At 33.1% G+C, this 144,179-nt stretch overlaps 10 protein-coding genes, 1 long non-coding RNA gene and 2 pseudogenes across 27 annotated transcripts in view; 6 read left to right on the forward strand and 7 right to left on the reverse strand.

Moving 5' to 3' along the window:
• The window catches only part of LOC129313133 (uncharacterized), a 16,319-nt gene extending 9,487 nt beyond the window's left edge, over positions 1-6,832 (reverse strand). Inside the window, 10 exon segments of the mRNA XM_054956048.1 lie at positions 1,144-1,263; positions 1,965-2,048; positions 2,203-2,289; positions 2,412-2,501; positions 2,739-2,828; positions 2,919-2,983; positions 3,519-3,597; positions 4,053-4,127; positions 4,765-4,932; positions 6,222-6,832. Coding sequence (XP_054812023.1) covers positions 1,144-1,263; positions 1,965-2,048; positions 2,203-2,289; positions 2,412-2,501; positions 2,739-2,828; positions 2,919-2,983; positions 3,519-3,597; positions 4,053-4,127; positions 4,765-4,932; positions 6,222-6,446 — 1,083 coding nt within the window. The 5' untranslated portion in view covers positions 6,447-6,832.
• Positions 6,833-24,142: 17,310 nt separating this feature from the next.
• On the forward strand, positions 24,143-35,030 carry LOC129313117 (vacuolar protein sorting-associated protein 41 homolog). Of its 6 annotated transcripts, none has more exons than XM_054956018.1 (20): positions 24,143-24,648; positions 25,151-25,271; positions 25,365-25,423; positions 25,520-25,699; positions 28,327-28,584; positions 29,145-29,277; positions 29,369-29,459; positions 30,035-30,137; positions 30,798-30,901; positions 30,977-31,070; positions 31,177-31,332; positions 31,415-31,477; positions 31,621-31,686; positions 32,845-33,045; positions 33,314-33,391; positions 33,473-33,592; positions 33,718-33,798; positions 33,911-33,996; positions 34,247-34,328; positions 34,449-35,030. In XM_054956018.1, exons 1-20 carry the CDS (start codon positions 24,406-24,408, stop codon positions 34,869-34,871), a joined length of 2,742 nt encoding a protein of 913 aa, XP_054811993.1. In that variant the 5' UTR covers positions 24,143-24,405; the 3' UTR covers positions 34,872-35,030. The 6 variants fall into 6 exon arrangements, 5 of the variants coding, with proteins under 5 accessions (XP_054811993.1, XP_054811994.1, XP_054811991.1 ...); XM_054956019.1 differs by having other exon boundaries at positions 25,154-25,271; XR_008593866.1 differs by having other exon boundaries at positions 25,151-25,423; positions 33,718-33,809; positions 34,449-34,507.
• A 945-nt stretch (positions 35,031-35,975) lies between these two features.
• Positions 35,976-38,400, forward strand: LOC129313213 (uncharacterized; annotated as a pseudogene).
• An 802-nt stretch (positions 38,401-39,202) lies between these two features.
• On the forward strand, positions 39,203-41,894 carry LOC129313449 (uncharacterized). 3 transcript variants are annotated; one of them, XM_054956567.1, is made up of 2 exons: positions 39,203-39,765; positions 41,460-41,894. In XM_054956567.1, the coding sequence occupies exon 1, from the start codon at positions 39,283-39,285 to the stop codon at positions 39,739-39,741; it is 459 nt and encodes a 152-aa protein (XP_054812542.1). In that variant the 5' UTR covers positions 39,203-39,282; the 3' UTR covers positions 39,742-39,765; positions 41,460-41,894. The 3 variants fall into 3 exon arrangements, with proteins under 3 accessions (XP_054812542.1, XP_054812544.1, XP_054812543.1); XM_054956569.1 differs by having other exon boundaries at positions 41,484-41,894; XM_054956568.1 differs by lacking the exon at positions 41,460-41,894 and adding an exon at positions 41,364-41,381.
• A 1,830-nt stretch (positions 41,895-43,724) lies between these two features.
• Positions 43,725-52,243, reverse strand: LOC129313448 (RNA pseudouridine synthase 2, chloroplastic-like). Of its 10 annotated transcripts, none has more exons than XM_054956557.1 (6): positions 51,819-52,243; positions 51,067-51,176; positions 50,706-50,966; positions 44,591-44,669; positions 43,982-44,185; positions 43,725-43,891 (listed from the first exon to the last, which is right to left on the reverse strand). In XM_054956557.1, the coding sequence occupies exons 2-5, from the start codon at positions 51,093-51,095 to the stop codon at positions 44,024-44,026; spliced, it is 531 nt and encodes a 176-aa protein (XP_054812532.1). In that variant the 5' UTR covers positions 51,096-51,176; positions 51,819-52,243; the 3' UTR covers positions 43,725-43,891; positions 43,982-44,023. The 10 variants fall into 10 exon arrangements, with proteins under 10 accessions (XP_054812532.1, XP_054812535.1, XP_054812533.1 ...); XM_054956560.1 differs by having other exon boundaries at positions 50,706-50,982; XM_054956558.1 differs by having other exon boundaries at positions 51,815-52,243.
• An 11,986-nt stretch (positions 52,244-64,229) lies between these two features.
• LOC129313214 (aspartic proteinase 36-like) lies at positions 64,230-67,042 on the reverse strand. The gene is made up of 10 exons (XM_054956177.1): positions 66,801-67,042; positions 66,487-66,616; positions 66,120-66,352; positions 65,774-66,001; positions 65,509-65,671; positions 65,321-65,400; positions 65,122-65,218; positions 64,910-64,982; positions 64,604-64,675; positions 64,230-64,372 (listed from the first exon to the last, which is right to left on the reverse strand). The coding sequence occupies exons 1-10, from the start codon at positions 67,040-67,042 to the stop codon at positions 64,230-64,232; spliced, it is 1,461 nt and encodes a 486-aa protein (XP_054812152.1).
• Positions 67,043-74,233: 7,191 nt separating this feature from the next.
• LOC129313261 (uncharacterized) lies at positions 74,234-79,084 on the forward strand (annotated as a pseudogene).
• A 199-nt stretch (positions 79,085-79,283) lies between these two features.
• Positions 79,284-87,948, reverse strand: LOC129313266 (magnesium transporter MRS2-11, chloroplastic-like). Its single transcript, XM_054956222.1, has 13 exons — positions 87,409-87,948; positions 87,230-87,302; positions 86,882-86,952; positions 85,738-85,860; positions 84,622-84,690; positions 83,442-83,522; positions 83,180-83,345; positions 83,044-83,089; positions 81,874-81,954; positions 80,968-81,050; positions 80,242-80,285; positions 79,998-80,132; positions 79,284-79,507 (listed from the first exon to the last, which is right to left on the reverse strand). Exons 1-12 carry the CDS (start codon positions 87,805-87,807, stop codon positions 80,037-80,039), a joined length of 1,332 nt encoding a protein of 443 aa, XP_054812197.1. The 5' UTR covers positions 87,808-87,948; the 3' UTR covers positions 79,284-79,507; positions 79,998-80,036.
• Positions 87,949-88,885: 937 nt separating this feature from the next.
• LOC129313265 (uncharacterized) lies at positions 88,886-90,723 on the reverse strand. The gene is made up of 4 exons (XM_054956221.1): positions 90,378-90,723; positions 90,167-90,281; positions 89,934-89,995; positions 88,886-89,239 (listed from the first exon to the last, which is right to left on the reverse strand). The coding sequence occupies exons 1-4, from the start codon at positions 90,495-90,497 to the stop codon at positions 89,126-89,128; spliced, it is 411 nt and encodes a 136-aa protein (XP_054812196.1). The 5' UTR covers positions 90,498-90,723; the 3' UTR covers positions 88,886-89,125.
• Positions 90,724-90,989: 266 nt separating this feature from the next.
• LOC129313264 (GDSL esterase/lipase At5g22810-like) lies at positions 90,990-93,220 on the reverse strand. The gene is made up of 5 exons (XM_054956220.1): positions 92,910-93,220; positions 92,317-92,447; positions 91,964-92,197; positions 91,578-91,833; positions 90,990-91,463 (listed from the first exon to the last, which is right to left on the reverse strand). The coding sequence occupies exons 1-5, from the start codon at positions 93,145-93,147 to the stop codon at positions 91,270-91,272; spliced, it is 1,053 nt and encodes a 350-aa protein (XP_054812195.1). The 5' UTR covers positions 93,148-93,220; the 3' UTR covers positions 90,990-91,269.
• A 22,621-nt stretch (positions 93,221-115,841) lies between these two features.
• LOC129313262 (UDP-D-apiose/UDP-D-xylose synthase 2) lies at positions 115,842-119,047 on the forward strand. Its single transcript, XM_054956219.1, has 9 exons — positions 115,842-116,326; positions 116,407-116,499; positions 116,644-116,751; positions 117,486-117,600; positions 117,674-117,807; positions 117,909-118,010; positions 118,121-118,213; positions 118,309-118,444; positions 118,534-119,047. The coding sequence occupies exons 1-9, from the start codon at positions 116,054-116,056 to the stop codon at positions 118,644-118,646; spliced, it is 1,167 nt and encodes a 388-aa protein (XP_054812194.1). The 5' UTR covers positions 115,842-116,053; the 3' UTR covers positions 118,647-119,047.
• Positions 119,048-124,802: 5,755 nt separating this feature from the next.
• Positions 124,803-131,974, forward strand: LOC129313267 (uncharacterized). Its single transcript, XR_008593884.1, has 3 exons — positions 124,803-124,925; positions 126,641-126,708; positions 131,683-131,974. It is a non-coding gene; the product is annotated as an uncharacterized LOC129313267 (long non-coding RNA).
• Positions 131,975-134,005: 2,031 nt separating this feature from the next.
• LOC129313159 (DDT domain-containing protein PTM-like) lies at positions 134,006-141,988 on the reverse strand. Its single transcript, XM_054956104.1, has 10 exons — positions 141,834-141,988; positions 140,718-141,653; positions 139,566-140,255; positions 138,178-139,342; positions 137,528-137,816; positions 137,323-137,447; positions 136,747-137,207; positions 136,598-136,626; positions 135,866-136,345; positions 134,006-135,784 (listed from the first exon to the last, which is right to left on the reverse strand). The coding sequence occupies exons 2-10, from the start codon at positions 141,536-141,538 to the stop codon at positions 134,889-134,891; spliced, it is 4,956 nt and encodes a 1,651-aa protein (XP_054812079.1). The 5' UTR covers positions 141,539-141,653; positions 141,834-141,988; the 3' UTR covers positions 134,006-134,888.
• Positions 141,989-144,179: the final 2,191 nt, after the last annotated feature.

Below are 144,179 nucleotides of genomic sequence, written 5' to 3' on the forward strand. Positions count from 1 at the left end.
ATAGGGCACAACTTGAACTTTTACACGCATATGGACACACATGCAACATTTAAAAAAAAAAGGAACACATTTTGAAAAAAAAAAAAAAAACAGGTTGAGAAGAGTGTGAACTCCACTAATTTAAGTCTGAATCAGGGAGAAGGGGGGAGAATGAAGTACGGCTTTTTCCCCCATTTTTGTGATTGCTCTACACAAGACTACACACTTCTCATCTCTAGGGGCTAGACATAGGTCCAACATTATATAAAATATAGTGTATAAGTGGGATAAAGGCTTGTTGTTGTTGTTGTTGTTTGTATAGTGTATAATATTTCCACACTATTGATAAGCCATAAACGTGAATCACCTCGGACTTTATACAATGCATGAAAAAATATCTGTATTTATAATTCTCTATTTGTATGCATGTCAATTATTGATTTTCAATTTTACTTATAAGCCAGATTCAAATACAGCCCATAGGCTTTTGAATAAATGGGATACATATGTCTAGTTATTTGCATATTAACAACAAATACACATTATAATCTCAACATGGTCAGAACTAAATTCTCAAATTAGAATACAAATTTCAATTATTTCTAGCGTGCAAGTTTTTTTCTAAATTAGCCAACCCCACGTAGTGGGATGAGGCTTATTGTTGTTGCCATTGTTTTGTTGTACAAGTTTTTTCCACCTGATCATATATATCGATCCTACCTAGTGGGATAAAGGTCGTTGTTGTTGAACATACAAACTGATAATGTACACATTCAAGAAAATTTCAATTTTTAACAACAAATCTAGTTGCAGGCATTGCCAATTTATATAAGTGGTAAAGAATTGTGCTCATGAAATTCAATTTCATATTTGCTCACCTTTTAATGGGGTTGAAATTGTCATTTCGTTCCATCAAATTATCTTTTATCACTCTTATACCAAACGATACATATACATAGGTATAAATGTGTGTGTATCCTTTCTACTTCATTTTCTTTCCCATACAAATGGAGTCCATAGAACCACATCAGACATATTCACATATCAATCAAGGAAAAGGCATTGTTAAATACTTAAATTCACATTCTCAATGCTCTTTGACTTACAGAGATAAATCTAGGTAATAACAGAGAGAAGATGGGCAAGGAACATGTATTGATATACCTCATACACAACAGCCTTCAACACAGAGTGGGTTTCCGAGATAACTTCTTGCATGAAAAAACTTTGTATCTTTTCAGCCAGACCAGTAACATCCCCGATTAATGCATAGGCATCAATAACCTGTATTTGGCTAATTTTTTGTCAAATTTGCACTGTATGATGCTAGAACATGTGCATGTATCACAGTATATCTTGGAACGTATCATGCTCCAAGAAAACGTGTGCCTTTTTGCATTCCTTGACTTAGCATACGTAAGCATTTTGGCATCATTTTATTGTTTTGTTTTGTTTTTTTTTTAGCCAAAACACAGGTGTTGGGGTTTGTATGACTTAGGATTCTTTGAAAAGACTCTTTCCTACTACACCTTGTTACATGGCATATAAGAAAAACAAATAGCAAATATGAGTATACCTGTATTGCATTCAAAAGTAACGATGAATGATGTCAAACTAGCAGTGGTAACTACTCACATCCAATAAGAACACTTTAAAACTTTGGATTTGGATCAAATGCCGCAAATGCATTTGCATGAACATGCCCATGATATAAAGCAAACACAAATTTCTTGAGGACAGAAAGACAAACTGAGTGTTGTTGATATATCCAAAGAGTTGGTTACTGATAGAATACAATAGCATAATGTGATCCATGTTGCCAAACGCTCAAACCTACTTAGAGGGATAAGGCTTGTTGTTGTAGACTTGTAGTAGAAAGACAAACTGAGAAAGTGTGCATGCTAAGACTAGACACTGACAACTCTAAACTTGCTCTGTACAAAAAAGAATGACCCATTTGCCTGCCAAAACTAAATGAAACTCACAGTTAGATAGCTATCTTCCTTGAATTCCTGACAAACTCCCAACAAAAGAGCATCCAGCTTTTGTAGAGTTTTTCCCAGCCAAACCTACATCAATAATGAAACAGTTAAATACACACAGGAAATTACTGTTAGATATATCTCTAGTTACATAGCAAGAAACAGAGAAGTGCTCAGCTAAGCACACACATAAGATATTATGTGAATGGTTTCTCTTTCAAGACATTAATTTAATAATCACCTCCACACCACGAGTCATCTCCTGTATTGCTGAAAGCTCTGACAAACTGTCTAAAAGTTGCAGAAACTCAGATAGCACTTGAAATGCCTACAAATCAATGCCAAAAGGATACAAATGAAAATCTTAGTTACATCAAAAACAAAGGAGGGGGATGGAAAATTGACTGATACGCGGTGGGTAATTGGCTCAAAATTGATAAAGTAACCCACCTTGCAATAATTCCCCTCCTGAACAAGTAATTCAAGTGTTGATTGCATCTCCAATGCACGTTGAAGCTCAGTCAAAATTGGAAGCATGTCCTATGAATTTAAAACCATGCATCAATCAAGTTACAAACACAAACTATATGAAGCCTTGATTCTAAGCATGCATCAAGTACTCCATGAACCTAGATAAAACTTCGTATCCAAAAGATTAAACTACATTTATCTCCCACAACTTATGCATAACGAGATTGAAAAACAGAAGATCCAAAGCATAAAGTTTGAAGACTAATCATTATTGTTGATTTAGGTACATAAAGAAAGGAAAAATACCAGAAGAGCTTGTTTCTTTTTGGAATACGAATTTACAATGAGATCCCTTGAAACTTCATTCATAGATGAGGTCAAATGTCTTCTTCCATTCTAAAAGAAAAAACATTAAGAAGAATAATAAGAACCAGATAGAGCAAAAAAATTTACAGTCACATTTGCTGACACCTTTTCAATGCTTACCATGCAGATGACGTTGGCAATCCTCAAGTCTTTTTCCAGTTCCCTAACCAAATTCATCCCCTTCACTGACCAAAAGTAAATATCAGCAACTTATTCTAAAAACTACACATCTTTTTCCACGCATTGTAATATTGTATAAAGTCTGAGATGAGTTGCACTATTCATGTCTTGAATAGTGTGAATGAATACTGAAAATTGTTATAGATTTTATATTTCATATTGATGAATATTGAACATGCATATGCTAAGGAAATACAAGACAGAAACAGAAACTGCAAATCAGCTTGCACTTATCTCCAACATCACTGCCCATTAAGCGCAAGGTGTAGCAATGCAAAAACAAAAGATCAGAGCAAGCCAATAGTGGAACTAAGACCAACCACTGATTCTTGATTATGTCAACAGAAAATGACATTATTTTTAAAATATTTTACAATTTAAGAATTAGATTCAAACATATGGAACCAATTAATGAGTTATTTAAGAAGAAGAAAAAACCTTAATCAGATGAATGCAAAATGAAATAAGAAACATTCATGATTCTATACACTGAAACTTGAACAGTCGATGAATTCTCTAAATTTACATTTCCTTTCTTACCCATTACTTCATGATGCTTCATTACGTGGCGAGATAAACACTCTGCTACTCTATCCAACTGTGCCAATCTAAGAGCGGCCTGAGAAAAGAAGTGAAATAGTCATGTAGTTTCAAGAATTTCAACCAAATCTCATGCTAACTTATGACCCATGCAACAAAGTAAAAACCCAAGCACCTTATCAAGTGACAGGACATTAAGAACTAAATAAATCAGATAAAAAACTTCAATCCATTCAGATATCACCATTTAGCTTGCCTAGCAACAAAGTAAAGGTCAATTTATTAACTTAAGTAGGTGCAATTAATAGGGCCAATATACATACATCTGTCAGTCAATCAGGACAAATGATGGGAAGGAAACTGGAATTGAGTGCCATTCTACAAAACTTGAGTAGGTGAGTGTTCTATGCCCCCACTATTTTTCATGATCAGAAGAATGACTAAACAGAGAAAGAAAATGTTTCTTCCTGAATGATAAGATATATTTAAAAACATGCTCCACTAATAGAAGGATTAAAAAAACAGAAATTCTACCTGTTTCTCAAAGTGTGCAAGCTCACTTTCTTCAGCAGGAGCATGCTCTAAAACATACTTGACTGGATCAAAATCCTGCAAAAGATATCTTCTTAGGAATATAACTCCTCAGATATCCTTACCTTAATAGGCAGAAGCATAAAGATAAAAGAAAAGAAAAGAACAATAAGGAGTACGAAATCGATTTCTGCTCCAATTAAGCTAAGAACATTTTTCAAAACAGGTGTGCTCTCTGATGGATACACAGATTCCAAACAACTCAAGTTCTAATGATGGGCTAATCAAAGTCAAACAAAGTCTAAACCTTCAAGGAATGTGCATCACACAGCATTAATATTTTTCAAATGGAACTTTCTAGAATGAAAAGGTATAATATTAGTCAAATTCTATCAGGCTATTTTTTTTCCTGGCTATTAGTCACATAACATTCCTTTTTTATGAACAAAGAATAGCAATCTATAATTTAGTCACACTTGAGACAGTAATAGTCCTGCACCTTAAATTATCAGCATAAGCAGTCTTTTTTATTGACATCTGAAGAATGATTTCAATTCTAAGATTCAGAAAGGTCTCCAAGAGTACTTTTCACTTCCAATAAGTATAAGGAACACAGCCTCCATAAAACAAATGATCTATCTACCATTCAACACAAGGTGAGGTACAAGGAAATGCTAGTCTGTAATTAGATCAAAAGTGATCAAGCAAGCAACACCTCCTCATAGAATTCATCCTCAAGCTCCTCTACTTCTTCACCATGATTTCTGCTTCCATATATAGAACTCAGTTCTTCGGAACTTGATGAGAGGCTATACCGCTGGTGAGGAGGCAATCCCGCAAGAGCACGAGCAACAGCGGCAGCAGCAGCAGCTCTAGCTGGAACCTGAACAACAAGATTTATAAAAGCATGATATATCAATCAAGCACACATACTTAATATGCAGCTAGACAGAATATATATCTCAAACAAGTTCCTACCAGGAGTTCCTCAGAATATTAAAGTGTAAATGTGCTTCATTTAGTTGTATTTGTATATAACAGCAATAATTGCACATTATTAATACCATTCAAAGTCCCGTTGGATGTCCAATGCTCCCTTTAGGTTGACTTTTTTTTTTTTTTTGGAACAATGGTACAAAACAAGGCTAGCACTAACAACGTGTTTCACTCTTGCCTCCTTATAGTTGTGCGACATGTTGCTCTAATTTGGAAACAGCCATTAATTATAGCTGCAGGGGAAGGGATACTGCAAGAGAACTCATTAAAGGGTTACTTATGGATTGTGATTTCCTTTTGTTTTCTATAATTGTTGTGTGATCAGAATATACATAAAGACTTTCTTCAAATTTTGGTGAAATTTAGTACGCATATTGAGCTTCTTGTCAACCAACATCAATATTAATGTAATATATACATATATATAACAAGTCGCACTATTCAGGAACCATGAATTGTGTAACTTATTACTCAAACTTTATGCTTTGTATGAGAACAACATGTCTAGTTGATGAAATTCAGAGATCAGGCGGAGGAAAAATGTTATGGCAGCTGCCGATACTTCAGTGGTATGTTCAGTGAGATAAATAGTCCCGAGAATCATCAAACTTCAAAACTACATCAATCTACATGACAAACAGTGTTGTAATGCATTATCCTTAGTGATCTCCAGAACAGGCTGTTATTTCTTAAACTTTAACCATGGAAGCAAACGCTCAAATGTTTTCCTTTCCATGGTGAGAACATTATGCATACCCTCTAACTAACCCAGTCCCACAAATTTTCAATTATTTATCAAAACATTTGCTATATATAATGCTCTTGTTTTTAGCTGTGAAGATGACATCTCTCTGGACATTCCTATTCAACAGATTTCCTGTTCCACCGGAATCATAGAACAGCAGGGTAGCCTAAGTAATGGTATAATATTTCTTCATTTCTTCAGAAAAGGAAACATTAGGGATAGGTATTAAGTAAAAGCCTGACTAAGCGAACTGACTAATAGATAATAACAACATTATACTCTGACAACTGACAACTGTCAAATTAGCACATTTTTCCCAGTGTCAGTTTAACGGTAGAGCATTAACTAGGACTACAAGTGAGCATTTTAATAATAAATTAAAATCACTGGAATGAGTACGGTGACTAAACATTATATACAGAATCATTTACCTCGGGCCGATCAGAAACAGAGGGGAGCAGTCCAAGCGATCTCGCAGACCTAACAGAGCTCAGGATCTTTTCTCCGACCTTGGACAAATCCATTCCCCCTCCCTGGAAGAGCAAGAAAGGAACTAAGAAGAAAACCCTAGAGGTCTCAAACCCCTCACTCAAATCACCATTGAATACGAACGGATTTCCCTGAAAGCTTCCAAAGGGGAACAAATTGGGCTGCATTTCAACTCAAGCCCCCGAGATCAAGTAGGACAATCCCATCTCAAGGGATCAGGATAGGTGAATTAATTGGTGACTGAGCCCTATTGGCTGTATCAATATCAGATTCGCCAAATTTTAATGGTAAATCTGCGTTTTGTAGGTTCAAGAACAGGAATGGAGATGGCTAAGAGATGAAAGTTTTGTATTTCACGCAGTTATTGCCTTTTGGAGACTTTTGGGTCTTCAGTCGTCACTCATGGAGCCGCTACTGCATGATTGTGATTGTTGTTTTGACGTCGAACAGGCTTGGAAACTAGAATTTTGTCATGGAAGGCTAGCAAACAGAGGATCAGAGTATAGATATGTAACTTTTTTTTATAGTTAGCTAAGAAAAATAACCAAATTGCCGCGGTGCTTCTAAATCCATGCTTTGGATAGTAGCTTGCAATCGGAAGAAGCTCCTTCTTCTGTCCTTTTTTTTTTTTTTTTTTGAGTGCGAATTCTATGCTAAACTTAATTTAAAACTCGGAATTTCTAAAATTCTGAAATTTTACTTTAAATGTGGGAGATGATAATGAATTTAAAAATCTGACTTTAAGTATCTGACTTGAAATAATCTCATTATTGAATCTAAGCACATAAATAACTCATAAAAATTTTAATGACTAATATATGGAAAATTAATAACGGATGTAGATAAATTTTGCAAACACTATTATAAATATGAGGAAAAATGATAATAAAATTTTTTTAAAATATGTAAATAACAACTTGAACCCTTAAAATATCATAATTTTCTTAAAATTTTTAGAAATTTTTTTATCATTAATAAATTTATATAAATTACCACCAAATTGTCTTTATTAAAAATAAATGATTCATAAATTTTGTTTAAATATTCATAAATTTTCTTCTTACATTCGCAACAATGCAACAACAAATAAAAAATTTAACATGTGAAATTATAATTTGATGTTGCATTGTTGTGAATGTAAGAAGAAAAATTATAAATATTTAAACAAAACTTGTGAATCATTTAATTTCAATAAGGACAGTTTGGTGATTTGCTGTTACATTATTGCGAATATAAAAAAAAGTTGTAAATATTTAAACAAAACTTGTGAATCATTTAATTTCAATAAAGATAATTTAATAATTTACATAAATTCATTAATGACAGAAAAGTACCTAAAGATTTTGAAAAAATTATGGCATTTTGAGAGATCAAATTGTCATTTATATATTTTAAAGAAAATTTATTATAATTTTTCCTAAATATAAACAAATGAAACTAGACACATAAATAACTCATGTAGAAAAAATAAACAGTTAATGTATGAAAAAAATAATTAGTGTAAGTTGTATGAAAGTTGCAAATTTATAGTGATATCATGGTGTTAATGAGAGTTACAAATTCCATCTATGTCAATAGTTTATTTTTCATACAACAATTGTTATTTTATCTATATGATTTGTTCATGTGCCTAATGTTATTAAAGATAATGAGGTTATTTTAGTTAGCTTTTTAATATCATTTAAATCTCTTATATGTGCAATGAAATTTTAAAATTTTATGAACTTTGATTGGAATTAAATTGAATTAGGGAGTCTCCTTGAAAATTTCCCTTCTTTTAGGGTACTAATACTAATAAGGAGAGATCTTAATTACGCTCTCATGTGAGATTTTTCAAAGTGACACCACATATTGCAAAAATGACTACTACAGACCCATTGAGGCCATTCATTATATTAAGGAATTCAAATAATTGAAATTCATATAAAAGACTTAAGCCCTGTTTGGTACATGGGATTGAAAGCTAGGGATTAGAATTGGGATTGAGAAAACCCAACATTTTATGTTTGGTATGAATCATTGAGCAATCTAAACCCAATCCCAATCCCACCTTACATGGGATTATTCAATACCACCCACCCCCTAGGTTTGCAAAATCATTCCTGGGACTAAAAATGTCTAGACTAAATTGCCCTCACCCATCTCTCTCTCTCTCTCGCGTGTGCGTCTCTTCCATTCGTGCAACCTGATCTATTCACTCTGTCCAACTGCTATGAAATCCTCTTCTCAAGCTCTGATCTGTACGCTGCCTCAATGCTCTAATCTATTTAAGGAGGTGAAGCAGGAAATTGTAGGGGAGGAAGAGACGCAGGTGAAGCAGAAAAAATCAAAGTCAGAGGGACGCTGAACATCAACAAAGAAAGAGATAGAGGAAGAGGAAATATCGGAGTCGGAGACCTCATCAACTTCTTCCAAATCTACCGCAATCGAACCTGAAACTGAAGGTGCACTGCCATGGTGATCTATCATGTCTGACTTTTTCCAGACCTCACCTCAACATCGACGAAGAAGGAGATAGAGGAAAAGGAAACATTGGAGTCGGAGACGTCGTTAACTTCTTCCAGATCTACCGCGATCGAACCTAAAACTAAAGGTGTACTACCATGGTGATCTATGGCATCCGACTTTTTCCAGACCTCGCCTCAATGAGCTAGGTTAATTTTTTTTAAAAGTATAAGGGTATTATAGTCTATTCATAATTTATACTTAATTGTAAAATAAAATAAAAGTAAGTATTTCCTACATGTATTACTCTATACCAAACATAATTTTTAAGTCTCACTCCCACTACCAATACCAACACCAGCCCCAATCTCAATCCTTTTAAATTGAAACCTATGTACCAAACAGGGCCTTAGGTCCTTAGGATTGACTGTAATGCCTTCATCAGATAGCACTGTAATTTTCAAGAGGTCATTTAATTTTTAAAAACAGGTCATATGGAATTCACAATTGATATGGCGCAATTTTAATATTTAATAGTCATTATTAAAATAAAAATTAGCTTTTCTAAGACTTAAATTAGAAAATAAGAAATAACCCTATGTCTAAGTGGATACGTGATTTTTATGATTAGGTTACTCTAAATTTACATTTACAACTTATTGTGCAATTTTAATTTCAACAGTCAATAGTTGGGATTAATGTAAAATTTAGGAGAAAACATATGTTTTGCCACAGCCATGCTCCACGAGACAATACCAATTCCATATCACATATCCTCTATTCTTTTCGGCCATTCATCCCAGGAGTGGTCATATTGGAACTTTTGCCCACTTATCATGGGTACTTCTCTTCAGGGTTATGGCATGGAAGTTTTTTTTTTTAATATAAGGCTATAGAGAAAATTGTATAAAAAAGACAACTCTAGTTGTATCAGCATATAAAATATTTTTGTAATTAAGTGGTGGAATATCAAAAATCAGAACGCCTATATTATCAATTGAGATTTGATGAGTCAGTCAATCAACACAATTATTTTCCTTTTTAAAAAAATGCTTGGAAGTAATCATCTAGTCTCTTATAGCAAGCTTTGTGATTTTATTGATAGTTTTGTTGAGTTGACGATTAACAGAGAATTCATTATAAATGAGTGTGATCACTTCAATAAAGTTAGAATAAATGTTGACTTTGTCTAACTTTCCATTCCAACAAATGTCAAGACTTTCCAGAATACCCATGATGAGTTAAACAGGTGATAACATTGCATGGGAGCTTTGGATCAACAATAATAAGATGATATTTGCCAATGAAATAAACTAACGCACCCTAAATTATTATTAAATAAATTGGTGATTTAAAATTATTTAGTTAAAAGTGGGGAGAGAGAACATTTTAATGTAAATTTCCCTCCCCTTATTTCAATGGCAAAATGAAGGGGAGGGAATCTTCCTCTTAATTGGCAATATTACAGTAAAGAGAAAGGGCTTCCTCTCAAAATTAGGAGGATTGGGAGGGATTATTCCCTCTCCCCTCTCCTCCCCTACCTTTTTCCTTTTTCCTTTTCTTCATTAAAATTCTTCACATCCCTTCCAACCAAATATAGTGAGACATAATCTTTGGACCATGAGGCTTGATATGTTTGTTTTCTAAACTTATGTTCTACTTGTAAATATTCTATCAATATAATTCCCATTTTATTATAAAAAGCGAGTTATCTAATTTAAGCAAATTACCTGAAATTCAAAATTAATATTATGTAATTTTTTTAGTTCGTAGCTGAGATTAAAATGAAAGTTAGAAATTAAGAAACAACCTTGTCTTTAAGTGGACTACTTGATTTCCACAAATGTATGGGTTACTTGTGATTCACAGTTTGTAACCTTCGGGTTAAATAAGTAAGGCTACACTTATTAATCCTCCCTAATTCCAAATATAAATGTAATTATCAAATTTATCAGATTATACAAATAAGAATCGCAAGTTTTCAATATTTAAATATTCCCATACACTTTCAACTTTTATAAATCAGAGTTTAAAATTTATACAGAAGTATAGGAATTAAAAGTGAATCAAAACATTTGCATATCAACTTTAAAACAACGAACTGTGCAAAAAACAGCACATGTTCCACGGCACATTGCACGAAATATTTACAAAGAGTTTTCTCCTAATTTTAGCTAATGACATAAGCTTTACAATCAAATTGTATTTCTAGCAAAAGTTGGACACCATTTTCAATTCCTACTCCATTTTCATAAAGATTCACAACTAAGGTGTCCAAACTCCAACACAGGTGCCAAAAGCCTACACTAATTTTTAGACCACACTCAATGGATTATTTTGGACTCATGCAATACATCACAATCATATACATATTACATAAATTTACTACTCAACCCTTTATTCACCAAAACAAAGGGAAGATAACTTACATAAAATAATTAACATCCATCTAAAACAACCTAAATGCACTTTACCTTTCGTGTACTAGTATTTCGACTCTATTTAAACTTTACAACTACATATCAACAGCTCAGGGCACAAAGTACAAAAGATAATCTAAAATATAATGTAAGTAGTCAAAAGAATGATATGAACTCCTAGTTGATAAATTAACAACTTAAATACACATAAAAGTAAAACTCAAGGCCTACTATTAGGATTTACACAATGACCCTAGGCCTTCGATCATTTTTCCCAATTCTAATCTGATAAGCTAGACCCTAAAATATTGAAGAATGAGGAGTGAGTACAACCACTCAGTAATTAAGGTTACCCTAGTTTATATAATTACATATCAATTAATTATAGATGTAAATGGCAATAAATAATCATTTTATGCACATATAGCAAATATCGCCTCGATCACAAAACTAATAACTAGGTGACCGAGCTTACAATACATATCATCATATATATTTCATTTATACACATATTGGGTTTACAAAAATAACAATCATGCTCCCCTAAAATATGCCAAGCCATAAGAATAACGACCATGTAGCCGGAACAAAATGCATGATCAATGCCAGCCTTATACCCTCTCAATATCTCCGACATGAAATCGATGGCTATTAAGTAGCTATGTCTCTTCGCATTATCTCTTTTGCTCTTTTGAGTTTCGATTTGATTTCATTAACCGATAAGTACAGATTTTACACGTGTGCTGTGGCGAATGGCATAGAGAACCCCTAACTGGTTTTGGGCCTTTCTCTATACCACGACTCATTTAACTCTAGTTTAGCCATCTTTTGAGGTTGTCTAAAGATCTAAAACCTATATTAGTATCTCAAAAATAGCATTAATTAGAAATTCACTTAATTTAACTAAAATACCCTTATAAGCATTAGAATTCTTAAAGTTGAAATTCAGGATGTTACATCAGGGCTCAAAATACCTTTCGGACACCATAACAATTACATAGTGCAAGTGTAAAGCAAAAATGCATCATAATTGGCAATATTTACTCTATTACACAAAATAAATGAATTTAAGAGGCCTTGCAGTAGGAATGCACAGATTCTTAAGTCTTTGGAGCCTTTTTCCTTTCTATATTAAAGCTAGAACTTGTAAAATGTTAAAATAAAGAGGTGAGTCTAGCCACTCAGTAACCAAGATAAGCCTATCCTATGTAGTTATATTAGTTGAGTAAACACATAAAATGGAGTTGATTTTCTCAAAATATATATAATATCACATATAGCACAATTCGTTATTTCTTAATTTAACTCATTCTTTTGATTCTTATCTCATTCTTGTCTCAATCACACATTACATTGCCACAAGACTCACAAACGTGTGACAATAACCCAATTTATTATCACGACTTACTACAAACTTAAACAACCATATGATATGTCATATAAACACACTTGCATGATCAAATCATTGTTATATCCTTCTTATTTTCTCTGACTAAAACTATGGACTATAACATCAAATAAGACTCTATTTATGTAACTGGACTTCTCAAGCTTACCAATTGTGATGTGTGACCCAACCAAAAATTGCAAAACTCACTCTTGGACCACGACTTCCTCCACTCTTAAATCTCCGAGGTATCGTATACCCTAAGCTAGCCTCTTCGATAAATTGGTGGAGATAACTAGATTTTAGTCTCTTGACAAACTATGAGACAGTTCCTTGATAAATTACGAGACAGGGCTATACCCTCGTGCACTGGAAGACAACTGAAAATACCATGTGAATTTTTAACTACTCCTCTCCTCGGGTGTACTCTCTCTAACTAATCATGCTATGTATGATGCTCACTCATTTTTACAATTTCATTTCTTCATTATTAATACATTGAGCTCATGATAATACACTACCCTAGTAAGCACTAGTCTCAACACAATTATCTTTATCCTAATATACTTAATCACAATTCACATCTATCAAACTAATCACTAATTACTCATTCCAATACAACATTGTAAATTGAAATTAATTTCAAATTCACCTTCACATCTCTAGTTCAAATCAAACAAATATACCATCTTATGTTTTGTAACATGTGTATGCATTCACAAATCACAAGTGTACAAGCTAATACACATATTTCACATTACAATGCAATTAATGAATAACTAATATAGGGTTCTCCTGATTACCTCAAACCTTTGAAAGGTCAAAGGTTTACTGCTCAATAATTAACTTTCAAGCTTGATTCACAGGCCAAATATAGTGCATGACTGGTTAATTTACAATTAATCAAATCTAGACTTATTAATATTGTCAAAAACACATTTTCTCTCTCACATTTTCACTTCAAAATACCCAATATTCTTAATTCTCATATTTGGGCTTACTCATTAGGTTTATTAACTATTATTAGTTCCTAATATTATTAATGAGTCATTAAACCTTTGTTAATAGCATTACAACTCCTCCAACAACCTTTATCAATGCCGTTTTTGAATATTTATGGCATTTATCACCCAAAAACTTTTATAATCATTAATATTAGGTTTAAATACTCTAAACAATTCCCATTAGCTTCATTTGAGTTAATAGGTTTGGACTCATAACCAATATGGATAGAAAATCATCTCCTATTATCAAACCCTAACCAAAAACTTCAAGAAAATGGAAGAGAAAAGGCAGATTATAGCTTGGGAAATTTACTTGAAGTGGTTACTAACTCCAACATACTACAAAACTATCAATGTGTGACACTACTGTCGAATAGCACCAAAATTAATAAAAACTAGATTTTACAGTAAAGCACAACCTAGGTCGTCTCTCTAAGAGTCAATAGAGTAACTATTTAAATTATGATTATGAAAAGCTAAAAAAATGAGGGTTTTATAATGAAATTAAAAAAATCTAAATTAAAATTAGATAAATAAAGAAAATTCAATTGAGAAAATTATCAAGAACAAGTAGTGCAATCAATCACAATCCAATCACCTAAATTTAATCTTCCTCGCCCACAATTTAAATTAATTTTATTTACCTTTATTATTCTGATTTTATTATATATTTCTCAAATTATCATTCAAGAATTAAACAAGAGATTAAGTTATAGATTAATTGAGATCTCCTTTAACCCACAACCTAACAACTGTTCTATGTTAGCCATACCAGAAACAAAACATGGATAATCACCCAAGCTAGGCCAAATTACTCTTATAATGCTATATCAATCGATTATAGCAAGTAAAACCTCAGATAAAATTTATAACTCAAAAATTATGCAATAAAGCTACTCTAATCAGTAATAGTAATTAAAGCATAACATTTAGAGGTAGGAAGAAGAAGAGCAAATTGAAATAAAGCTAGAATAAAATCTTCTCTAAATATTAAGGACTCTGATTAAAATTTAAGATCATGGTTTATAATTGATCACACTAAAAAAAATTAGCTATCCATAGAATTAAAAATCAAACAATATGAGATAAAAATCAGAGAGGCCATCGCCTGTATTGAAGGAAAAAAATTGAACTGCGATCGCTGTCCTTTCTTCTCTTCTCCGTTAAAAAAATCGTGATTTTTCTCTTCCCGTGCGTCCTCCTGTGTGTGCTATTCCCTTTTTAGCTTGAATGGTTCCTTCTCTCTGTGCGTGCGGCTTGCTTTATATATATGTATTGTGCTGTGTTCGTACGCCTCTTCCAACTTGAAACTTAATAATTTAATAAAAAAAATAAAACTACCTTAAATAACCCTAAATGAAAACTACACTAAAATATCCAAGATAAATATAAACAAAATTTTGAAAATTTAATTCTTGATTTGATCTCCAAGCATGCCCATATTCTTCTTATCCAAAATATTCTCTATCAATATCTTTCAAATTGAATCTAGAAAATCTGCACAAATAAAATAAAATTAAATAGCACCTGTGCAAAAATATTAAAGATATTATTTATATTTTAAAATCAAAGATTTAGTTAGTTAAAATCCCAAAACTGAATATTGGCTAAGAAAATCAAATAATATCTAATTAAACTCAATTAGCCTCAAATAAATATTTAAAAGTCTAAATTAAAAGGATAAAAATATGTAAAATTATCATTTATCAATGTGGCAAGCCCTAGCAGAGGATTGTAGCTTGCTCTCCATTTCTCCCCTTTTCTCCTCCTGATTTTTTGTCTGTTTAAGAGGTTATTTATAAAAAAATTTGGCCTCACGTTGTGATGCATGGCACAGAGAAGCCCTTCCTTTATCATTGCCACCTATGCGCCACATGGACATGTTGCATATCGCAGCATGTGCATAGAGACCATTCCTTCATATTTTCTCTTTCTTTCGATGCTCGAGTAGTTCAACTTCACTGCAGACCCATAATTAAGGTTGAGATCAAAATCAAATACACTTATTATACCTCTCCAACCACACACCACATCAATTCATTCAATTATCATAACTAAACTTGATTAATTCTCTAATAACCCAATTATTGAAATTTAGGATGTTACAGTGCACCATGACGAACATTTCTCATGCAACGGCATATGGCATAAAGGACATTTCTTCAATTTTTTCTCACCTTTAGTGCTCAAACAGCTCAATTTCACTTCGGACTCATATTTAGAGCTGAAATCACAATCAAATAACTTCTTAAACCTCCTTGGCCACACACCAGATTAATAAATTAATTATCTTAATTATTTAATTAAGCTTTATTGATCATGTTTAAATTTTTAGGATGTTGCACAGTTGATGTTATGCTATTTATACATTTACTTGCGATGATGACTTTCTTAACCCATTTGTTTTGTAATTGCATATAAAGATAAAGTCCATCCACAATACTTCCAAGACATGCAATTGTAATTCATTGTCTAGTGGGGTATGAAACTGCCATGTTTTTCTAATGTAATTGGTGGCGTGCTTTTGATATTGATGTGCCTTATTTAAAAAATTGAAGGAAAAAATAACTTTTATTTGTGAACTTTTTTTAATCAACAAATAAGATAAAGCCCTTACAAACTAATTAGTATAAATAAAATCAAGGTGCACCACTTGTCACTGGTGACAAATCTAACACATGACACATAAGGGTTACAGTGAAAAATTCATGAAGGCAGGGGTGCCAAAATTAGCTTTCTCATTTTTTCCAAGTAAAAATCAAGGATATTCACTTAAAAGTTTGTGGGTTGGCCCCTCCCGATCCGTCCTTGCTCCTCACATCTTGATCCAGTCATTGCAAAGGACTTCCAAGAGAGAGAATTCAAGCATCTTACATTTATGACTTCAATTAATGTCAAATTTCGCAAGCTAGGTTGTGCACGCATTGATTTCTTGAAAAACATGTTTTATGGTCACTTGCCATTCATCAACTACATGTTTATTTGATTATCAATTCAATGTTTGAACTTTAAATCAATTTGTCCCTATAACTGTTTAACTTGAAACAATTTAGTTAATATAATTTTTTAATTGGGTATTATTTTTTTCCCAAACAATCAACTCAATCATGATAAAAAAATATCTATTATGATAAACAAAAGTTAACTAATCTTTTTATTTAAATAATTCTGTAACTTGAAACATTGCCATGATAAAACATGGTTTTATAAAATATTTTACTTTTTTAAAATGACTATCATGGTTCAAAATATTAAGTTAGATAAATAAGTACTATTATGATAAGTAAAATTTAAATTCATTGAATTATCATTTTTAAAGTTTGGAATTTCAAGCATTTAAAAAACAAAATAAGTGTGAAAGGCCTAAAAGATTCCTTTAAAATTAAGAATATGACAAACACAATGGAAATAATCATATATTTTAAAATTTTATAACCACTTATCAACCTTTTCAAACAACACAAAGCAATGTTTTATATTATCAATACACATCTACAATCATAGTTGAGTTATAGCCATCTAATATAATTTATATCAATAAATACAATATAAAAAGCTTATAGTAATTGGCTTAGGTTTGCACAATATAAGATCTCAAATAAATTTTAACCTTCCACATGCCATTAAGCCAAAATCACATTTTCCCAACCTTATATTTCTAACAAATGCAAACCATAAATCAATAATAAAAATAAACAATTTAATTAATTTTCAAAACAAGCCAATCATATGGCTCTATAATCATATCATTTTAAACTATCCAAAATAAAATTGGCATTAAAATTATAGTCATCCAATGTGTACTAAAAGCAAAAATAGCTTGAAGGGCATAATTACATCGTTACATTCATATAATTATCAACAAACAAAAAGCTCTCGTATTGGCAATATAACACACTAAAAATTATAAATAAAAAATATCCAAAAGAGACTATAGATCTACACTACTAAGTCTCAAGGCTCCTCCACATGCTACTCATGGCTTCTCTCTTAAAAATTGTTAACCATATAATGAGATTTAAAAGTTTTAGTAACTAATGCTAATTTATGATAATGTATGCAAACAGTTAAATGTATGCTTGCTAAGTAGGAAAACAATAATTATATAATTTCAACAAAAATATAAGAATATTATAATGTATGACAAACAACCATCCTTATCTTTCTCTACTAACCTCAAGTCATAGCCCTCATTCAATGTTATATTACTCGACCAGAGGTAGACTAGCCTGAGCCTTTATAAACTATCTATTGGGTCTCTAATAGGGGTGTACCACATGGCACAAAAATACAACAACAATAAATTTATTAACACCTTGCACAAGAATCAAACAATTACATATCAATATTGTATAATTATACAACATTACAACTGTAACATCCTGATTTTTATATAATAAAGAAATTGTGGAATTTAGGTTTTGAGGAAAAAATGATAATAATAGGAATTTATATTATTTGAGGTTATTTAGAAATGATATTATGGTTAGGTATTTAATTATAAATTTAAAAATTTAAATTTAAAATCACATAAGCAATATTTAGTTAAGATATAATACATAAATAATTTTTTTATGTGTGTTAAAAAAAAAGAAGGTAGAAGGAACAAAAAAAGAGGGTGGAAGGTTATTGTTTCTAAGTCCCACATTGGTTAGATGAGGGAAGAGAAGAGGTGCCTTCATGTATAAAAAGGAGGGGGTGTGTGCATTAGGAAGCATGAGAGGCTAAGATGCAATTTAGAGGAAATTGCAACTTTTGGCCCAAAGGTTTGAATAATTAAATTCAAACCTATAGTTTTTTTTAATATAATTTGAGACTCACAATCTCATTTTTATATTATTTTTCTCTCTTCCTCTCACGTTGCTCGGCGTTTTCTCGCAAGGGGGGATTATTTTCTTTTTCTTCAGGTATATTCTAACTTTCCTGTTTAGATTAGCATTTAAAAATTTATTTAATTACAAAATTAATTTTATAGTTATTTTCTAAATAATATTAGCTTTCTAGTGATATGATTATTTTGTAGGATAGAGTAAATATTTTGATTAGGATTTTTCCATAGGATAGTTAATCTGATGATATGATGGATTAAAAATATAGGTTAAAACTCTTAGGGATATAATAAATATTATAGAATTTTTTTTGAGGTTGAAACTCATGTTTAAGAATTTTTGAGTTAAAATCTAGATCTATATGGTTGAATTTATGTGCAATCTGAGATGTAGGGATAAACTTATGATTATTAAATATTTATTTAAGTATGAATAGGTATTTTGAGGTTATAGAAAGGTGATTTGAGGTTTCAGGATAATTTTAAAATTTTTAATTTATTTTTGGACGAATTTTTAGAATATAGAAGGATGAAATTGTGATACTAGAAGTGATTTGAGGATAAAAAAAATAGTTTATTAGGGTATGAGAATTTTAGAAAAGAATTTGGGAAGTTAAATGAGGCATAAATCTTAAATTAGTGTTAATATGGATTATAGATCTAAGACTTTCTAACTATTTAAATTAGAGTTATTTATTTTAATGTAAAATTAATATATAGTATTGTGAAATAATTATGTAGATTATATTGACAAAGATAGTGGTGAAAAAGGAGTTGTGAAGGGGAACTTGTTATTCAAGACACAAGGTAACCATTATTAATGTGTTGTGATGAGTGTGTTTGTGAATGGTTATGTGTTGTTTTGTTGTTTGGAAAAATTATGAATTATTGAAAATAAATACTGTATATACTTGTTTGAAATTATTGCCAAGTGGGTTAAAAATTTATTTTTTATTTATCATGATGAGATATTATTGTTCGGATATATTCCTGTTTGGATATTTGAATGATGCATGACTTGTCAGGGTATTTTAATGTATGGTGTTAATGGGAATTTCTGTTCGGTTAATTATTACCACGTGGTAAGCCCTCATTGGACCCAATGAGTGGCGTGTCGCTTGGTCCAACTCACCTTTGGCTGGGTGATTTGGCGTCCGAGCATGGTGAAAGGAGGAGATAAGGTGCAGTCATGCAATTAAATACTTGTTCGGTTTGTTTGAAAATATTGTTTGGTTAAATGTTTTGTGTGCCCACTTAGCAATCGCATGATTAGTTACATCCGCATGCATCATTACATATTAATTTTTGGTTACTGGGACTTTTAAGTCTCATTCCCCGTGGTTAATATTTTTACAGGAGCGAATCCGGCCGAGAAAGCACCAGAGGTGTAATTATGGTGTATGAGACACCATCTTTTACGTTGCCTCTTATTTTGGATTATACAATGTATCTTGTGCCAACTTAGGACATATCTTGTCTATGGAGCATGTAAACTCTAATCCTTTTTATTAAATGCATTTATATGTCCAAGAGGATTATGTCTGTCCCTTTTGATTCATGACCTAATTTAAATAACATGCTATGAGGATCATGTCTGTCCCTCATGGTTCTAATTGCCTTTTGAGATATTTTAAGACCTGTGGTATATTGTCTTGGATGTATCATGGTAGAAATTTTTCTACCATGATAAGGGTATGATAAAGGTTCAATGAAAAAAAAATGATTTCTTGAATTAATAATTTGCGAAAAATCGGTTTGTAAATTTGAGGGTGTTACAACAACCTTCACAATTTTCTTATTTTCAACAATATTATAACATGACATCCCATTTGGCAAAAACACTTCCAAATACACATTCACAATTTCACAATTTTTTCATATATATAACAAAATAATTTTTCAACAACAATTCACAATTTTCTTAATAATCATACAATTAACATTAATCAATATTAATCACAAATTAAAGTATGGTTATCTCATGGCTTTATTAATAAATGTTTCCTTACAACTTTTTTTCTATCACAATCTTCACCAACAGTACAATCTACACATAACATATTATTTATAAATATTAGTTTTAATTACTGAAACTAATAAAACAACTTTAATCATGGAATTAGAGAGTATAGCATAATTTTTAATTCCATTATTAATACAAGTCTAGAGTTAGTACCTTCAAATAAAATTTCTAACTCCTCTTTTAATAATCAGTAAATACTAATAAGCTAAAATCAACACTCAAATGATTTCTTTATTATCAAAATTTTCATTTTAATGTCATAAATTCGCATATAAAAATATTAAAAATTACAAACTTAGTCTCAAACTTAGAATCATCATTCTATATTCATAATAATATATTTCTCATCCCAAATAGTCATCCAAAAATTAACAAATCAACTTATACTTTTATATTTAACAAAAATCTACTCATAAAAATTTAGGGTTTAACTCATAAGTCTCAAATTCAAATTCAATCAATAAACTAATTCTCTAGAATATTTATTATACTATTAACAATCTTAACAATTACATTTGTTCGTTATAAATCCATCCATTTTTCAAATCTTAGATTTTTCACCATTATTAAATCAGAAACTAAAAATGATAGATGATCAAGAAAATCTTTTAAAATACTTACATAGTTTTAAGAAGTTTGAAACGTCATTCAAAATATTTTATTATAGAGTTTTAAATCAAATCGCTTTCACCATATCACTCACACTCTGTGTTTTTTTTTTTGTTCTTCTCTGTCACGCATGAGGAGCAATTGAAAAAAGGCAAGAGAAAATGAAAAGAGAATTGGATATGTGGTGTTTTAAAAAGAGGTGCGGGCCTCACATCCTCCCTCCCTGTTCTTACTTTCCTTTCCCTTCTTCTTCTTCTTCTTCTTCTTCTTCTTAATTTTTTAGCCTCCGTACACCTACACACACAACTAACAGATAGAAATCCATTGCCCACTTTATTTTTTCATTTCTTCTCCCTTTTTTTCAATAACAATAATAATAATAATAATGATTATTTTTTAATAATCTTAATATAGAATTTTATCATAAATTAATCTAATAATTATCTCCTAAATAATTTACTTACCTCTAAATATTTTTCAAAATTTTTATTAACCTAAGTTGACTATTAAAATTTAAATTAAAATTTTATAAGTACAATTTAATACACATAATTCAATAAACTATAAAAACTTAATTTTACTAAATCAAAATTTAAGAACTAAATCAATAACGGAAAAAAAATGTAAGGACTAGAATTTATATTATCTCTACTTTTAATATACCATCTAACTCTTAAAAGAGTTATTTGAAACAGTAGATATGTTCATGTGCGTGAGTGGAAAACTCCCAAAAACCCATAACTAAGCATGAAATCTTTTCCATCAAAATACACACATATATCAGCCGTCGAAAGAATGCGTTGACAACTACATGCACTTGTTGCACGCCTAAACAGTCACATTTGTAAAGTTGCAATGTTGTGGTTGTATTTGAGTAGATATTCAACTCTGTCAAATGTCACCATGAGGATCATCTACATTATTGTGTTTGTGAAATATTCTTCCATTGGAAATGATACTATTCAAAACATGATTAAGCATTAAATATAAGTACTTCTCATAGTTTTGATAAAAATATGAATTCATTATGTTGTAAGATGTTAACTCTTTCTATTAGACCCAACTATGTTAGTAACTCTACTCACTAAACTTGTTAGACAACACAACTTTCTATTTTAACATTAACTCTCTCCGATCTTTATTGTATGATACTTTTAACCGTCTCACACATTTTAAGGAAGGTTAGTTTTTATTTTTTTGATATCATAAAAAATGAGATATACTTTCATCTTACTCCTAATTTTAAGTAATTATACAACTATATTAAATATCTTTACACTGATCAAGAAAGAATAAATTTGAAAAAAAGTGGTATAATTATTACAATGTATTACACGTTTTGAATTAAAAATTACTTTTAAAAAGTGTCATATAAATACGATCAAAAGAGGTATTTCATTGGGCACATGCTTGTATATATTCCACCCCGAACACCACACACACAAAGATGCATACAATCGCACACGCGTAACGCCGTTGAGATGTCTAGATATCTATCTGCACAATATTAATGGATATGTATGCTCTAATAGACTAACACTCATTACTAGCTCCCAGAGCACATCAAATCCAAAATCACTTATATTAGTACATGTTTGTTTTCTTTTGCTGGCTTGATCTAAAGCAGACTGTTTGCATAGAAGTAACAATTTGTTACTGTTTATATAACGTGATTTTGAAATGCATATACTATCAATTAAACATGTATCCAAACACTCTGATTACTCTATATCCACCCAAGCTCCCCCTCCCCCCTCTTTAGATAAAAGCTCACTTATTGTTAAACATATGGGAACCCAGATGATCTGGAGGGGATTTGGGTCATTTGGTGATTACTTGCTAAGAGTAAATCTTCGTTGCTCAACCTTCATGAAAGATGTCCAATGATCAAAAGAGGAAAAAAGAATGAAGGATGTCCTCCTTCCATTATACAAAACAGTGACTATTTCCACAAGTTAAAAGCGTAAGTAAACTCACAAAATATTGGAATGATAATTTTTTCTCAATCCCCCTAGGATTAGATTATAGGAACCTAGTTTTTACTACCATGTTATTTAGGTTTCATCGGATTGGTTAATAGGGTTCATTAGTTTACTTATTTCGTTGATTGGGCGGCTCTTCCTCATAAAGACATTGGTAGTTTAAGGAAAAGTATGTATCTCTATCATAACAAAGGTGCCTTCTTGAAGCTCTGCTAGAAAGTAAAGGATTGCAAAATTTAAAAATTGCAGGATGCTCTTGAAAGACTGGGATCAAGTGAAACTGTTTTTCAAGTTTTTTGATCATAACTTATTTGAACACATAAAAATATGCCTAGTTGATATACAATCAAATAGGTTAGAACTAAATAACATAACCCAAATTCAAAAGACTTGCAAAGTTATCAAGAATTTCCCAGTTCCCACTGTTTTATAGCATTGCAGGGCATCTATTTTGACTAGCCAAGCATTTTCGAACAGGAAGGAATAAAAACAAGCCTGACAGGAATGTTGAATCTTAATGAAATGAGGTTCATCCATCATCTTCGGTCAATTTCACAGTCCATGTTCTGTCATGTTTGATGTATGCCTCCAAGAAAATCAGAGGCCCCAAAACCCTATTTCCTGTGCCCCTTGTAGTAAAGAGAGCAAGAGGAATGCGAAGCTATCCTATCACGTGAAGGGCACGAGGGAGTTGGGACGTTGAGGTAGCTAGTATTTTAGGACAGAAGATTGCCACGTAAAACGTGACTGCTGACTAGCGACAGGAGACCAGAAGTTCAAAGTCACGTGCTCTTGTGGTCAACCGTGAAAGGATTCTTTCGATCAGATTCAGCAACAGAAATTTGGCTCGTCTTATCTCATTTATATCATAGTTTATTTGACTATCAGTTAACATAACATACTTTGAAGGTAAAGAGATACTCTCAAACATTTCATAAAAGATTTTCAACAATACAGATTATGCATTTTTTTTTCAGAGAGGACGTTTTATTCGATTTTCTAGAACAATAAAGAGAACGAAACATTTTTTTTTAACTCGAATTTTATATACGAGAAAAAATTACAGGAGGATGCGGTCAGCTGGTCATGCGGGGCTCTCGTGTTTTCGGCCCATATGAGGAGATCGTATAAATCGTGGAGGGGGTGCTTAAAAAAATGATGAGTATAGTCCCACGGCTTATTCCGTAAACCGCCTCGCTCTCTCTCTTTTCCCACTTTATCACTAACACTTGCGCAGGGACGGATCTCTCTTCCGTGTCTTAGTGATATATTACAGTCTACACTTCGGAGTACACACCTCATAAATCATTTCTAGGCTCTTACAGTTCTCAGTTTTCACAGCCAAAAACTCAGAAGGAACACCAAAAAAAAAAAAAAAATCTTCGTTCTCGGAGACCGACGACGAATCCGCCGGTAATAACTATAAGAATGGCTTCTTTTCCGTCAGAGAACGGTGTTGAAGGAGACGATGAGAGAGAGGAGGACGACGAGGAAGAAGAAGAGGATGAGGAAGAGGAAGAGGAGCCGAGGCTTAAGTACCAAAGAGTGGGAGGCAGCATACCTTCGCTGCTAGCCAGTGATGCGGCGTCTTGTGTCGCTGTTGCTGAGCGGATGATCGCCATTGGCACTCATGGTGGCACCATCCATATCCTTGATTTTCTTGGGAATCAGGTGAGCTACCAATAACTCGATTTATTAATAATTAATGTAAATTCTAGCTCTCGTGGTTCAAATGCTACCTTGCTATTTCTTATTCTGTTCGGTGCTCCCGTTTTTTTTTTTTTTTCCCTTGAAAAAAATTTATGATGTATCATGTATCTGAACTGAAGTGAGAGGCATAATTGAGCCGGTGCTTGGAATCACGAGAGTTAGGATATGACCGTAGTCTATTCGCTTGAGAATGTTGGCCTTCCCTGAACTTGGAATATGATTAAGCACTTTTTTGGGGTGCCACGTTGTTCAAGTGTATGTTATGTCTCCAATTATGGGTATCATCTGGACTACGGTGGCTTGGTCCTTCGAGTTGACACTGTAGGGACTGAACTACCTTATGCAATAGATGGTTGCTATTTTGCTCGGTCGCAATGGTTAATAACAGGTCTTGGGAATTTGTCCACCCCTCGGGGGTGTTTTTGTTTTTTTTTTGGGCCTTATAACTGGGTTTCCCCTGTAGCAGGTGAAGGAATTTGTTGCTCATGCTGCTGTTGTTAATGACCTTAGCTTTGACCTAGACGGTGACTATATTGGAAGCTGTTCTGATGATGGATCCGTGGTAATAAACAGCCTATTCACTGGTGAGAAAATGAAACTTGAGTATCGTCGTCCAATGAAGGCTATTGCTCTGGACCCAAATTATGCGAGAAAAACATCAATGAGATTTGTTGCAGGTGGTTTAGCTGGCCATTTATATCTTAATTCGAAGACATGGTTAGGCTATCGTGATCAGGTTTTTAGTCTTCTTTCGACCCTTAGAACATAACTTCTTAATACTTTTTTTTGATATATAACTTATAAACATGTATCCCTTTTTTGGGGAGAAAAGGTTTTGCACTCTGGTGAGGGTCCAATACATGCTGTGAAGTGGAGAACAAGTCTTGTTGCTTGGGCAAATGATGCTGGAGTGAAGGTTTATGATACAGCCAATGATCAGCGTGTAACATTTATAGAAAAACCCCGAGGGAGCCCACATCCTGAGCTTCTGCTTCCTCACTTGGTTTGGCAGGTTAGTCAAATATTTGAGAGTACATGTTACTCTGGCAATTAGCATCCACTACTGTTATTAAATTGAAAGGTGGTCTGAGTTCTCTGAACAGATATGATACCATTTTGTTCATCATTAATATACCATTTCTTGGTGAAACTTGATACATGGGAATTAGGAATAATAGGGGCACTTAGGGGAATTAGGGATATATGGGTAGTTTGGGAATTTAGTTATATTTTCTATAAATAGGGTTTCAAGGATGTAATGGGGTGTTGTGAATTAAGTTGTTATCTCTCTCTCTCTCTCCATATATATATATATATATATATATTTTTCCTTCTACCTCTATTAAAGGTATTAGAGCCTCCTCCCTGGCCATGGAGGAGTTGCTGGAGATTCGATCCTCCATTTGCATTGGTGAACTGGAGCACTACCTTGAGCTTCAGCAAGCCATGCTTAAATCTACCAACACTTGTCTGGCCCAACACTCTTAGGTTATCGGGGAACTCAAGCAAGCAGCTTCCAGTCTTGCAAAGTCTATGCAAGCTATTAATGCTACGTTTTCATCAATGGTTGCCAGCAAGTCAATCTTCATGGTAGTAATAGAGTTGTCACAGCTAACACATGAAACCACAGTGCAGGAGTACCTTGAAGCACTTTTGCTGCACATAAAATTACCAGAATCCACCACCATCAATGCCTTCATCAATGGGCTCCACCCAAAGATATAACGAATTGTTTGCTTCATCAATCCAAGAACCCTTGCTAAGGCTATGTATTTTGCTGATTTGGGTTGAAGAAGAAACATGATGGTCAAAAAGATGAACACATTGAGGAGGACTTTAAGATTCAGCAACGAGAATTAGATGTGAAAGATGAAGACAAGAAAGAGAAAGTTGCCGAAGAGTCTGATATCTGTTTGAAACTTATCCTTCTTGTTGACGTAGAGATGAAGGAACATGCTGAAACAATGGATATTGATGCCTTGAAAATGGATGATGTTTTCGGGGACATCATGACAGACTAGAAGAACCAAGATGGTGAAGAGATGGAGAAAGATAGAGTGGCAAAGAAGACAAAGGGTTCTCTGACTTCTTGTGCGATAACATCAACACATAAACTCTCACTCCCATTTCATGGACAAGCAACGCCCGCAAGGATCCCTCACTGTACTTGCACAGCCTCCACATCAATTGCTGGACCTATTCACATGTTTGGTTTGCTTAAGAAATTATGCCCACAATGCTAAAGGCGGAATATCAATTGATGAAGGCAAAGATCAATTCATTGCGGACAATGCTAGTTTTGCATTTGGGTCAGGTAGGTGTATGTTTCTCATAATTTCCTCTATGGTTCGAGGTCTCTTTACATCCTGATGTGAACGAAATACATCCCCAAATCACTTCGAACTTAGGTGAAGAGGGATTAATAGTCCTTGGAAGCAATGCACAATCATGCTCTAGTTTGCAATTTCACTATTCTTGATTGTTTGAAGGGAATTCTTCTACACGGCTGATGATTCTGCTTGTAGAGGGTTGTTGAAGCAACATTGATGTTTGGAGATATAGGTTTTGGGTCCCTACTGCGGATTTGCATACTAGTTTCACAGTTTCGGATGTCACTGGTTAGGAGCTCCATTCAACTCACGATGCTGGTCCTCTATTGAGTTTTCCTTCCCTACTGAATTGTTTCTACCATCTCCATCACTTTTGGGTTCTTTCTCACCACTCATTGGAGCCAGTCATATTGTTCCTTCATTGGAGGAGTTCTAACCATAATGCTGAAAAAATAATATTGATTGGAAGCCAAAGGTGACCCAAAGTAGAATTGGGCAGAAACATTGTTATTGGGTCGGGTAGGGCTGTTGAAGACAACGGGTCAAGTGGGGATGGTGAAGGAATAAGGGGTTTCAGGTTTTCATGAAAGTTTCTCGGTTTTTAATTCAGCAATTAGGACGTGCATTTGCCACTATGAGTTTTTACTTTAAAAGTCACTGCATTCAACTTTAATGGATGTCTTCCAACTCTAAGTGTGCCGTAAGTGTGATTCACGTGCCAAGCATCACAACGATGTTGAACATGGGCTTATTAAAAGTGCTGTTAGCCCTTATTTGGATGAGATTTGGGCTTCTCATGTTATGAGCCTTAAATCCTTTGGATGGAAGTGGGGCATGGAATTGGAGCTATTGCAATGGATATCATATGGGTCCTTGTGGGTTGCCATTATGGGCTTTGGGATTGAAGGATTACTGTAGAAAGTCTAGGCTTTTAATGCCCATTAATTTTGTTTGCAATTTTTTTACCAAGCCATAGTAACTTCTAGTCTAGTTTACTTTAAAAAAGAAAAGAAAAAAAGGAGTCTTATTTTAGATATATGTTTTACTTTTTACTTTTGCACTAATCTTTGCGGACAAGGATCTCTTGTTGGGGGAGTATTGATACATGGGAATTAGGAATAATGGGGGTAATTAGGGAAATTAGGGATAGTTTGGGAATTTAGTTATACTCTCTATAAATAGGGTCTCAATGATGTAATGGGGTATTGTGAATGAAGTTGTTCTCTCTCTCTCTCTCTCTCTCTCTCTCTCCTCCCTCCCTTCTACCTTTATCTAAACTTCTTTAGCCTGATGCCCTTCCATCATTCAGGATGATACCCTCTTGGTGATAGCTTGGGGAACATCTATCAAAATTGTATCAATAAGAACAAACCTCTATAAAGCAGTTAATAGGATGAACAGGCAAGTCCTAGTATCTAGTATGAACCAGGTGGATATTGTGGCATCTTTTCAAACCACCTATTTAATCTCAGGAATTGCCCCATTCGGTGATGCTTTGGTTGTTCTTGCTTATATTTCTGGAGAAGATGGAGAACAGCATTTTAGTAGCAGGGCTCCTTCTCAGCAGGTATCCCATGAGCATGATGAAAGATTTATTTAACCTCTCACATTGGCATTGCATCTATTAGACTTTTCACTTTCTACCTTTTTCTTTTTCTAAGCTACAATAATATACTTTGTTTTTTCCTTCTCTCACTTATTACTTGGACATATTTGAAATTCATTTTATTTTTCTTACCTTTTTTATGGTATAGATGATCAAAATTGAGTTTTCTAAATTGGAATTTTTGATGATTTCATATTTTAGATAATCCACAGTAAAAAACCAGCTTCCTGCTGTTGCTTACAAAGTAATCAAATTCAAATAAATTTTCCGATTACATTGTTCAGTGTGGTATGGTTCACTGGAGTAGTGTTTGTATTCTTTGATTGCATTCCTATCTATTGTTAATTTTGTTAAAACTCATTTTTCATGCTAACCGCATTATGTCCACTACATTTAAAAATGGAAGCAATACATGCTAATTATATCATAATATGCAAGAAAGATGAAGCAATTATTTTGTTGTCTTTTTTATAAATTTGAAAAGACTTGATTTTTAAGGTGGGTGAACATATCTTAAACAGGGCAATGCGCAAAGACCAGAAGTACACATAGTAACATGGAACAATGACGAACTTTCAACAGATGCTCTACCATTACATGGATTTGAACATTTCAAGGCAAATGATTATTCTCTTGCTCATGCTCCCTTCTCAGGTTAACATTTGGTTAGTGTTATTCAGGATCTATGTTTTATGTACAAAGTGGTCTTGCATATAAATGATAATAACTTCTTATTAATATGTAGGTAGCAGTTATGCTGGTGGTCAATGGGCTGCTGGTGATGAACCGCTTTACTATATTGTGTCCCCAAAAGATGTAGTCATTGCAAAGCCAAGGTCAATATCGGTTTCTTTGTTTAATAATTTTATCAGTGATTGAAGCATTTGTATATGAAACTATACACGTTTCCATGTATCTTGCATGGAACATGGAGTGGTGAATCCCCCCTCCCTGAAGAACAGGAATTTTACACATGGTTCAATTTTTTTTTGATTATCACTATTTGAATTTTACATTCTTGATTTTCTTTTCTTTTCTTTCTTTCTTTTTTTCCCCCTTGGTTGTGAGGGAGTCTGGCAGAAATAATAAAAGTGACAATGCCTTTTTTCTTCTTCTTCTTCTTCTTCTTCTTTTTTTTTTAAAAAAAGAGAGTTTAAACTTGATCATTTGCAGCATAATGGCTATTCTAGAAGGTATTCTTGACAGCAGATTGCTGGGCATGGAAGAATGTTTTGATTCTGTGTTTTAATTTGGCGAAACATTGTTGTTCTGTTAAAAAGTAATTGCGTTATCAATGTCATGTTTGACAAAGATTAAAATTATTTGAGTAACTGTCATTTGATTCTCATTTTTGTTCCTTGTTATAAAAATTAGAAAAAACATGGATAAATCAATGTGTTTTGATTTTTAGGGATACTGAAGATCATATTGCGTGGCTTCTTCAACATGGGTGGCATGAAAAAGCTTTGGCTGTGGTTGAATCTGGTCAAGGAAGGAGTGAACTTCTAGACGAGGTACTTACATTAATTCAATCTGTTCTCTTCATTTAACAATTAGATGTGTTGATAGGAAGAAACTTTGAATAATTGTTCTGATCATAATGATTGGCTGCACCTAGTGGGATAAAGGCTTGTTGTTGTTGTTGTATCATAATGATTGGCTGAAAAGCTGGGACACAGCTGCCCTTTGTAAAATCCAATGTGATAGCCAAAAAATCCTAATTGCCTAAAATTCCGGTACAGTACTTTAAATAGCTAAATATCTCCCACCCAAGCACAATATATTCCCAATCCACAGAGATATAATATATTCCATAATCTGACTATTTCCAGATTACATTATCCCTATATCGTACTCCATTATTATATTGTACTCCATCATATGGATTGCATGTTTAAGAAGATTTATTTCTAAAGACAGAGTAACTATCTTGTTTTTCAAGTCTGCAATTGTTTATAAATTTTTTTGCTATCAATAACACTGTACAATGTGACTCACTAGATGCAAGCTCAGAAGGGAAACTATTAAATCACTATGACTATACAATCTACAGAGAAGCTTAAAATTGACTGGATCAGTCTTACTGTGTAGTTAGTCCCACACTTTCTGGAAAAATTTGTGCATACTTGGGATTTATTATTATTTTTTCTTTTTTCCATTTTTGGTGCCTATAGGTTGGATCCAGGTACCTCGATCATTTAATTGTGGAAAGAAAATATTCTGAAGCAGCTTCTCTGTGTCCCAAGCTGCTGCGAGGATCAGCTTCAGCATGGGAAAGGTACTACATGCTGTTTTTTCATTAGTCTATTGAACAATTCTCATTTATTGACTGACAACTGACTGCTGTCAACAGATGGGTTTTCCACTTTGCACACCTTCGTCAACTTCCTGTATTGGTCCCTTATATGCCTACTGAAAACCCTAGACTGCGAGACACTGCTTATGAGGTTAGCTAGGATGAAGTAGACTTTGTCACAAATAATGTCTTTTTATAGTATCTGTAATGAACGAAGTTGGGATGAAATAGTTTTTATTCTGCTTTTGGTTCTACAGGTCGCTCTTGTTGCATTGGCTACAAATCCATCTTTTCACAGGGATCTCTTGTCCATTGTCAAATCCTGGCCATCTGTAATTTACAGTGCGTTGCCTGTTATTTCAGCCATTGAACCTCAGCTCAATACTTCATCCATGACTGATTCACTCAAGGAGGTTAGTCTGATATGTTGGAATAGTATTTTGAATTTGTGAACCATCTGTTCATGTTAACATGTTCCTTTTTGTTCTTGGGCAGGCATTGGCTGAGTTATATGTAATCAACGGGCAATATGGGGAAGCCTTTTCATTATATGCCGATGTAGGTGGTGTAATGCGCTTTTCTTGTGTTCAGATATCATTGAATATCATGACTGCTTTAATTCTGAGGTCTTTTGTCTTTATTGTGTTTGACTGTTAATTTGCTTCACTTTTCTTTGTTATTTTCTTGCTCGACAATTTCAGCTTTTGAAACCAGAAATATTTGACTTCATTGACAAACATAATCTACATGAAGCCGTCCGAGAAAAGGTATGGTTCTAATCAGTATGACTTTAGGTTCTGTTTGGCTATTAGAAAAGAATGGAATGGAATAGAATAGATTGGAAAAATCAAAACAAAAATGAACTAAATTACCCTTTCCCCATGATAAGTATGATAAAACTCATTAATATATACTACAAATGTAAGAATTATCATACCCTCCAAAAATTTCATGAATGGTGATTTCCAACCCCATGAACTAAATTACTCCTCCCCTTTATGAGTGTGCTCTCCTATCTCTTTTGGTCATCTTACTTTTACCTTTATTTTTCTATCCATTCCATTCCATTCCATTCTTTTCTAGTAAGCAAATGTGACCTTAATTTATTTGGGAATCTTGCGTTTCTACTTTCTGCATATTCTTTTCTGATGATCAAAATCACATCTTGTTTCTTTTGTTGGCATCCAATATTAAGCATTAGTTCATCTGAATAATCTTCTCTAGAAGCTTATTTGCGGTATATTGGGATCTGGTTATTCATGTTGTGGCATAAATTTATTGAATGCATATGGCAAAATGGATGAACAATAGAATCCCAATACACATCTAAAATTGGTTCCTCCGAGTATTAAACACAATAACAGTCTATCAAAGAGAAGAGTTGTTGACTTTTGTTCTTGCAGCGGCATATAAGTGCGTGTTTTCTCTCATAGATTGTGAACATTTGGAATTCAGAAGTTTCTTTTAATTCGTTTTTGTTTGCAGTAAGAGCAGTACTTATGAAGGAGATAATTGATCTAGGAGTCTGCGAACCAATCTCATGAGTGGTGGAGGCAAACAATGCATAATAAATATAGCTCGATACATAAAAAGGAAATAAAAAGGTTGACTATAGTGTTAAAATCTCATGCAATGAACAAGGGCTGATCTGAAAATAAATGAACTCATAATGAACCCCATACTTACGAGATTATTTTTTTAAATGCGCATGGGAAAATGGATGAACTAATAGATCCCCATCCTTCGAGAAGTAGCATGAACTGGTTGCAACTATATACATGATTGTTGTTCTTAAAAGAGAATAGTTGTTGATTTATCTATGTGAAGTAGCATATGAGTTCATATTCTGTTTGCAGTTTTCTTTCATTTTCATTTTTTTTTATATGATGCCTGGATTCTTCTTGGTCTATGCTGTACATGTTCAGGTTGTCCAACTGATGATGCTAGATTGCAAGCGTGCAGTTGCTCTATTTATTCAGAACAGGGACTTTATAAGTTCACCTGAAGTTGTGAAGCAACTTCTAGATGCTGATAATAAGTGTGACTGCAAATATTTTGTACATTTATACCTTCATTCATTATTCGAAGTAAACCAACATGCTGGGAAGGACTTCCATGATATGCAGGTAGGTGTTGTTTCTTTCACTTGACCTTTGTGGGCTTCCTTTTGTTTTGGATTCTTTGTTGTTGTCCAATTGTATCGTTGCTGGCTTTAAGACAGTATTAGTGCTTAGTGTTGTATTATTCTCCTGTTTACGTTTTACTGTAAATTGGTGTCTTATTATTGCAGAATCTATCTTCTGCTGCTTAACCTTAATTATGATTTGTAAGTGTTGCGTGTGTGTGTAAACACTATTTTTTGGTGCTAACATTGTCATTTTGTCTGCTGCATAGGTAGAACTTTATGCAGATTATGACCCGAAGATGCTGCTACCATTTCTTCGTAGTAGTCAACACTATACCCTTGAGAAGGTTTGACATCAACCTGTGAATATTGTCAACAGTTATATTTGTGTAAAATTTAAATCAAATTCTTGGTATTTTTGTATTCAGGCCTATGAAATTTGCATCAAAAGAGATCTATTGAGGGAGCAAGTCTTCATCCTAGGAAGGATGGGAAACTCGAAACAAGCCCTATCTATTATTATTGACAAGTTAGGGGATATAGAGGAGGTACTTTTATCTTCATCATGGAAGTGGTTTTTGGTTTCAACCATCTTCCAAATCTTGACTTAGAACATGAGGGATTTTGTAGTTTAAGGTCATGGTTATAAGGTAATTATTATGGTTTGGTGCAGGCTGTAGAGTTTGTCACCATGCAGCATGATGATGAACTTTGGGAAGAACTGATCAAGCAATGCCTGCACAAACCTGAAATGGTATTTCAAAAGTAAATTGATGTAGAGGATATGCTAAGTCACTTGTTATATATGTATATATATTATCTGCCTTTTATCAACCTGTTCTAAACTTGATTCTTTTATTTAATAGGTGGGCATCCTATTGGAACACACCGTTGGGAATCTTGATCCCCTCTATATAGTAAATAAGGTTCCCAATGGGATGGAAATACCTCGGTAACTAATATCTTATCGTAACTTAGTGTTTTCTAGCAGGCATATTCAATGAATCAGTAATGTTATTTTAATTATGATATCTGATTATATAGATGCATATCTTGCTAGTTCTGGTTGTGAATATGCATTTTATGGACCATTCCTAGAATTTCAACCAATTGCTCTTATCATTCTGGCTTCTAATTCCACCTATGCTTGGCAGTATTTCATTCTGCAGTAACCATAAGTTCTCTATCTGCTTTTCTTGCAGACTTAAGGATCGGTTAGTTAAAATTACCACTGATTACAGGACTGAAACATCACTCAGACATGGGTGCAATGATATCCTTAAGGTGATTTTCTTCACTGACCCTCCCCCTACTTGTTCCCTTCCATAGTACGAGGGAATATCATTCAGTTAAGTTAATTGGAAACAACAATACATCTTTGCTGATTTGCCGTCATTGAAATAGGTGGACTGTGTCAACCTTTTTGTTAAGTATTACAAAGAGGCGAGGCATGGAGTTTATCTGAGTGATGAGGTTGAGCCACGAGATAAAAAGAGTGAAAATCATTCTTCTCAGGTGGTTGAGAATTCTCCAATTCTGAGAAACGTTGAAGCGAAGTCGAAGAACAGGGGAGGAGGAAGATGTTGTATATGTTTTGACCCTTTTTCTATTCAGAATGTATCAGACTCGGTCGTTGTTTTCTTTTGCTGTCATGCTTATCACACAACTTGTCTAATGGATTCCACGGACACTAGCAGTGACAACAAAGAGATTGAAGTCACTTATGGAAAGGCAGAATATGATTATAATGGTTATGTGGATGAAGAAGAACCCGAGATGGATGGTCATCGTATGCGTTGTGTATTATGTACTACTGCTGCCAGTTGAGTTGCCCCGCTGGCATCAATTTGCTGGCTAGATAATTTATAGATTCTTCTAGTTAGAAAGTTGTAATTTTATTTTATTTTTTTCCTTTCAAAATTTGGTTTTCCTTGTGATCAGTCACAATTTTTTGTGCTGGGAAATGTTAGGTTGTTTTCTTCCTTCCTTCCGGTCTGTCTGTCTTTCTTTTTTGGGGTTAATCTGCCATGAAATAATAATAAAGAAAAATCATTCTGACTATTTTAATATAACTTGCATGAGATATGGCCATTGTCTCACTGGACAAATTATAGAAACTGTCTCCTAGAATTCTGTTACTTTGACCTTGACGGTCATTAATGAGTTATACATGACAATAAACTTACAACATAAAGGGAAAACTCACGCATGAAAATGATAAACACGCAGCAATCATAACAGAAGGAACGCAGAAATCATAGAAGGGAAAAGAACAATGGGGAAGAGCCCTTGCAGCCGTCGCAGTACGTAGAATTTGCCAAAGAGAATTTTCTTAAATATCCTTATTTTCTCTCGACTTGTTAAGGGAAGAGGATTTCTTCACTTTTTTTCCCTCATTTCTCTCATTTCTACCATTCATTAATTTTATCATTTAAAAAAATTGTTTAATAAAATAATTTGAATGGTGGAGATGGGGAAGTGGGGGGAAATGTAGGGAAAAAAATGGAGACCCCTCTCCCTCAGCAGCTGGTTCCTTGTGTCTCTTGTCAATACTAATTATTCTCTGATATCCGCTTTTTAACATCGAAAAAAACACGAGATCAAACAGTTATTCTGATTAAACCGATCCACAGATCTAGAGTTAACTGAATATTCTTGCAGTCAATTATTGGCGAGTATTACTATTAACAAGACAAGACAAATTGCTTTTTCTTACATCAAGGTGAAGCCCCACGTACCTATTCATTATAAGTTACACATCGAAAAATACAAACACAACCTTGTGAGCATCATATGCTATAAAAAGGACGTTCTGAAGTCCTTGCATGCCCGAAGCACAAAAGAAACCTCAAGCAGTGAAATCCATCTTGCTTCTTTTAATACATGATGAAATACTCTTCTTTGCCATTTCAATGGATCCCTTTCATTTTTCTGATACACACAACCTGTCTCTCTGAAACACAGTCCATCAAAATTCCTAGGTTGAGCGCAATTGGAGGAACAACCTTAAACAACCAAACAACATTAATGGCTGCATCTGATATTGGGGACTTCAAAACATTCTATTACAACCAAACACTGGATCACTTCAACTATAGGCTTGAAAGCTACACAAAGTTTCAACAAAGATATTTGATCATTTTCGAGTACCGGGGTGGTGCCAATTCTAGTGCTCCAATATTTGCTTACTTTGGTGCTGAAGAACCCATAGATCTTAACCTCGGGGTCGTTGGACTTCCAACTGATAACACTGCAACCTTCAACGTTCTAGTGGTAGTCATAGAGGTAAGATTGGTGCGTGATTTCAACTATACTGTCATGTTTCATCATCCTAATCGTTATTTCTCTTACCAGCATCGATACTATGGGGAATCGGTTCCATTTGGATCGAGGGAGGAAGCGATGAAGAACACAAGCGCTATTGGATATTTCAACTCAACTCAAGCCATAGCTGATTACACCGCAATTCTCATACATGTTAAGAAAACTTTACACGCCCAAAAGTCCCCATTGATTGTATTCGGAGGATCATATGGCGGAAGTTAGTTTCTCTCAAATAGTCTTCATTAATTAAAATATGTTTCAATTATATATATTCTGAAATATATATATATATATATAGGTTAAAATGTGTGCGTGTTCTGCAGTTCTTGCTTCATGGTTTAGGCTAAAATATCCCCACCTAGCTCTTGGAGCGCTAGCATCATCAGCTCCAATCCTCAATTTTGATAATATCATCACCCCACAAAACGGTTTCCACTGTGCTGTCACAAAGGATTGTTGCGTGGATAAACCATAGTTTGACTTTGATCTTCTTTTGTCCTCATAAAACATGTCAGCGTGATATTAATACTCGAGTATTAAATTGATTATGATGAGCTGATGAAGTCATATTTAGAGAATCAGATAGCCTGTCTTATTTTTCTTTTCAAATTGAAAATGCATCATGAGGGATAACCTGATGAAAATGAGTTATACATGCAGGAAGCTAGTGAGACGTGCTATGAAACTATTCTGAACTCCTGGTCTGAAATAGACAGATTAGCTTCCGAGCCAAATGGTCTTTCCATCCTTAGCCAGAGATTCAACACTTGCCAGTAAAAATATACTAACTTCTGTCACACCCTTTTATTTCTTTCAGGCTTCAGCCAAATGATCTTTTCTTGATGTAGTACCTGGAGCACATGTATTCTTACGCAGCTCAATATAATCATCCACCATTATATCCAGTTAGTTTAATCTGTGGCGTGGTATTGAAGATGCATCATCATCAAGTGATATACTCAGTAAGACATATGCAGGCGTAGTTGCTTACAAAGGTAATGATGGCTCATGCAAATTTAACGGCCCTACCAATGTAAGCGAGACAGCTGACGGTCGGGCATGGCAGGTATAACTTGGTCATAACATAGTATAACTTCGAGTGTATGCTTGTTAATTATAATAGGCGTACATGTGTTCTTTAATTTGTTTGATGTTAAAATGAAAGGATATTTGGTTTGTAACTAGAGAGTCGTTGTGAGATGGTGATGCCAATTGGGCGTGGAAATGATACAATGTTCCAACCCGAACCTTTCGACTTAAGGGGCTTTATGAAATGGTGCAAGCAAGAATATGGTGTCTGGCCTCGTCTTCATTGGGTCACTACTTACTATGGTGGCCATGTAAGCATTCTTATTTTGTTTCTCATATATATGCATGACTGATTAAGACTTTTCGTGTCATCCTTCAAATTCTTGGAGAAACGTACCTAGCTTGTGTGTGTGTGTGTGAACAAGAAAACACATTGCTTTTGCATGCAATAACTAATTTCAGTTTAAAATGTACTTGAAACTGATGATCGATCTGGTGGTCATTAATTAAGAAAGCTAAGGGTAATCACTGTCGCGACAGGATAAGAAACCGATCCTTCAAAGGTTTGCGAGCAACATTATTTTCTCAAATGGGTTAAGAGATCCTTTTAGCAGTGGCGGGTAAGTAAGAACCATCAAAATGATATCTAATCATGTTCATAAATGAAACATAATTATTTTATTAAAACCGACGTATGCAAATCATCTTTCAATGTACTTGAGGGTCCTCCAAAACATATCAGACAGTGTCGTCCCCATCACCACGGCCAATGGTATTTTACATCTATAAATACATACGAATATAAAAGAGAACGAGAAAAAGAAAAGAAACGAAACCGAGTTAAGTTTGCGTAATAATTTCCAGGGTCAATTGCTTGAAAATGGGGCGTGCAAACCAAAGCGATCCCGAGTGGCCGATCCAACAACGAAGGCAAGAGTTTGACAGAATCAGAAGTTGGATAGCACAGTACTATGCTGATCTTCACCTCATCAAACGCACCTAAATTTGATCATGCCACTGAAAAGCACAGCATTTTGTTTCATTTACGTGCGTCACAATAATATATATTGAGGTGTATGGGAACGTTTCATTGATTACAATCATACAGTAAGACAAATATAAATAAAATGATACAATAATTTGTGAAACTCTGCAAAATCATGTTTATATTGTCTCTTGACTTGATAATCATCACTGATGGGTCCAGCTTCTGCTCCCCGCAGCAATGAGCACCTAGTCTCTCATCGCTGCTGTGGTTATTATACATTGTGTGTGATGATTGCCCTTTGAATAAAATAAATTTATGCACGTTCAATTGTTACTAACCATTTTGTTTGTTAAAAATTTGGGTCATTATTACTTGTAACATTTTTAAAAAATTGTTGTTCTAACAAGTATGTAAATTTGCTATTACATATGGCTGCGGGCTGCCATACTACACTTGTCATCTAAAAAATTTAGATGAATTAAATTGAAAGACTATTCAATAATTGTAACGGTATACCCCACACCTCAAAAAGCTGTGTTAATAAATTGCTCACCTCAAGAATGACATAATGAGAATAGAAGCCACTTTTTGCATTCTTACCTATTAAAATTTAAACCAATGTCTGTTTTTTTTTTTCCCACCACGATTATTTGTCAAAAAAACTGCTTATGGTCTGATTTTCGTTACGATTCGGCTGTTAAAATGTCCAAATTATTGGCTGGCCCATAACCTAAGCCCAAATGACCGACAAAGACGCAACGTTATGGCACGTTGGCGCCAGACAGCGACCCCGCCTGTTAATGATATACCCAAATAAGAAGAAGTTGCTCGCGCCCTTAAATCCTAACGAGTCAGTCTGCCTGACGGAAGAGAGAATTCGTCATAGGGAACTGGGAAATGAGCGGAAAGCTAGAAATATGGCGACGTATGTCAATCGCTGTCAAATTCTGTACTCCTTGTGCCTGCTTACATGGCAAGCGCCTCCTGCACCAAGCCCCAGACACCATTGAGGAGCTTCTCGATAGGCATCTAGTCAAGAAGGATAAGCCCCTTGACGATGGAGAAGAAGAATTGATTAATCGGAGGCGACTGACCAGCACTCGCCGTGAAGCACTCAGCCTTTACCACGATATTCTTCGCGCCACCCGATTCTTTATGTGGCCTGACTCCAATGGCATCCTCTGGCGTGATATTCTCCGACACAACGCCCGAAAAGAGTTTGAAGAGGCCCGCTTCGAGACCGACCCTGAAGTCGTCACCCGATTACTTATCGGTGGCCGTGAGGCTGTCCACTCTGCTCTTGAAAAGCTCGCCAATCAGATTCAGAAGGACCGTGGCGGTGGATATCAACGCTGACCTATCATCTTCTTCCCTTCCCTAGTATGTCACTCTGACTGAACAAAGATGTTATGCTGTATAAATCTTCTAAAGCCAATGAATTTGTTTATTTCTTGTTTGCGTGCTTTAGAAATCTGGATTTTTTATGTCTTCACTGAAATATGTTTTTGTACTGAAAACGTAATTACCGACGAAGTTGTAAATATTATTCAAATTTGAGACACAACATAATAGGAAACAAAGGAAAATGGGGCACTGATCTGAAATGCTATCTCACTATGCAATCTCTTGTCCTTTGCCTGTCATGTCATCTGGTTTTGTATATCTTACTTCTATCTATTTTCCCAACATATCTGGTTTCTGGTTTGTTTAGAGGGCATTCTTTGGTCAAAGAATATTAGGCGATGTTTATGCAGTTAGGGTCTCCTGCATCACTCAGTGTCCAAGTTGGTAAGGATGTAGTAATGACTAGTTCCTTAAGAATACTACAAGTCTAAACCTTGAATTTATCAGTTCAATCCTTAAATTAGACTACGATTTCCTGAAATCTAATGCTCGCTGAGTGCAAGTTTGGGGTTTAAATTATGTCGTCATTATATTTTTTCTTTTATTGGTCATATCCTCAAATTCTTCATAGCCTGTGGTTTTCCACATTTGACTCTTGGCTTAATCGGCTCTGGTCGTGCCCCATGCTTTTCCCCGCACAAGATGCCCTTGTTTGATGGTTATTCTTGCCCCCACAGTGCCTCTTTGACTAGTCAATTCTTTTGGGGTCACAAAAATTATTGTCAGGTCATTTCCCAATCTTTGTCTATTTTTACTCAACCCTTCATCTTATTCTTATCGATGCTCGAAGGAGAACAGAAGACGACTAATACGTAATTTGAACACGGTCCACGTTAACTGTGGTAATTCAGATCCTGGGGTAGAAGCTATTTTGGTACATGTCTGAAACTTGGGATTTGGGTGACAATGTGTTTATTTTTATTCTTTGCCAATTAAGCATAATTTTTTGTTGCATGATGTTATCTTTTTTTTTTTTGTATCCTTGGGTTTTACTATATTCTTAATGATTGGCCTTTAAGGAGATTGTAATGCTATCTACTTTCACCTGTAACACTTGAGACGTTCAATATCTCTTTCAAGGTTAGTTTCTACTTTGTCTGTGTCCGTGCGCTTGTTCTTCTGATTTAAGCATCTAAGGTGATCACACATTTACATGATGGATGTTATTGGTAAAAATTCCCTTGGTGTCAAATCTCTTCTCTATCCTGACTGGCTTTTCAGTTTTTCCCCAACTCATTGGATTCTTGCCACTTGGGTCTTCTATGATTTTACTTCTAGACAGGAATAGCTAAGAAGCATGTTCAGGTGTTATAAGGATAGAATATTTTCCATGATTTTAGTTACCAGAAAAAACCTTGAATTCTGCTTTATTGAGCTATATCATATTATATTCGGATTCTGTTGGTGGTGGATTCTGCTTTAATGTTCTTGTTAACATGGTTACTGCTTGCTTGACATTGGTCAATGTTGGCGAAGATATTTCACTTCCTTTATCTCTGAGTTGCCTTGTTGATGTAATATGAAGAACCATTTTAGGCATCAGGAACCAGTTTTGAGTTCTCTCTATTTAATAGGAAGATGTTGATTACATAATGAGTTGAGAATATGTTGATTGCATATAAAATCCACGTGATCATCGGACTTCTCCCTTTTTCCTGACATCTGCCTAGTTTCTCAAAATTCAATTCCTTAAGGAGTCATGGCAATTCTGACTGTTCAAACGAGAACCTATACATGAAGCAGGAGTGTTGACCGGGAAACAAAACAAAAAAAGGGGGAAAAAAAACGCGAGTAAAAGAAAGATAATAGGATATGTAAATTTGGGGCCATATTTGTAAACCGAATCCAGATTCTGAAGATTTGTCAGCCTCGGGTTTCTGCTTTGCTGGTAAAACCGTCTGTTTATAAGCTATTTAATGTGTTGAATAGCACTATGTACTTGTTATTTGGCTATTCATTAACAAACGGATGGCATGTGTCAAAAGGCAAAACCTCACCAAGTTAAAAACGCTCTATTGGAACCTTACCTATTGCGTGTATATGTCTCATACGTCAAATTTGTAAGCCATCACCATATTTAATAAAATTTAATGAAATTCTACTTTCTTTTAGCTTAAATTACGTTCCAGAAATCTGAATTTCACATAATTTCTTGTCCAAGGAATAACTTTTCAACGAAGAAATTAAAATAATTTCATACAATATTTTTTCCTCTTAAAGTACTTCGTAAAAAAAACCGATGTAAAGGCCCAAAAAACTCCAGCAAAAGGTGTGTGTCGGCGAAACCCACTTCCACTGAATTCCTAATGTGTTTGATCTAGGAATTTTTTTTGGCCGAAGTTTGATCGTTAAATTAAATAAATTTAAATTTAATTTAGTTTAATTTAACTTTAAATTAAACGTTTCTTCAAATGTTAGAAAATGTTTTTGAAATGTAAAATATTACAAAGTGCTATGAAACGTGAAACGTGAAATGTGATTTACCCAAATCACATTTAATTTCAACCTTAGGGTGTGTTTGGGTAAATCATATTTCACATTTATGAAGCACTTTTTAATGTTTGAGATGTAAAAAATTATTTGGATACTAAATGATTGAAAAAATGTGTTTTTGAAAAGTATTACCTACAGTGAGTCGGATGTAAATTTGCAAAAATAATTTAAGATATAATTTGAAAAGTGAGATATTATTTAATCATGTTATACCTTTAATATGTTATTCTTTTTATTTAAAACATATTGTTAATTTATTAAAAATATAATTGTCATTTAAATAAGGGAAAATATATTTATAGATCTTTATAATTTTACTTAATTTTAAATTAAGTTCCTACAGTTTATTTTATTTTATTTGAGTTCTTATAGTTTGATCAATTAAACTTTTTAATTCTTAAAAGTTACAATCCTTACATTTTTCCATTGAAAAAAATAAAATCAAGAACTTTTATAATTAAATGATTATATGACTTAATATTAATTACATAACTTTTATAAATCAAAATTTATATAATTAAGTTGTCTTCTAAATATTTTTTATACATGTAAAATTTTTATAAAAAATATATAATAAAAATATAAATAGGGGATTAAATCATTTTTTTAATTTTGGCTAAAAATATTAAATTAAATTTTTTGCAAACTTCAAGAGTATTTTTATTTTGTAAAATTTAATAATTCATTATTACTTTTAACCTTCAAAAAGTCAACATATATGATAGATGAAACTATAAAAAAATTAATTTAAAATTGAATGAAACTGCAAGAACTTACAAGTATATTTTACCTTTAAATAAGAATTATTATTAGAAATTAAATTTTTAACATTATAAATTGAATAATTAATCTTGTTAATTTTTTAGCTTTGATGTATATTCAACTTTTTATATAATTTTTATCCAATATATCAAATTTTATATTTTATATTGTTATTAATTAATATGCCAATTTTTATGTTATTTAGAATTTTTATTAACCAACAAAGGTTTGTCCAATTAGTCAAATATTTTTTGAATAAACAAATTTATCATATATATCATTTAATCATGTTAATCTTCAATATTAATATATGTTAAACTATTTATTATATAATTTTTTTTTCAATGTATCAAACTTTATATTTTTTATTTTTATTATTTAACATATTAAATTTTACAATATTTAAAATTTTTATCATATTTTTTAAACATTTTAAATATATTACATTTATATAACAAAAATTATAAATCATCATAAATCAATATCTTTTTCAATAATTATACATTTAAAAAAATATTTTATTATATCCAAACAACTTTCAATTTACTAAACTGACTTTTAAAAAAATATATTCAAAAATAAATTTCGTTATAGTAATTGACTTTTATTAAACTGACTATTGCTAAATGAACTTTCAGCAAATGAACTTTTAACAAATTAAAAATCAAACACACACAATATTAAAGTAGTGAAACTTAATTACTGAAATTGCTCGTCATGAAATTCAAGGTTGCAAGAAAGATAGCCTCTCATAGCCAATTGTTCGAAGCTGGCTCAAAATCTCATCAAAGTTTGCAGGAGGTTGGCATGAAAAGTGTAGCTGCTCTCCTAATGGGGATGCAGCAACCTGCAAAATAACATTCTTCTGTCATTTTTCGTTGCAAAATGAATGAGGAATTGATGACCATTAGTTTGCAAGATGGCTTTATCCTCTCGCCCAAGAGTAAAAGCATGGAGGCAAGGTCTATCTAGACAGGGGTTATAACTTTGTACAATTTTGCCAAGACACCATTTGTACAATTTTGCCACTCAAGTTCGTTGGAGTTCTGGGCTGAAGTAGAGATGGGGCCGTGCTCCCCCTCCCTCCATACACCTCGTCACCTAGCAGGGGAATGCCCAGATACTTGGAGTGTGCATGTATCTAAAATAACCATGAGAGCATGGGTTACAACTATAAGGCTTCCCCTCTCTTTCGGCTGGGGTGGGGAGCTGTAACTCAGCCGAACAACATTCACAATAGACTTCAAACTCAACAGCGTTCTTTATTATTTTAGATAAGAACATATGTAGATGGACAGAAGACACATCAATTTCATCAATCATACCACTTCAACAAAATTGAATTCATAAGTCAGATGATCTTCCGCTGTCAAGCAAAGGCCTTTAAGAAAGTAGCGGGGTCAAGATTTTCCTACAAAAGCTTCAATCCGACAGTACTTTTGTTATTTTGTTCTATAAGCCCCTCAAAATTATCCAAAAATCTTACTGACAAGATGATACCACAAACCAATAACATCTAGTTTTCAAGCTCTATACCATGAAATACCTGATGAGTACGCCCAGTTTCTAGCTTCCATTCAAGCAATGCACAACCACCTTTAGCAAGTATCTCAGTTATTGTGTGCCTGATACAATGTAAGCAACCAAATTTCAATGAAAAGCATGAATGCACAATTTAAGCTTTTTGCCTGTTCCATTCAATTTTAATCACTTAATTACAAAAATGCAATTTTATCTGTAACACCCTCAAATTTACAAATCGATTTTTCGCAAATTATTAATTCAACAACTCATTTTTTTTTCATTGAACCCTTATATACCCTTATCATGGTAGAAAAATTTCTACCATGATACATCCAAGACAATATACCACAAGTCTTAAAATATCTCAAAAAGCAATTAGAACTATGAGGGACAGACATGATCCTCATAGCATGTTATTCAAATCAGGTCATAAATTAAAAGGGGCAGACATAATCCTCTTGAACATATAAATGCATTTAATAAAAAGGATTAGAGTTTACATGCTCTACAAAGAAGATATATCCTAAGTTGGCACAAGATACATTGTATAATCCAAAATAAGAGGCAACGTAAAAGATGGTGTCTCATACACCATAATTACACCTCTGGTGCTTTCTCGGCCGGACTCGCTCCTGTAAAAATATTAACCACGGGAAATGAGACTTAAAAGTCTCAGTAACCAAAAATTAATATGTAATGATTCATGCGAATGTAACTAATCATGCGATTGCTAAGTGGGCACACAAAACATTTAACCGAACAATATTTTCAAACAAACCGAACAAGTATTTAATTTGCATGACTGCACCTTATATCCTCCTTTCGCCATGCTCGGACGCCAAATCACCCAGCCAAAGGTGAGTTGGACCAAGCGACACGCCACTCATTGGGTCCAATGAGGGCTTACCACGTGGTAATAATTAACCGAACAGAAATTCCCATTAACACCATACATTAAAATACCCTGACAAGTCATGCATCATTCAAATATCCAAACAGGAATATATCGGAACAATAATATCTCATCATGATAAACAAAAATAAATTTTTAAACCCACTTGGCAATAATTTCAAACAATTATATACAGTATTTATTTTCAATAATTCATAATTTTTTCCAAACAACAAAACAACACATAACCATTCACAAACACACCCATCACAACACATTAATAATGGTTACCTTATGTCTTGAATAACAAGTTCCCCTTCACAACTCCTCTTTCACCACTATCTTTGTCAACACAATCTACATAGTTATTTCATAATACTATGTATTAATTTTACATTAAAATACATAACTCTAATTTAAAGAGTTAGAAAGTCTTAGATCTATAATCTATATTAACACTAATTTAAGATTTATGCCTCATTTAACTTCCCAAATTCTTTTCTAAAATTCTCGTACCCTAATAAACTATTTTTAAGCCGTAAATTACTTCTAGTATCACAATTTCATCCTTCTATATTCTAAAAATTTGCCCAAAAATAAATTAAAAATTTTAGAATTATCCTGAAGCCTCAAATCACCTTTCTATAACCTCAAAAATACCTATTCATACTTAAATAAATATTTAATAATCAGGGGTTCATCCCTACATCTCAGATTCCACATAAATTTGACCATATAGATCTAGATTTTAACTCAAAAATTCTTAAATATGAGTTTCAACCTCAAAAAAATATTCTATAATATTTATTATATCTCTAAGAGTTTTAACCTATATTTTTAATACATCATATCATCAGATTAACTATCCTATAGAAAAATTCTAATCAGAATATTTACTCTATCCTACAAAATAATCATATCACTAGAAATTTAATATTATTTAGAAAATAACTATAAAATTAATTTTGTAATTAAATAAATTTTTAAATGCTAATCTAAACAGGAAAGTTAGAACATACCTGAAGAAAAAGAAAATAATCCCCCCTTGCGAGAAAACGCCGAGCAACGTGAGAGGAAGAGAGAAAAATAATATAAAAATGAGATTGTGAGTCTCAAAATTATATTAAAAAAAACTATAGGTTTGAATTTAATTATTCAAACCTTTGGGCCAAAAGTTGCAATTTCCTTTAAATTGTATCTTAGCCTCTCATGCTTCCTAATGCACACACCCCCTCCTTTTTATACATGAAGGCACCTCTTCTCTTCCCTCATCTAACCAATGTGGGACTTAGAAACAACAACCTTCCACCCCCCATTTTTTTTTGTTCCTTCTACCTTCTGTTTTTTTTAACACACACATAAAAAAAATTATTTATGTATTATATCTTAACTAAATATTGCTTATGTGGTTTTAAATTTAAATTTTTAAATTCATAATTAAATACCTAATCATAATATTATTTCTAAATAACCTCAAATAATATAAATTCCTATTATTATTATTATTTTTTCCTCAAAACCTAAATTCCACAATTTCTTTATTATATAAAAATCAGGATGTTACATTATCAAGGTAAGTGTTAATTTGCTGAGTTAACCTATTTCCACTAGAGACAATTGGGATATTACCCTCGATAAAGAAATCAAACCTCGTATTATCTTCACACACATCATAAGATTTGTGTCCACGTGTTAGTTGCTACTTAAAACATGTGGACTTCATTTCCCCATAGTCAAATTTAACTAGAAGCAAAAGCATATTTCTTGGTGAATACCCAGTAGCAGCATATCAGGCTTTTTTATTGTTAACCAATCTAGCCACGGGAGTCATTCAAATCCGATTATTAGGGTCACGACTAACTAGAACCTCAACACATCCAGCATTTGGAAAGGGAACCCTAACAGTGAGACTGACATACACATTCTTGATAGTGCGGAGCTTGAATTGCTTTGATAAATGGATATGGGAATGTTCATCTTGCCATCAAAGCATATTAAAAACGGGTACAGAACTATGCAATCCACAACAACAACAACAACAACAACAAGCCTTTATCCCACTAGGTGGGGTCGGCTACATGGATTGCAAGACGCCATTGTGCTCTATCATTTATCAAGCTTTTAGAAATATTATTAATTAAGAGATCACATTCAACAACTTCCAAGAGTGTTCTCTTAGGCCTTCCTTTACCTCTCTTAATCGGACTCAAAGTTATATGTTCCACTCTTCTTACTGGTGCCTCCCTTGGTCTTCTTTGTACATGCCCAAACCATCTCAACCGATTTTCTACCATTTTTTCCTCAATAGGTGCCACCCTTACTTTTTCGCGTATGTGCTCATTTCGAATTTTATCTTTATGTGTATGTCCGCACATCCATCGTAACATTCTCATCTCTGCTACTCCAACTTTATGCTCTTGCTGTCCCGTTAGAGCCCAGCATTCACTACTATATAACATTGCCGGTCTGATAGCAGTACGATAAAACTTTCCTTTAAGTTTATTAGGCACCTTACGGTCACAAATAACTCCTTTAGCTTTTCTCCAATTAAACCACCCAGCTTGAATTCTATGTAAAATATCTCCACTGATTTCGCCATCATTTTGAATAATGGCTCCCAAATATCTAAACTTTTCCACTTGAGGTATAATTTGATCTCCCAATTTCACTTCCAAATTATTTTTGAAGAGTCCTTTACCAAATTTACAATATAAATATTCCGTCTTACTTCTACTCAGACGAAAACCTTTCGACTCCAATGTCCTCCTCCATAACTCAAGTTTGCAATTAACCTCTTCTCTTGTCTCTGCTATAAGAACTATATCATCCGCGAAGAGCATACATTTCGGGATTTCCTCTTGAATATGTTTCGTCAAAACATTTAAAATCAAGTTGAACAAATAAGAACTCAGAGATAATCCCTGATGTAGTCCAATCTTTATAGAAAAATCCTTTGTTTGACCACTAGGCGTTCTTATACTAGTTTTTACCCCCTCATACATATCTTGTATGGCTTTAATATAAGCAATCCGTACTCCCTTTTTTTCCAACGCTTTCCAAAGCACTTCTCTTGGTATACGGTCATAAGCTTTTTCCAAATCGATAAAAACCATGTGTAGATCTTTATCTTTACAACGATACTTTTCCATTAATCCCCTTAGTAGATAAATCGCCTCTGTAGTTGATCTACCTGGCATAAAACCAAATTGATTCTCAGAAATACTTGTCTCCAATCTCAACCTATGCTCAATTACTTTCTCCCACAATTTCATTGTGTGGCTCATGAGTTTAATCCCTCTATAGTTAGTACAATTCTGAATATCTCCTTTATTTTTATAAATAGGAATTAATGTACTTCTCCTCCACTCATCAGGCATTTTCTTGGACCGTAAAATCACATTAAATAACTTAGTTAACCATCTCACCCCTTCTTCACCTAAACATTTCCACGCTTCGATAGATATACAATCAGGTCCGTTAGCTCTACCATTTGCCATTTTCTTAAGAGCTTCCTTTACCTCCTTATCACATATTTTTCGATAGAATGACAAATTTTGTTCTCCTTCACCAGTTACTAAATCCTCCAAGTTACTAGATGAATCCTCTCCATCATTGAAAAGTTTAGAAAAATAAGTCTCCCATCTATTTTTAATTTCATCATCTGTAACTAAAATTCTTCCCTCTTCATCCTTAGTACACCTTACCTGTTCTAGATCTCTTGATTTTCTTTCCCTACTCTTGGCAATCTTATAAATATTTTGCTCTCCTTCCTTCGTCTCAAGGTTCTTATAAAATTCTTCAAAAGCTTTGGAACGAGCTTCACCCACAGCTCTCTTAGTTTCCTTCTTAGCCATACGGTACCTCTCCCAATTTTCCTCATTGTTACACAAATGTATGGCTTTAAAACAATTCTTCTTATACTTGATTTTGTCCTGTACACTATTATTCCACCACCAAGACTCCTTATCTCTCGGACCAGAACCTTTCGATTCTCCCAAAACTACTTTTGCAACCTCCCGTATCTTTTTAGCCATATCCTCCCATATGATGTTAGCACTTCCCTGAGAATCCCAAATTCCTTTATCCAAAAGATTTCGCTTGAAAATATCTTGCTTCTCACCTTTTAATTGCCACCACCTAATCCTTGGTGTTACTACTTGTCGACGTTTTTGGATTTTACTCATAATACACACATCAAGGACTAGGACCCTATGTTGTGTCGTTACAGCATCACCTTACAATTTTTACAAAGTTTTCTATCTGTGTTCCTAACCAAAAGAAAATCAATCTGCGACCTTGAGGCTCTACTTTTGTAAGTGATGAGATGCTTATCTCTTTTCTTGAAACAAGTGTTGGCAATCTTAAAATCATACGCCAATGAGAAATCAAGAAGAGTTTATCCTTCATTGTTTAGCTCTCCAAAACCAAAACCACCATGCACCTTCGCATACTGACCAGCTTCCCTCCCGACATGCCCATTAAAGTCTCCTCCAATAAAAATCTTTTCACTCTGTGGTATGTGTCGAATCAACCCCTCCAGATCCTCCCAAAATAATTCCTTAAGACTGGCTTCTGTCCCGACTTGTGGCGCATAAGCGCTAACAATATTAACAGTCTCATGTCCAATTATCATTTTTAAAGAAATAATTCTGTCTCCAATTCTGCTAACTTCTACAACGTTCTTCTTCCACTCCTTATCTATAATGATGCCTACTCTATTGCGTGCACTTACTTTTCCTGTATACCAAAGTTGGAAACCTTGAATATCCTTAGCTTCTTCTCCACGCCATTTTGTTTCTTGCAAGCAAAGGATATTGATTTTCCTTTGAATCATAACCCCTACAACCTCTACAGATTTACAATTTAATGTCCCAACATTCCAAGTACCAAATCTAATTTTGCTCTTATGGACTAACTTCTTTAGCCGCGTGCGTCCAGAATGACGCGGTAGCCCTTGCTCATTTAACACTACATCCGGGTGCCGATGCAGCGGCTCTAACTCACTTATCACTGTACTCAAGCCATGCAGCGAGTTACTTACGGGCAACGACCTAGCATTAACATTATAACGTCTATTGTCCATGTTCATGATAGATTCAACAAATTTTTACATTGGCTGTTGATGGCCTAACACAACCCTCCTCCTTTACCCGGGCTTGGGACCGGCTATAAACATAGGCGGAGGACTCTAATTTTTTGTCAAGGGCAGGAGCTTGACATCAATTTCTAGAAGATGGAACAATACCTTTGCCACAACAAGCAATCCACTAGTGCCATTGTCCGGCCTATGCACAATCCCGAGGCGGACTGATGCTCCATACATGCTGGAATGTGATTGTAACATTTTACAAGACCTTTCTCTGAAAAAGATTCCTTGTCAGAAATTTCAACATTGGGATTGTTGTAATGGTAAAGAATGCCATTGACAAGAGTGGCAGATGTGTTTCCAGCTGCTGGATGCACATCCCAAGTTGAAGAATGGATCATGTCAGTAATTTGACCTCTTCTGGCATAAAGAATACCTTGTAAATAATGCTTTACAGATGTTAAAAAGATATAGGTTTGGAATCAGCATGTGCGTAGGTTTATTAATTACTAGTACATACTCATCTTCATAAATAATATCCAACAACATATGTTCTGGCTCAGCTCTCAACTGTTATAACTTTGAAATCGAACAATTGATCTTATCATCACCCTTGACATTGAAAGAAGCCTGCTCAAACAATCATAGGACATAAGCTAGATCCCTTATCTAGAAAGCCCTTGTAGAAATTAAGAAAAATACCAGAGATTTTTTACAGGTACCAAGAAATAAAGTCCCCATGTTATTTTATGCAAAAAAAAAAAAAATTGTTAGGGATAAGATTCATTTTGTTTATCATGACAATTGACATCAAAGCACTCTTCTTCAATGATTCAATTCATGAAATGACTGATCAACAATGAGAGACTGAAACAGGGGCATGCTTAAACAATACTGATGATTTCATGTTTGAATGTAATGTGCCATGTAATGATGAATTCTTCCAAGTTTCTAAGTGCGACTATGAACACCAGCATCATCAGAAAAGTTTCGACAAGGAGATTAATTCCACTAAGAAACTGTTAGATTCAATGTATGAGGCAAATCCAAATATTAGATATACTCTCATGGATTTTGAAGACACAACACATCTCAGATTCATGAACTAGCTAATTGTGATCATTTTAGTCAATAAATTTCACAATTGAAGTCATTTAATCACACATAGACTTCCCTCATCGACCTGCTTTAGCAACATGTCAAAAGATGATTGGTTATTACTAAGCATAAACACACACAAAGAAATAATAAAATATTCAGGCTCCTACGCACAAACTTCAAACAGAGTTTCCATTAACATTGAGGTTCGCCTTATCAACAACACGACTGTTGGCATGAAGAACGCCTGTTCAAATACTTGACTGTACACAAGCCCCACTTATGCCACTGATGCAAGAAGAGATCCAAAGCCTGAGTTTTCCTCAACCGACGTCGACAGTCTCCTCTAACCGCAATCCGGCGTCACTCATCTTCTTCGCAAAGACCGGTTCTTGCTCTCCATGGGAATCTACGTCTCCGTCGAAGGCACAATAGCATCTAACTGTTCTTGCAACACTGCGAGGAAACTTTTGACTTCAACCCCCAATCAGAGGAGAGAGGCGGTGAGGTGCGAAATGATTTTGCTGTGAAAGCATCGCGATATGTACAGGAGTAAACTTGGATCATCCTTTTCCTTCATTGCCCCCATCCTCTGTTGAATAAAAACGACGACATAAGTACCTCGGATCTCAGTTAAAAAAAAAAAAAATACCTCGGATCAGCCAGCGCCTATTGACGACAGACATGTGAGCTCATTTATGAATATTCTTTAAATCCATTTCATTAAAAATTTAAAATCTTTCCTTCCTAGCTCCCCACCACCCGATAACAAGTTGAGTATGGCTTGTGTTCCTATGGAGGCCATGAAGCTTTCTTTTGTTTTTATTGAATATGGTCTCACTTAAACTCATTTTCGAAAAGATCTTCATATTTATAAAATCAAAAAGCATATTTTTAAATCCTTACAGTTTTATTTAATTTTAAATTAAGTCCTTATAATTTATTTTATTTTAATTAAGTCTTTATAGTTTAACTAATTAAATTTTTTTATCTTTGAAAATTAAAATCCTTACATTTTTTATTTTAAAAAAACAAAATTAAAAACTTTTATATTTGTGTTAAATGATTATATGACTTTAAAATTAATTACATAATTTTTATAACTCAAAATTTATATAATTAGGTTGTCTTTTAAATATTTTTTATACATGAAGAATTTTAATAAAAAATTATAATAAAAACATAAATAGTGGATTAAATCAAATTTTTTTCAATTTTGGCTAAAAGTATTAGATTATTTTTTTTTTGGCAAACTCTAAGAGTTTTTTGTGTGTAAAATTTAATAATCCATTATAAATTTTAACCTTCAAATATATAATAAATAAAATTGTATGAGTTTGATTAAAACAAAATAAACTGTAAGGATTTAATTTAAAATTGAATGAAACTGTAAGGATCAATAAGTGTACTTTTCTTTGTATATTTGAACAGTGAGTCAAACACATCCCTTTCACCTGCAATGGCTAATCTCATTATTAAGTACTGATGAATGAGACTAATAATCTAGTGCCAGACATCATTGATTTTTCTTGTGGTGATCAATAACATGATATAAATCTTATCCTTTAAAGTTTTTTTTTCTTTTTTTTTGGTTGAAGATCCTTCAAATTCGAAGGTTTGCTAGCAACATTATCTCCTGAAATGGGCTAGGAGATCCTCTTAGTAGTGAAGAAAAGAACGGACTTGAAATATATTTGTTTTGTAAAATATGAATTGAAATCCAGTCTCACTTTAACGAGAATGGATCCCTTCCGGTGGATATTATGCAGTAATTGGGAAGTGAAGAAATCATCACCGTACGATCTATCTAATGGTTGAGAGGAGAATATTGGTGTATAACTCAGTTCCTACATGCCAAAACACGCAAACATTAGGGATTTTCAAGTTTTTCCTTTGTTGGAATAGCTAGCCTTCAACCTGCCCTCTCTCTGCATTGACTCTATCAATCTGATCCATGTCTCTCCCTCTCTACTTGTGTTCTTTGCAGATTTAAGCTTTTCCTTCTCAGCTCTTCATCAATGCTTATCATTAATCCATTTGCGTTTTTAATTCAACCCAGCTCTCTTCTCCTACGCTTGCATCCTCTACCAGCAATAACTTTCAACTAAAAGTCCGTCCAAATTATTAAACATTGATGTTCACCACTACGAAGAAGCTACCGCCATGAAGAACTTGCTATAATGAGGAATAAGATTCATGTCTAAATCAAATTATCTTTAATTTGTTCCATCTTCCAATTTTGAATCTACCCCCCTCCTCCACGGCGGTCTCCACCATCTTTGCAAATGCCTTTTGCCATGGCCAAATAAAAATTATGTTTGTTGAAACAAAATTTTATATTTGGATTCTGAGTAGTCTAAATTCACTCAATTATTAAGTGTCTTAATTATAGTAATATAATTTTATTAATACTTGAATTATTAAAATATATTTTTTAAAAAAATTAAAATAATTCTCACGATCAAAACACTCTTTACATACATTATTTTTTCAAAAAATTCGAATTTTGTTTTTCTTTAACATTGTATGAAAATATTTCTAATAACTGTTTGATTAAATCATATAATTGTTATCTTGCAATATGAGATATTTATTGAGTGGTGAACTTAAGTCACTGATCACTAGATCCAAATACATGGAACTGCACTTTAAAGTTTAAGAATGGAATTGCAATTTAGGAAATTTGTAATTAGGTGGATAAATAAAGATTGGAATTGAATATGCTTGTATTCAAGGTTCAAGAATGGAATTGTATATATTTACAGAATTTGATGAGTTATGAAATTTAAAATCTCTAATGCTTGTATCTTTTGGCCGGTAACAAGTAAATTGTACACTACTACTCTCGTCCTAACCATTGTATAAATTGTACAGTGATCATTTCTTCACTTCCTAGCCATGGGATAATAGCTACCAGAGAGGATAAATTCCCAACTTCCACATTTAACAATTCCAGGGAATTTTGAGATTGTTTCCAATGCTTTCCCCCTTTTTTGAGTTTCTTGGGTTCTTCTCCATGATTACTGTATGTAAGGTCCCATTTGGGTCCCAGAATAATGAACTACATCACCTTTAATATATATTATAAATGTGAAAATTATCATACCTTATAAAAATTTTATGAATCATAATTCTTAATTTCATAAATTAAATTATTCATTTTTTTATGAATATGATTTACTATTTCTTTTGATAATTTCATTGTTCCTTTTATTTTTTCAATTCATTTCATTCTAGTAATCAAATGGGACATAAGATTTATAACTATCAAGCAAAATTATCGATAACCCAAGGAGCTGAGCTGAGCTTAATATATATATATATATATATATATATTGGCCTCGGTGAAAGCTTGATATACAATCTTTGATGTGCTAGTCATTTATACATGTACTAAAAATAAAACCAATTATATATAAATTATATTAAATTAAATTATATCATTATGAAAGCATATTTATAAAATAATATTTTAAACAAGATATTGTTCTAATATGATTTATTTTAATTAGATAGTAAGTTTATCTATTATCAATCCACGTTACAAGTTAAATTAAACAAATGGGGTCGTAGACATTAATCCGCAGATCCCGTAGGGTAGCACAAGCCGACGACTTTGGCTTCAAAATTCCTCTTTTCTTCACAAGTCTCTTTCACTCCCTAGCTTCACGAAAACTTTTCAGAGGCTTCCTCTCCCGCGTATGCCCAACGTCTTCCTCCCTTCAATCCTCTCAACTGCCAGTTCGTTAGGGTTTGGAGAGCATCACGATTTGGGCTGAGTTTTTTTTTTCCTTTTTGTTATCTAGAATATTTTTCATTATTATATATATATCCTAGTCATTCTTAGAAAATATTATTTAATATTATTATGTAATTATTAATTATTATTAGATTATCTTTTTCTATATGGTATATAGCTCAATAATATATAAGATATTTTTTATATTTTCTTGCTCATTTCATTCCTGACACTGTTCTTGGCTGCTCTCCTTTTTTCTCTTGCCTTTGAAATTCTTTCTTCAGCTTTCACATTTTCAGTGGGACTCACTATACCTTTTTCTCTTTAGCTTTTCTCTTGCCTTCACAATTTGTTCCTTTTTTGTTCCTCTCCTTAAAGTAGCATCTATTTTGTCTTCTTCCTCATTGAATTTTTAGAAATTCTCACTCTGATTAAGCCAACTCAATCTGTGTGGACTCTTTTATTTTAAGATTCTTGCTTTATAGTGAAATTCTCACTTAATCACCGTCTCCTCTTGGTCTTTTTATTTTTTTCCCTTATTCTTCAATGAAAAAATTTGATATTGCTCAACCTATTTTTGTTTTGTTGACTGGTCCTAACTATCACTTAAAAAGTATGCGTGGTTTTTTGAAAGGCATGAAACTTTAGTGATATATTACTGGAGATGTCTCATTTTCTATTAGATCCTCTTTAGAAAATGACCAAAAATTTACTGATCAGTTGGATGATTGAGATAATAAAAATAATCAAATCATAACAAGGTTTCAAAATACTTCTATTACTAGTATTCATCAGTAGTTCGAGCGCTTTGAAACTGTTAAGGAGGTATGGGATCATCTTACTAGCCGGTATACCTCTTCTAATTTGTCTAATCAATACCAACTGTAGAAGGACTTAGTTGTTTCCAAAATGGAGAAAGATCAACTACTGCTTGAGTTTCTTTCTAAGATGGAGGCTATTTGAGACCAACTAGCCTATTTTGAACCTACTTTTAAAAATGATGAGGATGCTAAAGTTTTCTTCAAGTGGTGAGATTAACTTCATCTTATACAATTCTTGATAGCTCTTATTGATGATTTTGAGCTTGTTCACGCCTCTCTGCTTTACCAGAGCCTACTTCTGACTCTTGAGGATGCTCTTCCTCATCTCCGTTCTGAGGAAACTCATTTGGGTCTTCTCTAACAATCCCCTAACATGGCTTTTGCTCCTCCTGGAAGGAATTCTAAGCTTTGTCATCACTGCCCTCAATCTACTCATACTTTTAATCAATGTTCATATATTGAATGTGAACTTGCCAGAAGAAGGGACATATTACTGCGAATTGTCCTTCTTTGACTTATCATTATTATAAAAAGCTTGGGTATCTCATTGATCAGTGCCGTATTTGACCTCCCAAACTTGATTAAGGGAGGTCATTCAAGTCTAGTTCCTCATCATTCAAGCTTGCTCTATCTGTTACTGATGAGCCGCCTATTGCTACTGCTTCTACTTTAGGATCATCTGCTGTTGAACTTGAGTCTTTACTTTGCAAGATTATCTTTAATTCTTCCAGTCCACTTGTTACCTTAGCCATACCTTCAGGTACACCTTCTTGGTATTTTAATTCTGCTTGTTGTAATCATGTGACCAGCCAGAAACACTTCTTCCCCTCCATGCCACGTAATACTACTGCTCACCCTATATATACTATTGATAACTCCCAAATGCCTATTAGTCATATTGGTATTGTTTCCTTGCCCTCTCTGTCCATTCATGATGCTTATTTGGTCCCTAATATTAGTTTTAATTTCCTATCTATTAGACAATTAGTTGATATGGGCTATGATGTTTTATTTAACAAACATAATTGTGTTGTTCCTAATTCTCAGACAGGACAGGTTATTGAGACTGGGCGTAAGGTTGGTCGAATGTTTGAGTTTAATTCCCTTTATCTTCCTGAAGTCACTTCTTCTAGATTGTGTGCTCCCTCTACTTTTGCTTCCTTTGAATTATGGCATCATCATTTGGCTTATCTGTCTTTAACTGCTTTACATCCTTTACTTTTACTGGTCTTTTAGGACAAGTTGATGTTGAGACTTTACATTGTATCTTTTGTCAAACCACTAAACAGCCTGCTTTATCATTTAATAAAAATGACTCTATTGCTAATGAGTCTTTTAATTTAGTTCATTCTAATATTTAAGGCCCAGCACCCACTCCCTCTATGGGAGGCTCACGATATTTTATGATTTTTGTTGATAATTTCTCCCGTTATATTTGGATTTACATGATGAAAAGTCAATTTGAGTTGCCTAATATCTATATTAGATTTGCTACTATAGTTCACACTCAAATCTCTAAAGTTATAAAAGTTCTTTGCTGTGATAATGCCTTGGAATTTTGTGATTCTAAATTGCTCAAATTTCTTTCTACTCAGGGTATAATCTCCCAATACTCATGTCCTTACACCTCTCAGCAAAATGGCCGAGTTGAATGAAAACACTGTCATATTCTTCTTGACTTAGTTCAGGCTTTTTTTATTTTATCTTCCTGACCTGAATGCTGCTGAGGGGAAGCTGCCTTAACCGCTATATATTGCATAAATAGAGTTCCTACCCCATTTTTGGTAATATTTCTTCTTTCAAGTGCTTTCATGGTATTCCTCCTGATTATAGTCTTTTGAAAGTGTTTGCTGTGTCTATTTTGTTCTTCTCCCTCCAAATGAAACTACTAAATTGCAAGCCCATACCCATGTTTTTTGTTTTTTTGGTTATGACCCTAAGCATAAGGGTTATCATTACTGGGATCCCATATCCCTTTGCATTTGAATCTCTCGTGTTGTTTTTGGGAACATATGATATTTTCATCTTTAACTGATTTCTCCTCCATTTCTCCTCCTTCACCTTTTAATTTCACAGATCCTTCGTTTGATCTTTTTCTAAGTGACTTTAAAATAGATTTCCTTGTAGAGCTCACTACCAACGCTATGCCCGCTCTTGATATGCCTATTGTCATGCCTCAAGATGTTTATATATAAGTCACGTCTCTTGAGCCCATATTGTTCAACAATACTTAGCCCCACCATATAAGAAACCCGCCCTCTTACCTTAGTGATTACCATTATTTTTTCACTGTTCTCTAGTTATAGGAACCTAAATCCTTTAAGGAAGCCTCTTGTGATCCCTTATGGCAGTAAGCTATGAATGAAGAATTGCAGGCTTTGGAGAAAATTCACACTTGGGATTTTTTTGATCTTCCTTCTGGAAAAACTCTTATTGGCTATCGATAGGTGTGTAAAAACAAGACTCATTTTGATGGCTCTTTAAAGCAATGTAAGGCCTGCTTGGTGGCCTAAGGGTTTACACAGGAATATGGAGTTTATTATTAGGAGACTTTTGCACCTGTTTCATGCATGACTTCTGTTCCTAGTCTTCTAGCCATTACTGCTTTTAAGCACTGGTCTCTTCATCAAATGGATGTTAAAAATGCTTTTTTAAATAGAGATATAGAGGAAGAAGTGTATGTGAAACCTCCACTCGAGTATCAATATCTAAAAGACAAGGTTTATTGTCTTCGTCGAGCTTTATATGAGCTCAAGCAGGTTCCTTGTGCATGGTTTGTTAAGTTTAGTAACACTATAAGTCAACTAGGCTTCACTTGTAGTCCTCACGACTCAACTCTTTTTGTTCGATCTACTGCTAATGGTATTGCTTTGTTGTTGTTATTGTATGTTGATGACATGATTATCACAGGCAGTGATGATATAGGAGTCCAGGAGCTCAAGATATACTTAGGGCAGTAATTTGAAATAAAGAATCTTGATAACCTAAACTATTTTCTTGAACTTGAGGTCCATCATAAGAGAGATGGTATCTCTCTCTCTCTCAGATGAAGTATGCTATTGATTTGATATCTCGAGCTCATCTTTTTGATAAGGAGGTTGAAAATACTCCTATCGAGCCAAACGATCACTATACTTTTACTAATGGCACCTTGTTAGATAATCCCACTCGTTACCTCCAGTTGGTTGGGGGTCTCATCTATCTTACTATGACTCACCTTGACATTGCTTATGTAGTCCACATTATCAGCCAGTTTATGTCAGAGCCTCGAACTACTCATATGTAGCAATTCTTTGGATCCTTCGGTACATCAAAGGCACTCTATATCATGGGTTTCACTTCTCTACTAGCTCCTCTCTTACACTGCAAGCTTACTCCGACTCTGATTAGGGTAGTGATCATGATGATTGACGATCTACAACTGGTTTCTGTATCTTCCTCGGCCATTTCCTTATCTCTTAGAGAAGTAAGAAGCAGACGTTAGCTTCTTGCTCCAGTATTGAATCGAAATACCGTGCACTAGTAGACACAACCGTTGAAATACTTTGGCTTTGTTGGTTACTTGACGAGTTAGGAGCATCTCAAAGCTCCTTCATAGACATCTATTTTGATAGTCAAGCTGCAATCAAGATTGCTCATAATGATGTGTTTCATGAACAAACCAAATATATTGAGATTGATTGCCACTTTACTCGTAGCGTGTTGTTAGAGGCACCATCCAACTCGTTCCAATTCGAACCAAGCATCAACCGGCAAACTTGTTTACAAAGTCTTTTCATCCAAGCCACTTTCATTTTTTGATAGACAAACTCAAGTTGCTTTCTGTCAAACCATCTTGAGTTTGAAGGGGATGTTATCTAGAATATTCTCCAAATATTCTATCATTATTATGTATATATCTCAATCATTATTAGGAGATATTATTTGAATTATTATGTAATTATTAATTATTATTAGGTTGTCTTTTTCTTAATGTGTATATTGTACCTTTGAGCTCAATAATAGATAAGATATTTCTCCATATTTCTCTTTCTCTTCACTGTTGTTGTTTTCTTAGGGTTTTCGATTGCAGCAGATATAAGATCAGCCGGTTAGGGTTCTGTTAGCTGCAGATGGCGAACGTGGTTGGGGTAAATGATGGGACATTCAAGGCTAATTTCACGGTTGACGGAGAGTTGAAGCTCAGAGAAAGAGTGACGGAGAAGCTGAAGGAGCTGATAGGGGAATCCACTGATGACATTCTTGTGGATTGCGTTATCATGTTATTGAGGAATGGCAGGCGCAAAGACGAAGCGAGGAATCAGTTGAATCATATCCTGGGGGATGTTAGTGATTCATTCGTGTCCTGGCTGTGGGATCACTTGACCGATTCCCCCAAAAGAATAACATCAGAGGTCAAAGACGAGGGCAATGACAACCAAAATTTGAATTCATCTATGTCAAACTTAAAACTGTTTAAGAAAATATTGATCATCCCATTAAATCTCATCGAAGAACTTAAAAACGGTTCATATATACACGAGTGATGCAGGAAACTAGTATGAGCTGCTGTCAAACTATAAGGAAATCATGGTCTGAAATTGACAGAGCAGCGAAGAAGCCGAATGGCCCTTCAACTCTCAGCACCAGATTTAGAACTTGCAAGTTTTAATTTGGTCTAACTTGATGCCCGGAAACGGATTTAATATTTTTGTTGCGTCAAATTTAATTTGGCGCTGTCTGCATTTCATATATAACCTTTTTCAATTTTTTTTTTCCTTAAAAAATAATATAATAATTAGTCTTCTCCCACTGGGCAGATCGGATGAAAAAATAAACAAAGTAAAAATGTAATTTTTTAAATATGAACTTTTGAAGACAAACACTAAATAAATTAGACAAGGGCTTCGAATTAAATAAAACGACTGATATCTTTTTCTTGTCACAGAAAACTGACGCACAGTTCTGAGCTCAAGGACTACTTAGACTCTACATATGCTGATGCAGCTCAGTATAGTCACTCTCCCTTGTATCCAAAGGGCATCCGCGGAGCCATTGTTGGAGCAGCTAAGAAAACCAGTAATATTCTTGGCCAAATATTTGAAGGTTTTGTCGCCTATATGGATAATAAATCATGCTATGACATGAATGTGTACAATTGTCCTAGTCAAACTAATCTGGGATGGAGATGGCAGGTAACTTATATGGGTCTGAAAAAACTAATCACATTCAATCTATTAAATATCAAGCTTAATCCCCGCCTACTTGGAATCTTTGTTAAGAGTTAATAATGAAAATTGACTTTTATAAACAGACTTGTAGCGAAATGGTCATGCCAATGGATCATGATAAGTGTGATTCAATGTTCCCACCAAAAACTTTCAATATGAAGAGCTTTGTCAAAGAGTGCAGGAGCTTCTAAGGCGTCCTTCCACTGCCTCATTGGGTGACAGCCTATTATGGGGGTCCTGTATGTGTGTCATATATTCAACTCCATGAGACAGTTTCCAATATTTATCATAAATAATATTCCTTCTCCTTGCTAAAAAAAATAATGCTTTCTGATTTGAAATTGCTGGATTTGAAACTGAAACTCCCTAGGTTTGCTAGCAACATCATCTTCTCCAATGCTCTCAGTGATCCCTACAGTACTGGCGGCCGGGTAAAACAAGGAAATTGAAGACCACATAGATACATCATACATGCACGCGCTCGCATGCACATCATTCTGCAGCTTCATTTTTATAGACATCAATCTACCATAATCACTTTTTAATCTTTTTTTCCTTTTGTTTATTCCAAAATGGATTGCAGGGTTTTGGAGAATATATCAGATAGTGTCGTTGCTGTAACCACTGTCAATGGTACGTCACCATTATTATCATTATATATTCTATAATTATATCATTATTATCCTGAGTTCTATACCGCATAAGTTGTTAATTCTTTTAATTAACATGACTGTTTTATAAAAATTTGCAGGATCTCGTTGCCTGGATATTCTTGAAGCAAAGCCAAGTGATCCTCAATGGTTGGTCATGCAGAGAAAAATTGACGTCAAGATAATAAAGGCTGGATTGCTAAGTGCCAAAGCTGACCTACGAACCTTAAATAAACAAAATCGTTCATAATACCAAAACTCCAAAGCTGATCCAGAATTGTGCAGGAAGAGACCATGAACTCCATAATAATGTATTGATCACTTTGCTGGCTCTTTCAAGTGCCGATTAATGGGTATTGATGATATTGATAATATAAAATAAACTGCGGAAATAAATTATAATCATTTTGACCTTGTGTTTCTCTCTTACGCGGAATCCACCAATCGTCAATGAGTGGATTCTGAAAATGCATGACCATGTGTGTCCACGTTGCTGGTGTTTGTGGGGAACAGCGCTCGCATTTATGCTTCCTACAAGCAAACACACTGCCACCTCTTCTCAAGACCATAGAATTTTGTGCTTTTATGTGTGATGTGACGTTGTGAAAAATTTTAATGTCCAATGTTTGCCGAAATTGGTCACCTATGGCTTAGTGTGAAAATGGTTGACCATGTTATTATGCTTAACGCGGAGACGCCATAATAATCATTGAACATAATTTAACAAGTACTGCCATTTTCAAAATAATATCCGGTGCAAAATTAATGAATCCTTTTGTAATAAATTCATTTGAGATGGTTTTAAATGTTATTTTTCCTTTTCCATATTCGAAGAGAGATTAGTTATCCATCATTGGATTCTTATGTCTCACAAAAATATATATTTAATAATAAAATATAATTTAACTCATGACTAAATGAATGAGTTAAAAAATATGGTGAGTTGGCGCAGCTCATGCTTAATCCAACCTAAATATTTTTTATATCTTAAATTAATTATTGGAAGAAAGATTTAGAAAATATTAATTATAGTATCCATAATTTTGAATTGATTACTTTTTATATTAGTAGGGTGGAGAGAGGGAGGACCGGCAGGGGCCACGACCCTCCTAACTTTTTAATTTTTTTAGTAAAATGTAGGGGTTATATATTTTTTTGTTTCTCTACGTTGGCATATTATAGAAGTTATGAAATATTAAATTAAATTTTTATTTTAATTTTATATATAGTCTTTTACATATGTATAGAGAAATTATTTTAGTAGTTTGAAAATATGGTTGTCGTAGAATCTATTCATTTTCAACAAGATAATACCACGCATGCTTTTAAAGTATTGATATCATTTTATTTTACTTTCATTTTATATATAATGAAAGAAATTATGAAAATTATTATTAACAAACTTTGTTAAGCATTGCAACAGAAATCTCAAGACATATTGAATACTATGTACTTGATATATATATATACATATCATAAAATCACTTATCCAAAAGTTAAGAGTTTTGGTGAAGATGTTCTTCTAAAAAAATATTTTTTTAAAATAATCAAACTATTGAAATTTACGATATGAATGAATTTTACTCTGATATGATTAATGTGTGGATATTTTTGTTCACTACAATTATCAATTGAAAAAAAATAAATAGTAAATTCAATAAACAAATAATAGAGGCTTATTACATTGAATAGAATTTTAGATTTTCAATGATATATTTAAATCATTTAATGCTCATAGATATAATGAATTTTTAATTTAATGATAATTCATATTGAGAAGAAAATTGTTAAAACATTTATCGTAAACATAATAACTAATGATTTTTATACCATAAAAAATTGATGAGTAAAATTTAATAGAATATATATATATATATTGTTATACATGTGTGAAATGAAATACAAATATATATGTTAAAATATTTATATTTTGACGGTGATATATATATATATATATATATAAAACTTTTTTTTAATTATCATATATACTTTGTCATTTTAATCTCTTTAACAAAAATTTTTGGCTTCGCCTTTGTCAGTACCTCCTCCTATTTTATCTTTAATCTCAGATAGTTAAATTAATTCATGTTCTCTATATTTATATGTACACATATATCGATACACAAAGACAAAAAGAAATATAGCTGAAAATCCAACACTACATGCTAAAATAACAAGAAGCAGCAGATCAAAGACACGAAGAAAGCTAAGGTTCGCTTCTTAATAAGTGGCCAATCCGTTGACGTACCCACACTAGACGACCCTGATGCACTGGTCAATTTTACAGACACGTTGAAGGACTTCGAGCCTGAATCAATCATTCAAATTAAATTGCATACATGAGATATATTTCATAATTAAATTTAATCACAAAGACTATCGTCTGCTTTATTGTTTAATCCATTTTTCCATGCCAATAGTGAATAACAAAGATAAGTTTTATTATTTAGATGTCTATCATTATAGCCTATACAAAAAAAAAAAGAACCCTTAATTCCATTTTACAGGCGCATTGATAAAAAATTTAGCCGAAACTCACAGTCATAGTCGGCCCATCCGATGCGTTGGCCAGCCAGATCATAAACTATAATCCTATCCTTTAATACAATATCTGCCAAGATAAAAAACAAAATTTCTATATATGAGTATGTATACACAAAAAATTTGAGTTGATAAACTGAAATGGCTTCCAAATAAAGATAATTAATCTCATGTCCTATCAAGCAAAAGAAAAAATTAATTCCATGCACCATTATTTTGCTATATATATATATATATATATCTATCCTGAAAGCAGTATGGGCAATTGGTATTCGAATTAAAATTTCCTAATAGGAAATAGTACCTCCTAAAATAGTGAACCCTTGAGAGCCCTGCATTTTCTGAATGCCAATGCACCACCCTGTTTCACCGTCATTCTATATATCACACATATTCACCGATTTCATTAAGAGATCAATGCACCCGCACATACATATTATATATCTTTCTTCAAGAGTGATTCGAGTAATGAAATATTGTATATAATAAAAAACAATGAAGCTTGGCAATACTTACTAAAGTCATGTGATGCACTAGGTAGTCCTTGGGTTTAAGAACCATAGATGCACCGCCAGCAAAGTTCAAACTTATGTTAGGAAAAACTTCAGATATGCTGAACAACACCAAAAAAAACCAAACACAAAATAAGAGACAGGTCAAGATAGAGTCAATGGCTCAATTCATCTGTAATATACACTATAGCTCAAGAGAAAACCTATTTAATGTGAAGAAACATTGGGATCCATCCGCAACGTAAGTGCCGGCAAGCGATTCTACTGGAACAGCATCCGAAACCTGCATCCAAAGAACATATATATGAACTTTTTTTAATCAATCAATGGAGTTAAAAAAAGAGTTCAAGATGTGTATGTATAATATAAGTAATAATAAGATGAAACTAACCGCGTTGAGAAAGGATTCGTAAACCCCTTCAGGAAGGTATGCCATAGTTGTTCCAGAATCAATAACGGTGCCTTGGTTCGGTAATGTTTGAAAAACCGATGAGTCAATCGCTAACTTCTGGCCTTTCACCTCGATGCCCTTGAGATCTAAATTGTAATGAGGCCTGAAATAATAAATATATATTATATGCATAGATCTTTAAAACAAACAAGGGCTTGGCTCATGCATATAAAGAGCAAGCTGCTGCAGAAAAATTAAAATATACCAGGAAGGAATGAGTGGTGTGAAAACAATATTTGGCTCCACAATCTCACCGAGGACCAAGGTGCCTCCGCCTTGATCATCGCCTCGGAGGCAGTGAGAGAACACTTTTGGCACTAATCCTTTTGAAGAGAGCTGTGATACTACTGATATGTCACCTTGCCCAAATCCTATTATCCCATCCACTCCTCTTTCATTCTTCACCAAGTTGCCCGTCAACTCCTTGCTACATCTGCTCTATATATACAACACACAACACAACATTAATGTTTTAATATATATATATATATATAAATCTGAATGCTGAAGCATTCATCAAAGTGTCAAAAACGGAGGGTTATGATATGCACCCGAAGATGAGAGGTGAAGAACCGTTGGAAATGGCGGTGGCAAAATAAATGAGGTCTGAGACGTAGTAACCAGCAGAGGCACTGTCATCAGCGTACTGGAACGTGTAAGTGCAGCGATTATCACTGGAACACACGGCTTCGGGCGTCTGATATTCGCTGCTGCATATCGCGTCTGAACAAGTTACCGGTGAGTACGTGGATGATTTCCCAGGATCGAAGGAACTGAGCTTGATCTGTAACAATAAGCTAGCCCAATGATCTTAAATGAATAATAGTTATATATATATATATATATATATATATATAATACACAGGATTAGCTTAGCCTTCAACACGAAAGAAATTAAAGAATGATATATAGATTTACTTGAAGTTGGGTTTTGTGGGGACAGCCTGAACAGGAGCTACAGGTGACCCAGAGAGGGTCGCTGCCTGTGTCTACTTGCAAATGAAAATCTCTCGGGGGAGAACCCAATTGCACCTTTGTATAATAAAGCCTGTCAAATAACGCAAAATCAATGTTCATGTCTGATGTTGAATTGAATATTGATCAAATTACTGAAGGCGCAAATAAAATCAATTAATACATGAAATACATCAAAGCATGTGATCGTCATGTGACATATACGAGTAAAACTAAAATCCAGGGTCAGAAATAATCTAGAAAAAAAAAAAAATTACCCGGCTACGTAAGGATCATAGGTGCCCTCGAGTGGGAAATCAGTATCATTGGAAGATTGAATCAACCTTCGATGTCTAGCATGGTCCAGAGCTTTGAGCTCACTCAATTTCATTTCATTTCTCAACGGAATTGCTCTTTCGAGAGGCAGGGTCATCGGAAATTCACATATTACCGTCGTCGTCTGACAAAAAAATAATGCAATGGTGGCCATGAGAATCCCAACGGGAAGAGTCGCCGCCATTCTAACGGAGGAGTTGTATGATCCTCCTTGCTTATTGCCTATTCATGTGAAAAATTAAAACTGAAATTCATACACGAGAATGTGGAGCAGATCAGCAGAAGATGATGATCCGGCTAAGAATGAGTTTTTGGTCCTAATCCCAGGTGCCAGAGGAGGGAAATTCCATAATAGAAGATTCATCAATGGTCCATGTAGAATTACTATTTTTATGATGCCATATTCTTTTTTTTTTTTCCCATTCTTCCCATTTTTAAAGTATAATTCACACTTTTTTAGAAAAATATTGAAAGTTAGCATATTTTATACGTTGACAGGCAATAGCAATTTTTTTCAAATTTTGTCAAAGCTATATGTGCGCGAGCGTGTGCGTGCAGAACAGGTGAAAATTAGTCTGTTTAATAAAGTTTTATAATAAATTGATAAATTTATTTTGAGTTTTAAATAAAAATAAAAAATAATGTTTTTCTTTAAATTTAATAAGTTTGTATATATATTCATTGATGTGATAATAGCGTGTCGCTGACAGCACAGAGTTTCATAATAATAAGAACCTTGATGAAGTTAACCACAATTTCATAACTAATTCAAGAACTAAAATATATTTTTCCTTATATTTTTACTCAAATTTTGAATTCTCAACTTACTTAAAAATCACTAAGCCTCTCTCAGAGTTAAAAGATGGAAATGGCAGGGCTACCTTCATTGTCTTACAGGAAAAAAGAAAAAAAAAAAAAAAAGACACGCACCTCATAGGATTCAACACATGATAGAAGCAAGGTCAGGGGGAAAAAAAAAAAAAGAACTCATGGTAAATCAACATACTTGTCTATAATTCCAATAGAAATTTAGAACTTTTAAAAACAAAGGAATAATAATGTCATAATGTGAATGTCTCGCGCGTAGGCGAATAATTTAAATTCCAAACAATTTCTTTTTACCAGCAAATTTCAAACAATGTAAAAATATGCATAAAATGAATATTGAAATGCATATTTACCAAAAAAAAACTCACTCTTTGCCAAAAAAAGAATTGGATTTGACTGACAATGGTTAACGAAATAGGCTACGAAATGAAGATAGAGCCCATCGCATGTTTTGAATAGCTCCCTCCCTCCCTCTCAAGTAAAAGAACATATAAATTAAAAGGAAAATTTCAGTCAAGGATTACATAGCAGACTTAATTATTGGAGGATCTCAAAAAATTTTAAAACTTTATTTCAGTTTGAAAGGGAAAAGTTAAAATAATTTTGACAATGAAAAGGACTAAAATATCTTTCACTTATTATGCAAAATTACTAGCTATTAATTTTCTTACTTTACGTATTAATTTACCAATATCACTTCAAAATTTTATCCATTTGTCAGATAATCAACAACATTAGTTATTAATTTGTTAACTTTACTTGTTAATTTATTAAAATTAGTTGTAAATTATAAGACTTATTAGCAATTTATAATTCATGTTAATAATTTATAAGACCTATCAGTAATTTATAACTAATGTTAGTAAATTAATCAGCAAAATTAGCAATTTAATTTAACAATTGATATCAATTCTTATATAATTATTAATATGTCGATCCATGTAATTTATAACTCATATTAGTAAATTAATAAATGAAGTAAGAAAATTAACAATCAATGATTCTACATAATAAGTGAAGGATATTTTATTTTTCATCATTAAAATTATTTTAACTTTTATTCCTTGAACTAAATTCAAATTTTAAAATTTTTTAGGACCCACCAATAATTAAGTATCTTCTATGGCCCTTAACAGAAATTCCTTCTATATCAAAAGAGATAAGAAAGAGTTATATACAAGCCCAAAGATTACAACAATAAAATTTTTTTATATACAATTATAATATATATTCAGAATTCAAACTTGAAATTACTAATTAACTTGACATAATTTATTATCAATTGAGCTACACGCTCATTTGTATTACAATAGTAAAGATACATCAATAGAAGATCAAGAAGAGAAATAAAGGTATAAAAAAAAGTAAATTGTCTTGAACCACTTGACAAACTAGACCTAATGATGAATAGCATCTCTTGGCCTTAGGATGTTATCATTTGACCCATTTAATATGTTAGTTTGTGGAAGGTAAAATTATTAATGAGTAATTATCTTTTTCAAAACAAAAACACATTTAAAGCTAAAATTAAAAAATTAAAAAATTAAAAAATAATTTGGTTTAATATTTTTTATGTTAAAAGGAAAATAAAATTTGATTTAATACAGTTTTTTACATTTTTATAATTTTTTATAAAAATTTTATATGTATAAAAATTATTTAAAAAATATAATCAAATTTTTTGAGTTATAAAAATTATATAATTAATTTTAAAGTTTTATCATCTTTTAATAAAAATATAAAATTTTTTAATTTCTTTTTGGATAAATTGACCTGCTAGCCCAAAAAAATCTTGTGCCCATAAAATGTGGCCAAATTTTTAAAAATTTAAAAGTATGACCAATTCATATTAATATATAAGAGGTTTATTATTAATGTACTAGGAATTCATCATTTAAAAATTTATAAAAGATTTATTATTGATATACAACGGTATACCATTGGTAAATATAATAAAACAGCCATAATGCAAAAATATAATAACTATTGAGCTATTTTGTTTGATTTGATCTTCTAACATAGGCTATATCTGGAAAAAAAAACTTCCTTTTTTTAAGAAAAATTCAAGGATTAACAAATCAAATAGATCAAATTATAAGGGTTTTATTAAAATAAAATAAATTAAAAAACTTGATTCAAAATTAAAAAAAAGGAATAAAACAACTTTTAATACCTTACTTTTGGAGATTTTATTATTTGTGTCCTTCGACTTTCATTTTTATCATTTTATTCCTTAACGTTTTGTTCTGTCATCAAGTTACTTTTTTAAATTTTATAAGACAATAGCTCTAAAAAATAGTTATTGTGAAAATTAAATTATTGACGCGGAATATATGCATAAAGTAGATAAAACACACTAGTCAAATTTATCAAATATTTATTGTTGATCTGTTATTTATTTTATTATTTTATATGCTTCAATAGTGAGGGAACGACTTGCAGACGACTAGTGAGGGAAGACTCTGCACCGCGGGCAGCTCTTGATGCTGAAACATGGTTCTACAACTTCGTTTATCGTTATTTCGGCAGCAGCTTCGTTTTTGTCTTCAATGTCTGCACTGCGGGCAGCTCTTGATGTTGAAACATGGTTCTTTTTTGTTGTTCATGACTTTTCAACGCACAAATGATTAACTAAAAGAATTCTAAACAATTACAAATGATTAATTAATATTTTTATTGCTCATGACTTTTCAACACACAAATGGCAACTTTCTACGACGGTGCATTGGGATTCAATATAGCAATGCATATTGAGCTATTTTATCAAATTTTATATTGAGCTGTTCTATTAGATTTTATATTTCCCATTTTATATGAGGACTACAGTCAGCGGTGATCCAATGGAGTTATGGAGCAAAGTAACAAGGCATAAAGAGCAGTGGTGCTTTCTGTCCATAGAAATAACTCAGTTTGCTGCCGCTTTTCTGTGCTGTCTATCCATAGAAGTAACTCAGTTTAGTGATACTTCCAGCATGCCAAAGACAAATATGAGAAACAGCAATATACTGCTCATTATATCTGAACTAAGCAATATACAGCATATTGTAATGTTCTATGAAACAATTAAAATGGTAGTACGTACTGATATGAGCAGCTAAGAAAAGGACATGGAAAATAAAATGCAATACATGTCGCCGAAGTTGATAATAACACTATTTTCTCTCATTTTAGTTTATGCTTGCATGCATTGGAAGATTAGTAAGGCTATTGTCAGTAGTGAAGATGTAGGCATAAAGTATACAAGCTTGTGAGTAAAAAGCAATTTCATTACTAAAAAGTAAGCTGCACAGGTGCAAAGAAGAGATAGGGATTTACATCAGAGCTTTCAAAGTAAAAGCCACTATTTGTGGTCCTAGGCTTTAATTATAAATCTCATTTTGATAATCAAGAATAAAAAATAGTAAACAGACTTCCATTTTACATCATATCAAAGTCAAATTGTCATTGTACATTAACTTAAATATCAAAACAATGGTAACAGCCCCACACCAGCATCATAATTACAAGCCGGGTTTACTAAATCCTACAAGTTTACACCAGCCAAATTATGTTTTGGTTCAATTTCCAGATCAGCAAAACCAAAACAGAGAAACAAGCCTACATCTTACGTTTTCCAAATCAGGAAAAGCACAACAGTAGCAACGATGGCACAATCCATCATCTTCACCCTTCTCTTATACTCCTGAATAATCCCCTTTGTTCCTTGATAATGTCCATCGTAGCCTTAGGCATTGGTTCATAAATCCAATCAAAGAAATTACAGTGAAGAGCGTATCGGAGTTCATCTCAGTTCTGCAGTAGATAATAGAGATGAGGCGCATCACAGTTCATCTCAATTCTACAACAAATAATATTTCCAATCATCCATTCAATGTAGATGAGGCGTATTAGAGTTCATTTCAGTTCTGTAATGCAATGGTTACGGTCACAGAGATGAGACGGAGAAGAAAAGACTAAGAGCAGACAAGTTTTTAGATCACTTAACCATACAGTACTGACCACTGGTGCCACGAAGAGAGACGTTTAGATCTCGCATTTAAAATCTGCTTCTTGATTCTAAATTCCTATTCTTTCTATAATTTGTATACATATATATTAATTATATTGAATATGATGAGATGGTTATTTAATTAACAACGACTTATATTTGTATGCAAAATTCTCATTTATATTCAAATTGAAATGTAAAGGCCTTAAGGAAGTAGCGGGGTCTAGATTTTCCTACAAAAGCTTCAATCCGATGCTACTTTTGTTATTTTGTTCTGCAGGCCCCTCAAAATTATCCAAGATAAATCTCACTGACATCATGATACCATAACCAGTAACATGTAGTTTTCGAGTCATATACCATGAAATATAAATGTGGGCTTCGTTTCTCCATAGTTGAATACAACTAGAAGCAGCCAAGCAAAGCGTATTACCTGGTGAATCACCTACTAGCAGAGTTAACGGGCTCTTTTAAGATTAACTGGTCCAGCTACAGTAGTCATTCGAATCCAATTATTAGGGTCACGACCAACGGGAACCCCACAAATGTCCTGCATTTGGAGAGAGAACTCCCAACAGTGATTATATATGCAAAATACGTGAAAATTAATTGATCTGTAGAGTTTTAATAAAGTTTATAATTCATTTATAAACTTATTTTGATTTGAATAAAAAAAATGATGTGATAATAGTGTGTCGCTGATACGGCAGAGCTTCATAATAATAAGAACTTGTTGATAAAGTAATCACAATATCGTAACTGATTCAAGAACTAACAAATATTTTTCCCAATTTTTTTTTTTTACTCAAATTTTGAGTTCTCAACTTACTTAAAGATCACCAAGCCTCCCTCAGACTTAAGAGATGGATGTGGCAGGGCTACCTTCATTGTCTTACAGAAAAAAGACACGCACCTCCTAGGATTCAACACGGGGGGGAAAAAAGAACTCATGGTAAAACAACATGCTTGTCTATAATTCCAATAGAAATCTAGAACTCAAAAAATAAAGGAATAATAATGTCATAATGTGAATGTCTCCCGCGTATTTAGACGAATAATTTAAATCCTTTAATTTAAACTCCGAACAATTTCTTTTTACCAGCAAATTTCAGACAATTTTAAAATAAGCATACAATGAAACATTGAATTGTATATTGACTGGCGATTGTTAATGAAATAGGCTACGAAATTCGACAGGGTGCATCGCACGTTTTGGTTTTTGGGTTCAGGCGCATGTTTTTTGAATAGCAGGCTCTTGGTCTTTGGGCTGCTTTTACATTCAGAGCTGTCTGCGGGCTGTTATCATTTGATCTATTTAATATATTAATTAATTCATGGAAGGTAAAATTATTAATAAGTGATTAGCTTTTCAAAACAAAAACACATGTAAGTTTACAAAAAACATTAATTTTGTCATGAATATTAGGATATTATATAGATGTTCATTATTTCATTATATTTTTTAAATTTTTTAATATCTTTCAATTACTATAATATTTTTCAATTATTATTATTTTATATATTTATTTACTTTAATTGATTTGTTGTGCTTATAAATACTCTCTCCTTAAAAAATATAAGATCTTTTTTAAAAAGTTGAATATCAAAAATATAAGATATTTTTAATTTTTTGAGATGTAATCATTACCTTTTTTCAAAAAGTACCCCTATTAATAGTGACTTTATATTTATTATAAAGTGTTTTAATAGAATTAACTATGAAAATATAGGGTAGTTTGAAAGTAAGTAACTATTTTATTGAGAGTAAAATTTAATTAAAAATATTTTATATTTTTTAACGAAGTGAGTAAAAAGACATCGCAATTGTATTTAATACACTAAAATAAGAAAGCTCTCAATTCTCTCTTTCTATTATTCTCTCGTTATAATTTTCTCTCTTCTCTCCTTTCTCCCAACATCTATTCATAACAGATTTAATATTTTTTGTCATAAAAAATATATTTAATTTAATACAATTGTATAATTTTATTAATTTTATAAAAAAATTTTATATGCATAAAAATATTTGAATATATAACCTAATGATATGAATTTTTTTGAGTTATAAAAATTATATGATTATTTTTAAAGTATGTAATCTTTTGATAAAATATAAAAATTCTAAATTTTATTTTTAAGAAAGTTCAGATTTTTGATTAATGATTAAGTATTAACAAATCGAATAGATCTAATTAAAACAAAAAAAAATTACAAGAATTTAATTTAAAATTAAAAAAATTACAAGAATTTGTACTTACAGATTAAATTCCTTACTCTTTTATTAAAAAAAAAAGGGAGAATTATATTAAATAAATTGTCAATCATCTCAGTTTAATTGTTAATAAATTTTATAGTAATTAATTTTTATACAAAATTATCAATATATCGGCCTTACTTTTAACTCTTGCCATGCCACGGCTTAACTAAGCTCGAGGATTAAAAGAAGGGGCTTCCTGAATCTGCGTAGCTTAACTTGAGCAGGTCAGTTATCTTTTTCGTATTCTTTTCTTCATTTCTTACTTTTTTCTTTCTTTTTTTTTTTTTTGAGCAAAACTTACTTTTTTCTTTTTAAAAAAACAAGGAAAGAACGCATCTTACACATTCTTTATTTTCCCGGCAAGAATCGCTCGAGAACCCTAAACGGTTTATTGTTCTCCTCCAGCGCCAATATTGGCTTGTCATCGAAACCTTCCTGTCATAGCTGCTACAGTGTTTAGCGGCTTTTGCGTTTTTGGATGGCGGAGGATCCAATCGGCGATGGCAATGAGGCAAGTGATTATAGTTCGGAGGACGAAGGGACCGAGGATTACAGACGAGGAGGCTATCATGCCGTTCGAATGGGTGATACTTTCAAAAATGGGTGCTATGTGGTGCAAAGCAAGCTCGGGTGGGGTCATTTTTCTACTGTGTGGCTCGCTTGGGATACCCAGAGATCGGTACGTGGCCCTTACAAACTTTCTGAAAAAATTATGGGAAAAATAAATGATATTGAGCGTCAGCTGATTCTCGCTTTCTGGCCAGTTCGAAAATGGCAATCTGGGCGGTAAAGTTGAATGTTTAGGGCAGAATATTTTTCCAACCTGTTCATTCTCCCTTTTCCATGGATAGAACCTGTCTAATTAAACATCTAATCGTCGTTGTTTGTAGAAAATTTAGGATGGAATTTATGTTGCTGTTCATTTATATTGGATAAAGGCTTCTTGTTGTTGTTGTTGTTCATTATATTGGATATCATTTGGTTTCTCAACCTCATGTTAGGACACAGTCCATATGCACTTGTCATGTTTTGTTCTCAGAACCTAAATAACACAAGTACATGGTGTAAATTTATTTGGTGATCCTCTTAACGTTGGAAATTTTCTTTTATAGCGTTATGTAGCCCTAAAAATTCAAAAGAGTGCCCAGCACTACACTGAAGCTGCAATGGATGAAATATAAGATTCTCAAACAGATTGCTGAAGGGGACCTGGATGGCAAGAAATATGTCGTAAAGCTTTTGGATCACTTTAAGCATTCAGGGCCCAATGGCCAGCATGTGTGTATGGTTTTTGAATTCTTGGGTGATAATCTTCTGACCCTTATAAGTATAGTGATTACCGAGGGATTCCTATCTCAATGGTTAAAGAAATCTGTTTCCATTTTTGGTGGGACTGGATTACTTGCATCGTGAGCTATCTATAATACACACAGATCTGAAGCCAGAGAATGTCTTGCTTTTGTCAATGATAGATCCATCCAAAGATCCTAGAAAATCAGGCGCTCCACTTATCATTCGAACACCAAGGATAAGACCCTTTCAAAAAATGGGACCACAAAAGACATAATAGTTCAAATGGGGATCTGACCAGGAACCAGAAAAAGAAATTGCGGAAAAAAGCTAAAAAGGCTGCTCAAAGTTGTGTTGAGAAGGAGAGTCCCAAGGAAGGCGAGGAGGATTCTAAACCACCTGAGGGAGAAGATTGCAGTCATGATGTGAAACAGATTGTGGAATCTGCTGATGATAAACCCAATAGTCATCTAACTAAAGATGAATCAACGGAGGTTGTTGAAACCAAGGACGTCCCAAAAAGGCAGTCATGGTCACTGAGAGTTAGCCGTTCCATGAGAAAGAAGTTGCTTGCTGCTGTTGATCTTAAATGCAAGCTGGTTGATTTTGGAAATGCTTGTTGGACCTATAAACAATTCACGAATGATATTCAGACAAGGCAGTATAGGTGTCCTGAGGTTCTTCTTGGATGCAAATATTCAACTCCAGCTGATTTATGGTCCTTTGCTTGCATTTGCTTTGAGCTTTCCACAGGTGATGTTCTTTTTGATCCCCACAGTGGTGACAACTATTCAAGGGATGAGGTAATTCTTCCATTCAAATTGCACTCTTTTCCTCTCAGAACTGGTTTCCTATTGCCTTTCTCTGTTTCAGAATAGAATGCATGTTCCGTTGGTCCATTCACTTAACTCTTGCTTTATTGCCAATTTGCCGTATACTTTGTCACTGTTTCTTGTCATGCTCTTACAATTTCATAATGATAGTTCCAGGAAGTTTAATTCTGTTGCTTTCTTTCTTTTAACATTTTTCTCAACCATGAGCAAAGGTGGTGACTAAATCTTAAATTGTGTTTTTACTATTAAAAGGAAGCAAAAACCCATCTTTTAGATACAATTTCCTTTCATGGGCCATAGGCTGATTGGTTAAAATGTAGCTTCATTTATACAAATAGAAGTTTGAAAAGTATCTCCCTTAAGACTGTAGCATTGTTGATTGGACGATGAAAAATGTATTTTAGACAAGGGCCAATGATAGAATTAGAAGAAATGCGCAGTAATTGGTTGAAAACCCTTTATTAACTTGTACCTGTTGCTGATTTTTTTTTTTTTTGGCTGAAGTTTCAGCACTCAGTTCACCACTCTTAGTTTCACAAGTATTATCTTTGAGATTTAGATGCATGTCTGTTGAGTCTTTTTCTTTTATCTGCAGTATTTGTAGTATTACGTGTATGTGAAAAATAAAATTGAGAAGGTCTTCCTCTTAAAATGCCTTATACTGTTGAACTTTTTACGTAGGTATGTTTTTTTGATATCTGTAGTGCATGAAGACTAATTGTATAAAGAGTGGTTTCTATTCTAACTACAGATTGTAAATATCTTATAGTCGACTTTCTCTTCCGGAAGTTGAAATAAGGGCTTTTCTCTGAGTCATTAAAGCTACGCTAGCAGATTACTAGAGCACAACTCAAACCTGCCTTCAAATAAATTTGCCTGTTTAATTGGTATTTTGAAATCATAAACCAGCTAGACAAAGAACCAAGTGTGGTCTCTCTTTGTCTAAAAAAGATCCTGTGGTCTTACTTTTGAATAATATTTGCTTTTAATTTGTTGGTGATCTTAGGCTTGAGGTTTGCCATACTCTTTCCCTTTCATGCATGGGTAAAAATATATAGTGGTGTTATAAAAAAAAAAAAATTACAGCGGTAGGTGAAATGATCACTAGAACAGTAGAACTATCTAATGCTCTGAATCCCCATTTCATAAATAACTTAAACTTCATATATTCTTAAACTTGTTTTCCTTGCTTCAGACTTGTTAAAAATGTACAAATCTATACCAGTGGTAAAGGGAAACTTTTTACGATGGAAGGTAGCTTCATTTTATAACAATTTGTTCTCTTGGGGTTGATAATGTAAGATGTGGGTGATTGAAATTCAACTTCATTCAATGGTCTTTGAATTATACTGTCCTTACTTTTCAGGATCATCTGGCATTGATGATGGAACTTCTAGGAACAATGCCTCGCAAGGTAGGAATTTTTATGTGTCTTGCTTAAAATGTCAGGGTTATTTTCTTAATTGGTGATCATCTTCAAGAAACGATGCGGTAGTTTACAGCAAATAAGTTTCATTATCGTCAATACTTCAACTGTTGCTCATCTGCAAAAAACTGAACTAATATTTACTTTAGATTGCTTTAGGTGGTCGCTATTCTCGGGAGTTTTTTAATAGATATGGTGATTTAAGGCACATCCGTCGGTTGCGTTTCTGGCCTCTTAATAAGTTGCTGGTGGAGAAGTATGAATTTAGTGAGCAAGATGCATATGAAATGGCTGACTTCCTTGTTCCCATACTTGATTTTGCCCCTGAAAAGAGGCCAACAGTGCTCAGTGCCTTAATCATCCGTGGATCTCTTCAGGTCCTCGGACTCTTGAGCCCTCAGTGACTACCATCCAGTTTGAGGCCACAGACAAGGTAACATCTGAAAAGATGGAGGAAAAGGCTGAGCTGGAGGCAGTTGAAGTTGGTGTCAGGAATATAACCATTGATGGGACTCCCAAGGCACCGAAAGATTCAGATCTAGCGGAATAGATGCGAAGTAGTTCATATGTGTGCACAACCATCACTACTCCTTTGGCGCACTATATTGTGGGGGTTGAGATTCTCTAAATTTTTCAAAGTTTACTGTGTAAATTTAGTCAAAATATAACAGGCTTAATTTAATCAGCAAACCTAACTTATTTCAAAAATGTGAGTCACGTTAATTATCTCGTTACTTCAAATACACAAAATATTTCAGAGAAACTTAGATGGTCTCCATCCTTGAATGTGGGAGGGTTATATTTGACTTTACATTTACATGAAATAGTCGTGTGAGGAGGGTGCCCATTTTGGTAGGCTCGTCATTGTGAGGACAACACTTTCTACTACAACGGACTTGTTCTGTGATCGCAGGTTGTCTAACGGCTTCCTAGTTCCTTCACGTTCAATAGATCTGGTGCAGTATGTTTTACAATTTTCAGAGAGGTGAGTTTGGAATGCCTCTACAGATTATTCTTAGAATTTTATCTTCTACGAATGCTGTTTTTGAAGGTTTTGTGTTGCACTTGAAACTAATTATTGTTAAATATGAAAACGCTGCGAATTTTTTGGTCCAGTTAACGGTGGGAGAAAAAAACTTATCTTCCAGATCAAGCTGTTTAGTCGTGCCACCTTCGTTAATCACCTCTTAGCAGGCTGTGCAGTATCTTTATAGACATGTTTCTGCCCACTGTGTGGAACCTAGACCGAAGGTATGAGGTTTTGTTACTGCTACGAGGAAAATGCTTCGTTGTGTCTTCTGTTGCCCCAAGTTGCATCTTACTTTTCGTAATGCGCGCACAAGCCGTTTAATTCCAAAAAAAAATGATAGTACGAGATTGTAATGTCAGAACTTTACGCAACATTAGGCTCATGCCTTCAGGGTTCATCGACTACTGAGATAGAGCATGGACAAGTGTCAAATGTCTAGGTAATTTTGGGGAACTTCTGGAGTGCTATATACTGATTTGATGTACGGGCACATGATGTACTTGGGCACTTGTAAGTATTTATTTTATCCTTAATATAAAACATGCTATGAAAAATTAATTATGTTTTCTCAATATTATCTTTGTTTAAACTCATTGATTATAAGAGAATGTAATTTACATTTAAAAATTTTTCATTTAAATAGAAATAAAATTAAACATTTATTTTTTTTAAACAAAATTTAATAAATTAACTACTTTTAATTGGTTCCGGTGAAGTAATTGGCAATATCTTATAATAGGGATTAGAGTAAGTATACAAGCTTTCCAATAGTGTTCTTTATGACTGATTTATTCAATTCATTAATTGATCACCAATGTTACAGCCATTGTGAGCTCCACGAACAAATAATTGGTAAATACTGCTTGCTTGAAAACACAGCCTAGGTTCAACCAACAAAGAAAACACAGCATACGAGCGGTGTGAATCCTATCACAAGCTTTCATAACCATCTTGAATAACCGCTTACGTCGCGTGCTGAGTTGTGTTTCGATGTCACCTACAAAATGAATTGAATGCCCTTCAGATACGGAGGTGCTTAAACTTGAATTATTTTAGTAAGATGACTTAAATTTTGAAGATTTGACAAATTAGAAAATTGTGTGAAAATATATCTTTAAATCCCTACATTTTACTCGCATTTTGTTGCTTTTAATCTCTGTATTTTTTTTTTTTATGTTCTAAATCCTTACACTTTTATTTTTTATTATTTAAAAAAAGCAAGCAAAGTGCATGAGTCAAAAGTTATTTTTTTTTCCAAATTCATATATCAATATTTATATGTCTATTTATGTTATAAAACCTCTAGGAAACTGCACTGTTCATTAATGCTAATTAGTACAGCTCACTTTCAGATAATGTGTAAGAGATAAGCCTATGGTTTAATTACTTATCCTTATAGGTTTTCCAAGTCAGATACTAAATAAATAAGAGAAGAAAGAGAAGTTTTTTTTGGAGAGTTATAGCCTAGGAAATAAGCAGGAAAATACCTGCTAAACATTGGTACCTAAGCTTGAAGTTTCTTCCCGTCAGAGTATTTTCCTTGCCTTGAGATAGTAATACATAAGGAAAAATGTAATGACCGCGCCAACAATAATCCCAGCTGTTGTCAGCCAAAATGCAAACTGCAACAAACCCGAAAATGTGGTAATTTCAACGAACATTAAGTTTGAACACTTCCCAAGAAAAACAAAGCAAATCATGCATGTAATAAGGCAGCAAACAATATCTCACCACATGTTCTTCAAGATATGATTTCAGGTTCATGCCAAATATACCTAAAATCAGTAAAGTTAATCACAAAGTCAGGCAAAGTTTCATATTGCTTTCTCAGCCAATAAAACAGTTATACGCATTTGAATTGTATATTCATATCTTATCAACTACGTATGAAATCTCGAAATTGAGACGGCTCCAAGATTTTCCTTCGCAACAAAATCAATTCAAATCATATTGAGGAATGAGTAGCTTCTATCCATGTTTACAAGACATTAAATGCAAGACATAAGAATTTGAGGAGCCCCCTTTCTCACTGGTTGTCAGAAGTTTAATGACCAGCCCATAAATTATTTGCATATAATGCTTGGCAGGCTTTGTTTCTTTCCGCAAAAATGAGCCTCTTAAAAGAAAAAACAGAGATGCTAGAAATAATATTTAGAAAAGCCAGAAAATTAGTCATTCACTTCAATGAACCTCTGCTTCTCTACATCTTAGGAATCGCAGAGAACACCTAAAGTTTCACCAGTAACTTGTGTCCTCTGTTAAGGCTAAAGCTTGTCTTAGTTTCAGCTTCTAACATCTAGAAGTCCTTTACAGTACAGCACATCAAAGTAACACCGTTGTGTTAAGATTATGAGAGTCGCAGCTTATTATTGCATGTAACTTGGTGGTCAAACGAGGCCCTAAGTTCATAAATAACGGAAACGGCTGCTGATAAAAGAAATGATAAAACGGCTATACCTGCAACTAGGGCACCGACTGCCACACAGAATGTCCCAACCTGAAGAAGCAGTTCCACTCTGCTAACCTCAAGCCTCCGTGAGCTGACAAATGAGGACAATTTATTAAAACGAACCAGATTAAAATGTGTTGTTGACGTTAAGAAACAAAATCTCTTGATATTTGATCTAGCAGCTAAGCTAAACCATGGCATCTGTTGAATGCATGAGCTCAGGAGACCTTGTGTTCCATCATTTCACTAAGTAAACAGTGTTCAATAATAATTTTAAAATTTACAAAGTCAGCAGACAAGATTTCATGCATTCTTACTCGGATTACTTCTAATGCACTCTAAGATCCAGATTGATCTTTGGGCTAATTTGCAACCCTTGTCACTATGTTGTACCATGTGTTGATTTCAACATCAATACCGATTTTGTATGGTTCAATACCTACTCCAGATCTCCAGGGTTGATCTCAGATCCCATTCTATTGCATCCGAAGTTACTCAACCCAAATCACAAACTAAGGCACACAAACACAGTCTTATTCCTAGCATAACATTACCTTCAGAAGAACAATAAAATTTCCACTATCAATTTGTTTTTTTATTTGTGAATATCATGTTGAAATATGAATACTTCTCTTCCTGCTGTAAGTAATCAAACTCCAGTTGGAACAATTAAGCAATCCTCCAGATGAGGGGAAGATGGTTCAGGCAGCAAGACTTTGCTTGATTTTAGCTATCAAGACCGCATGTTATCAAAGCTTACCTCGCAAGAAACAGCTGATACAGCAGATGCAGCAATATGCTGTCATCTACAACAAGCTGATACAGCAAGCTTATCTCACAAGAACAATCAGGTAGAAAACTACTGCTACACATGCCCCCCCCCCCAACACACACACACACACAAAGATTCAAACCTCAAATTTACAGCTATAGAATCTTCCATTTCCCTCGCAGAATCCAGAAGCCTTTCAGCTTGACCATGACAAGATTCACATCTGCGATGTAACAAGGCAAAGAAGTCAATTTTGTGACAGAAATCATTGTTTGAGAATTAGAGATTAAATTAGAAAGGAAATGGAGCATTCATTAAAATAACTACCAATTAAAATAAAGCTTCCGAAAAAGCCAACTATAGCTGCCACAAGAGAGATCTAGTAATTTCAAAATCCAGTCCTCTGTAGACCGTCAGATAAATCATTAATTTTCCACAAAAAGCATTAGTTGACAGCCACTTATTAAGATTATGAAGATAGAGAAAGGTGGAATCAAATGGACTGGATATGCCTGATATTATACCTCTGGCCTGTGTACCTACGCTTTATTAGTTGAAACAAACTGCCAATAGTTTTAGACAGAATAATTAACTCATCGTATATTTTGTTGCAACATCTTGGTGCTAGAAAATAAAGGTGCCACCAAACCTTGTGTTATAGCTCAGGAATTACTGTCTAATATCATACTCGTATCTAAGTAAGACTGGCTACAAGTCTCCCTGGTTGCATTTGGATTGTGATGTTTCAAATGCTAGAAATTTGAATTTGTGCAATTCAAATTCCTATTATAAATTACTTATTTTGATAATCACAGATATAGAATTCCTTGTGTGAGATTATAAGTACATACACACATGAATCATGAATGTATATATTTGATGTGTGTCTGCACGCGCAAGCCCACACCTATATAAGTTCACGTATTTGCATTACAGCCGTCTGTATACTTTAAACTTCTTATGTTTCAGCTCATGATGTTAGGAAAGCTCAAAAAAAGATCTCAATGATCAAGATATTGAAATCATATACCCTGTTATTGATCATTGATGTTTATGCAGTAAATGTATCAGTCAGTCATCCAATGTAATTATTAGTAGTAATAGAAATTAAAATATAAATAAAAACAAATGAATTTTTATTTTATTATGTTCCCAATGATTCCTTCTCAACCATAAGGAAGGTCATGGGGGCATGAAACAAAGGCGTATGGTGAGTTACCAATATCAATATTAATCCTCAGATTTGACCACAAAAGAAATCCTCAGAAAATGCATGCAAATAACTAATTCTCGAACTAGGATTAAGATTAACCTTTGAAGATAATTTTCCAGAAGCATCTCAATTTCTTCCTCTTCTTCTGCAGATAATGAGGAAAAAAAGCAGATGAGACTATGTGACAGATCATTTCACAGTCAAGATCTTTAAAGGAAGACTTTAAGTAGCTTACCCTCAGCAATCTGTTTTTCTAAGGGCACTGAACACTCCACAACATCACTTCCTCTCTTAAGAGTGCAATTGCTTCCCATAATACATATGCGGCGTATTTCATGAGGGTCCTCCAGAAGATCAAGCAGCATTTGTCTGAGAGCTCCTGCCCTGGAACCTAATTCAACCTACCAATTTAACAGGGAACAAATATATAACCACAATGCATTTCCAGTACCACCAAACGTTGTAAATTTATTGAAAGATAACTTCCAACAACATACCAAAGTTTGTTTACTAATACGTAGTTGCTCCAATATGTCACCAGTTAATCGGTTAGGCAAGACCTCAAGAAGAGCTTGAACCTGGGGCCAAGAGGAAGTGGGATGAGGGAAAGAAAGAGAGAGAGGCACAGAGATAGAGAGAGTTGAAGAAACTTCCAAGTTCCATAGGGATATTCAATTAGAGACAGGCAAAAATATTCATCAAGAATTCAAAATGAAAAAGTAAAGTCAGATTTATAGACTATAAATATCTTGACAAGAAAGAGTTCCTGATTCAAGCATATTGTCACAACTTGTGTTCAAAAAGAGAACCCATGAGGTTACAGTGCTTTTGGAAACCCCCAAGATGATGGAGAGAATTTCAAGATGTTCAAGAAGAATCTAGAATGTTCTGAAAGGTTCTAGAAGCATATGGAACAATCTAGAAATAACTGAAGAAATCTGGAAGGTTCTAAAAACTTATGGAAGAATGTGGAGATATCCAGAATATTTTAGGATATTCTAGAATGTTCAAGAATAATCCATACATATCTTGAATATTAGTCTAAAAATATCTTTGTGAATATCTATATATTTCTTGCAGATATTTTTATAGAATGTCCTGGACAATGAATGTATGCCATATCCACTGTCCATTAAGGAGTAGGAAAAATCTAGATCAAGGGAGAAGTCTATAAATACCCCTCACCTTTCATTTGCAATCAACAAGCAAAGTAAGTAAATCAATAAACCTCTCAAGTTCTCTCATCTAAGCTCTCTTCTCTCTCGTGTTCAAGTTTCTTGTTCCTTTGCCTACATTCTGAGGATTCGGCTGACTTAGCCAGGATTAGAGGTTGATCACGCTAAAGCCAGCACGGTTCAAAAATAGGAAGTTCCAGGGCCGTGACAATATCCTATCCTGAAAGAATATTGTTAAAAGCCAAGAAATCCACTGAAGATGATGCTTTGAAGATCTAATGAAATGAAGTATAAAGACAATAGATGAAAGATATCACACTAAAAGTAGTGAAGCAGATGAAATCCCGTGACTTTTAGTTCATAGGCAGGTCCAGGAAAAACTATTTGTCCAAGTCACAAAAATCAAATAAAATGAAATTTAACTGTTTGAGATCATGCACGCACGCGCTTGCAAAGAATCAGCACAAATATATTCAGTTACTCACTGTGTTCATATACTCACACGAGGTTCTAAGTCCATCAATCTCTGCTCTAACCGCTGTGTTCTTGATAGCAATGCTGCTTCAACAACCTGAAAGTTTGACCGTGTGGCCATGAGAAAAAACAGTTCACAACCATATCTCTATGATGAAAGGACAAACGGATGAGTCAAGTATAACAAAAAAAAAACAAACAACAAAAACAACAACAACAACAAGCCTTATCCCACTAGGTGGGGTCGGCCATATGGATTGCAAGACGCCATGTGCTCTATCATTTATTAAGCTTTTAGAAATATTATTAATTAAGAGATCACGTTCAACAACTTCCAAGAGTATTCTCTTAGGCCTTCCTCTACCTCTCTTAATCGCACTCAAAGTTATATGTTCCACTCTTTCACTGGTGCCTCCCTTGGTCTTCTTTGTCCATCCCAAACCATCTCAACCGATTTTCTACCATTTTTTCCTCAATAGGGCCACCCTCACTTTTTCACGTATGTGCTCATTTCGAATTTATCTTTACGTGTATGTCCGCACATCCATCGTAACATCTATCTCTGCTACTCCAACTTTATGCTCTTGCTGTCTCGTTAGAGCCCAGCATTCACTACTATATAACATTGCCGGTCTAATAGCAGTACGATAAAACTTTCCTTTAAGTTTATTAGGCACCTTACGTCACAAATAACTCCTTTAGCTTTCTCCAATTAAACACCCAACTTGAATTCTATGTGAAATATCTCCACTGATTTCGCCATCATTTTGAATAATGGCTCCCAAATATCTAAACTTTCCACTTGAGGTATAATTTGATCTCCAATTTCACTTCCAAATTATTTTCGAATAGAGCAAATGGTCTATGATTAAGGTTTCCCATCCTTCCTAAGTACTAGTAATCTGATATTACTTTTGCAGCCAAACTGCTGGAACAAAGTGTAAGAAAAAAAGACTACTTGTCTTGTCAAAATACCACGCCTGTTCTAACATAGTTGATAAATGGTGGTTGTGCAAGTTTGCAAGCTACAATTACTTGCATTGAGTGGAAATCGAACTCAAATATATCACTAGTGCAATAGAGTTCATCAAAGTAAGTTTTGTGTTTCATCAAGTCAAACATGTGATGCGTATTTTGGACTAACCTCAAGCTCAAATGGCATCGATGGCCCACCATTGCTGTTCTTAGGGTTCAACCGAGGCAGCAATGTCTCAAGAAAAGCTTTCCCACCTTTACTGATTGATATGAAAAGATGCAGAACGATATGCTTAGTTCATGGTAAAAGAAATAAGACAGAAGCAGCAGTAACTGTACCGATCAAAAATGCTTGCATTGCTATTGCTCGTAATTTAGAAGAATAGCTTTGATACATGAAGCAGAAATTGCAAAAATCACAAAATTATACAGAAGACAGTAGAGAGCATAAAGAAAATACTCAAGGAAGTAATAAACTTTCAAGAACAAAAAATTGTTGACATTATAAATTGGTGGAAGAAACATATAAATGACCACATACCATTTCATTTTTACGAGTTGCAAAACTTTTGACTGAGTTTTGACTAATAAATAATAATGTAATATCAGGGAACGGGTTGAGAAAATCTTTTCTATCGGCCTTCATAGTAAGTTCTAAGTGATATATAAACATTGCCACTCTCCACCACTACTAGTTTTAGAACGGAATCCTTACCTTCCATTTTACTTATTTATATGCTTGATTGTGCTTAGAAACTCCTACATGGCATGAGTGCGAACTAAAGTAAGAGAACAAAGTTCGAATGTTTGAACTCCTTTTTCACTTAATGCAATGCAACATACATATGCCAGGACAAATTATTTGAATTATAGACTTAAAACAGGAAGGGAGCACCGTGGACATTTTCATGAAAGTAATAAGGAAAATATAACTTTGGATCCCTGCACTTTGCTTGCGTTTTGCTATAGATCCTTATATTTTGTTCGGTGTTCTAGTCCTTACACTTTTGTTCTAATTAAAACACCAAACTAAAAAAAAATATAGAGATCTATAGCAAAACGCGAGCAAAGTGCAGGACTCAAAGTTATGTTTTTTCAACGTAATAAACAATAGCATGCATCTTCTATTCATAAGAAATTTGGAATAAATATAGTAATAAGTAAGTATAATGAGTTTCTAGTTATTGCACAAGACCGAGCTCATACTATCATCAGACTCCATGGAACTTAAAACTCCAACCGAACGAAAATAGTCAACTAAGAAATGCAACATTTCACCAGGAGATGGTGAAATATTATAAAAGAAATTATACCAGCAGCGAAGGCATAGAATTTGTCAAAAACAATGATGGATCCACACTTCGAATGTCTCTTGGACGAAGACCTGATAAATGATAATATATAGCATATAAGACAATATAGCATAAATAAGACCAAATTATGGAGGTCTACCGAATTCTATAGCCGTGAAGGGAGGCTATCATGGGACACGACCGAAAGAAAAGTAGAAAGGACATGAGGTAGGGTGCAATGGACCATCAAATAGCAATGTTTAGGCGACGTGAACTACGGAAAACACCTCAATATAAGCAGAACATTGAACATGATTGATAACTAGCTGCATGGGATATTTTCAAGTTCAGTCGTGAAAATTTAGTTACCGCTCATTTTTAATAGTTGCCTCCTGTTGATTTTTTTGGTTGATAGTGCTCCGTTTGACTTTACTTCTACAACCTTGAAAATAAAAATATAATAATACAAGAGATAATGAATAAACAACAATCATACGGTAAAATGAACACCATGAATGAAATGGTGGGAAGAGGTAACAAAACCAAACCTCATAAACTGGTTCCCGAATTCCCAAGGAGACAGAATCACCAAACGCGGTGGTCGCAGTTCTACGGGATTGGGAGTCAACCCGACCATTAGTACTAACAGAAATCTGGCTGCTAGTCTCATTCTCCTCCTCTCTGCTCCCAGTATCGGAATCTGAAACGATAGTTTCCGCTTCAGTCCACTGCTTATCCTCCGTGGATTTGCTGAAGCATCCGAGGGAAGGCGTCAAAGTCTTGGCTGTCAACGTAGCCGTGGACAGCAAGGAGATGTTTCTCCGGTGTACTAGAGTCGAAGAAATCGGCCATAGCGTTTCAGCAGAGCGAGATTCGGTGAGATCGGAGAGGATAACGCAGTTGGTGCTAGACCGAAAAAGTATATGGTTGGGCCAAGCTAAAGCCATATTCTAGTATGGCTATGGTTGTGGTTGTCATGAATGTGTACGTTCGTAGCAGCAAATTCCGAATGAGAAGGAAGCTTGGAGGCTGGAGGCGTGGTTGCCTCGCTCTGTAACGATCAAAACTACAAAACAAAATTGTTTATTCTGGATAATATGGCATAATATCATTAATTAATTCATCCCGTGCAATTTAAAACATATATATTTGTGAAAATATGTGTGGCTGAAATTTGACTCCTAGCAAGAATGCGCCTCGCGCGTGTGCTTCTGTTCTGTGTTCGTGTTGTTTTCATAGCATACCTAATACTATTTAATTTTAAAATGGGTACATTTATTACATTTGATGACCAATTTTGTGAAGAATTATATACTGCAAGCTAGATAATGAGACCCATAGATTGCATGGTCTCATATAATAATCTCTCCACAGTTTGCTTTTAACTAGTACAAGTGACTATTATTAATTATTAAATACATCAATATTAAATAATATCTATGCCTGAGCATTGCCATGAGTATTCAATTGTAAAATTGTTTCACGATTTGTTATAAATATTATTTGTTATTACACACAAACCTTCCAGGAAAAGTTCAAACTTCTCGTTGCCCGGTTTATATATATATATATATTTTGTCAAAAGAAGTTGCCCGGTTAATATTAATATCTAATACAGATGAGGGGGGTAATGTTGAAGATAAATGCGCCTTCTCTGGCTTTTGGATTTGCTGGCTCCCGATATTTTCGGTGCATTCTTTGTTTAATTATCGTTACTTTACCTGCTTTTAGACACTACTGATGTCTAAACTTTCTTGTTGAGTGACAGACACCTCACAGAAGGGCCATTATACCCCGTACCATACATTGGAACAGGGCAAATCTTTTTTCTTTCTTTTCTTGGTCTGCAACACAGAAATAACTATTTTAAAGAGGTTCAAGCATCTTAAGCATTCAGGGAAATCTGAAAGGAGAGAAGATGTATTCCCACAGCTCCATTCTGTCAGAAATATTCTTAATAGATAAAACCATAATAGAGCGTAGTATAACTTAAAATTTCATATTCCAGTTGATCTGGAATCAACGAAGCTAAATGGAAGTCTTTCCTAGGAGAATCATTGAAGAAATTATTGATTGGTTTCACAAATGCGCAAAATTCAGAAAACGGTGGTAGTTATCATTAATAAGGACAACCACAGTCTCATATAAACAACACTATTAAAGCAGCTTTGTCTTGAGAGAATTTTCCATGAGACGGCAAGTTTCGGGACGTCAGATGGCAACCTCAATTACTGCTTCTCTTCAATTGTATATGGTATATCGAAATTATGTAAATTCTTCAATAAGAGGCTGATAGAACAGTTTGTATGCCTCCAAAACTTCAAGATACCACATTGCCTCTCGGTCCGGGAATGATGAAAGGTCGACCATCTTATGAACCTGCAATTACATCATAGCCAATTTCACTTCCAGTAGGAATACCCAAAAAAAAAAAAAAAAAAACATCTTCCAATAGATAATTTTCTTTCACATTCAAGAAAAAAGTTCCCACAAAGGATGCATGCCATACCAACGAATGAGTCCAAATGTGAAACGAGTTTGAAGACTTGGGTTCATCATTGGGAAAAAATTTATTATGATGGCCACTGTGAAAGCCTTTTAACAAAGGAGATTAATTAAAATTAAAATTCAGTTTGGAAAATTGTGTTCTTTGCCAAAATTTCCAGAAAATAGCCGTATTCAAATACCATGTAGAAATAGCCTCCAAGTCGAGGCTGATAGACACCTCCTCGGTAAAGAACAAGCAACTGGTATGAGATACCCATTTTCTTTGCCTATAGATGGGGGAAAAAAATAGTTCACTAATTGTTCTCCCCGCTCCCAGGTAGAGAAGTGAAATGGGCCAAAATATATTACATGTCTAGATCTTGAAACCTCACCGATAGAATAAGACATTTAATTCAGTCCATCACCATAGAATAAGACATTTGATTCAGTCCATCACTGAACAAAAGGTTAGGTTTTAACAAAAATTTGAACACCATACAATACGGTTTGGTTTTTCATCCAGGGATAATTTGCTCCTGACAGTGGAAGAGTGCAAAAACTGTGTTGAGAAAAAATAGTGAAGTACCTTAACCATGGGAGGCTCACCGGTCCGAGCAACGTATCCTCCAACTACCATTACATACATCCCTAGCAAAAACAAAGACAGATTTCAAAGCGTAAGAGTCGATTGGATGCAGTAAGCTGAAAAGTTAATAAAATAGCACAATGAATAATATAATGCGGTGATAAAAGACCGGATACCCAAAAGGCTGAAATGCCAACATGTGCAAGGGTTCAACAATTAGAAGATAACCTTACCAACTCTCCATGGCCGGAGACGAAAATCACCGGAGAGGGAGAGCTCGATGACACCGGTACCATCGTCTAAAAGAAATGGGCCGGCGTCACCGTTGGGGGCCAGCACCAAAACGCCCTGCGACGGGCATGGGAGGTGGTTATGAATAAGTTGAAAAATAGGAGCGTTCTGGGAATAAAAGAGGAGAGAATAGGGTAATTTGAAAAAAGAAACCTGCAACCAAGCGCGTTGGAAGAGGATGCCGCCGAGGGTGAAGCCGTTCCGGGAAGAGACTTCTCTGGCGCTATCCAGCTGTGCGCATAGCAACTTCAACGCTGCTAGACTGTAATCCATCTCAACCCCTCTCCGTTTGACTTTACTTCTACAAAACAAATCGCCGCCGTCTTCCCCCTTTCTATCAGCCGCTCATCGTTTTTGCTCTCCCCAACGACGATGAGTTTGAAACTTTGAATAGCAAGAAGCCAACCCTCGCCGGCGGGAATACGAGAAAGGAAAACCGTTTTACATTTCGAATAATATTCAATTATTCATACTTTAATATTATTTATTTATTAGTAGTTAGAATTTGCGGGTGATTAATTTTCTTACTCAGAACCTATATATAATTCTCCAATACCACTATTTTAAAAGACGCTTCCAAGACTTCTAAGATTCTTGCATTGAACATTAGAGGAATTGCTTGGGTTGAAAAACCTTAATCTCAATTTTGCCGATACTTACTTCGATGATCAATGAATTAATCTCGGTCATATCGGAATCATTAACTCCAAATCAGGAGATAGTACCAAAGAAAGATATTGAGTTCTGTATTTTTGGCACAAGAACTTGCTATCTCTATTACTTATCGGTCACATTAATTCACTGATTACAAACTCTGGAAATACAAAGCATACCATATTTGATCAACCAAAAGGAGAAACTTTACACGAGAAGAAATCTTATACGAGCATACAACACGATCATTGGTCTTATTCAATTACACAAACCTGAGAACCCACACTGAACTTTCCCGTTCAACAAATTAAACCTCCTTCCGTATGAATCCCAAACTCTCACAGTACCATAATCAAGTACAAGCAGAACATAAGCCCGAAAGTGATTGAAATTATGAGATGAGAGAGATGCCTGCAGTGAGTAAATTATCTGCCAAGACCTTGTTTGCAGCTTCTGAAGGATGAAAACTATCCCAGAATACATACTCAGACGCATTGGCACATGTCCCTATGGACTTGCGATTGCACAGTATAGAGGTCTCCAGCAAGCCCGTTCCACAGCAAGCCTTCCTTGCTTCAAAGAAACCTATTATATGTCATATGCCACACGGAGGAAACTCATCAACAATCATATTATACCTGTAAAATATTGATATTCAAACAAAATGAGCATCCCAGACACATATGTTGATCTTTTTACCATTTTCTGAAGGCTTAGAGACAAGCTGATAGAGAGGCTGGTAGATATCAAGGACGACCAAATTGAGGTTTGGAAGCTGCTTCTGTAAGCTCTGAGAAGTGGTGTTTAGCTTTTTATTGAAGTTGATAGCATCATTGTTGATCCTTTCCACGCATTGGTTGCTACCAAAACCAAACAGGGTGATGGCTGCTGGTAGGCAGCCCATAGGAGGTAATGTGGTCACCCCAATCTTCCTTGCGCCCAGTGCATACAAGTTCTGTCAACACATGGTTGAAAATAAGGTTAAAGTGCAAGCCTTGTTCTCAAGATAAAGCTTTACTGGGAAGACTCGTGTTTTAGATCCACATGTTACCAAGGAAGGGAAGTCAAGGGTGAGAAAGACGTGCCTGAACAAAACTGGAATAGGCTTGCAAGAGTATGTCTGAGTACTGATCAGCAGTATAAACCTTATAAAGCAGAGGATTTATGTAATAATTCTGAAGGAAGTCGCTGTTCCCTGAACTTATAAGATGTATAGCCCCCGATATGATTGATGAAGCATTTGATTGTCCTGCTACTTCCACCAATATGTTCTGGCATTCTTTGTAGTTTTCCAGCTGCTGACTCAAAGGAATTGCATGCTACAACCAAAATCAAAACAAAACCAAACAAAAAAACCTTAAGTATCTAAGAAGCCACCATTAAAATGAGAAGCAAACAAAGAAAAAAACAGGGTTTTGAGTTGTGTGATTGTGGCTACATATAATTTGGCCGTAGGTTCATAGTAACCAGATGCACCCGACGCAAAGTTGGCACCATTCAAGAGGTTTTTCCCTTTGGCCTTCAAGTTTTGATAAGCTGGCGGGTAAGAGGTGAACCCAAGGTTTTCAGCTGCATAACATTAACACAAGATAGATTAAACCCTAGTTAAAAGAATGCAAAAGATAACATGAATATTAATAAAGTAAAATGCACATATGCTCTCCTTTAAACTCAAATCCACAGTAAATATGTTTCTTAACTCCTTGAAACCAAAATATATTCCTCAAACTGTAATAACTCTTCAGAACTTAGATCCTTTTATCTCATTTCTGCTAATATGATCAACTAATATGACACTTCACCATTCTCCAGTAAATTAAAGCTGGAAGAAACGTTCAAGGCGTGTAACTCGAAAGTTACAGACCAAAGAAAACGAGCTGCATGACAGCTGGAAGAGCCTAAAATGACATTGGGGTCATCGGTTCTGGCAAAGACACTTGAAAAAAGGATCTGAATCTTAAAAATAACCTAAACTGAAGAAAGATTATTATATTTTCTTTCCAGAATAATGATAAAGGAAAAAAATATTACCAGTGAAGTCAGAGGCGAGTTTTCCATTGCAAAACCTCCCGGTTGGCGCGTGATTGGTGAAGTCCCTTCCATAAGGAGGGAAGTTTGCCTTAACAATGGTGTGTAGGTTATTATTATTGCCAGCATCAACCACAGAGTCTCCAAATATGAACAATGCAGGAACCAGAGGCTGCCCATTAGTCACACTTAGCACTGCAATTAGAAGAAAGGAAGTCAAGAAAGAACTTGAACACCCCATTCTTTGAATTCCTGTTCAGCAAAGAGCCTTCTTTTTCCAATAGAGAAAGAGAGGAAGTCTAAAGATGGGTTTGTGAAGGCTGTGATTCCGAGAAATTTATAAATGCAGCAACACTATTTACTCTCAGTCTCAGAATCATGTCAACGTCAAAGACACTAATTATTCTTCTTCTTCTTTTGGGAATACGGAGAAGCAAGTGAAAGCAATTGCGTAACTAAAATTGACAAGTCTATGGTGGTGGTGAAGTTTGAGGTCTCAGTAGCCTCCAAACAAGCACATGCACACTATTCCGCTTGATTCCTTGAAGCTTTTTACTTAATGTTGCTCACTGCATTGTGCTAGAGGATCACCCTTCTCCTGCCAACAATATAATATTGAGCTCAAATAACATCCATCTCCAATGAAATCTTTGAGCATTTCTTATATTAAACGAGACCACAGTAAAATATATTTGACATGTTATGAAATGCTACTTTTTTGTTATAAGAAAAGAAATACTTTTTCTAAAACTTCTTGGTACGTGCGAATGAATTTTTATTTATACGTATTTATATATAATTTAGAAAGAGAATCATATCATTGAATGGTTCTGTGTCAACTTTTTTTTTTAAATTTCTTTCTGTTGATTCTTAGACTTAGTTATAATGTGCTTTTTTAAAAAAGTAAAATGTTTATTTTAAAAAATGTTTCGATATGCAAAATAAAAGGATTTAAGAAATTGATTACAAAACTTTACTAGTTTTAATTTTAAGTACAATTATAATTGAAAGTTTAATAACATAATAATAAATAATAAATATTTCATTTGTTGCTTGGAGAAACATAAATTTATTTGCTTCAATACAGTCATAAAGGCCATTATTAAAAAAAATGCGGTAAAAAAATTATAATAAAAAAATAAAAGGTACTAATATGAGATGATTTATTGCCCATGTGGGGCAAGAGCGGGATACTAACATGAGATGATTTATTGCAACACTTATGAATAGTGGTGTTACTGTGCCACTTATTATGATTCGTTTGGTATTACATATAACTAGATTTATTTCCATGCGATACATGGAATAATAATTTTTTAAAAATTTACTTCTTCCTATTTTATATATAAACCACTTTTAACCATTTCATCCGTCTTTATATACAAGTTATTTTTTAAAAATTATTTTATTTTTAAATATAAGAGGTATCATAATAATTTTGAATAATCTTGCCTTATATTTTGAAAAGAAGAAAGGGATATTAATTGTGGGTTTCACCCACTTTCATAATATTAATTGTGATATTATCAGGGATAAAATAAAAAATTATTATAATTTTATGTGTTTTCAGTAAGTACCAAAATTTTATTAATATGTGTTATTTAATTAAAAACATTTTATATAGTAAGACAAAGAGATGGAGTACCTCACTATTATTAAGGAGAAATCGTTAAATTAGTAATTTTGTCAGAAAAAGAAAAAAAAAATCAAGTTATCTTTATTAAATTCATTATATTTAAAAGATAATTTTTCTTTTATATGTAACTTTTCCCTTGTTTATAAAAAAATATTAAAGGGTATAATTAAAAAAATATTTAATGATTTATTTTTCATGTGAAAAAAATTATCAAATAGATCATTAATTACTTATAGAATGTGATTAGTGTATAAGATCATAATAGTATTATTTATCAATTACATGTATTGCATGACCGGAAAAAACAACAATTAAATTAAGAGAAGTTCAAGAAGTGTACAGAAAAAGTAAGGTTTATTTTAAAAGTTATTATTCTATGCTTCCAAAGAGGTGCCTTCAATTGCCAATTGGATTAGTTTGGATCAAATACCTGAAACACTGAAGTATATGCGAGAAAATGAAATTTTATTTAATGAGTTAAAATGTAAAATTTATGTCTACCTATTAGAAATTAAAATTTAAATAATACATGTTCTTATTTTAACTTTTTTTTTATCTATGCACATATTAAAAACTTAAATAACATAGCCCATAAATATTAAAAAATTATATATAATTTTTTTACTTTATGTATGTTAAAATTATAGAGAATAATTTATCATTCTAAGATGTGCTATTCACTCATAAATTAAAATTTAAATAATGAAAAATTTTATCTTATAAATTGTTATTTAAATTTGTATTTTATTCTATCATTTATTATCTCACACTACATATCAAAAATACAATCAATACATGATACGTCTTTTACCTATTATTTTTACTATAAACCACACACGATCCTTCAACATGAAATTTTTTAAAAAAATATAAGCTAATGTTCATCCCATATAAATTTACTTTATTTTATAATTTATTATCTTGTATATTTTAAAAATAAAATTAAAAAAATATTTTAAGTAGAATTTGTTATTCCATCTGAGTTAGAATTTAAAACAATAAAAATTATCTATTAATTATACACTCGTTTTTTTATAATTTATATAAATTAAGTTTGTGATTTCATTGTAATAAAACATTTTATTTTATAATTTATAATTTATAATCATAATATAATTAATTATCTTTTATATATATATATATATAAAATACAAGCAACAATTGATGAGTAAATCTCCTGCCTCTACAAAAACATTAAGTCTTATACTATTTTTATTATGAGTCTCGTATTCATAAATATTTTTTTATCATTGGTTCCGTACATATTTTTTGTTATAAGTCCCACAAAGATTTTTTTTTCAAAAATAAAATCATGATCACTGTTCATCTAACATAACGCACATTACATAGATATAGATATCTATATATAGATATATATTATAATGGAATGAGAATGAAAAATAATTAACAGTTACTATATCATTGCGAGGCATTTATCGATATCACATGTTAATTGGTTTAAACAAAAAAAATCACATGGCGAGGATAGATCACGAATTTATCATGCTTTCATGCCTCGTCCAGCAGTGAATAGTACCCAAATGTCACGAAAAGGATAAAATTTATTTTAAAATAATATTTTATACTGAATATAAATATTTAATCCTTAAAAAAATTTAACTTTTCACCTAACTTTATTATTTAAAAAAAATGAAATGGCTAATAGTAATAAAGGGGGTTGGTTACTGTGACTGAATAGTACTAGCAGGAATGAACAAGGGGCACCAATAAAATTAAAATACTAGTAAAGAACAAGTATTTGGTATGGAGTTGATGCCAGATGTTATGAGCTGTCCTAAATCCAAACTTGTGCTTCCACAAGCCAACATTGCATAACTCAAGACTTTTTGACAAATCCGCGTCGGAACGAGAAACAATTGAAAAGGGGGCGGAAAATAAAAATTTTGAGGGCGGCAGAGTTAGCATTTCGTTCCAAGAAATCAATGAAAGAAGACGTCACGGAACTTGCATTTGGTTATTTTATCGATGCAGTTGCATTGCAGCTCGCTTCATCAGTATTGTGCAGTGTGCCTCATTTACTTCTATCACTCGCACTGCTCTCTTGTGGTGGACCTTTCTGGATTACTACTACAATTTTTTGTACAAAATTATTTTCTTGCCATAGACTTTCTTACGGGCAACACATTGCGTTTCTTGTTGCATTAGGCTTTTTTGTTTTTTTGGTCAAAATTAGGTTCGTTTTTTACACAAACAAATTTTTGAGTTGAAACAACCTTGCCAAACCTTTATTTTTAATTATTTTATTAGTTTATAATATCTTATTTACCTTTTTGCCATAATCTATATTTACATTTTTCTTGTATTATAAAAAGAAATACTTTTTCAAATCTAGAGACCAAACACCAAACATTCCAATATAGAACCTAATTTTCGGTGCAACACATGAAAGGAATTAAGGAAAAGTTCAAAGTCCTTGTTAAGCAATGTCTTTTTTCTTTTTATAACGACCTTAAGTTTTAAAAGAGCCAACTCTAAATCAGTTTTCATCGCTTATTGAAAGACACATAATGAAATGGATCCAAAAAAAAATATCTAGCTATACTAAAGCCTAAAAAAAATAATAATAATATCTCTTTAAAATATATAAATGATAAATTAGTCCTTTAAAATGTTATAATTTTCATGAAATCTTTAGGAACTTTTCTATTATTAATCAATTTATATAAATTATTAAAAATAAATAATTCACAACTTTTTATCTTATATTTGTAACAATGCAACAGTAAATAAAAAATTTAACATACAAAATTTTAATTTATTATTACATTGTTACAAATTTAAAAAAAATTATGAATATAAAAAAAAAGTTATGAATCATTTTTCAACAAAATAATTTAATAATTTATATAAATTTATTAATAACAAAAAAGTCTATAAAAGTTTTAAAAAAATTATGATATTTTAAAAAATTAAATTATTATTTATATATTTTAAAAAGATTTTATTATCACTTTTCAAAGCCTAACCCATAAATTTTTTTTATGATTTTTTTCGCACTTGTACTGTTGTACATTATTATCACGCAATGCTGTTAAAAGTGAAATTTAAATAATTAAAAGTTAAAATATGTGTCCTATTCCCTTGCCTCTTTTCCAATGCATAGTTGTTCGAAAGCTGCAAACTGCAAAACCTGGAGTCCGAATCAATTTAGTCTGAAAAATGAGATCCTAGCAAAATTCAGAGAGAGTATCCAAAAAGTAAGAAGCGACGAGCATTAAAATTGAGATCAGTACTGAACGTGTCTATTCATTCAATAAGTGCAGGTTCGTATGCAAAAGAATGAGAATGCTCTAATGACGCAAATGGGGAATTGCAATCCTATTACAATCAATACACTGATCAAATTGAATGTGCGAGAGTCAACCTATAGAAAATTAGGCAGATTAAGAAGCCTTGATTTAAAAAAAAAATAAAGAAGAAGAAGAAGAAGCAAGTGATTCTGAAAGGCATGAATCACAGAGCAGAAAAAATAAATAAGTAAGAAAACTGTTAGATTATCCATCCTTAATGAATTTAAAGTCCAATACAAGCTCAATTAGAGTGGGAACTTTATAAAAATATTAAAAAAATTTGGGCCCTTGCTCATAATAAAACTAAGGTAGAATTATAATATTCTCATGATCATTTTGAATATTGGTGGGAACGATTTTCTCTGTGCAAGAGACACGTTCTCCATGCTAATTACCAAGTGGTTGGTTTGATGGGAGACAAATTGTGGCTAATTTATTCAGTGAGTGCATAATTGAAGTTTTCTCTCTTCTTTCTTTGCTTTTCTTCTTGTGTATTTGCTTTTGAGTTCACGAACCAAGTTCAATCCCATGACTTTATTCTTGCATTTGGTATTCCATCCGATACCACACTACAGCATTGCTTGTTCTTGGGCTATGTTTTCTATGTTTGAAGAGAATATGATGATTGCTTACTCCTTATGTACATGCAAATCTGCCTTGTCAAATTTTTTTATTCAATATATTTTGTGACTGCCTTTTTATGTTTTTCATGCATATTTTTTTCATAAAAACATGCCTTCTTGCTTTCTTGGTAGAGTATATATGTTATACGAATCTTTATACACAATCTATAAACTATATGCAAGAGTTATGGTGCCAAAAACATCAACCATAAACAAATTAAAAGAATGAGTGTTTGAAAATAGAGTTTTTTGGGTGAATGGATGGCACAAACGTGTAAAGCTTGAAAAAATAAAGTGACACCAAGAACGTACAAAACAAAGATTAGACGGAGGAGACATGGCCTTTGAAAATTTTGGGCCCAACAGACCTAACCCAACAAAGGAATCAAGTCAAACTGATTGACCGAAGGTATACGACGTCGTTAGAATGACAGGTTGTTTTAGCATGTCGTTCAATGAAAAAAAAATATTTTTAAGGTTCTAGGCTAGCGAGCCCAAATCCATAAAAAAATTGGGTAAGGGGATGAAAAGCCCGAACCCATTAAAAATATTATTTTAAAAAAAGGGGAAAGATCTGCAAGTATGGGTTTTGATTTAGGTATGGTTAACACGAACCGATTTAAATTAATTCTTTAAAAAACATTTTATATTATTAAAAAAGCACATGTGGTAAGTGGGGCCCACTAAGAGGCTCAGATGACCCGTGGAAGACCCTACCCAAAAAGGGATGGTGAGTAGTGCACAACAAGCTAGCACTACAAGAATAAAGGTTGTCTAGATTTTTTATTTTTTCAAAATTTTTTGTCCAATAAGCTTCTCGTAGCATGTGAGGGCATATGGGACCTTCAATTAAGAAGCATTTTGTCTTAAAAAAATCTTAAATTTGAAATCTTCATTTTGATATGTTATTTGCTCATATTTAAGACAAAATTGAAATTTATTTTTGAGTTATTCAATAAATTTTATAAGTTAAAGAAGGTTAAATGCTTCACTTGTCAGGAGATGGGCCATTTTATAAAGGATTGTCTTGAGTAAAGTAGACGCAATTAGGTACTTGTGGATTATGTGAATTTACATTTTTCTTATATTTTCAATAATATTTTTCCAACAAAAACTTTTTCCTCTTCTTGGATTGTAGACTTGGGCTCCACAAACTATGTAAGCAAGAATTGTGGATATTTTGTAGAGCACCATCGATTGCCAAACTAAAGCAAATGGTGTTACATTGACAACATTGTGAACATTAAAACCTATAAATTAATCTTGCGAGGTGGCAAAACCTTAACTCTCCACGATATTTTATATGCACCGCACATCTAATAGAACTTAATTTCTATTGCTTGCTTTTTAGAATCTAAGTTTTATTGTTTATTTATATGACAAGGTTGCTAATATTATGTACAATTCAATCTTTTATATATGTTCTTTCCTCTCCAAAAAGTTCTTTATTATGGATATTGTTGACGATATTTATTCTCATGATTGCTTTACCATCTCTTTCAATAACATTGATATAAATGTCTGGCATGCTAGATTAAGACACATTAATCGAAATAAAATGATTAAACTAGCTAAAGAAGAAATGCTATATCTAATTACAAATATGAAAATATCCTTGTGTAAAAACTGTCTAGTTGGTAAAACGATAAGAAAACCTTTGGGTAAAGGTATTAGTGCTGAAAATTCATTGCAATGAATCCATTCAAATATATATGGTCCTATGAGTGTAAAGGCAAAACACAGAGCTTGGTATTTTTTAACCTTTATTGATAATTTTTCATATTTTGATCCTGTCTATTTGATATCTCTAAAATCTAAAGCTTTTTAGTGCTTTAAACGATATAGTAATCAGATTGAAAATCATATGAATAATAAAATTAAAGCGTTACAAATTGACTGAGGACATGAATACTTAGCTGATCAATTTAAAGAATTCTTTGAAGAAACAAAAAACTAGACAACTAACTATTCCTGGCACTTCACAATAGAATGAAGTTATTGAAAGAAGAAATAGAACTCTTTTTTACATAGTTAGGTTAATGATGTCACTAGTAAAATTTTCAATCTCGTGTTAGGAGGATGCTTTGATAACTTCGACCTTCATACCTAATCATGTGCTCTCAAAATTGGTCACTTCCATGCCCTATGAGTTATAGACAAAACACAAATTGGATTTAAATATCTTAAGATCATGGGGGTCAACTGCATATGCCCATGATGATTCCCACAAATATAAAAAATTAGGTCTAAGAGAGAAGGAATGTGTCTTTACAAGATACTTTGAGTGTAACACACCAAAAAAAAAAAATTTTTTTAATAATTTAACTCAACCATAGTTGGGTTACAGCCACCCAACACATTTTTATATCAATAATTTCGATATAAAATATTTTATAATTGGTTTCAACTCACATACTATAACATTTCAGATAAATTTTTACCTCCCACATGCCATTAGGCTAAATCACATTTGTCCATCCTTATACTCCCAACAAGTAAACTAAATCACATTTGTCCATCCTTATACTCCCAACAAGTAAAATAAGTAATTTAGTCAATTTTCAACACAAGCCAGTTATTTGGCCTTATAATCATGCCATTTTAACCAATTCAAAGTAAACCTAATATTAAAATTATAGTCATCCAAATTGTACCAAAAATAGAAATAGTTTGAAAGACATGATTACATTTATATATTCATATAATTGACAATAAACAAAAAGCCCTAATATTGGCAATATAACACATTATAAATCATAAATTAAATACCCAAAAGAGACAGTGAATCTATACCACTAAACCTCTGGGACTCCTCCACGTGTCACTCGTGGCTCTTCTCCTGAAAATTGTTAACCACATAATGAGACTCAAAAGTCCCAGTAACCAAAGCCAATTTATGATAGTGTATACAAACAGTTAAGTGTGTGCTTACTAAGTGAGAATTAAAAATAATATAATTCCAACAAATATAAGAAATATTATAATACACACAAACAACCATCCTTATATCCCTCCATTAACCTCGAGCCGTAGCCTTCACTCGGTACTAAATTACCCGGCCAAAGGTAGATTAGCCTGAGTCCTTACAAATCACCTATTGAGCTCCAATAGGGGCGTACCACGTGGCATATAAATATAACAACAATAACAAGTCTCCCAACACCTCCCACAATAATCAAATAAATTCATAATAATATTGCACAATTATATAATATTACAAAATTTATAATTTTCTCAATAATCACCCAATTAACATGAAGTAACACAAATCACAAATTAAAAGCATGGTTACCTTGTGGCTTTTTTAATAAATTATTCCTTAAAATTTCTCTCTCACCACAATCTTCACCAGTAATACAATCTACAAATAACATATTATTTATAAATATTAGTTTCAATTTTTGAAACTAATAAAATAATTCTAATAATAGAATTAAAAATATAACATAATTCCTAATCTCAATCTTAATACAAATCTATAGTTAATACTATTAAGTATAATTTTTAACTCCTCTTTTAATTATCAATAAACATTAATAATCTAAAAATCAACTTCTAAACTAATTTCTATTATCAAAATTTTCTTTTTATTTCATAAATTCGTACCTAAAATACTCAAAAATTAAAAATTAAGTCTCTAGCTTAGAATCATAATCCTATAGCCATAATAATTCATTTCTCATCCCAAATAATCATCTAAACCTCAATAAATCAACATATATTTTCAGATCTAGTCTAGAATTTGATCCATAAGCCACAAATTCAAAGATCACCAATAAATTTATACTCTAGAATATTTATTATACTACTAACAACCTCAAAAACTATATTTATTCAACATAAATTCATCCCTCTTCCAGATCTTAAATTTTCTACCACTACAAACTCAGAAACAAAAGAAAAAGGATGACTAAGAAAAAATTTTAGAACACTTACTTAGTCTTGAAAAGCTTAAAATCACATCCTAAATATCCTATTAAAAACTCTTACCTTAAAACCCTGCACCGGTGAATTTGGCTCACAGATGCTCTCTCTGCCGAAGCTCACGCACGAAAGAAGGAATGAAGAAATGAAGGAACAGGTGAGTTTTTATAAAAATTCAGTGGGTCCCACATTTTTTTAATTATTTTCTCTCTCTTCTTCTTCTTTTTTTTTATTATTATTTTATTATTGTTACTGTTGAGGCGGCGGACGAAGCAAATTCGTTTTCTTCTTCTTCTTCCTTTCTTTTTTTTATTATTATAATAATAATTTAATAATATTATTTTATTATTTTTTTTATTTTTTTATTTTTTTAAAAAAATTATTTATTTTTTTATTTTTTTTAAATTTTCTATTAACCCAAATTAACTATTAAAATTTATATTGGGATATTACATTGAGCAATTAAAGTGTTATATTTCTATTGGTGAAAACAATGATGGAATAATAACTAAAATTAAATATAGGAATGCTACATTTTTAGAAAATGAGTTTCTTAATAAGGGAGAAATTGACTGTATCTCTTTATGAGGTACGAGAGCAACATAATACAGAATAAAAAGATAGGCCTAAATCATCACAATATGCTGATCTAAGTGGGAGCTCTGAAAAGTATAATGGAAGATAAAAAAAAAGAACTAAAATTCCCAGGAGACCTAACTTCGGAGAAGTAATAAAAAGAGTATATCTAAAAGATGCTTTCAAATTGAGGATGAATCATTGATGATAACTCCTTAAGATGATGATGAGCCATAGTCCGTAAATGGAATAAGTAATGGAAGAAGAAACAGATTCCATGAGAACCAACCAAGTATAAAAATTAGTTGACTTACTATGTGGCCAAAAAGCTATTGGGAATAAGCGAATTCTCAAAATCAAAAGAAAGTGGATGGATCAATTAATAAATACAAAGCTTGCTTAGTAGCAAAGGGGTATATGCAACAAGAGGGAATAGATTATGAGGATACTTCTCCCCTATTGCGCGCTTCAATTCTATCAGACTGATTTTAGCAATAGTAAATAGTCTAAATTTAGAGTTACACTATATGAATGTAAAAATTGCTTTTCAAAATGGTGACCTGGGTAAAAAAATTTATATGCAATAGCTATTATGTTTCATTGAAAAAGAAAAAGAAGATAAAATATTTAAATTAAATTGATCAGTTTATGAACTGAAACAATCATCTAGACTATGGTATTTAAGGTTTCACAAAGCGATAATCTCATATGACTTCTAAATGATTGAGAAAAATCACTATGTTTACATCAAGAGGTTCAAAGGAAACTTTGTGATATTATATTTTTATGTGAATAATATTCTATTAGCCAATAATAGCTTGGATTCATTTATCGTTATTAAAAAGTAGCTTTCATTGAATTTTGAAATGAAGGACATGAGTGAAAAAGAATAATTATATAAGAAAAATTCTTAAGTGTTTTAATATAAAAAACTATAAACTCATGGATACCCCAATAGTTTCAGGTGTGAAGTTTAGTCTTAATATGGGTCCTAAAATTGAGACAATCGGAAAGAAGATAGAAAGAGTTCTATATGCCAGTGCAGTTGGAAGTTAAAAGTGCGTAGTGATATGTACAAGACTAGACATCTACTATGTGATAAGACTTGTGAGTTGCTATCAATCCAACCCCAATAAAAAATATTGGAAGGCTGTGAAGAGGGTCTTTAGGCATTTGAAGGGTACTATTGATAGGATACTTCGATGTGGGTTCGGGTAGAGATGAAAATGAATGAATATTAACTTCAGGCTATACTTTCTTGCTGAACAATGGGGTCATTTGTTAAAGCAACAATAAGCATAGATGCATTGTCCTATACTCTATGGAAGTCGAGTTTATAGCATGTACTATAGCAGTGCAAGAGGCCATATGGTTGAAAAGATTTTTAGAACATCTTAGGTTTGAAAATGAAAGTATAAATCCAATATTAATTTATTGTGACAACATTGCAACCATAACCTACACCAGAGATCCTAAGTACTATAGCAAAACCAAACATATAGACATTAAGTATAATTATGTAAGGGATTATATAGTAAAAACTTATCACTATATAATACATTTTTCTAAAATTTATGATAGCATATCCCTTAACAAAACCTAGAGCCAAAGAGGTATTTGAGAAATATGTAAGGGCTCTTGGCATGTCTAGATTATGAAAAGATAAACTTAATATAATATTTTGGTTATATTAATGAGAATTATTCATTTTTCATTACTTCCATGTATATATGCGTGAGAATATACAATGTCTAATATGTTATACAGGTTGATAAGGTTAGCTTTTTCATGAGAGCAACTACCTTTAACATTCAAAAGGAATGTTCAAAGATAAGACATTTGTGTTCATCAAGTAGGGTAGCTAAATGTTGATATGGTAGGAAAAAAACATAAATCATGTGCCATCTTGATAGAAGAGCAAGTCAAGATGAGATCCATAAGTATACTTAGATCAATTCATGGATCCCCATATCCATGATTCTTATAGCCAAACAATAAATTCTTTTAAATTGACATCATGTGAGATTAATGGAGTAGAGGAAGTTGGGTTTAGGTACGGTGAGTATCCGAACTTAAGTTTGCACAGTGTTAATAATAAATGAAAATAACATACGCTTTTAAAAACAAGAGTAACACTGTAATCTGTGTTTCATACCACATGTGCTTAACAACTGCAAGTGGAAAGCAAGTGAATAAATCCTTGCTTTATTGTTGTGTAAGTCCCAGAAAAGAAAATCCTTTCAATAATGTCCTTTGCAATATCATGGAGATATGTCACAATATCTACTACTTTAACACATATCTTATGATCATGATAGATACAATCTAAAGGTATCATGGCAACTATTTCTTATCAAAGTAATATATGGGCAAAAGGAATATTACCTTAAATATATACGTCTATACTCGTATTCAAGACATGTCCCTTATGAAATAATTTGTTGACTCATAAGTGTGGATACTATGTATATAAGAGGAATTGTCAAAATCTTAGACTAATTTGAGAGGGATCAAATTAGTCATGACAAAAAAAGTATATATTAGTAAATTTAGAATATTAAGGCACGAATTTAATTTAAACAAATTATAGGGTTATTTGTGTTAGTCCTTAATAGGAATACCCAAAATAAAAATATCAAGCCTATGTGGTCACGACAAAGTACTTTGTATGAAAGAAGAGACAAAGCTTGTGATATCTTATCCATCAAGTGTGAGTGAGAGATGTTGGATTGTTTGCCCTTGATGGATTAAAACCCAATACAAGCCCAATTAGAGTAGGGGCTTTATAAGAATATTGGAAAAGTTTGGGTCATTGTGTGTAATAAAACTGAGACTAGAATTGTAATATTTTCATGGTTATTCCGAACATTGGTGGGAACAATTTTCTTAACACAAGGGACATGTTCTACATACTGATCACCAAGTGGGTGGTTTTATGGAGAATAAACTATGACCAATTTATTCAGTGAGTGTATAACTAAAGTTTTCTCTTTTCTTTCTCTATTTTTCTTCTCGTGTATTTGTTGTGACTTTATAAACCGAGTCTAATCCTATGATTTCGTTCCTACATTTAGTATTTCATCTAGCACCACATTACAAGTATGTCTTCTTCCTCGAGAAACCATTAGAAACCAATAAGCATGAACTTATATTAATTCACAAAATGGGACACTTAAAAGGGATTATTTGAGAAATGTAACGTAATTGAGTAGATGCAAGTCTAGTTCACTGTACAAAATCTTGAACAAAAGGCATTGTTTGTTTGCATATAAAGGTCTTATCGGCAAATCCCAAGAGAAAAAATCACCCCACAGTGCTTCTACTGAATCCAGCTATTGGTGGTTGAACAGTATTGACAGTCCTCCGCGCAGGCACGCACATGAGTCAGGGTTCAGTGGTTCACGTCTTTGCCTGAATCGCTAATTACTTGTTAATTTAATTAGTAGAGTAATCCGGTTAAGGTCACATGGCTCCAAGGATGAAAATTTAAAATGGAGAAATTACTACAAAAGGAAAAAACTGGAGGGGCCCCACGATGCAGGGTTGCCGGGGCTGGACCGTTGGAGTCCTGAAGAGATTGGAATGGAACAAAACAAGGCGCGTGAAGTTCCTGGGAGTTCAATAAAAATGCAATCACGCACTAACATATTTTTTATGTTTGGTTGCGAAGAAAACATGCATCACGTGGGAATGGGAAGTATCTCAAGGGAAAATGACTCTAGAAGAAATTAATATTAATAATTTAATATCAATATAAAATATTACATTATTGAAAGATGACATTTAAGTCTCATTGTATTAATTTAATTAATGATTGAGTCTCGAATTTTTCCTGTGATTTGCAATTATTAAATCAAAGAAATGCAAACAAGTGAGTCTTAATTACAAATCAAACATTTAATTTTCACGACTTAAACTTGACTTTCTTGTTTGTAACTTGAGAGAATCGCACTTAAGGATTCCATAAGGGAAAAAATCGTACGCGAGGTCTAATATATTTTGAACTGCTTTTGCAGGCTTACAAGTTCCCAATGTAAATATATTTCTTTATAAAAAGATATAATTTCATTTAACTGTATGGATTATGTAAAATAAATAGATATTATATTGTTCATACATGGATCTTATCACATTCTTTACAGACATTGTGTTGTACATATAAAACTTATCCATTATTGTTTAATTTGACCACGTGAACAATATATAATGAACTAACATTGTGTTGTCCATATATAAACATTGTCATATATTTTTACAGATATTGTATTATACATATACTTGAAAAACTTATACATTATTGTTCAAGTTAACTAGATAGGATACGTATAATAAACGAACATTACATAATTCACGGCAGACATTATCATATTTTTTATGAATATCATATTGTACATATATATTTGAGAAACTCATACATTTTGAGCAACTACATCATTTCATGAACAATTTAGAACGCATTGTCCTTTATGTGTGATTTTTTCCATTTCATGGGCCTTAGGTGAGATTCTTTCTTATAAATTTATCTCGTGCAATGTTTATAGCATGTTTTTCAATAATTTTGTGAATCTTTTGTGGGTATACAATTCATTATGGTGTGTTTAGATTAATAGAAATTGAGATTTGGATTTGTATCAAATTTTTCATTTACATAAACAAAAATTTATGGATTTTGACTTCCAATTCCATTTTTATTATATTTTTTTTGTAATTTTAAATTTTTTATATATTATAGTCATTTAAAATTATAATCACTTAATGTTTTCACTACTATTATCTCTATGACTCTAACATATTTTTTTATTTCATGTTGTCGTTTCTTAGTAGTTAAAAAATAAAAGTAAACTTATCACTTCAAACCCCCATTAACCTCAACTCATCCCTCTTCTTTTTTTGAACTTTTTGTAAACTATCCAAACATATAATTTTAAATATGATATTTATAATCTAAAATTTAAATCCAAATCTACCAATACAAATGCTATCTAATTATATTTCATCATTCATGCACTTTGTTACCGAAATGATTTTTCCTAATTTTTTAAAAAATATTAATCAAATTAAAAATAATTTTTAAAATAAGATTTAAATATTAGACAAGTGAATATAATTTTTAAATTATTGCCTCTTATATAGCCCCTGGTCCAAAATATAACTAATTTCAAATTTTTAATTATAATTTATGATGAGTGAGAAGAGTGTCACGAATTTATACTAAATATAAAAATCTAGATTAACAAACATAATGAGTAAAATAAGAAAAAATTTATACAAAAAATAAGTTCTTTATATTTTGGAAAATTTAACTAGAAAAGGGGTTTATATTATTTTAAACACTAGGGAGTACATTATGACACGATGAATGCCACTCCTCCTTCTAATAAACCAGATTTTACACCCCATGTGATGCACTAAAATATTAACACATTATTTAGTTTAAAAGAATCATAATGGAATGAAAAAAAGGGAAGAAGATTTTAATAAGCACATTTTTTTAAAAATGATAAGTGGTATTATAAAAATTTAATAAAAAGAAAATATAAGGAGAAAGACTGAGAAAAATCAATTAAAAACAATTTAGGGTCATTTATTTCAGCTTATTTTATGAAAAAATCTATTTTAGGAGTTTGTATGATATTTGTTTAAATTTTTAAAAATAATTATAATTAAAAAATATTTTTATTTATTTTAAGAAGCTACTTTAATATTAATTTAAAGATAAAAACTAACTTATTTGATATATAATTCATTTAAAAATGTCTTATTTTTTAAATGAAAGTAGTATAATTTATTTTAGTTAAGAATATATTCAAATTTATCTTTTTCACCATGACCTCATATTAACTATCTATTTTTATCATGGATTCCACATTTATATTTTTAACCCACATTCTTTCAACTTCTCTTAATCATCCAAAAAAAGAAACTAGCCATAAAAAGAAAAAAAAACTAATAGAAGTTTACTATTTAAAATACTGTTGATGAATAATAAACCCCGTCACACTTTACTATATATAAAAAAAATTTATATTATTTTAAATCCTAGGGAGTACATTATGACACAATGAATGCCACTCCTCCTTTTAATAAACTAAATTTTACACTCCGTGCGATGCATTGGAATATTAACACATTATTTAGTTTAAAAGAATCACAATGGGATAAAAAAAAGGGGAGAAGATTTTAATAAGCTCATTTAAAAAATGATAAGTGATGTTATACAAATTTAATAAAAATAAATATAAAGAGAAAGATAAAGAACAATCAACTAAAAACAATTTAGGATCATTTATTTCAGCTTATTTTATGCAAAAAAATCTATTTTTGGAGTTTGTACAATATTTGTTTAAATTTTTAAAAATAATTATAATTAAAAAATATTTTTATTTATTTTAAGAAGCTACTTTGATGATAATTTAAAGATAAAAACTAACTTATTTGATATATAATTCGTTTAAAAATACCTTATTTCTTGAATAGAAATAGTATAATTTATTTTAGTTAAAAATATGTCCAAATTTATCTTTTTTACCATGATCTCATATTAACTTTTATTTTTATTATAGGTTCCACATCTATATTTTTAATAGTGAGGCCCACATTCTTTCAACTTCTCTTAATCATCCAAAAATAAAAATCCAAAAAAAGAAACTAACCATAAAAAGGGAAAAATTGATGGAAGTTTATTTTTCAAACTACTGTTGATGACCAATAACCCCATCACACTTTACTATACATAAAGATCATACAAAAATAAAAATCTAAAAAAAGAAACTAACCATGAAAAAGAAAGGAAAATGTAATATTTGATTCTTATATTTTTGGTCAATTTTGTTTTTAGAGTTAAAGTTTAAATATGTTCCTAAAGTTTTTTTGGAGGTGCAATTAGCATCCTAAGGTATTAAAAAGCACAATTTTATCCTAATATTTTTTAAAATGTTATAATTTTGTTTAGAGTTGATAGTTTGACCATTTGACGGTTTATTTGAACTTTTTGATCATTAAATGCCTTGTTAGCAAGCCACATAGAGTCCATGTCTGACAGCGAATTTTTTTAAAGTGAATAAACAAAATCCTTCCTTCCTTCATTATCTTCCCTGACCATCATCATTCTCATTCAACAAAATCCAAAATGCAAACAAAAAAATGAACCAACAAAATCATAAATGAACAAACCAGAATGCAAAACAACAAATGAACAAAAATTCACCCATTGAAAAAACAAACTAGGATGTAAGAAAGAAACGAACGAGCAAAATCAAACCATAAATCAAAATCTTTAGATCATCATTGTAACACACCATTTTTTTAAAAAAATTATTTAACTCAACCATAGTTGGGTTATAGCCACCCAATACATTTTTATATCAATAATTTTAATATAAAATATTTTATAATTGGTTTCAACTCACACACTATAACATTTCAGATAAATTGTTACCTCCCACATGTCATTAGGCTAAATCATATTTGTCCATACTTATACTCCCAACAAGTAAACTAAATTACATTTGCCCATCCTTATACTCCTAACAAGTAAAATAAGCAATTTAGTCAATTTTCAACACAAGCCAGTTATTTGGCCTTATAATCATGTCATTTTAACCAATCCAAAGTAAACCAAATATTAAAATTACAGTCATCCAAATTGTACCAAAAATAGAAATAGTTTGAAAGGCATGATTACATTTATATATTCATATAATTGACAATAAACAAAAAGCCCTAATATTGACAATATAACACATTATAAATCATAAATTAAATATCTAAAAGAGACAGTGGATCTATACCACTAAGCCTCTGGGACTCCTCCACGTGTCACTCGTGGCTCTTCTCCTGAAAATTGTTAACCACATAATGAGACTCAAAAGTCCCAATAACCAAAGTCAATTTATGATAATGTATACAAATAGTTAAGTGTGTGCTTACTAAGAGAGAATTAAAAATAATATAATTCCAACAAATATAAGAAATATTACAATACACACAAACAACAATCCTTATATCCCTCCATTAACCTCGAGCCGTAACCCTCACTCGGTGCTAAATTACCCGGCCAAAGGTAGATTAACCCGAGCCCCTACAAACCACCTATTGAGCTCCAATAGGGGTACCACGTGGCACATAAATACAACAACAATAGCAAGTTTCCCAACACCTCTCACAATAATCAAACAAATTCATAATAATATTGCACAATTATACAATATTACAAAATTCATAATTTTCTTAATAATCACCCAATTAACATGAAGTAACACTAATTATAAATTAAAAGCATGGTTACCTTGTAGTTTTTTTAATAAATTATTCCTTATAATTTCTCTCCCACCACAATCTTCAACAATAATACAATCTACAAATAACATATTATTTATAAATATTAGTTTCAATTTTTGAAACTAATAAAATAATTCTAATAATAGAATTAAAAATGTAACATAATTTTTAATCTCAATCTTAATACAAATCTAGAGTTAATACTATTAAGTAAAATTTTTTAACTCCTCTTTTAATTATCAATAAACATTAATAATCTAAAAATCAGCTTCTAAACTAATTTCTATTATCAAAATTTAGAATTATAATCCTATAGCTATAATAATTCATTTCTCATCCCAAATAATCATCTAAACCTCAATAAATTAACATATATTTTTAGATCTAGTTTAAAATTTGATCCACAAGCCACAAATTCAAAGATCATCCACAAATTTATACTTTAGAATATTTATTATACTACTGACAACCTCAAAAATCATATTTATTCAACATAAATTCATCCCTCTTCCAGATTTTAAATTTTCTACCACTACAAACTCAGAAACAAAAAAAAAAGGATGACTAAGAAAAAATTTTAGAACACTTACTTAGTCTTGAAAAGCTTAAAATCACACCCTAAATATTCTATTAAAAACTCTTACCTTAAAACCCAGCACCGGTGAACTTGGCTCACAGACGCTCTCTCTGCCTCAGCTCACGCACGAAGGAAAGAATGAAGAAATGAAGGAAACAGGTGCGTTTTTATAAAAATTCAGTGGGTCCCACATTTTTTTTTAATTATTTCTTCTTTCCTCTCTCTCCCTTTTTGTTATTATTATATACATAATCATTGCACATAGCATTTTCTTCCTTCTTTCCTTTCTCTTTCTCATACCTTTTCTCTTTCTTTCTTTTTATAATAATAATAATAATTTAATAATATTTTATTTATTTATTTTTTAATTAATTAATTTTTTTAATTTTTTATTTTAATTTAGAATTATATCCTAAATTAGATTTAATAATCATTTTCTACTAATTTGCTTACCTTTAAATATTTTTCAAAATTTTATTAATCCAAATTAACAATTAAAATTTAAATTGGGATGTTGCAATCATCACTGTGGTGAAGGCTAGGGGGCAAGATCTAAAAATTAGACCTAAAACATACTCAATTTGAAGTTTGAGATATCAAGCATATAGATTTAGAAATCCATGAAAGTTGGAAAAAAAATCACAGTCAAGGCCATAGGACTTGTCTTGTACTTTTCCTTACAGTCAGTGGAATGGTACAAACCTAAAAATCAATGAACCAATATCAATGAAGCATAAAAATTGCCGTCAAAGGGAGTATACCGTTACCAATTATGCATATGTATCATCTCTTGCAACAGAGCTTGAACTTTAAATCTATAATGGTCTTTACTCAAACCTGTTGTTTATCTTCATCCTCCTCACTCTGCTCTCCCTACTTCACACTATACTTTCTCTGCCTCAAATTGCCCTAATCTGACTCAGTCCCTGTCGGCCATCGAGCTTCCTACTCTGAGTTTATCCATCCCTAGTAAGCTTCTCCAAAGGTCCAGATCCTCTACTTCGCCCTACTTTCCCTCTACACAATCACCTCTCCGGCCAACCTAATGAAAACACGGGTCAAGATTTTCCACCTTTTCCAGTTTGTCATCGTTGGTCATTGTCTTTGCTATATCGTCCAGTTGTCCTGTAGATTGCAATGTGGATACCGGAGAAAATAATTTGGAGAATGTGTAAAGAACTAAGAGGTCAAATAAGAATGGGTAAAGAAGAAATGAAATAATCCAGAGAATATATTGGGATGTGGATGACAGGTGGATGGAGATATAAAAGTGATGTGGCATATTAGATTTAAGTCTAATGGTCAAATAGCAAGGGTTAATAGTCAACTTAACAGCCAATGATAGAAGGGTAAATTTGTACCATTTTAAAAAATATCGGGTTAAAATTGTGCCTTTAAATACTTTAGGATGCTCGTTGTGTCTCCAAAAAAACTTTAGGAGTAGATTTGTACTTTAACCCTTGTTTTTAGTCCTTAGAGCTTTTTTAGTATTTTCACTCTCTATGGTTTTAGAAAGCTTATGTGACCTTTATTTTTCAAGTCTCTATAGTTTTTATTTTTTAGTAGTTTTAGTCCCTAAAAACATTGAAAAAAAGTTACAAGAACTAAAACAAAATTAGATGAAATTATAGGGATTAAAAATTATGTTTTTTTAAAAAAAATTATGAAATTTTACTGTTCAGACTACCGTTTATGAATAAAGATTACGTATTTGACAAATTATGGTATCCGAATTTGGCAGGATTTTGTTTCTTTTAATATATTATGGGTAAAAGGAAGGGAGAGATTTTGTTGGAAACTCAGGGGAGGCACGCAACAAAAAATGCTCCTTCCCTGTGACTTCACTGGGCATATCTGTTCACGGTCTAAATATTGATTTTTTTCCTTTCTTTATTTGCAATTCTTGGCCAGCAACCCTGCTTCTGATATCATAGTCTGCTTGTTTCAATTCTTTTGAGTCATGTTCCCTCTTTTACCCCCGAGCCCCCTAGATCCCCTCTCTCTTGCAATGTGATTTTGCGCCTGGACCATGGCTGTGGCTGGCATCGAATCTGGTCAAATCATAACTTCAATAACTTGGATGCAATTTTATTCCAAGCTAAGGCAATATATCTCGTCATTTTGTATTTTATACATATAGAAAAAATATAATGGTTAGTTTCTATATTTTTAACATATTCTCATAGCAATCTATGTACTTTCTTTTCATGGCTTCAATTAGTCTTTAAAAATTTTATTTGTTTGAAATATTAGTCTTTATTAATATATTATACTGATGGAGTTAAATCTATTGATGTATATACAACTCTATTAATCATATTTTTGAATTAGTAAAATTATAATTAGTTGGACATTGTATAAACAAAATGACTACTAATATTTCAGCCTCTGCCATTGTCATCTTATCTTATTCCTTTTAAAGTTGATTCCATTGCTCATTTAAGAGTTTTGATTTAATATTTTGTTTGTTTGTTTTTCATCTACTCATTTTTTATACAAGTCATAACGATTTTAACAAGTAAGCACAAAAAGTTATATAATTTATATATATATGTTAGTCACTATTAAATCCTTATAAACTATAGTTATATTTAAAAAATATAAAAAAAATAATGTTGCAAATAGATAAAATTTAAGAGACTTAAAATAATAATAAAAATATAAATTAATATCAAAACAAACACACACGTTGGAAGTATATAGGTAAATAGTTGTATTTTCCTTCATATGTATTATAATATAATATGCTTTTAAATAAAACAATGAACCCTGAATTATATTAGATTGTGTCTGGATAAGTGAATTTAAGTTGAGAATTTGAATTTAAAATCTCATATTTAAAATCTCACATTTAAAATTTATAGATTCAACATTCTTTGTTTGGATGATATAAAATATTTTAAATTATAATCTTAAAATTTTTTGTTTGGATATAAGGTAAAATTTCATATTTCATATTTGAATTTCAAAATAACTTGGAAGATTAGACCTAAGGCGATCCATCGGGATCGAACCATTGTGAAGATAGGACCAGATAGTTGACTTTCACAAGGATCGAATTGATGGAGACTTAACGGTCAACTTCCATCGAGACCGGATAGACAACGATGATGGGGATGAAACGGCCAATCTCTATCACGACCGGATCGATGGTGATTATTAGGACTAGATGACTGACTTTCACCGATACTAGAATAAAGGTGACGGCGAGGATTGGACTGCTGACATCCACCTAAATTGGACCGAAGTTGACAATTGTTCCCGTTATTACCATTGGTCTGATCCCTGTGGAAGTCAGTTGTCTTGTCCTGATCATCAATGCCGGTTTAGTCCTTATAGAAGTTGGCCATCCCATCCCGATTGTCGCCGCTGGTCCTGTTTAGATGAAAGTCGACCATCTAATCCTCATCGTCACCTTTAGTCTGGTCCTAGTGGAAGTCAACCAATCAGTCCCATCATCACTGTCGGTCTGATCTCGGTGAGAGTCAGTCGTCATCGTCGTTCCAATCCAGTGAAAGTCAATTATCTACTCCCAGTCAATGATGGTAACTTGTTTTTATTAACTTTAGCGGTTCGATCCAATTATCCTTGACTAGTCGATTAAACTTTTATGAATTTAAGTTAAATCATAAAAGAAAGTGAATTAAGATCTGAAATAATAGGAATTTAAAAAAATTTTAAATTATAAAAAATTTAGTTAGAACTTGTATTTAAATTTGATCCAAATTCATATATATTTTTAATTATTTAACTAATAAATTTAATTTAAATTTAAATCTATATTTACCCCAACATAACATTAGGAGAATATAGAGTCGAGATGGCAACAAGGCCACGGGATTGTCCGTCTCTCGTTGTCAAGTGGAGGGGGCAATGGTTAAAAGTAATGTAACAAAGTCAATGCCACGTTATCAGTACACGTGGGAGAAAAGAAAGCGAGTAGTCCCCGAAGTCCCGACGCGCGGATGGTGGAATCCCATTGGTCACTGTTCAATGAAATGAATGTACGATAACGAAAGAGGATCACATTCACATCCTCTCGGAAACATCTCCCTCGCTTTTCAGTCTCCCATCTTTGAATCAATACTTGACCAGTTCACCTTCACCACTTCGATCTTCCGCTTCCACATTCTTCCCTTGCGTCGCGAAATTCTCTCTAACCTCCTCTTAGCGCGGCATACGTAGCACTGTCGCAACCCGCATCCTCTTCAATCAAGAAAATGGCGTCGTCCACCAGGCTAGATCTGGATGGCAAACCCATTGTGCCTATCACCATTTGCATGATTGGTGCCGGAGGGTTCATTGGTTCCCATCTCTGCGAGAAGCTCATGGCCGAGACGTCGCACAAGGTCCTTGCCCTGGACGTTTACAATGACAAGATCAAGCACCTCTTGGAGCCTGACACGCTCCCATGGGCGGGCCGCATCCAGTTCCACCGCCTTAACATAAAGCAAGATTCTAGGCTCGAAGGCCTCATCAAGATGGCGGATCTGGTATCGCTCTTCATCCTCTCATATGGGCGTTTGATTTGGTTTCGTGGATTTGCACTTAATTTTTGTGTTTCTCTGTCTAGACAATCAATTTGGCTGCAATCTGTACCCCCGCAGATTATAATACCCGCCCTCTGGATACAATCTATAGCAATTTCATCGACGCGCTTCCTGTGGTACGTGATTCTTTTCATCGTCGTTTCTCTTGTAATTATACTATAACTCAAGAATGATTCTTTCTGCCCGTTGCTCGCATTTATTTGATGGCAGAATTGATTGAAGTAGACGTGAATTGATGTGGGTTTCTTGTTGGGTCTCAGGTGAAGTATTGTTCGGAGAATAACAAACGTCTCATTCATTTCTCTACTTGTGAAGTTTATGGGAAAACGATTGGAAGCTTTCTCCCGAAGGATAGCCCACTTCGTCAGGTATGTTTTCATTTTCATATGCGTTTCCCGTGCAATTACTTTTGATCTTCCGCTTCCTCAAAGAAAGTCATCCAGATCTGTTCATGATCATGGATGATAGTTGACATTTGTATAATTTGAACCGTTCCATCACAAGCATCCGCTGCTTGGAAACTATCGGTGGTGGTCTTATCTCATCCTGGGTCAAAGCATTAAGTTGTCTGATTGAATTGGATCACCAATACTTCTGTCTAAACTAAGTTTCGTTGTACGGATACGTTGTATTTATGTTCTTGTCCTCTGGAGTGTGGATAGAAGTTGAGATCTTATAGTTTATGAGATAACCCTCGTCTGGTCTTTCTGTAAAGATTGATTTTTTTTTTAATAGAATACAAATAATTTTGGTTGCGCTGGTAGAACACATTGCTACTTATTACTTTGTTCTTCCTGGTCTTTTTAAGACTGGGTTATAAAACTGCACCTGTCTATGTCTCTTTCTCTCACCTTCGAAGTTCCTTCTGCTTCTGTATTGGAAGCTAGTGTTTGGTTGGTTGGGTAGAACAGGGTCTTGTGAGAGTACATTTTGGTTGTTGTTGGTGGAACTGGGATGTTGGACGCTAAAATAGTGTCACCGTAATCTTCCCTGTAATCCAATCATGTGACGGAATTTTATTCCTTCAAAATTGCCTCCTTTAACATTGCCTTATTTGCTGCCTTGTTTTTGTACTGAGCATCTTTTTGTCCTCTTATGTAAGGATCCTGCATACTATGTTCTTAAAGAAGATGCCTCTCCATGTATATTTGGCTCAATTGAAAAGCAGAGATGGTCCTATGCTTGCGCAAAGCAATTGATTGAGAGGCTAATTTATGGTGAGCTATCATTTCTTGTTGCCTTCTTATTCATTGACATTGGCTTGTTTCACTGAATTTTAATTATTGACAGCTGAGGGCGCTGAAAACGGCCTGGAGTTTACAATAGTGAGACCTTTTAACTGGATTGGACCACGAATGGATTTCATTCCTGGCATTGATGGTCCAAGTGAGGGTGTTCCTCGGGTTCTTGCATGCTTTAGCAATGTCAGTCTCCTTTTGGACATGATTTTCAATGAAGCTTGTTGACATGTTAACAAAATTTTATTGAATATCTTCAAAATATTCGTTTTTATGTTTTTGGGTAGAATCTCCTCCGTGGGGAGCCCCTCAAGCTTGTGGATGGTGGCCAGTCCCAAAGAACTTTTGTTTACATCAAGGATGCTATTGAAGCTGTCTTGTTGATGATTGTAGGTTCTCATTTCCAGTCTTTTAAACTAGACTTATATTACATGATTATTGCAGCATATAGACTAGTACCTTTGTTGGCTGCTCTGCTAAATGCTTGACGTTTTAACAGGAAAATCCTGCCAGGGCAAATGGGCATATATTTAATGTGGGAAACCCAAACAATGAGGTTACAGTTAAGCAGCTTGCTGAAATGATGACTCAGGTGAAAGGATTGAATTTGATTTATTGACCATATTGTTGAACTTGGAATTAAGATATTTGCTTGGAACTCCAGAGTTATTCTTGTATACTTTGCAGATCTATGCAAAGGTTAGTGGAGAATCAGCTTTGGAAAAACCTACTATTGATGTGAGCTCCAAGGAGTTTTATGGCGTGGGATATGATGATAGTGACAAGAGAATTCCTGACATGACCATAATCAACAAGCAACTTGGTAGGTTTTACTCATTGCATCACCTGATTTTAGCTTGTAAAATTGTTGTATTAAAGACCAGTGCTAATGGATTGTTACGTCTCGGTCAGGCTGGGATCCCAAGACGTCACTTTGGGACCTTCTTGAATCAACCCTCACCTACCAGCATAGGACATATGCCGAAGCTATTAAGAGAGCCATTGCAAAACCTGTTGCGAGTTAAACTGACATAGTGATGGTGTTGTACTGCTACTTCCTGTTCTTGCCTTAGTGGTTGATTTACTCATGCCATGAAATATTATTTCTCCTCGGTTTCTGTAGCCAATAGCCATTGCAAAGTTTTTGAAGACAGGGGGTTATTTAATGTAGGGCTCTGCGCTCCTAGACATGATAGGGAAACATTTTTTGTGTTCTAGGGGCCCCCAGCCAATCCTCTACGTTGTCTCCCAGGTTCATTTGTATTATTTTGTTTGCCCCTCTAAGGCGAGGCATGTGCTTTCTTTATTGTATTATTTGCCAGTAATTTATGGATTGCCTTTTTTGCACTATTTGGATCTTTAGTAAGATGCTGCTCACAACGAATGTACATCAGAAGACACTGAAGAAAAGTTTATTGGTTTTATACTTACTCTCTTATTGCTTGAGATTGTATACTAGCCTGGCTTTCCCACTCGGTTTCATGGTCCTCTTTAGGGAAAAATCACTTTGGTTTACACTTTCTATTGGCTAATTCGGTTAAGAAAAGGGAAATTGCCAATTACTGTGTTTCAGGCAACAGAGGGGGTATCTCCTTTTCCCTTATTTTTGAATCTCCATTTCCCTTCAGCACCGTTAGATCAAATCTTTTTGACAGTTTAGATTACTATTTGATAAAATTATTATTATAGTTTTATATGAAATATATAAATAAAGTAATATAGTCTAAAATTGTTTAAATTAAATTTTAATTTTAATAGTTCAAATTTATTTATGTATTTTTATCTAGAATTAAAATAATTATATTGTCCGAGATTTAAAGTCAGAACCTTCAAATTTTTAATCCAATAATAATAAAAGGAAAAGGAGAGATAGAGAATAAAAGAAAAGAAAAACGTCTCCATTGTTTCAGCAAGACGGCAAGTATGTATTTGGGAAAGGAGCGGATGTCATAGGGAATTGTTATTGCTTCATTTGTTTGCTGTTTGTTGTTATTATTATTATTATTTTTTTAACTATCCTAACCACTGGGAAGCGGAACACACACATGCAACACACCTGCACCTCACACAATGACACAACACTCACACCACAGACACTTAATAATATTTTCCTTGACTAATTGAAAATATAACTCAACCTCCATTTTTCAAGAGAGAGAGGGATGCTATTGAAGCAAGTTGTTTTTGGCTGTTATTGCTTCATTCGATAATAAGGAAAGAGGGAAAGAATCATTTATCCAAAATATTCGCACGCCCAGTGGGACTCCAATCCACGGTTGCCTAATTAAAAGTCATATACGCCTTATCCATTAGGGTACGGGCCCAATCGCTGGTTGGTTCCTCAATAGTGATCATACTCTAATGAATAAAGCTTAATGAAAAGTCCACAGAATAAAAAGATGTTGCCATAACTTCCTTTATTTTTTATTACTGGAGCAGCTATCATTTTTTATTTATATTTTTTTTATAACCAACATTACTCATTTTAATAACTATTTATTACATATTTTTAAAATCATGCCTCATAATTTATATTAATAAAAAATAATTAATACATATTTATATTAATTAACACATGATATTTTAGTCTAATTTTTTTATTTTTAGATATAATTATTATAGTTAATTAATTTTTTTAAACTGTGTAATATAATTTTTTCTCTTACATATAAAAAATAAAAGGAGTACATGTTAGGATACATTGGAAGACAATATTTTAGTGAAAGAGTGATAATAAAATACCATTAAAATATATAAACGATAACTAGGTGTTATAAAATGTGATCCTTATTTTTTAATTTTTAAAAAGTTATTTGACATTTTAATTTTTTGTGAAATGACATATTTGTTTGGAATTAAAAATTTAAAATGACAAATAATGGTTTTAATCTAGCATTAATTTCTGGCCAAAAAAACCACCTTCAAAGATGATAAGGTAGACGTTAGAAGATCTGTTGCTCAAATAATAATTTCATGCACACATGATTGTATCGTACACATTTATTTTTGCCATTGAGAAAAAATTGGAAACCCGACAACATTTCTTGCATACAAGAAAGTTCATACTTCATAGTTTTCAGCGAGTATGAGCCCTAAGTCACCGTCTGTCCAGTTATGCATGGGAACAAAATAAAATGAAAACGAAAGATTTGATTCACGGTAATTTGTCATCCAACATCTTGGACTTGCCCAACACCGTCCCAGAGGCAGATCAGGTTCAAGGCTAAAAATTGAAAAAAGAAAAACATCAACAATGTCTCGCTGATGCTTCTTCCTTGACCTCTCACGATCATCTATAGATCCGACTGGTATCAGACTCCTCACTTTCATTGTCTTTGCTGGCATCCAAATCGCCATACCTTGTCTTCCTTCTTCGTCTACTTCTGGTTCCCCTACTCTTAACTGATTTCTTTGCCCGCGCACGATCGTCTTCAGATTCACTTCCACTTTCCTCAGATCTAGTGTCACTGTAGGACTTCCTACTCCCTGCGCGTGGAACCAAAATTCCTTCTCATCTTACTCCTCGAGCGGTAAACATCTGATTCAGAATCAAGCTCGGACTCGAATGGATCCTCCGATCAGGTCTCGTATTTTTTTTTTTAATTTTTTTATGGAGATAAAATAATCTTTTCATGTTAAAATTAATTGACAAACAACTTCTAAAAAATTAGAAAATAATTATTACATTTTATCATATTTATTATTTGAGCATTCCAAGAGTATTTTCTTTTTTTGTCACTCTTCCTATTTTAATTTTAATCTAAAGAAATTGTTAGTTATTAGCTATTTCTTTCTCGTAATTACATTATAAGTCATTGAGTATTGTTAATTAATTTATGTTTTTTTATATTAAAATTTTAGCATTCTAAATTTTTACATCTTTTCAATCATACTTTTAAGTGAAATAAATATAATATTTAACTTATTCAAAAAACACTTATTAATTATTTGAATGGAGTATGGTAAAGTGAAAGTATGATTAAAAAAACAATATATAAAATATGCCTAATATCTTCTTTTTTTGTTGGGGCAAAAAACATGTCCAATATTATATATTTTAAATTAAGTAGGGCTTTTAAAAAATATTATATATTGTGATCAGAATAAAGTAGATCACATGTTTGGCGTTCAAATGTCTATCTCTTAAGTTGTAATCAACAATTGGTGAATTTATGGGCATTTAAAAGGTATTTTCTAAACTTCAAAAGTTTATTGGTAACTCACACTTTTTAAAAAATATTAGTTGAAATTTTAATTTTTTAAAAATATTTACATCTTTTTAATTATGTTCTTGTTAAGTACCTTGTATAAGAGTTTTAATAATAATAATTAAAATTTCAATGCAGATTTTTTTAAAACAAGTAATGAATAAAATAGGAGTATAGTTTAAAAATAATTATAAAAATTATCAATTATCTTATATTTTGAATCAAGACAAATTTTTAAAAGATGTTTTATATTATACTTCGAACAGTAACAAAGAATTGGTGAATTTATGAGCATTGGCTAAAGTTCAAAACTGAAGACTTCGCCTCGCGATTAATTTTTTGTTTGAACAAAGGTTAAAAGTTCATTCATTAAAACTAGTCACGATAAACGTGAAAGTTTTAGTTATTTGATGGAGCCTTCCATTGGGATCCTCTCTGCCCCACGTCATGCATAAACATTAAAAAAAATTAATTTAAAATATGCTTTTGGTTTTTTTAATTTTATGTAAAGTTTCAGTTTAGTTTTTTAATTTTATAAATATTTTTTTCATATTAGGTTCAAGTGAATATTTTTTGTATAATTATTATTATTTTTTAAAGATTAAAATTAATATATATTTTGTCAATGTTTAAAAGTTTAATATATAAATTTTATAATAATGAAATTAATTGCGTAAGTGTTAGGGTTAAGGGACTAAAAAAATATTTTATAAAATTAAGAGATCACAATAAAATCTTATGTAAAGTTAGAAGATTAAATATCAACTTTAACTTTAAAAAAATTATAAATAAAGTTTTTATAATGAATTATCAAAAATACCCTCAATGTGGAAGCATTTGTGGATTTTGCTATTAATGCATGATGGGCACAATGAATAGAAGATGAGATCACATTAGTTGGTTTAACCAATAACCCGGTGAATTGACAAGTTGGCCAATCCGATTTAAGGCAACTTAAGGAAGAATTAACCCAGGCCAACCCAATCAAAATGAGTGTCATCCAACGAGTTAGCCAAGTTAATTTTTTTTAATTTGTTAAAGCTCAAAAATGATGTCATTTTGTTTTTTTTCCCAAAAAAAAAGCCCCTAATGTAACCCTCCTTCATAAGGAAGAGAGACATATACACTCATGCATGCATACTAACCATGTTAATATTAGGTTTGAACCCATGACCTTTTTTAAGAGAGGGACGTGGTGTTCTTTTTTTTAGATGAATTTTCTATTTGAAATCCCTATACTTGAAACCAAATCGCTTTGTGTCTTAGATGGTTAGACCTCAATGCCTCTCACTATCAAGTTTATGTCTACCGACGTCCCAAATTATTCGCACTTCACAATTGCTTGTCTCTCATTGTGTCTCTATTCTGAAACCTCATTGTTTCTATCTCTTGGTGTTGCTTATCTACTCGCCTAGTAGAAGAAGACAAAATAAAAAAAAATGAAAGAAGATGATGGAAGAAGATGAAGAAAGAAGAAGATGAAGATGCTTGGAAGTAAAGCTAAAAACTTTAAATGATGAGGTGATGGATGTAGAGGATAAATCTAACACATATGGGGAAAAACAAAAAAAGGTCTTAAAATAATGTAAAGTTAGGTAAAAGAAATTAAACACATGCTCAGAAAATTCAAAGTCCCAATCACACATTCCTATGTTCTAATTTAACCTGCATAGAGGATGATAATATGTGTCAGGCCACAAATAAACATGTACATGTTTATAATTATATATTGTAATTTTTTTAAAAAAAAACAAGCAAACATTATTTTTTACCAAATATTTATTATTTACTATATGATAAAAAATATTATTTTAATCATAATCAGTCTAATTCTAGTTGAACCGCTAACTTATGAACTGATGTCTCAACCAATTTAATAATCAGTTTGGTTTTTAGATCTTAGATGGATAGGATCTCCATAAAAGGATTAAGAATCCCATAAACATTAAAAATGAGCGGTTTGGCCTCTAGAACTTGGCATGGAAAAGGAATTAAGGTAATTCCAAGGCATTGTCAACCTTATAGCTCTAGCCAAGTGGTTAAGGCATGTGCCTGCTAAGTACATGGCAGGGCTGTGCATGGGCAGGGTTGGGTAGGGCAGTCCATTAACCCGATGCCCTGCCCTAAATGTCTTCAGGCAAAAAAACTATGCCCAAAGCCCGACCCTACCCGAAAGATGCTTGACTTTGAAGGGGCCAGGCGGGTAGGGTCGGGCACCTTGGGTAGGGTCTCCAGCCTTGCCTTACCAAAATAAAGAATCAGAACCATCCATACAAATTTGAAATACACTGTAGCAAATTAATTATTTCTATCAATAAATCACTTCAAGTTCTTATTTTAAAAGTAATAGATTGTTAAATATCACTAGCAAAAATATTATGGTGTCATCAAAAAACTTAATGGCAAAGCAAATATGGAAGGAATTTTTCATGCAAGTCACAAGTGCTGTCCAGTTCCAAATTCTAAGGAATATAGAAATATTCAACCTATGGTTTACAAACTTGATCATCAAGGCACCTAAAAAAAACTACCATTTACGTCCCCATCAAGTTAAACAAATTACATCCTATATTATTATTTTTATAAAAAAATATATTATAGCTTGGGCTGAGCAAGGTCAATTGGTTAGATACCCCAGCCCTAAACCCTACCCAACCCGAAGATCAGGCTCAGCCGGACCATGCCCAAACAGTATTGGGCAATTTTTTTAAGGCTCGGGTTGGGCATATTTTGCTCGGGTCAGGTCGGGCATCTCAGGCTTATGGCCATCTTGCATAGGCCTAGTACATAGGCTCTGACCTCGAGAGTTTGAATCTTTCAGGTGATGTTCTTTTGTTTTTTCCTCTTGTATCATCCTAGGAAAATTAACCAAGATTAAGTTAAATTAAATGAGATTAAGTTGTGAAATTATGTAGTGTGTGGCCAAGGAAATTTAATAAGTGCTTTTAATTGTGGTTTAAGCCTTAGATTCAAGTTCGAAGTGAAGTCAGGTCACTCAAACATCAAAAAGTGAGAAAATTAAAGGATTTTGGGACTGTACCACATACCGCGGCATGCACAAGCTTAACTATGGTGTACGTGCAACAATGGGTGAAGGTAGGATCTCTTTGTATCATGCACCTCAGCATATAGATAAATTCTGACAGTAAAAGGACTAAAAAATTAGTTCTGAAAAAAAGAGAGAAAATAGGAATTGAGCGAGAGAAAGGAAGAGCACGATTTTAGCTATGCTATGGCTTGCTATTGAGGAATATTTGTGATGTTTTAGAAGCTTGTAAACATCAAAGGTAAGCATTTTAAGTCCCCCATTTCTTTCCTTCTCCATTTTCTTAAAGAGTTAAGATAGGGTTTATGTTGAAATGTTGATGTTCGATCTATAATGACTATGGGTCCAAACTCATTGACTTAAATAGAAGTAATATAAGTTGTTTAGATTATTTAAACCTATCATTTATGGCTTTATTCATTTGTAATGAGTAGGTGTTATTAATACTCAAAATTTATCATAAATGAGGTTGTTGGAGGTGTTTGATGGCCATTGATGGTAATTTAATGGCTCATTAATGATAATGTGAGTTAAAAGAAGTTAATAAACCCTATGTGTATGCTAAATGAGAGTTTGTGATTTTTGTTAACTGAGAGTAGTGAGTTTTTTTTTAACGAAGAGAGTAGTGAGTTAAAGTGTTAAAATTTATCTTGATGAGGATATTAATGATTATCCTTGTGATTAAATTGTAGAAACTAAATTGGCATCATTCAAGCTATTGAAAAGCTTTAAAAGTATGTATTTTGAGAGATAAACATTTGACCTCTCAAAAATTTAAGGTAATTGAGAAAAATTTAGTTTATATAATTGTTTGTTAATTCATTCTATGTTAAAAGAATTTTTTTAAAAATAGTATGACAATTACCAACTTGTTTTTTATGCAAATTGTGGCAATGTGACAAATTACGTGATGAGCATGCTTATATCGAAGTAATTAAAATGGTAAAATTGTGAATTTTAGACATGCACGTTGAGCATGGTTGTATAGGTGGTAGTGATGAGCATGATATGAGGTCACTAGTATTAATAGAATTGCATGCTATGTGTTGATGTGTGCATGACATGATTATTTATGGTGAGAGTTCACCTAAGGAGAAGAGTAAATATTATAAATCCATGTGGTATTGGTGGCTTATTGCTGGAATCGGTAGCCAGACTGCTAACCTTAGAATCAGGAGATAATGATTGTCTTATTGTTGTTAAGGGATTGTCTTACTTGTTTTTCAAGGGACTTGAATCTAATTAGTTTCCATCGATTCATAAGGAGGCTAAATTAGGGATATGACATTCCATAATTATTAGTCTTAGGAAAAATCGTGATTCACAAGTAAGTCTGGTAGCCTTAGTCAAGAAGCTCCTCATGAGTAGAAGGCTTGGGTAGTTCGAGTTCATAAACATAGCCCACTATATAGCTACTAGTTTCATGTCAGAGGTATCAGAGGAATTTAAAGATGGTATTGATCATACATTTCATATTTCAATCACATAGTTGTTGTTATTATGGTCTGAAAAAAATTGATAAGGGTATATGATTGTTAATATTGTGACCCTATATATTAAATGTTCAGTATTGATATGTTATTATGCATATTTGTGCTCGATTTGTTATTGTTGTGAGTTGTGGTAATTTTTGAAAAGTGAATATACTTGTAAAAATTGTGTAAATGCCCTTTACATTTTTATAATTGATTGACATGCATTTGGATATAATAGTTTGACATTGGTTATTAAGTGGTTGTACTTACCCATCTTTTCAATATTACAGGAACTAGCTCATTGAATTAGGATTGAGGGAAATGACTAGAGGCATAGAATTCAGTAAAAATCCTACAAGTAAGCCTTAAAGTTTTATTTATATGTATTTTTATTGATAATTTTCCAACTATGCTTATATGATATTTGACTAATTGCACTATTTGAAAATTAAATTGAAGGTGTATTGTGCCCTATGTTGTATATGTTGTGGTTAGAAGGTTTAAACAATGTAATATCTTACAAATTAAACTCCTTGATAATCAAACTAATCAAGAGTAATTAAGTAAGATCTGTGTAGTGTGCAGTTAGAGAAAACTAATGAGTGTTTTGGTTGTAGTTTCAACTATAAGTTTGGGTCCAAGGTGAAATTGGGTCACGTAAGCTTCAAAAGAAGAGAAAAACAAGGGAGAAGGTCTTGGTGCCACATACCGCTATATGCCATGATGCATGGAGATAGAAAAATAAGAAGAGCTTCTCCATGCCACTTGTTGCGGTGAATGTAGTATGTGCCATAGCGCATTGCCTATTTTTCCTAAAAATAAGATGCAGACAGAAGTAAAAATATAAGGAGAAAATAAGAGTTTGAACAAGAGGAAGAGGGAGGGAGGAAGCTTAGAGCTCTGCTAAGGCTTCATTTTTAAAAGGATTGGAGGCATTTTAATACTATTAAATCCCAAAAGTAAGTCTCTTAACCTATTATTCTTCCTTCCTAACCCATTCTCTTGAGTTTACGGTTAGGATTTATTAATTGGAGATGATTTTTGATCCATATAAGTTTTAGGCCTAAACTCATTCACTTAAATAGAATGAATATGTGTTATTTGAGTTGTTGAAACCATTAATAGATAATTTTATACATTAATGATAGTGGGTGGACATTTATGTCTGAAAATATGTGATTAAATATAAGTAATGAGGGTTGTTGAGCGAAATTAATGACTTTAAAAGAATTTAATAAAGTTAGTGGAGGATAATGGATGATAATGTGCTTGATATATAATTTAGAATGTAAAGGACAAGGATTTTGGGAGACTTAAGTGATGAAATTAAGAGTTTAAAGTGTGTGGATAGTAATGCTGATGATTGTAAACTTGATTAATTGTAAATCAATCTTCCATGCATTGGTTTGAGCTTGAAAACAAGCTTGAAAGCATTAACTTGAAGGGTAAACCTTTGACCTCTTAAAGGTTTGAGGTAATCAAGGAAAATCTATTTTGTGTAATTATTTGTTAATTGAATTATATTTTGAAAATTGATTATTTGACATGAATGATTGAAAATTGTGGTTGTAAATATATGTCAAGAATCATGAGAGGTTTTGTTAACCCTAATTTGGTTATAAATATGAAGTTGAAGAAATGTTTGCATATTATGATTTTGAATTGAAATAAGGAATTGATAAGTTGATTTGATGATTGTGTGGTTGTGATAGTTTTGAATGTAATGGTTAATTAAAGTAGAGAATATGTGATTGAAGATTGGGAGTGAAAGTTATATGCAATAAGTGATAATGATTGTGATGCTCATATATTTTAACTAGTTACATGATTGAAAATAGTAAGCTTGTTATAGTGGTATTACAAGCATAAGTGTGTAAGTGTGAGCATGAGACATTACATGATCATTTAGTGGGAGTTTGCTTAAGAAGAGAAGTAGATAAATTCATATGGTATTCTCTGGTTGCCTTTCAATGCATGAAGGCTAGCTTTATCCCATCATTTGTCAAGAGACTGTCTCATAGTTTGTTGAGAGACTTGAACCTAGTTATATCCACCTATTTGTTGAGAATACTAGTTTAGGGTATTACGATACTTTTGGGATTTGAGAATAGGGAAAGCCATAGTTTAAGAGTGAGTGTAGTGATCTTTAGCTATGTTACTCTTTACAATTGATGAGTTTAGATAGTCATTCATATTGATAGAGTTCTAATTGATTTATAGCTCATGGTTTTAGTTGAAGGAGATAAGGAGAAATTGATTATGCATTTTTATTTAATGTGTCATATAGTTGATAAATTTATGGCAAGTCATGATAATGGATGGTACCATTGTCACATGGTTATTAGATTTATGGCAATGTGTATAACTATAATAATTGAGCTATTAACATAGTTATCAATGTTGTGACAATGAGCTCCATGTTGTGACTGTTAGATAATTGTGATATGTGCTATGTGTGATCGAATACTTGACTTTCATTTTTCATAAATTTTTAATTGTCAATTAATATAGAAATACATAGGATAGATATACTTTAGTTATTGAGTGGTTATATTTACCCCTCTCTTTTAATATTTTATAGGTTCTAGCTCGGGTGCATAAAGGGAAAAGGTTATGAGGCTTAGAAATTTATTATTCCTATTGTAAAGCCTTAAAAACTCAATTATTTTGTGTAATAAATATAATATTGCCATTTAAAGGATGCATATTGTTTGCACTTGCATTATATTGTTGTTTATGATTATAGGATGTATTTTGAGCCCTTAAATGTGGTATATAAGAATGATTACTGTTAATAGGGTTAAAATACTAGTGTAAGTATAGAAATATTAAATTATACACAACTATGGAAGTTAATTAATGAAATGTAACAACAAACCTCCCTTCTCTGTTTTTTATATTAAAAGATCGAGGAATGGGATTTTGTTATGATTATGTGTATGTGGCATGTTATACAGATAATCTTAGGTCCATTGAGTGTGATTTGGGTATTAGTGTTAACTTTTGGCATAAGCGTGGAGTTTTAGACACCTTTATGTGTAAAGAGTGAGAAATGTTGAGAAATTGTGTTTAGATGTCCAACTCTCTGGTGTGAAATAATTTGAGAGTAAAACATGTGTCATTAACTAATTTATGAAAAGAGCCTTTTTAGACCCCTGTATCACCTCAAATAGACTTTAAAAGAAGAAATAGGGCGCGTTAGAAATTTTTCTTGAGTGTTGTTATATGACAATATAGAACTGTCAAATTTTATGCAACACATTACGACGCGCAGTATAGAAAAGGACAAGCTACAGCTCATATACACATGTTGCAACTCTATCTTTCGCTCCTTAATGTTTTACAACTAGTTTTGAGTCTATTTAACTCCAAAAAGGGTATTGCATGCTTTAGTAATGATATTTTACTCTGATTAAGCTTATTAAATGATGATTTAAGTATTTTCCAAGTATAAAATCTTAGGATCTTGTTTGTATAAAATTACAAACTTGGCAATCTAATTGGTTTAGTCTAATGATTGCCTTGGGTTTTGTGTTAACTGTGATTTAGTAAGGGTGACCTTACAAATAAAGCTAAAACATTAGTGCAAGTAAGGAGGCATTTAAATAAATGGATATTATAAATTATATGATGATATATGAGAATTTGGCTCCCCCTATGTTATTATGATTCAAGGATTTAAGTAGTAAAAATGTGGTATTTGTGTTATTTGGTTATCGTGGAGTCTTGCATGAGTATGCCATAATCTATGCAGTGTGATCTAAGGGTTGGTGTGAATTTTTGACACTTGGTTTAAGTACTAGACACCTAAGTTATGTTATATAAGAGTGAGATTTAAAATTGGTGTCCTATTTTTTTATTGAAAATAATGTGAATATAAGACCAATGTTATTAACTAAAACTTAAAGAAAGCTTTTTATAGACACATAAATCACCTCAATTAAATGTCGGATGAAGAATCAGGGCAGGTTTGAAGTTTGCCCTAAGGGTTGTCTTATGACAACAAGTTTGCTGCTAGATTTCATGCACGCCACGATGCATGGTGCCATGGTGCTTGTGTCGTGGCGCATCTGCATCAAGCCTGACACATCCCTTTATGCAAAAATAGTATTCTTCCAAGCTAAAATGCAAATGCTTTAATTCAAATTGGATTCACATGCTTCCGTGAATGATTTAACTTTGATTTCTGTTGATTAGACAATCGTTCAAAGTGTTATGATTTTAGAAAACTTGAGATCTTATTGTTGTAAGTGTCACAAACTTGATAATCCTCTTAGGTAATTACCATAATTATCTCAGTTTTTAGGTTAATTTAGTTAAGTAAGAGTGACCTTACACCTCTAACGAGTCTCCTTCTCACATATTGTTCACGTTAACCATTATGGCCTTTCGAGACTTTTGAGCATTAAAGAATATACTTTTCCTCTTCAATTTCATGTGTCATGTCCTATCTACTCTATTCATTTATCGTCGTAATTTTGTGATGTCTACTTCAAACTGGAGCACCAAATCTTGCCACCAATAATTTATATGGCCTTTCTTCCCTCAGTACAATTATAGCATAACAACCCGAACTTATAAAACTCTTGTTTGTTTTAGTGTTAGAGCTATATTAAGGGGCCCCTAGTAGTAGTACACCCTCTCCATTTGGAAATTTCACATCTTATATTTTTTAATCATTTTGTATACTTCTCTTTGCTTTAGGTCCCAATCCAAACAACCTTCTTGTAAGCACAACATTTTATTTAGAAATTGTAAGAGAGCCATGCTCAAATCAGTATGCATCTCTATGTCCCAACACTTCTAGTGTTGTAGTTCTCATAACGAGGATAATCTAAAATAAAACATAGGAAAAAGAAGGCAATTTTTAGTGATGACCAAACAAGAGTGTAAGAGCCCATAAGCAAATAAGTCAATTGCTTAGGGTCCCAAATAAAAGCCCCGAATACTCCTTGTATGTATAGATTAAATAGATGTATTTATACCGTTATGTAATAAATGCCAAATGAAGAAAGTAAAGCCTTAATTCTTCTCCTACTTGAAAACCTTGTCACATTCTCAAAATAATATTTAATTATTGGGTTAGTCCCAACTTGGCTATTAATTATTATTTATTCTCTTTCTACAATTCCCTTATAGCATCATCATCTCTAACTCTCTTACTTTTTATCTTCACTCTTTCACTTTTCTTCCTTTTCTTGTTTCTATTTTAAAGCATAAAAAAATGTCATTAGACACTTTTTTCACTGCAATTTTTTTTTTTTTATAATTTTGGATCCAACCAAAGCATTGGCACATATACCATTGAGCAGGTTTTTTTTTTTAATACAAGACCACGGTGAAAATCATGCAAGAGACCAAAAATCAAGTTATGTCGGAAGCCATAAAACTTCTACATTTAATGGGTGGTCTATCAAAGAAAGTAGTATCAAAATTATCCTCCGAAACCATATGGGCGAGACAGATGGCACAACGGTTAGCTTCTTTGTAGACGTGGTCAAAGGAGATTTTCTAATTTCTCATAGCGAAGCTTCAAATGTTCTTTAAAATTTGTGCAAGAGGGTGGCTTATTGAGTAGGGCTTTTGTGTTTGTCTCTATGCTACTCTTTATGGTGTTTTTGTTCCATTTCAATCCAGGCTTTACTTTTTAAAATAAAAAATACTGAGTGTTTTTTTTTAAATATTTCTAGCAGTAAAAAATGTCAAATTATTATGTTAGGTTCTTTTACTCGTTTCGTTTTACGCCTCAAAATCTGGCCTGCAACCAAATAAGAAATGATCGTTTTCATGTACCGAATGGAGTATTGGCTTTTATTTTTTCTTTTCAAACAAGTTCACTTGCATGGCGCTTTCATTGCTGGGGAAAAAGGGCAGGGGCTTCAAGATATGGAAGTGATGACACCAGTTTCGATACTCATCATGATGAGTTATAGTATTTTATTTTATATTTAATAAAATAACAATTATAAATTTTTATAAATTTATTTTATTATTAATTTAGATTTAATCTGAATGATAAATTTAATATTAAATATTTTTATAATTTTTAAAAATTGACTATCAAGATGTACTCTGAATAATCTAGATTTAAAATTTTTAAATTATAATTTTTTTAAAACTCCAGTTTGAAGATTGTCTTTATTTTTATTTTTAATATTACATTTACTAAAATAAAAATTTTAAAAAATAATTTAACTTTACATCTATATTATCTAAAATATATCTAAATAGTCAAGTTATAAAAATTATAAAAATATTTAATATTAATTTATCATTTAAATTAAATCTGTATTATCCAAATTAATAATAGATTAAATTTATTAAAATTTATAATTTTTATTTTATTAAATATAAAATAAAATATAATAATTTGGACCAGGCGATTCAGATTGCTTATCATGTAATGAGCAACGAAGCCGGCCTTGGAAGTTCATGATTTTTATTGAACTAGTGGGATATCGTTGATTTAAGTCATTTAACACTGAAACGCTCAGATACGAATGACATTTTTTTGGCCAAATAACGAAAACGAATGACAGTTAGTTGCCTCAGGCGACAACAGTGACTACACCACCACCTGAGGAATGACACAAGCTCAACCGATGACTCTGGTGGCTCGAGCCAGTGCAACGGCAACACTGACACACCCCGAAGTGATTGGGCCTTGACCTTGAGCGAGGGTTATATCATTGGACTAACACTCTTGCTAGCCGGTAAGATATAGCCTCAGATGGAATCAATTTTAAATGTTTGGATTTGACAATCTTAAATTATAGGGAAATTGATAAATAAATTTAAAAAAATCAATTAATTTAAATTAAATTTAAATATCAAACTCTAAAAATTTATATATCTCAATTTTATAATTTCATTATAATAAATTTACAACTTATTTGTCGACTTTTAATATAATTTAAAAATAAATAAATTTATTTTTGCTATTAAAATTTAAAACATAAGTTACAAATTTATCACAATAAAATTATAAAATTGAGAATTAAATTTGTAAATTTTTAAAATTTTATACTTGATAATTAATTTGAATTAATTAAAAACTTCTCTATCATTCTCCGTAAATTATAATCGCAATAGCATAGAGAATATGCATACATTCGTATTCAAATACTTTAGGACTCTCGGGACCTGTAAAATAGCAATGATGTTTATGAAATGTTAATCTTGCAGCTTCATAATTGATTTAAGCATCCGCATTTAGTACTTATCGAATGCTCATCAAAGCTAAGAGCAATCTTAACTCTTCATTTTAATCTTATTTGATCCTTACTGTTCATTTAAATTAATTTTTAAATATTTATAATATTCTATTTATTAAAATAAAAATATAAAAAATTTTAATATTAAATCTGAATTATTTAAAATATATTTAAACAGTTAATTTATAAAATTTATAAATTTTTTAATATTAAATTAAATCATCTAAATAATACTTAAACTGTACAGAATATCTATTAAGTTAAATTATAAAATTATAAATTTTTTAATATTAAATTAAACTACTAAATTAAATCTGGCCAAATTGATAATGAATATATATATATTAAAAACTTCAAATTTTTTATATTAATAAATATAATATTAAAAATATTTTAAAAAAATTAATTTAAATAGATAGCAAGGATAAAATAAGGCTGAAATGAAGGGCCAAAATTATTCCTGGCTCTGATGAGCATGCTCATCACAAATGATAAGCATCAAATGCAATTCCGTTAATTTAATCGCTACGATTAGGTAGCTGAATACAATGCGCATGAAACCACGGCTACAGTTGACGCAATGTTCCCGCAGGGTCATTAATCGTCAACTACGTCCCACTATCAATCTCAACTGTCGCAAAAGCTAAGTTTCTAAACACAGCCAAAAAGGGATACGTAAAGCATTCTGCAAAAGGGCAATTACACCATGAACTTTGATGAAGAGAAGCTTCTAATTTTGAACTCCTAGAATTGAGTATATCTATACAAAATTTTAAATCAGATAAGCACTATAAAAACCTGCTTATCTCACTAATATTGGAGCAAATTTCTGTGAATCGTAAAATGAAAAATCAAATCCCAGAAGTGACTGGAACAATTCAGCCAATGCTATATACCACCGTTCCAGTGCATCAACCTAATGTTGCAGGTTAAATGTCGTGCTGAATGTACTCGAGGAAAAATACTGGTCTATCTAATGACCAAGTCACCGGGGAAACAGCAATTAATGTGGGCAGTCACAGAATTACTCAATGACAAATATGGGTCTACTTAATGACCAAATTGCTGAGGAAACATCAATCTACTGAGCAGTCACCAAGAAAACCATAGAAACAATGGAGAAGCCAATTAACCTCTTGCAGCGCACAAATACACAACCTCGCCCAAGCTCCATAGCTATGATTCAAGCATTCACCGTGAGACATATGGCAACTAAAGCATCATGCTCTGAGCCAGCCAGCAAGGCTAATGATAAAATTCTGTCAGGTTTCAATTTGCAAGCACCTGTGCTGAAGAAAACATTATCCAACATTCAGTACATAAATCAGCTATTGCCATTCCCGACAATTACCGCACCTCCAGCTCCTAATCTAGAAGGTGATTCAACCCAGGGTGAACAGTGGCTGTGAATCCAAAGACCACAAATCTCACAAGAGAGATCAGGAGCTGGTTCCATCTGCAAGCATTGACAACAAACACTGCCTGGTAAATAAGCCGCAGGTTCTTGTTTTTCAACTAAACTAAGAGCGCCACATTCTTCAGGAATGCCATTCATATTCAAAGTGGAAACACTTTCCAAGTATCCAGACAAGTCCTCAGATCCATCAGCTCCCTCAAACTGATTATCATCTGGCTGCAGCAATTCTGTTACAGAGAAGTAGGTATGGGGTTCAAAGTCCATGAATTCATAATTTTCACTTCCACATTCATTCAGAAGATTATTATCTAGGCAAACAGCAGGGTCATATTCCACAGGAGATGATGCCTTCTCTGCAGCTGACAGATTACCTGTTCCAAAGGATTCATCACCATCCCCCTCATGCTTAACATGTCTTCTCACTGGTAGTTTCTGAAGCCCTAGACCAGAGACAGCATTCCTCTCAACATCCACTTCTGTATTAGGCTCTGTTATCAGCTCAGCACTTGAAAGAGAGTAAAGCAGAGGGTAATTGTCTTGTCTCATTCCATCATCTCCTATAGGAAAGTTAGGGGTAGCAGGCACACACTGTTTTGGTTCGGAAATAACTCCAAAATTGTTGATGCTTGAATTATCCTTCTTTGATGGTCGACGGTGTTTCTTAGTGCCCTCCTGCATCTTGGGCTTCTTATCAGAGTAAGGACACTCTGGAGATTTTATCCTGCGGCACTTGCAGCATTTGAAGCCTGACACTTCAAAAATTTTTGACTCTTCTAGTTCAAGAGCATCAGCATGATACCAATCTGTGAAAAACACATACAAAGAATGCATAAGTGAGTGTTAAGCACTTATAAGCTTTCATTCAATTGCCAAAGAATACTTACTCTTGCATGTCTCACAGCAAACATACATCAGATCGGACCTATATGGTTTACGGCACAAGTGACAAACAGGTTGTAAGTGAGGTGCACCTGAACCTCCCTTTAGAAGTATGTTTCTAAGCCTGAAATCAATGCCTGTATCCTCACCAGCCTTCTTATTCCATATAATACCCCAAGAAGACATCCTGCGACGGCTTTTAGTTGCCAGAGAGGAATCAGGAGTGCCTTGTTTCACGTCAGGACAAGTATCCTTGATACTGGTAGATTTCAAGACTTGATCATAACATTTAGGCCTTGATCCCTTCATAACAGCCACAGAGCTATGTTCTTGTCCTTGCAAGAGTAAGGGACTGGTTGGAGACTCATCACTGGTCTTTTTTTGGGCAAGCAATTTGGCATAACAGTGCTTGCATGTGGTTAAGAACTCAACCTCCTTGTTTGTAGAGAATGTTGAACTTATAGAACAGCCCTCATGGCAATAACCTAACAACCATTAGGTAAAGAACATTAAGATACATGTTGACTTGGGGGGGGGGGGGAGACAAAACATCCTACCACATTCAGAATTTCAATATTAAGCATTAAATATGTAGAAAATGTGTGTTTTCTCTCTTAAGTCAGCAAAGAATATGCGTGACTTATTTTATAAGAAACTGAGGCTTTTCAATAATATCTTAAGAGGTTAGGGCAACATAACATATTGAGAGAAGGGACAACGGATCGTGCATGAAGTACCTTGACATGCATTGCACTTGAGAGCATTCCTGAAATTGTAGCAAGGAAAGAACATGAGTAAAGGAGAATAGTTGTCAAAAAGAAATGGGAGGAAGGGATACCAAAAAAATATTGATGACACTGATAGATAGTCAAGGTAAGGCAATTACCCAGCTAATACGTCCACCTGACATACAGCACATGAAAATATATCCCAGCTGTCTCTCTTGCAGGTAAGGTAAAAAAATATATCCTTGCAAACAGCTTTCAACCGCCTCCTTTGCTGATGAGATTCCAACTTCAAATTCTCTTGATGAGATGGCATTTTTTCTATACCTTCTTCATACTCTTTTACCAAATATAAAGGAACACGTGCTTCAGAAAACCAATACTTTTCCTTTCCTTCTCGACATTGTTCTACTTCAACAATGTTTTTCATTATACGAGAAGGAAGATGCTTTTGGTTCCCAAAAACAACTCCATACAAAAGTTTCCCCCCCACTTCTTTCTTATCACAGATATTAGCATTTCTGAATGCAGAGGATTCAGTCTCTTGACCTTTCCCATCCTGGAGATTTTGCTCAGGACAAATCAGATCACTCCATCTAAGATGGAAATCAAGGTATCTGACCTGATGCAAAAAATTAAAAATAACATCAATTTACAAGACTTGGCAATTTCATTATGCTGACAGCAGAATAAAATTTTCTAATACAATGAACAAGCTAATAAAGTAAAAGGACAACCTGAAGTGCAAGCTGTGATGCATTCCCACTCATTTGAACTGCAGCTCTCCAAACTATCTGTCTGCTTCTTTTAGGGATTTCACAGCCATCAGCATAGGAAATACCAGAAATTTTTCTCAAACCACCTGTTTTTCACAAACATTAGCACACAATCTTTGATTCTCTCGCAAATATTACCATTAGAAAAAAATGGCAAATAAAATACCTTGGCGAGCTGCCTTTCTGACCACAGATTTTGGCAAAACTGCTTTTAGAAATAATATTTTCATGGATTTACCACCATACCACCAGTCAAGATTGTTTTCATGAGAAACATCAGCGGTAACTTCATCAATAGCTGATTGTTTCTTGTAACGCCTTCCACTTGGTGCACGTGTCTGTATTGTTCCAACAGAACTTGCAGCACCTTGAATAATAGAAGATTCAACCAACCAATCATCCATCAGCTTAACCCACTCACCAGTAAAAGATATTGTGCGAATGTTTTCCTCAAGCTGGGAAAAGAATTCAGTCAGTGACTCAATGAATAACATATTACACATCCATAACTTTGACACGGCAGTTAGAAGAAGCAAGCTATTAGATTGAACATAACTCATCCCCAAATTTGCATGTATAACGCAAGACCTATTTGTATCACATGCAACTTTGATATCAAATACACTATCATATTTCAGAGGGGCTTACAAAAACAAATTAAAAAACCGACCAAATAATAGAGCAAGCCTTCTCAAAGCACATGTCCACACATTATGAAGTATAGTGACCAAAACCATTTACTACTTGAGACAATTAAATAAATATGACATCAAAACTTTGAAACAGATTATTAATTAATTACATAAAAATACTCACTTCAAGCAAAAGAGGCTTTATAGCTTTAAATGTTTTAGCCTGTTCAACTCGTTTACGCCATAGCTTTCTGTAATTTGCATTTAGAAAAGGCCCAACTATTAAACCATGTAAACTTTCCTCCAAATATATGATATATGTTGCAATGCTTGGAAGAATCCCCTCTCCACTCCTTACAGTGGAAAGACCACTTAAAACTTTTATAGCACTTTTGGTGGCACTCAGGGCAGCATGATTTAGCATGCAACCTCTCTTGCTTGAGGCTGAGGCTTTACAAGAAAGACACCAGCCACACCTCTCTCTTGGTACTTCTACAAGCTTCTTTTCAGAATTTGGCCAAAAGAAGCGTGAAACTGTCATTGAGAATGCTTTTGCTTGCAAAGAAGCGCTTTCAGCTGTAAATTTCCTCAAATTATCTGAAACATGACCCTCTGACCTAGAATCCTCTGAAGAAAGAATAGCCAATTTAGCAGCAGCAGATGCAGCAAAATCACCATGCATGTAGTGATTAATGTAAGACTGAGGCTTAAAAGAAAAACCCATGTATACAAAATCCTTAGTTGAATTATGTTCAACCTTTACAGAATTAGTTTGGTTGCCTTCTTTAAGTCGCAAGGACAGAGTTAAAGGCAACAGCTTATCATTTGCATGCCCATGACTGGTGGTCATATCAAAGAGACTGCGTTGATGACCATCAGGACCACCAGAGATGACAGTCTCCATTCTAGTCTCCTTAGAAAATATAGTATTCATGGTAAAGCAACCCCTAGATCTAGTGTCACTGCTGATTTCGAAAGCACAAGCCTCTCTAGTAGTGGTGACCAGCGAGTCAGATGGAACCACGTAATTACCATGAGTTACAATCCCACTGGTTACAGGGTATTCTACTTTCACTAAATTAACAGCTGCATCCTCTTTTTCACCCAACGGAGTGGTTGATAAACAAGAGAACTTTGCATCTTCCACTGTACTTGAATTGTTAACATCTGTTCCAGTTCTAACAGATACTGGCAGGATACTTTCTGGAATATTCCAATAATGTAACACAGCAATACAAATTCCATAATAGACGGGCCTATGGTCAACAGAAGCGTAAAGCACCTGGAGAACTTTTGAAATGTCATTCTGGTTGTAATATCTGAGACAAAGTTCACTGTTGACAGTGAGTCTGCAATAATACATGAGAAAAGATCAAAAGGATGATAACTCAGACACTGAAAGCATTTATAGTGACAAAGATAGCAAAGGATAGAAGACAAATAACCAAAGCACAGATTTTAGACTGCCAAGAAAATGGACTATAAATATCACAAATCATAATTCAGTAAAAGCACAACCAGTGAAACAAATGATGGAGATGAAAAAAAACATTAAAAAGATGCTGAACATACACCAGTAAGTGGTCGCAAGTACCCATGAAGAGTTGTCCATAAAGATCCATTCCAAATAATTCAGCCCCTCTAAGTGATGTTCCCCGTGCAATGCTTAACCCATTCATATTAATTTTGCACTCTGGACAATACCATGGCCCTTCTGGTATAAACATTTTCATCACTCCAATACACCTAGAGTGATATGCAGACGGACATCCGTCACAGCAAAGCAAGGTCCCATCCATGCCACAGAGGCGACATTCATCTCCATTTCTGTCAACATCAGCATCCTCGGTCCTTCTAGTGTCTCTGAAATCTAGAACAGAGTTAGCAGGTGGCTTCACAGAATTAGATTCTAAAACAAACTTTGTAGCTTCTTTATCCTTGCAAGCAGTTTTAGCATTTCTTGGATGGAATCTTGGCCAATTTTCTTCTGAAAGGATATCTTGAGCATCATAGTCCATCCCAACTTCTAATTCTTCACGAATGCCCATTTCAGCTTTCATTTCCTCAGACTCCAAAACATCATCACAAAGAATTTGCAGTATGATCAACTTCCTACTTACAGGTAATAAATAATACTCGCCATTAAAAATCTCATCATAAAATCCTTTCCACTCAGGTCCTTTTGTGTATCCATAAATTGCTAGATATTGAACAACAAAAACAGGCCAAGTCAATGCATCAAGCAAACCCCAATCATTACACCTGCAAGTACATTTCCAAAGTTAAGTGAACCTTGCATAAGTGGTTAACCACACAAGAAGCATAATACTAAACTTTGAGATGGTGAGTCCATCAAGACATGTATCTTCAAATGTTACAATTAGATTAGGGTAAGGAATTCTCTGCCCTTCAAAAACATTAGTCAACATATTGAAACACCCCGCATTCAATTGTTTCAAAATGGATTGAAAGTAGTGGTGGTGTTGGTGGTGGTGGTGGTATGCCTCACTTCTTCAATCAAAGGTGATCTCCCCTAAATGCCTCCCCCAAAAAGAAAAAATAAAATCAAAACCGAAGTTTTGTTTCTCATCAATAAAAAGCATGATTGATAAATTACTTGTATAGTGAATGTCCACAAGCAGGGAAGTTTAATTATAAATAATGATGCAACAAAAATTAAATGAGGGAAAAAAACATCAAATTCAAAGGTAGGGAGAGAATCACCTCAAGCATTTTGATGCATGCTCTGAGCCATCAGATGAAAGTGTTTCAAGGTGACGCCTCAATGCACGCATTAGTGAAACATGAATGGAATCAAACAAAGTATTTGAAACTTGGCAGTTAAGAGAACCAACAAAATCATCCAATGAAAACGGACTTAAAAACAGGCGAATGCTGAATGACCGCAAAAATCCATAGACTGCCAGAAGATGAGAGACATATGGCTCTGGCACCCCAATAGTTCCTGAAGACGGTGGAAACTGCAGTGGAGGAGGTAGAGAAGGTATCTCTGCTTCAGACGCGGAATCTCTTTCGTCGCTTGATGAATGAGCATCCTCCTCAACATCTACCTCGTCGTGTTCAGTCAATAACCCACCAGACAATTCACTTGACACAAGGGCCTCAAGCCCGAGGACAACTTTGTTTAAGTCAGCAGAACTGTTCTTCGTGCCATCTGTTTTCTTGGCACTATACTTCAACACCAATTGATCTAATTCATTCCTCCTTCTAGTCAACTCATCATCAAAATCACAGTCGTTGAGAAGCATTCCACGAATTTCGCTGCTATCTAAATCCTCGAAATCACCATCCTCATAACTGACTCTATATAAGCCACACTCGTAATACACAACTTTCCCAAGAAAAACTCCACTTCCCTTAAACTCTTTAATTATATATCGTCCAACCAGTGCTATCGGTCTTCTTGTCCCAGCCGCTTGCCTTTTCAAATCGGGAACCGATCTCCCATCATCCGTCCCATTTTCATCCTCTTTTCTCCTCCGTTTCCTCGGCCGACCCCTCGATCTGACAACAGGGGCCTCCATAGTCTGAACTGAACCAAATTTGACGGACTCTTGAGGACCCTTAAAAGTGAGTGTGATTTCAGAAAATTACCACCCAAAGTTCATCCTAGATACAAAGCTAGGGCTTCTTAAGATCCTACAGAATCATCGAGAAAAAATAAATTAAATGTTGTTGATAAAAAAAGAGTCAACACGGAAGTCCAAATACAAACGAGAGAAGACAGCAGTTCGATAATCGAAGATGGATTTCGGAACGATTTTGCTATGTAATATGAAGCAGCAGAGAGGAGTACAGAAAGGGGATAAGAGAGCGCACGTATTCAGAGTCCGAAAACCGCCATTGAAGATGAAACTCCGCCGCTTCAAAGATTAGAGGGAGAAGAACTGGTCGAAATGGCAGGGATAACCCTAGGGGAGAGAAGCAAGATAAAGGTAACCCCATTTCTGTTACCGAGTTGTATTATTATCGTGACGAGTCGTGTTGCCGTTGACACGAAACTCGTGCCCGAGTTATCAGACCCACTCCTCCGAGTTCTCTCTTTGTTTTTTTGTTTTTTTTTTTACCAACACTCCTCCGAGTTCTGGTTCATCAGAGACGGGTAATTTAGTAATTTCAATAATTTTCATTTTACTGTCATGTATTCCTCGGTTCAAAAAATCTAAAGTATCCCTCGGTTTAAATTTAATAATTGAATATTTAAAAATATAAAAATATTTTTAGTATTTTAAAGTGTAATTATTCTTTAAAAAAAATATTTTTAATAAATAAATTATTTTATATTTATTTTAGAGTAAAATACTTCATTAAATAAGAATAAATATGAAAAAATAATGTTACTTAAAAGATAATTAATTAATTTATTAGGAAGTGAGATTCAGTTAAAAATAATTTATTTTTTTAACAAAGGGAATATTATTTTTTCACTTTATAGTAGTAATATAAACGTTCATGTTTTTCGTTGTTAGTGTTTGAAATATAATGCCGGATTAGCTTAACTAGATCATATAATATTAGGTTAAAAAAATGATATTCTTATTATCGTAGCGTGAAAGCACTTGAATTTGATAGATGTATCAAAATTTCATATTAATTAACAATAAATTAATCCATACTTGAGTTAATTAGATTAGATGCTCGATATTTTTTTCAATTTCTAAATTCCAAAGTCAGCAAGTTTAGATATATATATATATATATAATAGAAATTACGACTAATATTCTATTGTCTTCTGGATGAGCTTTTTTTTATAAAAAAAAAAGAGCATGCCCGAAATAATAACGTAAAAAAAAATTTGTAATTTCAAAGTTAATTGAGTAGTTGAGAAAATAAAATCTTTATAGTAGTTTTTTGAGCTAGAAACATGTAACTCCATTACGGGAATGTCTCGGATAATCACTATATGATATATATTATAGATCGGAAATTTTAGAGTTTTAGGAATGGGATATTTATAACTAATTATACATGTAATTAAAAATGTAATTCGATAACAAATGAAAGACGGTTAAATATTTTTAAGATATGGAACAAGTGTTAAAAACAGATCACAACAAGAATAAAATATTTATAACAATTTATGAATATCCCTTGTGTCAACACAACAATATTATTAGAATAAGAAATAAAAAAGTATTATATTACCACAAAGATTCATGGGACTCTTTTCATAATCTTCCTTCTAAAATTCATGCCTATTTTTTCATCAAAAATTGAATCGTGTATAAAATATGGTACATGCACTTTTTGAAAAAAAAAATTAAGCATTTGAAGAACGAAATTATATTTTGTAATGTATATAATTAGTCATGTTTAAAAATATATATCCATTCCATTCAAGAATATAAAGTATTTTTTGAGAAGTTATATATTTAAAAATGTAAAGTATTTTTATCTTTTGATGTGTAATTATTATCTTTTTAAAAATATTTCTAATGATAAATAATTTTATATTTATCATATAGTATTTAATAAAAATAAATATAAAATTATAAATTAATTTAAAAATAAATAATTATTTTATTAAAAAATAAAATTTAATTATAAATATTTTATATTTTTAGATGGAAGGGGAGAAAGTACAAATCAATAATATATATCCGTGGGGGTGGAGACCTTTTTGGCGATGCTCCCATATTTTGACATGAAGATTGACTTTTTTCTATTGCTATGACGCGTGAGCGGGTAAAGTTAAATAGAAATGAGAGGATGACTTGGGGGAAGGCGGGATGACGAGTTGAAGCGGGGGGGAATGGGCGAGTCAACCCAGTCCGTGTTTGGCTTTCGGGACATGGCATGGCAGTGGAGGTTTTTATGTGGGAATTAATTGGCTTCCAAAAGTTGAAACGGAAATCAAAAGGGTGAATTAGGGGGAACTTTGGCGGGAACAATCATTGGCCTGAGGGAATTTCCCGCTAATTTTCCCCCGAAAAAAATAAAAAAGAGTTTTTTTATTGCAGCTTGCAACGGTCATGCAAATCCACACGTAGCCCGCGGGTTGGGGACAATTGTTAGTTGTACGTCTTCGGAGTATTGCCTTGGCCCCGTGCTCTAATTTTTCTCTATTGAATTATTTATTTTTAAAAAAAATGACTTGTATAGATGGAATTTTTATTTAGCGGTGGACCACTTCTTTCATTTTTTTGTCAATGGGTATTTTGCAT

Source organism: Prosopis cineraria, unplaced genomic scaffold (assembly GCF_029017545.1).
Source record: "Prosopis cineraria cultivar Desert tree isolate PC_DT_omini unplaced genomic scaffold, ASM2901754v1 PC6, whole genome shotgun sequence".
In the NCBI taxonomy this organism is placed as follows: domain Eukaryota; kingdom Viridiplantae; phylum Streptophyta; class Magnoliopsida; order Fabales; family Fabaceae; genus Prosopis; species Prosopis cineraria.

Coding starts and splice junctions, on each gene's coding strand:
- LOC129313449 (XM_054956567.1), top strand. CDS start 39,283: ATGAGCGGAAAGCTAGAAATATGGCGACGTATGTCAATCGCTGTCAAA.
- LOC129313214 (XM_054956177.1), bottom strand. CDS start 67,042: ATGGCGGCGACTCTTCCCGTTGGGATTCTCATGGCCACCATTGCATTA. Junction 66,617..66,800: donor TATGATCCTTACGTAGCCGG/GTAATTTTTTTT, acceptor GTTATTTGACAG/GCTTTATTATACAAAGGTGC. Junction 65,401..65,508: donor ACGAATCCTTTCTCAACGCG/GTTAGTTTCATC, acceptor CTTTGGATGCAG/GTTTCGGATGCTGTTCCAGT.
- LOC129313117 (XM_054956016.1), top strand. CDS start 24,406: ATGGCTTCTTTTCCGTCAGAGAACGGTGTTGAAGGAGACGATGAGAGA. Junction 29,278..29,368: donor TGCTCATGCTCCCTTCTCAG/GTTAACATTTGG, acceptor ATTAATATGTAG/GTAGCAGTTATGCTGGTGGT. Junction 33,593..33,717: donor AGTTAGGGGATATAGAGGAG/GTACTTTTATCT, acceptor GGTTTGGTGCAG/GCTGTAGAGTTTGTCACCAT.
- LOC129313265 (XM_054956221.1), bottom strand. CDS start 90,497: ATGGATTACAGTCTAGCAGCGTTGAAGTTGCTATGCGCACAGCTGGAT. Junction 89,996..90,166: donor TCTCCGGCCATGGAGAGTTG/GTAAGGTTATCT, acceptor TGTTTTTGCTAG/GGATGTATGTAATGGTAGTT. Junction 89,240..89,933: donor GTGAGCCTCCCATGGTTAAG/GTACTTCACTAT, acceptor ATGTAATTGCAG/GTTCATAAGATGGTCGACCT.
- LOC129313264 (XM_054956220.1), bottom strand. CDS start 93,147: ATGGGGTGTTCAAGTTCTTTCTTGACTTCCTTTCTTCTAATTGCAGTG. Junction 92,448..92,909: donor ACTCGCCTCTGACTTCACTG/GTAATATTTTTT, acceptor AATGTTATGCAG/CTGAAAACCTTGGGTTCACC. Junction 91,834..91,963: donor CCTATTCCAGTTTTGTTCAG/GCACGTCTTTCT, acceptor ATGTGTTGACAG/AACTTGTATGCACTGGGCGC.
- LOC129313266 (XM_054956222.1), bottom strand. CDS start 87,807: ATGGCTTTAGCTTGGCCCAACCATATACTTTTTCGGTCTAGCACCAAC. Junction 85,861..86,881: donor ATTCTATGCCTTCGCTGCTG/GTATAATTTCTT, acceptor CCATGAACTAAG/CATATCGTTCTGCATCTTTT. Junction 83,523..84,621: donor TGATGGACTTAGAACCTCGT/GTGAGTATATGA, acceptor TCTTGGCCCCAG/GTTCAAGCTCTTCTTGAGGT.
- LOC129313262 (XM_054956219.1), top strand. CDS start 116,054: ATGGCGTCGTCCACCAGGCTAGATCTGGATGGCAAACCCATTGTGCCT. Junction 118,011..118,120: donor AAGCTGTCTTGTTGATGATT/GTAGGTTCTCAT, acceptor ACGTTTTAACAG/GAAAATCCTGCCAGGGCAAA. Junction 118,214..118,308: donor TTGCTGAAATGATGACTCAG/GTGAAAGGATTG, acceptor TATACTTTGCAG/ATCTATGCAAAGGTTAGTGG.
- LOC129313159 (XM_054956104.1), bottom strand. CDS start 141,538: ATGGAGGCCCCTGTTGTCAGATCGAGGGGTCGGCCGAGGAAACGGAGG. Junction 140,256..140,717: donor CATGCATCAAAATGCTTGAG/GTGATTCTCTCC, acceptor ATGTACTTGCAG/GTGTAATGATTGGGGTTTGC. Junction 136,346..136,597: donor CAAGTGCAATGCATGTCAAG/GTACTTCATGCA, acceptor AATGGTTGTTAG/GTTATTGCCATGAGGGCTGT.
- LOC129313448 (XM_054956557.1), bottom strand. CDS start 51,095: ATGTTGTTGGATATTATTTATGAAGATGA. Junction 50,967..51,066: donor GATATTATTTATGAAGATGA/GTATGTACTAGT, acceptor TCTTTATGCCAG/AAGAGGTCAAATTACTGACA. Junction 44,186..44,590: donor AAACTGGGCGTACTCATCAG/GTATTTCATGGT, acceptor TGGTTATTTTAG/ATACATGCACACTCCAAGTA.